Source organism: Salmo salar, chromosome 23 (assembly GCF_965601325.2).
Source record: "Salmo salar chromosome 23, fSalSal1, whole genome shotgun sequence".
Classification (NCBI taxonomy): Eukaryota; Metazoa; Chordata; class Actinopteri; order Salmoniformes; family Salmonidae; genus Salmo; species Salmo salar.
In genome coordinates this window covers 15,639,438-15,775,751 of record NC_138313.1, presented here as the reverse complement: position 1 = coordinate 15,775,751, position 136,314 = coordinate 15,639,438, and the positions used below count along the sequence as shown (strand labels likewise).

General features: G+C 43.4%; 1 protein-coding gene across 1 annotated transcript; it reads right to left on the bottom strand.

Annotated features, from left to right (window-relative positions):
* Positions 1-14,807: 14,807 nt before the first annotated feature.
* Positions 14,808-109,014, bottom strand: LOC106584192 (cadherin-2). The gene is made up of 16 exons (XM_014169186.3): positions 108,632-109,014; positions 96,746-96,884; positions 56,216-56,460; positions 53,457-53,630; positions 52,718-52,873; positions 51,514-51,658; positions 51,263-51,435; positions 51,001-51,138; positions 50,543-50,728; positions 48,852-49,105; positions 47,618-47,760; positions 46,575-46,808; positions 46,039-46,272; positions 33,615-33,754; positions 30,042-30,203; positions 14,808-16,409 (listed from the first exon to the last, which is right to left on the bottom strand). The coding sequence occupies exons 1-16, from the start codon at positions 108,677-108,679 to the stop codon at positions 16,203-16,205; spliced, it is 2,778 nt and encodes a 925-aa protein (XP_014024661.1). The 5' UTR covers positions 108,680-109,014; the 3' UTR covers positions 14,808-16,202.
* Between the last annotated feature and the right edge of the window lie 27,300 nt (positions 109,015-136,314).

The window sequence follows — 136,314 nt, the reverse complement described above, 5'->3', positions numbered from 1 at the left end:
TAAATCGGAGTTTGGTCAGGGCTAAACTTGGTGGGTGTCAAAATAGCTAGCCGTGATGGCTGGGCTATCTACTCAGAATATTGCAAAATGTGCTTTCACCGAAAAGCTATTTTAAAATCGGACACCTCGATTGCACAAAGGAGTTCTGTATCTATAATTCTTAAAATAATTGTTATGTTTTTTGTGAACGTTTATCGTGAGTAATTTAGTAAATTCACAGGAAGTGTTTGGTGGGAATGCTAGTTCTGAACGTCACATGCTAATGTAAAAAGCTGGTTTTTGATATAAATATGAACTTGATTGAACAAAACATGCATGTATTGTATAACATAATGTCCGAGGCATGTCATCTAATGAAGATCATCAAAGGTTAGTGCTGCATTTAGCTGTGGTTTTGTTTTTTGTGACATTATATGCTAGCTTGAAAAATGGGTGTCTGATTATTTCTGGCTGGGTACTCTGCTGACATAATCTAATGTTTTGCTTTCGCTGTAAAGCCTTTTTGAAATCGGACAGTGTGGTTAGATAAAGGAGAGTCTTGTCTTTAAAATGCTGTAAAATAGTCATATGTTTGAAAAATTGAAGTTTTTGTATTTTTGAGGAATTTGTAATTCGCGCCACGCCTATCATTGGAAATTGGAGCAGGTGTTCCGCTAGCGGAACGTCTAGATGTAAGAGGTTAAAGTGGAAAACCACACTACAGTCTGATCCAACTTTGATGTAATGTCCTTAAAACAAGTCAAAATGAGGCTCAGTAGTGTGTGTGGCCTCCACGTGCCTGTATGACCTCCCTACAACGCCTGGGCATGCTCCTGATGAGGTGGCGGATGGTCTCCTGAGGGATCTCCTCCCAGACCTGGACTAAAGCATCTGCCAACTCCTGGACAGTCTGTGGTGCAACGTGGCGTTGGTGGATGGAGCAAGACATGATGTCCCAGATGTGCTCAATTGGATTCAGGTCTGGGGAACGGGCGGGCCAGTCCATAGCATCAATGCCTTCCTCTTGCAGGAACTGCTGACACACTCCAGCCACATGAGGTCTAGCATTGTCTTGCATTAGGAGGAACCCAGGGCCAACTGCACCAGCATATGGTCTCACAAGGGGTCTGAGGATCTCATCTCGGTACCTAATGGCAGTCAGGCTACCTCTGGCGAGCACATGGAGGGCTGTGCGGCCCCCCAAAGAAATGCCACCCCACACCATGACTGACCCACCGCCAAACCGGTCATGCTGGAGGATGTTGCAGGCAGCAGAACGTTCTCCATGGCATCTCCAGACTGTCACGTCTGTCACATGTGCTCAGTGTGAACCTGCTTTCATCTGTGAAGAGCACAGGGCACCAGTGGCGAATTTGCCAATCTTGGTGTTCTCTGGCAAATGCCAAACGTCCTGCACGGTGTTGGGCTGTAAGCACAACCCCCACCTGTGGACGTCGGGCCCTCATACCACCCTCATGGAGTCTGTTTTTGACCGTTTGAGCAGACACATGCTCTGGATACTAAGCGACAGACACAGCAAACCTTCTTGCCACAGCTCGCATTGATGTGCCATCCTGGATGAGCTGCACTACCTGAGCCACTTGTGTGTGTTGTAGACTCTGTCTCATGCTTCCACTAGAGTGAAAGCACCGCCAGCATTCAAAAGTGACCAAAACATCAGCCAGGAAGCATAGGAACTGAGAAGTGGTCCGTGCTTACCACCTGCAGAACCACTCCTTTATTGGGGGTGTCTTGCTAATTGCCTATAATTTCCACCTGTTGTCAGCATGTGAAATTTATTGTCAATCAGTGTTGCTTCCTAAGTGGACAGTTTGATTTCACAGAAGTGTGATTGACTTGGAGTTACATTGTGTTGTTTAAGTGTTCCCTTTATTTTTTTGAGCAGTATATATTTGCAGCATAACATCTTTAACCTTCCTCCTAGAATACACCATAAAGCAGGACTTGGCCACAGACATCCTAAACCCCCATGTTAGAGACCAATCTTCCACAACTCCCACAGCTCCTTGCATCTTCCTCATCACATATTTCCCACCTCTCTTCCATACAGCTCCATCATCAGCATACACGACCATACCCCCTGCCTGTCCCACCTCCTTAAATACTGTATGTAATCTATCATCAGGGTGAACAACACTGGACTAACCACACTTCCCTGAGGAGTACCATTGTCCATTTCAAACCCCATTGACAATTCTGACCCCACCCTCACCTGTATTACTCATAAAGTCCATGATCCAGTTATACAGACGTCCCACAATGCTATATGCAGTCAACTTGATCATCAACCCTTCCACATGGTATTGTAAGCTTTCTCAATGTCAAAATACACAACACTCATCACCTCTTTTATTGTCAGGGCCTTGGCTATCTCTGTACTAACTGTCACCATGGCATCCATGGCAAACCTCCTTCTCCTGAACCCACTCTGTGCTACACTCATCAAACCCCTAACTTCCAAGAGATATATCATCCTTCTCACTATCATCTTTTCTTCAATTTACACATGTTGGATGCCAGCACGATAGGCCTATAACTGCCCGCCCTAGTGGGATCTTTACCTGGTTTTACAAACGGCAACACAACTGCACGTTTCCACCCAGCAGGTATCACCCCAGTCATCCATAACTTTTTATACAAACCTAAGACTGCTTCCAACACACTCTCTGGTGCATGCTTAAACATCACATAGCACACCCTATCTTCTCCAGGAGCAGTCCACCCGCAGCCGCCAACGCCCTTGTCATCTCAAACATAGAGAACTCTGCATCCATAGCTTCTCCTGACTCCCCTTTTCTCTGTAAAACATATCCATGCTCCTTTAACTTTTCCCTGTCTCCTCTTTGCTCTCATCACACAGGTGCTCACATCTATGAACGGCTGCTCCATGAGATTCCTTTCTGTCAAGCAATTCTTAAGTACCCGTAGAGCTATACCACCTGTGAGCAGTCATCTGACCACCATGGCACCACCTGTCGTCTTCCTCCCCCCGAACACACTGGAACAGTCACATCTGCAGCTGATATAATTACAGACGTTACTGCCTCAGCGCCTTCATCCACGGACCCCTCCATTGATAACTTTTGTCCCGCCTGCTCACACAGGTACATGAACATCTTCCAGTTACTTTAAGGTGCCCTTACACATATGGATGCTACACACACACACACATACACACAATTAGAACACACGCGCACACACTTATATGGCTCACACTAAAATAGACTGGTCGTTGACAACCCTAAGACATAAACTCCTCCATTCAGCTCCACACTGCTCTTGCAGTATCTCATCTCAGTGAGTGTTATTCCTCACAGTGCTGCTGTCTAGGGGCCATCAACAGGCTAGCACAGAAGTAGGGAATAGAGTTATTATATGCTTAATATATCACTTTACATGAATCTCCCAAATGGCACCCTATTCCCTACTTTTGACCAGGGTCCATAGGGTGCCATTTGGGAAACAGCATTGGGCCTAGATTCAATCAGATCAAGCATTAACCAGTGTTAGCTGACACCCGCATAGCTGTTTTGGCGGTGTCGGATGTGTAACTACGTTGGACCTGTCAAATCATTTTCACAAAGCCAGACCCGTCCCACTTGCGTTAGAAGATCTAACACATTTTTTTATTTTTTGAGCAATTGCCTCTTCCATTCTTGTGGCAGAGCTGCGATGAGTTCGTTATACTTTTGTATCGAGCATACATCTCCATGCACCTTTGATAATTGCTTGTTTGACATAATTTTACTGTCATTATCTACAATGTCATTCACAAACATTATACCTTCCTTATAAAAAAAATCTACAAAATTGTGTATTTCCTCTATTCTTCCATTGGAGTTTAGCCATATTATTTGCTGTAATATTTGTTCTGCCTCTCCTGGATGATGAAATTGGAATTGTAACCAACTCTGTGTGGCTTCATTTAAGAAGGACCATACTTTAAACAGGGATCCATAGTCAATCTACCGGAAATTGTTGGTTTTAATCTGTATAACAGCAAAAATACCCCTTTTGAACATTGGATATTCCTGCTGGAAAACCAGTTTGGATTTAGATATGATTTCGGTTTAATGGAGGCTTTAAGAGAGAGGTTTAATGCTTTAATATTTAATAGGTTTAGCCCTCCAAACATATGGTTATGAAATAAATATGCCCATTTGACTTTATCTGGTTTGCCATTTAAAAACAATTGATTCTTCCATGATTTGAAAAAGGATTCTCCTGGAGTCGGTAGAGCAAATGCAATATCACTGGAGAATTAATCAGGGTAATGTCACGTCCTGACCAGTAAAGGGGTTGTTTGTTATTGTAGTTTGGTCAGGACGTGGCAGGGGGTGTTTGTTTTATGTGGTTCGGGGTTTGTTGGGATATGTATTTATGTAAGAGGGGTGTTTGTTTTATGTGTTCCGGGGTTTTTGGGTATTGTTCTATGTTTTGTATTTCTATGGTTTTTCTATGTTGTGTATTTCTTTGTTGGCCTGGTAGGACTCTCAATCAGGAACAGCTGTACATCATTGTTGCTGATTGGGAGTCATACTTAGGTAGCCCTTTTATCACCTGTCTTTTGTGGGATTTTTTTAATTTTTTTTTGCATTGCTGTGTATAGCCTGCAAGACTGTTTGTCGTTCGTTTTCTTACGTGTCTCAATAAAAGTAAATATGAGCACTCAACCCGCTGTGCCTTGGTCTACTCCATACGACGACCGTTACAGGTCATTTTCAAACACATCCACTCATTTAATCGGGAGACCACATGGAAATTTCAAGTTTGTCTTTTAGAGTACAGTACACCTATTATAGTTGGATTTTGTCCAGAGAAACTGGAGTAATTATCCAGGTCCTCAATAAGGCTCTTTAAGGTTGAATATTAAGGACTCGAGAAAACATGAATCATCAGCGTTCCTTGATACTTTTGTCTTTAATCCATACATTTTTAGGCCATTAATCTAGAAATGTTCACATTTTGTCATTAGATATGATTTTTATAGCTAACAGTTCAATGGCCGTAATACATAAGTATGGTGACAGAGGGCAACCATGTTTTACGTCTCTTAACAATTCTAAGTTCTCAGAGATGTAACAGTTATTTCTTATTTTAAATAAATTATTGTTGTACCTTACTTTTACCCATCTTGTGACAGATTCTACAATGTAAAAATAAACAGGCACTTGCTCAGAAAAATAGATTTTGATTAACAAGTTTAAAAAAAATCTCAAAAAGAAAGTGGTCAATGAGATTGGAGAACACATTGTGACTGATCTTAGACCATACATCCATACAAAATATTTCCAGATCCTTGATATCCTCCGTCTGCACTTCGACTGCCCTCTTCAAGTCCAGAGACTGAAATCGCAATTGACATTTTTTTATTTTGTTGTCAATTACCCATTTCTTTATGGATTTTGATGTGTGCTTGTGGTTATTGTCTTGCTGGAAGATCCACTTGCGGCCAAGATTCAGAGGCAACCAGGTTTTGGGATACAATGTCCTGGTACTGGGTAAAGTGATCATGCGCTGAAACTTTGGTGACTAGTAAGTATTTCTTACGCCTTCTGTTTTGGGCTGCATGTGTCAATGTGTAGTTCATACGTGCATAATCTGAGAACAATTACTGTCTTACTACAATCAGCCACAAAATCCTTAATTTGAAAACAACTGTTATCTGAAAACTGTAGAAGCGCAATTTTCCCTACATTTCCCCCCAGCAATTTGAGTTAAAGTCAATGAGATTCAGCCCCTCACCATTTGAGTGACGGCTAGCATGATGCACAAATAGCAGAGCAAGAGAGAGAGCAATGACGTGTTGCACATATCTGCACATATGTGACATGGTCCCAAACAATTCCAGACTACGTTTGGCTCGTGAGTGTTACTTTCAGAACTACTGACTAAAACATAAACAAAAGCACAAAAGAATCCCTTTAACAAGGGCCCCAGGAGCAGTGGAAGCAAAATAGCCCTATAACATCAATGATCCACCACCGTAACTTTCTGCATTTTTATTTCTACACAAAACCCAGCAGTGGTGTGTGGCCAAAGAGCAGTATTTTCATGTCATCTGACCATACTGTAGCACTGGTTCCAATCCAAGTTCCAATGCCGTAAATGTTGGATGACATGAAAATACTCTTTGGCCATGCATGCCAGTGGTGGGTTTTGAGTCGAAAGAAAGACGTATATGCAGAAAAGTAAAATATTCTGGTGGAGCTTTGATGTTATGGGGATATTTTGCTTCCACTTGTCCTGGGGACATTGTTAAGGTCAACAGCATCATGAACTACCCAGTACCAGGACATTTTTTTGCCAAAAACCTGGTTGCCTCTGCCAGGAGGCTGAAAGTTGGCCACAAGTGTATCTTCCAGCAAGACAATAACCCCAAGCACACATCAAAATCAACAAAGCAATTGATAATTGACCACAAAATCAACATTTTGCAATGGTCATCTCAGTCTCCAAATTCTGTATGGAGGAATGGTCTATGATCCCCCCCCCCCCCCAATGTGTTCTCCCATCTCACAACAAGTTTTTGAAAAAGGCTCAGTGCCATTATCCTCACAAATTGAGGTAATGAAAAGAGGGGTGCCAATAATTTTGAGCCCTATCTTTTTGAGAAAAAAAATATTACAGGTGAAACAAAATCTCTTCTCTGAGCAATTGTATTGGTATAAAATAATATTATTTCCCAAATATTTTCGAGCATACAATAAGGCTCAGTATTTATATTATTTATTTTATAGTCTTTTTGCCAATTTTTATCAAGCGTGCCAATAATTTTGGACCTGACTGTACATGTTTGTGTGTGTGTGGGAAAGGGGGATACCTTGTCAGATGTACAAATCAGTTAAGAACAAATTCTTATTTACAATGACGGCCAACCAAAAGGCAAAATGCCTCCTGCAGGGGCGGGGGATTCAAAATAAAAATTAATTAAATAAAAATATAGGACAAAACACACATCACGACAAGAGAGACAACACAACACTACATAAAGAAAGACCTAAGACAACATCATAGCATGGCAGCAACACATGACAACACAAGCATGGTAGCAACACAACACAACATGACAACATGGTAGCAACACAACATGGCAGCAGCACAACATGGTAGCAGCACAAAACAGGGTACAAACATGATTGGGCACAGACAACAATACATCACGCAAAGCAGCCACAACTGTCAATGATTGAGTCTTAGAATTTTTTTTTGGGGGGGCACACGGGTAGTCTGGCTAGGCCAAGGAAGAGCCATAAGCCAGCTACCCATGCTTACAGGGAGGAACGTATGGAGTGGAGGGCGCCGAGTTATGAAGAAGTGCGCACAATCTCGCCCATACGTACGCACAGTCCAGTGCGAGTTTTTCCAGCCCCTCGCAGATGCCGTGCTAGAGTGGGCATCCAGCCTGGTAGGAGGATGCCTGCGCAGCGCGTCTGGTCGCCGGTACGCCTCCTAGGACCAGGCTACCCTACGCCCGCTCTACGCACGGTAACCATCAAGCCTCTGCACAGCCCAGTTCGCCCTGTACTAGCACCCCGCTCGTACAGGGCTGCTAGTTCCACCCAGCCAGGACGGGTTGTGCAGGAGGTGCGAGCAAGACCACCTATGCGCCTCCATGGCCCAGTCTGTCCAGTTCCCGCCTCTAGTGCTGACCCGGAAGTGCGTACCTCCAGTCTGGCACGACCAGCACCACGCATCAAGCTTCCAATAAGTCAGCCTAGTCCTACTCAGCCTGTTCCCGCTCCTCGCACTAGCCCTGATGCGTGGGGCTGGTAGTGGAGGTACCAGCCTGGGGACACGCATCTCAGGGCTAGTGCGAGGAGCGGGAACAGGCTTCCAGCGCGTCAGACCAGGCCAGAGTGTCCGGCAACAGTGCCTCGTCCAGAGTGTCCGGCAACAGTGCTTCGTCCAGAGTGTCCGGCAACAGTGCCTCGTCCAGAGTGTCCGGCAACAGTGCCTCGTCCAGAGTGTCCGGCAACAGTGCCTCGTCCAGAGTGTCCGGCAACAGTGCCTCGTCCAGAGTGTCCGGCAACAGTGCCTCGTCCAGAGTGTCCGGAACCGGGGGAGTCGGTCCACTGTCCGGAACCGGGGGAGTCTGCCCGCGATCCGGAACCAAGTGAGTCTGCATGGGATCCGGAACTGAATAAGTGTTTAATTAACAGTGAACTAAATGAGTCTGCCGACAGCGTGAAACGGAATGAGTCTGCCTACGACCTGGAACTGAAGGAGTCTGCCTACGGTCCGGAGCCAAGCAAGTCTGTCTACAGTCTAGAGGGCAGTAGGCCTGAACCAGAGCCACCTCCAGGATAGGTGGGTTGGGGAGGGGGGGGTGTAGCACAGGTGCCGTCGTTGACGGCAGCCACCCTCCCTTCCCTCCCTTTAGTTTAGGGGGATATTTTTGTTTGGGGGTTTTTGTTTTCTTTTGAGGTGCATTCGGGGTCTGCACCTTTAGGGGGGGGGGGGGGGGTACTGTCACGTCCTGACCAGCAGAGGGAGTAATTGCATTAGTTTTGGTCAGGACGTGGCAGAGGGTTTGTGTTTTGTATGTATTTCTACGTTCTGTCTAGTTTAGTTTTTCTATGTTTAGGATTGGGTGTTGGACTCTCAATAGGAGGCAGGTGTTTCTAGTTGCCTCTGATTGAGAGTCCTATATATAGGTGTGTGTTTGGTTTGGTATTTTGTGGGTAGTTGTCTTTAGCACTGCTGTTATGTGTATACCCTGTTAAACTGTCGTTCTGTCGTTCTTCGTTTTGTTGTTTTGGTGTTCACTTTATTTAAAATAAATATTCAAGATGAGTATCCACATTCCTGCTGCGATTTGGTCATCAATACCCAACGACAGCCGTTATACCCTTGCCCCTTGCATTGCAAGTGTCAACTCATCAGATGTCATGATACATCATCAGAAGTGTTCACTTAATTTGAGGGTTGAGGGGAGAGGGTGTGTCTTCTAAGTGTTTGGAATGCAGCTAGTGAATATCCCTTTGAGCATGGTGGTTATTATTTATGCTTTGGATGGTGTATCAATCCACCCAGTCATAACAAAGATACAAACATCCTTCCTAACTCAGTTGCCGGAAAGGAAGGGAATTTCACCATGAGGCCAATGGTGACTTTAAAACAGTTACACAGTTTAATGGCTGTGATAGGTGAAAACTGAGGATGGATCAACAACATTGTAGTTACTCCACAATACTAACCTAATTGAGAGGGAAAAGAAGGAAGCCTGTACATAAACATATTCCAAAACATGCATCTTGTTTGCAACTAAAGTAATGCTGCAAAAAAATGTGGCAAAGCAATTCACTTTTTGAACCAAATACAAAATGTTATGTTTGGGGATCCCTCTGGAACTTTCATTATGCACAACTGTCCCCTATTCCCACTGATTAGTACTTGTATAAGTGTGCCGTTTGGTTTCCATTGGGCTGTGAGTACCTGTACTGTGTGTTTAGCCTTTCGTGCCATTGTGGATTGCAAAGATGATTACGGGTCTCCTCCCGTGTGTTAATCATTGTGGGTGTGTGTTATTTATTCAAGGTACTCCTCGCTCTTTTGTTTTGGGTTTCTACCCTGTGTTTTGTGATGTGTTTGTTTGGTCTTCGTCTCCGTGCCTTTACACGGCACGCCGTAATTTGGGCTTAATAAAAAAATCATATTACGCATTCCTGCGCCTGTCTCCCGACTCATTCATACCAGCATGACAGAATAATCGACCATTAAGGGAGACAGCGGGAATGGCCCGTCAAACAACGCTGAGACTGGTTCGTCCGGCGCAGCCACAACTTTGGCAACTGCAACTGGGTCGTCCGACTTCGCCACAATGGGTCCGTCCGATGACGCATCTTTAGCAGCTACAACTGGCCCGTCCGCCGCCACCACAACCGGTCCATCCGACACCACCGCAACTTTGGCAGCAGCAACTGGCCCGTCTGATGACGACGCAACAGCTGCATCGGGTCCTGATCGACCCGCAGTGCGTTCCTGTGATCGTCCTCGAGGTCGGTGTCGTTGCCCTGCTGGTGCAGCGCGTCAGGGGGGGAACTGTCACGGATCCCTCCGGAACATTCATTACGCTAACCTGTCCCCTATTCCCACTGATTAGTACTTGTATAAGTGTGCCCTTTGGTTTCCATTGCGCTGTCGATTATTGTTACAATGTCCGTTGGTGCGTGTACCTGTGCTCTGTGTTTTGGCTTTCGTGTCATTGTGGATTGCGCAAATGATCACGGGTCTTGTCCCGTGTGTTAATCGTTGTGCGTGTGTGTTATTTATTTGAGGTACACCTCGCTCTTTTGTTTTGGGTTTTTACTCTGTATTTTGTTACGTGTTTGTTTGGTCTTCGTCCCCATTCCTTTACATGGCACACCGTAATTTGGGCTTAATAAAAAAAACTATTACGCATTCCTACGCCTGTCTCCCGAATCATTCATACCAGCGTGACAGGGGAGAATCCAGAACAACACATTACTGAGTACCTCTCTCCATATTTTCAAGCATAGTGGTGGCTGCATCATGTTATGGGTATGCTTGTAATTGTCAAGGGCTGGGGAGTTTTTCAGGATAAAAAATAAATGGAATGGTGCTAAGCAAAGTCAAAATCATAGAGGAAAACCTGGTTCAGTCTGCTTTCCACCAGACACTGGAAGATGAATTCACCTTTCAGCAGGACAATAACCTTAAACACAATGCCAAATCAACACTGGAGTTGTTTACCAAGAAGACAGTGAAATATCACAGCACAGTTGAAAAATATGTGGCAAATAGAAATGAATGCTGTTCAGAGATAGATGGGAGGGGTTGAGTGGAGTTGGAGGGACTAAAAACAAACAAAAAATGACTATTGTAAAATAAACTGTCTGTAAAATATATATAGTTTGTATAAGCTGGAGGTAAAGGCCTAAGAGTTGTCTTCCATTAGTTTACTCCAATTAGGGGAGGGATTGGGGGGGGGGGGGGGGTTAGGGGAAAATAATAAATATACAGTATATATTTGATGTATATCTATTTATCCCAAAAAATATATGGGGGATGGGAAATGATTCAGACAATTACATTGATGGAAGCCACAATATATCTGCAATATTAAAGCTGATGTACCCCTAAATAAAAATAAATAAAGAAGATAGTGAATGTTCCTGAGAGGCCGAGTTACAGTTTTGACTTAAATCTACTTAATAATCTATGGTTGAAGAATTTTTAAAAGAATAATGGGCAAATATTGCACAATCCAGGACTGGAAAGCTCTTAGAGACTTAGCCAGAAAGACTCACCGCTGTAATCACTGCCAAAGGTGCTTCTACAAAGTATTGACTCATGGTTGTGAATACTTATGTAAATTACATATTTTTGTATTACATTACATTTTACAAATGTGCAAAAATATATAAAACATGTTTTCACTTTGTCTTTATGGGGTATCGTGTGTAGATGGATGAGAGAAAAATATATATTTCATGTAATTTGAATTCAGGTTGTAACACAACAAACTGTGGAATAAGTCAAGGGATATGCATTCTTTCTGAATGCACTGTATATGGACTTACTGTTAACCTGTTAGGGCTAGGGGGCAGTATTGACACGGCCAGATAAAAGACGTACCCGATTTAATCTGGTTACTACTCCTGCCCAGTAACTAGAATATGCATATAATTATTGTCTTTGGATAGAAAACACCCTAAAGTTTCTAAAACTGTTTGAATGGTGTCTGTGAGTATAACAGAACTCATATGGCAGGCAAAAACCTGAGAAGATTCTGAACAGGAAGTGGCCTGTCTGACAAGTTGTTGTTCATCTTGGCTCTTTTTATTGAAGACTGAGGATCTTTGCTGTAACGTGACACTTCCTACGGCTCCCATAGGCTGTCAGAGCCCGGGAAAAAGCTGAATGATATCGAGGCAGCCCCAGGCTGAAACACATTATCGCATTTGGATAGTGGCCGGTCAGAGTACTCTGAGACTCAGGCTCGTGCACGAGGGCACGAGAAGTTTTTATTTTCTCTCTCTTTGTACTAAAACACAGATTCCCGGTCGGAATATTATCGCTTTTTTTAAGAGAAAAATGGCATAAAAATAGATTTTAAACAGCGGTTGACATGCTTCGAAGTACGGTAATGGAATATTTTGATTTTCTTTGTCACGAAATGCGCCATGCTCGTCACCCTTATTTACCCTTTTGGATAGTGTCTTGAACGCACGAACAAAACACCGCTATTTGGATATAACAATGGATTATTTGGGACCAAACCAACATTTGTTATTGAAGTAGAAGTCCTGGGAGTGCATTCTGACGAAGAACAGCAAAGGTAATAAAAATGTTCTTATAGTAAATCTGACTTTGGTGAGTGCTAAACTTGCTGGGTGTCTAAATAGCTAGCCCTGTGATGCCGGGCTATCTACTTAGAATATTGCAAAATGTGCTTTCACCGAAAAGCTATTTTAAAATCGGACATATCGAGTGCATAGAGGAGTTCTGTATCTATAATTCTTAAAATAATTTATGTTTTTTGTGAACGTTTATGGTGAGTAATTTAGTAAATTCACCGGCAGTGTTCGGTCAGAATGCTAGTCACATGCTAGTCACATGCTAATGTAAAAAGCTGTTTTTTTATATAAATATGAACTTGATTGAACAAAACATGCATGTATTGTATAACATAATGTCCTAGGGTTGTCATCTGATGAAGATCATCAAAGGTTAGTGCTGCATTTAGCTGTGGTTTGGGTTTATGTGACATTATATGCTAGCTTGAAAAATGGGTGTCTGATTATTTCTGGCTGGGTACTCTGCTGACATAATCTAATGTTTTGCTTTCGTTGTAAAGCCTTTTTGAAATCGGACAGTGTGGTTAGATTAACGAGAGTCTTGTCTTTAAAATGGTGTAAAATAGTCATATGTTTGAGAAATTGAAGTTTTTGCATTTTTGAGGTATTTGAATATCGCGCCACGGGATTACACTGGCTGTTGAGTAGGTGGGACGCAAGCGTGTAGAGGCGTGTATAGCCCATAGAGGTTAAGAAACTGTCACCTAAGAACATACTAATGAAGGGAAAGAAAGCAAGGTACACCTTGTCTGTGACACTTGGCCATAGTAGAACCCATGATCACATTTGAGGGACAGAGGGAGGGGTGTTACTGTCATTTATGTCATACTTTGAAACTGCCAATAGTCTGCTACGAACCAAGGGGGAAGGATGATTAGCTCCTCCTACCAATTAAGCCATAAAACACTCTGTCACTGTTATTTCTTTCTGTATTCAGGTAGTGAGTGCATCGAGGGAATAAAGTGGTGTTGGTTGAACATATTGCCCTCCTCGTTCATTCAGTTGGAAATAATTCTTTGAACTCTCTGTTTTATTCAAACAGGATCCTTTCATTTTTTTCTCTGTCTCCCCCTCTTTCTTCTCCCTTCTTTCTTCTCTCTCCGGCAGGCTGTAGAGTAAAGATATACAGTAGCTGACATGCCCTTGAGGGAGTTAATGGATGCCACGCTGGAGAGTGAAACCAGTGTGAAACCACAATGTGTTTCATGTTGGATTTAAGATAAAGGAAGAAGAGGAAGAAAGGAGAAGATTTAAACCTTCCACAGTACGCTACAGCTCAGGCATCCCCACTGGGAGAATTAGAGGACAAACACACACAGAATAACAAACTGGGAATTACAGTGTGTGTGTGTGTGAGAATGTGTCTGTGTGTGTACAGTAAGTCAGCATGTGGTGTTTATATAAGACTATTATATACACACCCCCACTATTCAGTTAATTGGGAAATCAATGTTTAGACAATAAACTAGTTGCAATTAAAAAATAAAACACATGCCTACCGATTGGCGCAGCAGTCTAAGACACTGCATCACAGTGCTAGAGGCGTCACTACAGACTCAGTTCCGATCCCAGGCTGTATCACAACCGGCTGTGACCGGGGGTCCCATTGGGCGGCGCACAATTGGCCCAGCGTCATTTGGGTAGGGTTTGGCCGGGGGGGCTTTACTTGGCTCATCGCGCTCTAGCGACTCCTTGTGGCTGGCCGGGTGCCTGCAGGCTGACTTCAGCTGTCAGTTGAACAGTGTTTCCTCTGACACATTGGTGCAGCTGGCTTCCGGGTAAAGCGAGCGGGTTTTAAGAAACGCGGTTTGTTGGGCCATGTTTCGGAGGACGCCTGACTCAACTTTTGCCTCGCCCGTTGGGGAGTTGCAATCGATTGATTAAGGCCTTGGGTGTATATGTAGATAAAGGCCCTTGGAAGTGTGAAATAATGTAAAGATAGACGTCTGTGTGTATGGTGGTGGGGGGTGTTAATATAGGATTGAGAAAAGGAATGAGAATAGGGATGGGAAAGAGGGATGAGAGAGATAGATCGTGTAGTTTAAAAATAGGACTTGCCAGTAGTTGGTTGAATATGACATTGATTGATCAACAGATACCGGACTGAAGAACTGCCCACAGAGGACTCCGTACATATGCACACACGCAGTGAGGTGGAGGAGTAGGATGGAGGTAGCGTGGTGGTTTGTATGCTGCCTAAGGCATTAGCAACCTAAACTCCAAACCACAGATACATATTAACAGCCCAAGCCCCTTCCACTATCCTCACCACACTAATGTCAATAATAGAGGGACAGTGGGCCCTTGAGATGGAAGAACGGAGAGGAGAGAGGGAGAAAATATAGCCGTGAAAAAGAGCTGGAATCCCTGAGTTGGGAATAAAGGGAGTGTCTTTGTGTGTGTGTGTGTGTGTGAGAGGGTGTGAGTGAGTGAGTGAGTGTGTAAAAATTTGGAAAATACCTTTTTGTATAATGAAAAGATAAAAACATGCAAAACATTTTTAATCTGTAATCCAAATTATACATATACAACATTCTGGATAGTAGCATTACTTTCAGAGACCACGCTCAAAAAAGAACAACAACCGAAAATAAAATACAATCTGTACATATTTGTGTTTACAGTGAGTAGCCAATCAGAGAAGAGTACCAGATGAACACTAAGGCAGATGAACGGACAGAATGAACATCTTCATCATCATTGACATCTTGGTTTAGTCAGAGTTGGAGTAAATTCATTTGTAATTTCATCAATTCAGGAAGTAAACTGAAATTACAATTACAGTTAAAAATGTTGGAATTGGAATTGCAGTTTACTTCCTGAATTGACTGAATTGAAGTGGAATTGACCCCAACTCTGGTTTTGGTCGACTCCACCGACCAAACCTCAGAGTAACTAAACAATATGTCTACTACAAAATGTAGGACTGGTGACTTTACTTAGCAATAAGTTACAATGTGAAAAAAGCTTCAAACAAAACAAAGAAAAACAGGGAAACTATCTAGTCTTTTAGCATTTACTGTACATGTCATCTCTCAATGCTCTCGATCTAGCAATGGGGAGTGTTCGTCCTGTGTGTCTCCATGGCAATGATGATGACTTACACACTCTGGCAGTGAGGTGTAACCCAAACAACACTTTATTTCACACACCAAACACACGTGGTGAAGCATGCGTTCCTCATTTTAAACATCCGCTCTCTTACAGACGAAAATCCCTGCTAGAGTCAGGACCTTGAAAGTCATGAAGAACAAAAAACGAAAACAGAATCAAAATAATGTACAACAAGGCACGTTTTTACCCCAGTGCTTCTGTACTGTGAGATTCAAGTGTAACTAAGCGTCTTTAGCATCGTTAACTGCTGAGCGACCGCCCAGACTCTCTCATTTGCCGTTAACTACCCGTCAAAGTACCAACGGTCGGTTTACTTCCAATGTTCTCCTCTGAGCGTGTGGGCTAACACTCTGCTAGCCTCAGTTAACCTGTATGCTAACTGGCTAGGCTAGCAGTTGCCACAGAAATGTACTCGAGCTGTTAGCGACCCTTAGCATGTAGGCTAAAACTCCATTCTAACCTCAGTTAGCCTGCATGCTAGCAGGCTAGGCAAGCAGTCACAACATTCTCCTCTAAGTTTTAGCAATCCTAAGCATATAGGGAACAATCCACTAGGCTCAGTTATCCTGTATGCTAGCAGGTTAGGCTAGCAGTTGCCACACCAACATACTCCACTTCGTTTCTGTTCCTCTGTTCAAGTCAGCCAAAATAGAAGTATCTTTACAACCAGCACTCCTTCCCTGTCCCATGATAGAAAAGTGCCACTCATGTTCGCTCCCCCATCCCAACCACCCCTTGCCAATTCCCCCCAGCATGGGGCTAGTCCTAGTTGTCCCCTCCACCATAGAGGTCTGCCAGCTTGCGGAAGCGCGGGCCCCAGTCACTGAGGTAGTCGTAGTCCTGGTCTCCGCCGGAAGAGGAGGAGTGAAGGGAGCTGAGGGAGCCAGCGGTGGAGCCACTGCCCTCATAGTCAAACACCAGAAGACTGTCGTAGGGAGGCGCTGTCGGGTCATTATCAGCTGCCTTCAGACCCTGTGGAGGGAGAGGAGAGATAAGGGTAGAGGAAGAGAGAGATAAATAAATAATGAAAGAGAGAGGGGAGAGAGATAAAAGGTAAAAGGAGGGAGTAAAGAGGAGACAAATAGGGAAAAAGCAAAAGAGGTAGGGGAAAGAGAGAGAAAAAGGAAAGAAAATTGTCAGGAGAGAGAAAAAGAGAGATATATAGAATGAGAGAGATAGAGGGAGCAAGAGAGTAAGGGTAGAGGAGAAAAAGGAGGGATTATGGAGGGTGGAGGAGAGAAGAGAGGAGGATTTAGGTCAGGCTAGACAGATGCTGGGTCTGTCTCTCTGAGGAGATTCAGCAGATTACTGAGCACAGCACTATATTTAAAACCAACCCATACTACACACACACACACACACACACACACACACACACACACACACACACACACACACACACACACACACACACCACAGCTGACAGACTTTGTTATAATATAATAATAACTTTGTCATTGACTGACGTCTTGTCTCAGTGCTAAAATCAACAAAACAAATCTGATAAGATGAGGCTCTAGACATGTTTTTGGAACATGTCAGTCTTAGTCACAGCAAATTTGTGATCAAAATTTGAACAACCACAGTGCTAAATGTAACACTTCCTTAGAAATTATATTGGACCATCTCAAATTGTTTATCAACACTTCGAAAACTTAGCACCCCAAGAGTGTTGAGTCCTTAACACCACGGGTGTTGCAAAAAAACACATAAATTAACACTTGCTGATGCTGTTACACTTCTCAGTGTTAGAGAATTAACACCTGTGGTGTTACAGTAACTCATTTTGGGGTGTTGTTTTAAAACTGTAGGGCAGGTGTGCCCAACCTTCTTTGACTTGAAATCTACTTTTTCATTTGCCAGCCTGATGAGATCTACAGTCTCTAAATCGAAACCAACCCACAAAATGTATGAAACGCAACACACCACTGAGTATGGACCTGCCGCTATGATACCTAAATATAATGTGGACAAATAACATGTTTTCCACAAATAAGTGCAACTTATTTCATTTTCTACCTTAGTGTGACTTTTGGCATTGGGTGGAGGCAAGTAGGTTTTCATATTCAGGGCAGCTTGTTGCAAGTCTCATGCAGGCCACAAGGTGGTCATCAGTCATAGTAGATCTGTACTTGGACTTTATTATCTTCATATGAGAAAATGCAGACTCACAGAGGTAGTTTGTTCCAAAAAGGGCTGATAAGTTGAGAGCACATTTTCTTATGTTGGGATACTTCTCCTCTAGCAGTAGCTCCCAGAACTCTTCCTTCATCTCAGTGGTTGCCTTGGATTTCAGCTGAATGTCATTTTAAACGGTGAGCATTTCAATTTCTGCTATAGTTGTGTACAACTGAAAAAGTGATCCCATTTTGGAGGCAATGACTTCCACATTTACAGTAGGTCTGTGCCAAACGGAAAGCACACATAAGTGGCAATAAGCGCAAGTGATGCAAAGTCAATGAAACGACTGTCAAACTCATAAGATGCTCTGGACTTGCTCCATGTAACGTGCACTGTCAAGCTGTGCTGTATCCTTGCCCTGACGTTCAAGTTTTAAATGTATGTGTTGAAAGAAGTGCAGGTCCTTACGTTGCAACTTTCTTGTGAGCAGTTGTAGATTGCATTTAAGTGTTCACAGAGCTGATCATGTCGATTACATGTTTGCCTTTTCCTTGCAGCTCTATATTCAATTCATTAAGAATGTAAGTTAGGTCAGTGAGAAAAGCTAAATCCAGGAGCCACTGTGTGTCCTCTAGCTGTGCATATTCTGCATGTTTGGAGACCTTGAGAAACTCCTTGATTTCAGGCAACAACTCACTAAATCTCTCTAAAAAGTTCCCTCGGCTCAGCCACCACACATCCGTGTGCGGCAGCAGGTCTGTGTGCTCCGCTTCAGTCTCTTTTAAGTGAGCGCGAAATAGCCTCCACTGTAGGCTACTTGCTCGAATAGAACACACAATCTTCATCGCAACATCCATCACCTCTTTCATGTTTAACATCTTCCCGCGCAAAGCTTGCTGATGAATTACGCAGTGATAACTAAGAAAGTCAGGGAAAGAATCATATCGTTTGCACAATGCAACGAACCCACTAATGCGGCCTACCATAGCGGGTGCCCCATCGGTAGTAATGGAGACAAGCTTACAAAAGGGCAGTTGGAATTTGTTAGCAAACTCCATAAAAGCTTGAAAAATATATTTGCCCCTTGTATGTCCTTTCAGTGGCAAAATGGCGAGTAGTTCCTTCTTTGTACTCATGTTGTCAAATACCATTCTGATGAACATGCATGGCCTCCCGAGTGGCGCAGTGGTCTAAGGTGGCTGTGCCACTACAGATTCTGGGTTTGAGTCCAGGCTCTGTCGCAGCTGGCTGTGACCGGGAGACCCATGGGGCGGCGCACAATTGGCCCAGCGTCGACCGGGTTAGGGGAGGGTTTGCTGGCAGGAATGTCCTTGTCCCATCGTGCAATAGCGACTCCTGTGGTGGGCTGGGCGCAGTGCACGCTGACAAAGTCGCCAGGTGTACGGTGTTTCCTCTGACACATTGGTTCGGCTGGCTTCCAGGTTAAGTGGGCATTGTGTCAAGTGGGTTGTGTTTTGGAGGATGCACTGCTCTTGACCTTCGCCTCTCCCGAGTCTGTACGGGAGTTGCAGCGATGAGACAAAACTATAACTACCAATTGGATACCAGGAAATTGGGGTAAAAAAAAATCATAGAAGAAAATGCATAACTGTGCCAAATCTACGATATCTGTGGAATTGTCAAACTGGAGGGAATAACACTTGCAGGTGTCAATATCCTTCTTCAGATGATCTTTGAGGTTCTCCGCTATTCCCTCACATCTTCTTGTCACAGTAGTTCTGGACAACTGAATGTCATTGATGGCAGCAATAATTTGTCTTATTCTTAAAATCCCCAAACAGTGAGTCTGCAGCCTCAGTAAATGCTTCCTTGATCATCTCCCCATCTTTGAACAACTTTTTATGCTTAGTAAGAACGCGACAAGAGGCCACGGTTGCCGCCTTCCCTTTGGTCACAGGCCTTGTGAAAATTGACTGCTGTGCTGCCAGTTTATTTTTTTAGTTCTTGTAACTTTCTTCTTCGTAATTCAGTCTTTGCTGGACAATCTCTTTCCTGGGTTTTGTGTGTGTAAGTTGTTCTTAAACCACACTTTCTGCACTGATGTTCAAATCATTTATTTTATTTAGTATAGTATAAGCTTCTGTCTTAAGCAGCCTAAGTAATGCCATAGATTCATTTTGAAAAAAAAACGTTTTTGAAAAATAGTAAACAACTGATTATAGGCTTCTAAAGCTAACTATTTACTGCTGCGCAACGGAGATGTGATGAAAACAGTGGAGAGAACAACAAAAAAATGCAGCTATTTATTGCTGACCAGCAGATGTCACCAATGTGCATTGCAAACAGATAATGAATCTCAGAGTAAAAAAGTGCGGAAGCATTCAGAACACCTCAGTTTCCCACCTCTACTGGTTTGCAAAGTGTTATATAATTCCTATTGGAATCCAGCCAAGATAGCCAACAATAGGAACTTTTAATAACACGCAGCTGCAGCAAAGGTAGAGAAGATGGTTTAGGCAGTCTCATTTAACAATCTAAACTGGAACAACCATCTCAATAACGCATTACATAAATCCAACCACTTACACAGATTGGATTAGTTTAGAAAAATGTATGATGTATTTTTGTAGTGTAAGATAAATGAATTAATCAATGTGCATGCAGAAACATAATATTAAAACAAAGTATTTTAAAAAGCAACCTGCAACAATGCATGCTGGAAAATATGATAATGAGGCTCCTCCCCTGTCTTTTTCACTCAGAGTTAACGGAAATGAACTCAACACATTTGAGTAATAACAACACCACACGGTGTGGATTCCACTGTGATTCAAATAACACTGTAAATTTCAAAACACTTTTTACCTCAACACCAACATTTTAACACCTGGAACTTTCATGTGTAAGTATTTCTACATGTCATACCCCAAACTATTTCCTTCATTTGATTGATTTAAGGAGGAGTGAGGCAGTGGGAGAAGCATCTTGTCATTTCTGCTAGATTAAGCTGTCAAGATCAGCTCGCCATGTCTGACAGCTCGCCTCATTATTCAGAGCAATGTTTGGCAGATGTCTCTATCCTTCCTACCTAAACTCAAACAAGAAGTAACAGTTACATACTCAATACGGAATAAGTCAGATGAGGTGAATGCTAAGCTACAGGACTGTTTTTCTAGCACAGACTCATATATGTTCCGGATTCATCCGATAAAATTGAGGAGTTTACCACATCAGTCTCCAGCTTCATTAATAAGTGCATCGACGACATCGTGTCCACCCAGTGACGTACGTACAAACCCCAACTGGAAGCCATGGATTACAGGCAACATCTGCACTGAGCTAAAGACTGGAGCTGCCACTTCAAGGAGCGGGACACTAACCCGGACGCTTAGAAGAAATCCCGCTACGACTTCCTACGAGCCTTCAAACAGGGAAATCTTCAATACAGGACTATGATCAAATCCATCTACGCCGGCTCTGAAACTCGTCGGCTTGCAAACTATCACAGCCAAAAAAGGGAAACCCAAACACGAGCTGCCCAGTGATGGGCACCTACCAGATGAGTTAAATGCCTTCTATACTCATTTTGAGGCAAGCAACACTGAACCATGCATGAGAGCACCAGCTGTTCTGGACGACTGTGTGATCTCGCTCTCTGTAGCCTATGTAAGACCTTTAAAACAAGTTAACATTCACAAGGATGCGTGGCCAGACGGCTTACCAGGACGCATACTCAGAGCATCAATTGACTAGCTGGCAAGTATCTTCACTGCCATTTTCAACCTCTGTAATACCTACGTTTCAAGCAGACCACCATAGTCCCTGTGCCCAAGAATGCCAAGGTAACCTGTCTAAATAAATATCGCCCCATAGCACTCACATCTGTAGCCATGAAATGCTTTGAAGGGCATTACTCACATCAATACCATCATCCCAGACACCCTGGACCCACTCCAATTCGCATACCGCCCCAACAAATCCACAAATGACACAATCTCTATCACACTGCCCTATCCCACCTGGACAAGAGGAAAACTTAACCTGTTGGGGCTACAGGTTAGCAATGAACCCCGAGTCGGGATTGCTAACAAGGCTGGAAATTCAAAACATCAAAAATCTAATAATTTCAATTTCTCAAACCATCAACTATTTTACACAATTTAAAAGATAAACATCTCCTTAATCTAACCACATTGTTCGATTTTCAAAGAGGCTTTACAGCAAAAGCATAAAGTTAGATTATGTTAGGACAGTACATAGCCACAAAAGTACAAACATCCATTTTCAATTCAAGGTCAGGCGTCACCAAAAGCAGAAACCAGCTAGAATTATGCACTAACCTTTGTCAATCTCCATCAGATGACACTCCTAGGACATTATGTTATACAATACATGCATTTTTTGTTCCATCAAGTTCATATTTATATCCAAAAACAGCATTTTACAGTAGCGTGAAATTCAGATTTTTTTCTTCTCTGAAATGCTTCCGGTGAACATAACAAAATTACTATTCGACAACATTGGTAAATTATAATATTGTCATTCAAAGAATAATATATTATCATCTCGTAATTGCTACCGAATGGCCAGATCTCAAAATAACTTTACTGGGAAATCACATTTTGCAATAAACGGGGTGCTATGCTAAGAACAACAGGCTATGCTATACAGTTAGCATCATCTAAAATCGATAATAACATTGTAAATACCCCCTTACCTTTGATTATCTCCATCAGAAGGCAGGATCCCAGGTCCGGAAGGCATTCCAGGTCCGGAACAAATGTGGTTTCTTTTGACAAAGTTCATAATTTATGTCCAAATAACACCAAGTACTTAGCGTTCATTATGCTCCCACAAAACGTGGTTGGAGGGCTGTAAAAAAACCTAGTAAATAATCTATTTATTTTCGTTCAAACATGTCAAATGTTGTTTAGCATTAATCTTTTGGTCCATTTTTAACGTTAAACATCAGTAATATTTTCACACAACCTATCCTATGTCTAGATAAAAAATGATGACAAACTCACGTTTCTCAGATTTATGCGCAGGCGCAAAAAAATGAAGTGATGACATGTCAACTTCCTTGGATTCTAATTTGCTCTCTGTTTATCATAGACGCTTCAAACAACTTTATAAAGATCGTTGACATCTAGTGGAAGCCGTAGGTGTTGCGAAATGAATCCTTTCTCACTATGGTATCTATAAAACAATGACACTAAATAGTACAGTCACAAAATTCACATTTTTTTTGATCTATTTTTCACAGGTTTTTGCCTGCAATATGAGTTTTGTTATACTTACAGACACCATTCAAACTGTTTTAGAAAATTCAGAGTGTTTTCTATCCGAATGTGTTAATAATATGCATATCCTAGCTTCTGAGTTGGTGTAGGAGGCAGTTAAAAATGGGCACATATTTTTTTCAAAATGTCTCAATACTGCCCCCGAGCCCCAACAGGTTTAAGTGAAAATGCTGTTCATTGATTACAGCTCAGCATTCAACACCATAGTGCCCTCCAAGCTCATCACTAAGCTCAGGTCCCTGGGACTGAACACCTCCCTGCGCAACTAGCTCCTGGACTTCCTGACGGGTAGACAACAACATATCCGCCATGCTGACCCTCAACACAGGGGCCCCTCAGGGGTGCATGCTTAGTCCTCTCTTGTACTCTTTGTTTACTGATGACTGCGTGGTCGTGAACGACTCAAATACCACCATTAAGTTTGCTGACTAAACAACTGTGGTTGGCCTTATCACTGATGACGATAAGACATCCAAAAGGGAGGAAATCAGTCACCTGGCAGTGTGGTGCCAGGATAACTACCTCTCCCTCAAAGTCAGCAAGACAAAGGAGCTGACCATAGACTACAGGAAATGGAGGACTGAGCATGGTTCCATCCACATCAATGGGGTTGGAGTGGAGCGGGATGAGAGCTTCAAGTTCCTCTGTGTCCACATCAATAAGAAATTAACATGGTCCACACACCAACACAGTTGTGGAAAATGTACGACAACGCCTCTTTCCCCCCAGGAGGCTTAAAAGATTTGGCATGGGCCCTAAGATCCTCAAAAAGTTGTGCAGCTGCAACATTGAGAGCATTTTGACTGGCTGCATCACCACTTGGATGGCAGGTTACTGTATATTTACAGGACCTTCACCAACACAAATTTACAGCATATTACATGCTGTATTTCTAGAATTTACAGTGCATTACTGTAAGCACAGTGGTTAGTAAAACTATGGCAAATCTACAGTGCAGGTAGTTAGTGCCAACGCTGGGAAGTATTTATGTGGTACTTGATATACACTGCTCAAAAAAATAAAGGGAACACTTAAACAACACAATGTAACTCCAAATCAATCACACTTCTGTGAAATCAAACTGTCCACTTAGGAAGCAACACTGATTGACAATAAATTTCACATGCTGTTGTGCAAATGGAATAGACAACAGGTGGAAATTATAGGCAATTAGCAAGACACCCCCAATAAAGGAGTGATTCTGCAGGTGGGGACCACAGACCACTTCTCAGTTCCTATGCTTCCTGGCTGATGTTTTGGTCACTTTTGAATGCTGGCGGTGCTTTCACTCTAGTGGTAGCATGAGAAGGAGTCTACAATCCACACAAGTGGCTCAGGTAGTGCAGCTCATCCAGGATGGCACATCAATGCGAGCTGTGGCAAGAAGGTTTGCTCTGTCTGCCAGCGTAGTGTCCAGAGCATGGAGGCGCTACCAGGAGACAGGCCAGTACATCAGGAGATGTGGAGGAGGCTGTAGGAGGGCAACAACCCAGCAGCAGGACCGCTACCTCTGCCTTTGTGCAAGGAGGAGCAGGAGAAGCACTGCCAGAGCCCTGCAAAATGACCTCCAGCAGGCCACAAATGTGCATGTGTCTGCTCAAACGGTCAGAAACAGACTCCATGAGGGTGGTATGAGGGCCCGACGTCCACAGGTGGGGGTTGTGCTTACAGCCCAACACCGTGCAGGACATTTGGCATTTGCCAGAGAACACCAAGATTGGCAAATTCGCCACTGGCGCCCTGTGCTCTTCACAGATGATAGCAGGTTCACACTGAGCACGTGACAGACGTGACAGAGTCTGGAGACGCCGTGGAGAACATTCTGCTGCCTGCAACATCCTCCAGCATGACCGGTTTGGCGGTGGGTCAGTCATGGTGTGGGGTGGCATTTCTTTGGGGGGCCGCACAGCCCTCCATGTGCTCGCCAGAGCTAGCCTGACTGCCATTAGGTACCGAGATGAGATCCTCAGACCCCTTGTGAGACCATATGCTGGTGCGGTTGGCCCTGGGTTCCTCCTAATGCAAGACAATGCTAGACCTCATGTGGCTGGAGTGTGTCAGCAGTTCCTGCAAGAGGAAGGCATTGATGCTATGGACTGGCCCGCCCGTTCCCCAGACCTGAATCCAATTGAGCACATCTGGGACATTATGTCTCGCTCCATCCACCAACACCACGTTGCACCACAGACTGTCCAGGAGTTGGCGGATGCTTAGTCCAGGTCTGGGAGGAGATCCCTCAGGAGACCATCCGCCACCTCATCAGGAGCATGCCCAGGCGTTGTAGGGAGGTCATATAGGCACGTGGAGGCCACACACATTACTGAGCCTCATTTTAACTTGTTTTAAGGACATTACATCAAAGTTGGATCAGCCTGTAGTGTGGTTTTCCACTTTAGTTTTGAGTGTGACTCCAAATCCAGACCTCCATGGGTTGATAAATTGGATTTCCATTGATTATTTTTGTGTGATTTTGTTGTCAGCACATTCAACTATGTAAAGAAAAAAGTATTTAATAAGATTATTTCTTTCATTCAGATCTAGGATGTGTTGTTTAAGTGTTCCCTTTATTTTTTTGAGCAGTATATGTCTTTCAATACTTCATTTGTCATTTGTATTTCACTGGCCTGAACTACAATTCATGTAGCCCATTTTGCAACAGTTTAATTACCACACATGTATTCCATATTTTCTATAACAAATACATACTTGCATGTAGCCTGCTTAACTACAACATTCTTGGTAACGGTAACAATCTTTTTACTTGCTATGACTGTGGTATATTTTTGTTTACCTTAGTTTAATACACCGACTAAGCCACTCTGGATAAGAGTGTTTGCTACTGTATATGACCTAAATGTAAATGTAAAAATGAACACTTGCAAAGCACACTGCTGGGTATTATTCTAATGACCACCGCCCCCAAACAAGGACAAATTTCATCAAAATACAAATAGTTTGAGGGTGGAGCTTATTAGAATAACATCCAGCAATGTGCTTTGAAAATGCAATTTTTTTAGATTTACATGTTGGTAATTTAGCAGATGCGCTTGTCCAGAGTGATTTACAGTCAGTGCATTCATGTAAGGTTGATAAAAAAAACATAATTCTTAGCAAGTAAGATTTCTGGAACCATTACTGGGAATGTTATTTGACATTTCAGTCATTTAGCAGATGCTCTTATCCATTTACATGGTGACTATCCAGAGCAACTTACAGTAGTGAATGCATGCATACATTTCATTTCATGCATTTTTCTTTTTTTCTTTTTTTAGTACTGGCCCCCTAGTGGGAATTGAACCCACAACCCTGGCGTTGCACACACCATGCTGGCATTGCAAACACCATGCTCTACCAACTGAGCCACAGGGAAGGATACAGTGGTCTTCAAAATATCCTATATTTGTAATAAGATACCTTTAGGATGAATCTTTGCCTGGCTCTGGCTAGTTGACAGTAAATTACTGTTATATTCACAGTAATTTGCCACCAGTGTCCAGTAAATTACTGCAACATACAGAGCAATGACATGGTACAATACTGTAAGAATGTAAATGCTACTGTAATCATGTTGGTATTTCAGTATTTTACTCTAATTACTTTGGATTAGTGCAAACTGATTGGCTGCTAGGTACTTGTATATTACAGTATATTTATGATTATTTGGTGTTTCACGTCTATGCTACTGATGGGTCGTTCGCAAATGAGTCAGCTCTAAGAGGGACTCTAAATCCAATGTACACAATTCCAAGCAGGAAAACCCTTTCAAAATCACTTATTCCACAACTGTACGAGGGCACATGGGCTTCAATGCGGGAAAGTGTCCAAAAAACTACTGCAGTTTGCCTTACCACTGACTGCTGGACATCAAGGGTAACCACTTCTTACATGTCACTTCATTGAAGATTTTTTTATGTCTAGCTGTCTTCTGGACTGCTTTGAGTTCAGCGACAGACACACCTCAGAGAACTTGGCAGAGGAACTGTTGAGAGTGGCCAGAGAATGGAAAGTAGATGGAAAAGTGTTGTGTTAGCAACAATGCAGCTAACATAACCCATCATCCATGTCTTGCCCACACAATCAACCTGACTGTAAGAGATGCTCTGAAGGTGATGAAGCCCACTGTGGACAAAGTGAAAGCAGCTGTGGAAAACTTCCACAGGAGGACAGTAGGTGCTGAAAAACGAAAGTTTACACAACGCCAGATCGGGATGCCTGAGCTGAGGCCTAAACAAGACTGCACTACAAGGTGGAATTCAACATGTTATATGTTGAAGTGGTTTCTTGAGTCAAAGGATGCCATCATCTCTGCCATTGTCAATGCTCCTGTTGATGCTCTGACCCAAGAAGAATGGGAGGTGGTGGAGGAGGTGTGCAGAGTCCTGGAATCATTTGAGCAGGTCACTGTGGAGATCAGTGGAGAGACGTACAGAAAGCAGTTATTACTACATCATTATTTAATCCAATATTATATATGTATATGAGCAGTAGATGATACTGTAGTGTCAGTAGACAAAACCTGAACTAATAAAGCTACTGTTCTCTCTTTTCAGCTATGTGACAGCCTAAAAAATGATACTCCTGTGTAAGGGTCTGCAGTGAATCACAGCCAGCCGCCAGAGAGAAGCAAATTTAACCACAGGATATGTGACAGAGTTGATGGACACCCTATGTTCATCAATGGACAAAAAGTTCCACAGAATGGAATATAATCATGTGCTATCAGAAACTGCTGCACTTGAACCCAGGTTTATGACGTTAGCCTTCAGTGAGGCCAGAGCGATTGATGAGGCTCTTCAAAGAATAACCTCAGCAGCAGGGAGGGACAGCCCCAGCAGTCAGCTGGCTCAGGCACCAGAGCAACAGGGAGAAGAAGGACCAGATGGAGCAGAAGCACCAGGAGTAGTGCCACAAACGTCTGCTGTTTGGATGCTGTTTGACGAGAGAGCAACTGGGGATGCAGCACGAAGGAATCCCTCAGCAGATGCCAGAATGGAAGTCCGATCCTATTTGGAGGAGCCCCGCTCCAGATCCTCTGAGCTGGTGGAAGAACAAGGCCTCTGTCTACCCACGGCTTACTAAAGTCATGACAGGGAGACTCTGCATAGTGGCCAAATCTGTTCCCTTTGAGAGGGTTTTCTTGAAAACAGGATAATAATTACTGAGAGAAGAAACCGCATCAGCCCCTCGAAAGTGAGGCAGCTTGCATTTCTGAATGCTCAAAGTTCAACAGTCACATCTCAACATCAACTGTTCAGAGGAGACTGTGTGAATCATGCCTTCATGGTCAAATTGCTGCAAAGAAACCACTACTAAAGGACACCAATAAGAAGAAGAGACTTGCTTGGGCCAAGAAACACGAGAAATGGACATTAGACCATTGGAAATCTGTCCTTTGGTCTGATGAGTCCAAATTTGAGATTTTTGGTTCCAACCGCCGTGTCTTTGTGAGACGCAGAGTAGGTGAACAGATGATCCCCACATGTGTGGTTTCCACCGTGAAGCATGGAGGAGGAGGTGTGATGGTGTGGGGTGCTTTGCTAGTGACACTGTCAGTGATACATTTACAATTCAAGGCACACTTAACCAGCATGGCTACCACAACATTCTGCAGCGATACGCCATCCCTGCTGGTTTGCGCTTAGTGGGACTATCATTTGTTTTTCAACAGTACAACACACACCTCCAGGCTGTGTAAGGGCTATTTGACCAATAAGGAGAATGATGGAGTGCTGCATCAGATGACCTGGCCTCCACAATCACCCAACCATAACCAAATTGAGATGGTTTGGGATGAGTTGGACCGCAGAGTGAAGGAAAAGCAGTCAACAAGTGCTCAGCATATGTGGGAACTCCTTTAAAACTGTTGGAAAAGCATTCCAGCTAAAGCTGGTTGAGAGAATGCCAAGAGTGTGCAAAGCTGTCAGCAAGGCAAAGGGTGGCTACTTTGAAGAATGTGTTTAACACTTCTTTGGTTATTATATGATTCCATATATGGTTTTTCATAGTTCTGATGTTTTCACTATTATTCTACAATGTAGAAAATAGTAAAAATAAGAAAAACCCTTGAATGAGTAGGTGTGTCTAAACTTTTGACTGGTACTGTATATATAAAATTGTATGGTACTGTATTCTGTGGGGTACAGCATTTTCACTAATGGGCACAACAAATACTGTATAACCTGTTCCAAGGCACACCTCAAAATATGTTAATGATCCAGAGTTTATTTCGTCCTCCCACAATGCAACGTAATTCACAGTATGCTGCTGTAAATATACAGTTAATACAGTACTTTACTGTAAAATTGTACTGTAAAATTATTTTAAAGCAGTGTAGCGGAACGCCGATGAGCCCTGATAATGCATTGCTCTTTACAGTACTGTAATATATAATATACAGTAGCTAACTGAAAGTTTTGCAGTAAACTTTCAGCAATTTGTTACAGTGCACATGTTGTTTCCCGAAGCATGGAACAAATAACATTTGATTTGATTTGACACACAAGACCTAGAAAACACAGGGAAAGGGATGTGGGATACCTGGTCAGTTGCACTCCTGAATGCATTCACCCGAAATGTGTCTTCTGCATTTAACCCAAACCTTCTGAATCAGAAAGGTGCGGGGGGCTGCCTTAATCCACATCCACATCATCGGTGCCTGGGGAATAGTTATTGTGGGGGTTTCTGCCTTGCTCAAGGGCAGAACAGCAGATTGTTCCACCTTGCCGGCTCAGGGATTTGAACAAGCAACCTTTCGGTTACTGTCCCACTGCTCAATAGAAAAACATACTGTATTAACCCTTGGCCAAGAGTTGTCCTCGTCGCCTAGATACAGTATAGACATAAACTCACTAGATTCAACACACATATTAAATCTGCCTAATGGAGATTGAGCTATGACTATTCTGTTGTAGAGCCAACTGGAGCTGTCTAGAGGTGGAGCCCAAAGCCAGTCTCTCTCTGGGGATTAATGAAACTCAATGGATTTATTTTAAAATAGCCAGCCGGGCCAGCCCATGTTGTTACCACGCTAATCCTCACTGTTAGCAAAGCTAATTAAGAATTACTCATAGAGGCTCTCTCTCCCTGTGTCACACACAGTGAGTCACATACACACACATACAGTCATGCACACACACTAGCTCATACGCATAGTTTCACACAATGACACAATTGTAAGCGAGCATGCTCCCAATCAGACTCACACACACTCTGTAGCTACCTCGTGGATGAAGTCTCCTATATCTCCGGGGTGGGGTGCAGCAGAACGGAGGGGGTACAGGTGGTCCTGGTGTAGGGGCCTCTCATCCATACGTCGGATCCCCACCTTCACCATTTCCGTCTCCAACGCGTTGGGCTGCTGCAGCTGGCTCAGGTCATAGTCCTGGAGGGGGAAGGGAAGGAGGGGGGAAGGGAATGAAGGCGGGAGGGAGGGAGAGAGAGAAATACACTGAATCAAACAATGTAACACAGACTGTACTATCATGTAAATCCTTAGGTATTATTCTCATGTTGGTGACACTGTGGTGCGGTAACCATGACTGAAACGGTCATAAGCAGTTTATTCTATATAAACAATACATAATCAGAGATCAAATGAGGTTATGAGATGAGCTTGTGACACTGGTTGTATATGCAGTGACGTAGTGGTGAAAAAAATATGTGGGTAAATGCTGATTGCCATTTGCTGTGAATAAAGTCATGCTCACTATACTTTCAAAGCATTTTCTGCAAAAGGTGGGTAAACACTCTCGCAAAATGAAAAAGGTGCGTAAACGGCGTCACGTGTGTTTACCTTTCACTACACCACTGTGTATACACTGTAAAAAGCAACATGATGCTGTTGTACATCTGAAGTGCTTTTACTGATTGGAATGATTGAAAATTATACTTTGGTTCGTTCAACCTATTCTTTTCAGTTAGTCTGAAATCAAATAACAAATTTGACAGTTCAATGTTTTTTATTGAATGAAAGCTTCTAAACTGCTTTCAACGCCTCATGCGCATTGGATAGCGGTAGTGATGGGCAAATGACGCTTCCTGAAGCATTGAGGCTTTCCAGACAATTCACATTGTTATTTTTGCTCACCCTTGAGAGGGAATGTCATTCCAGTTAATGTGGTCTATTGTATTCATTACTCAAACTTAAACTTGTACACTGCCAGCATCTGTGATGATACAGTATGTGCATAGGTGCATGTGATTCAAAAGAAACTGATAAGGTTTCTATGTTATGGTAGCCAATGCTTGGTTAGGATCTTGTGGCTACTACATGTGAAAGTTGAATATGTTTGGAAACAGAATTTCAAATCATTGAACAAACTTCAATTCTTGAATTACAGAGAAAATATTCAATTGCTTGTAATCCAACTGAAGAAATGTAGGTGGGTAATTCCCCCCCGAAAATGGGTTGTATTTACATGACATATTAGTTTGGATTTGTTATTTATTAAGTTTAATCAAAGGGGAAACGTAAGTTGAGTGTTAAATGAAATAAGTTGTAACTTGAAATATAGGTTTGGTAATAATCCAATAAAACAGTTGGCAATGAATCATATATTTGAATACAACACATGCAGTATTTTTCCATTTAAAAAACCTAACTCATTTACTTGTAAGCAGTTGAAGATTTTTTTTTAGGTTGATCCAAAGAGTCATTTTTAACAGTGTATGTAACTGCTGTCATGATCCCTCTCTCATACCAACATGACCTTACGCTCACTCATTGAATGAGAGAGTGTTTATTTTTTATTGTTTATTTCACTTTTGTTTATCTATTTTACTTACTTCGGCAATGTAAACATATGTTTCCCATGCCAATAAAGCCATTAAATTGAATTGAGAGAGAGAGTGAGAGAGAGAGATAGAAGGCTAAGAGAGATAGGCTCTGATCTTTCTCTTTTTGAATTGCCAGTGTTTGATTCATTGAGAAATCATCCAGAAAAACATGATGAAACATACATCTCCAAGGGAGATCGAATTAAAGAGCATTTTCAGGGACAATAAAGCCTGGCCAAGTAATGACCTTGGGCTTTGTTCCCCGTAATAGCTAACCAATGAAACACTTTCAGGGGAGAGCTGTGAATGCCACCATAACATGATGGACAGAGATAGAAGTAGAGGAAATGGATGGATAAATACAGATGGCTTTGTCACTAGGCTAGGCTTTATTGTTATTTCCTAGACAGAGGAGAACACGTGCAGGCTTATTTCCCAATGGCACCTTATTCTCTTTAAAGTGCACTACTTTTGACCAGGACCCAAAAGTAGTGCGCTATATATGGAATAGGGTGCCATCTGGAATGCGGCCACAGACATCTCTACAGACAGCCAGCTAGCCAGTCAGGTCTGAAAGGAACTCAGCCATTGTTACCGGAGGAAAATAGCTGGGTTTTGTCATCGCTCACCATGCTCAGTCTTTGACACCAGGATGATAGGCTAAGTACACAAAAAGCTGATGAAATTGTTTTATCCATTTAAAACGCTTAATGTAACATGTGCAATGTGTGTGTGTGTTTGTCATTTGAGATGCTGTATTATAACTGTATGTCTGGAAGTCTTTGTGTGAAAGAGGTTTGTGCTTTTCTTAGCAGTGGCTGGTTGAAGAGGATATGGCCATTAGAACCAGAGAAGAGAGCCACAATGTGCGATTAATGTATAGAGAGACCGTACACCTTACTTTTTGGATTGTCTGGATTTGTTACAGGTCAGGCCTGTGCAGTTGTTAGCATTGGCTATGACCATCAACACACAATGGTGTTAGCCTCAGTCTAGTAACCGTTTAGGACCAGAGGGCCAGACTGTCTACATCCCAAATGTCGCTCTATCCCCTTTATAGTGTACCTTTGACCAGGGCCCTACGGGTTGCACCCTCTGCGGCTCTGCCATTGGCATCAGTGTAGCATAGTATCCGTTTAGCACCAGAGAGCCAGACTGTGTGACTGTTCCTGTACCTGTCCCTGGCCTGACCACTCCCCATAGCCCCTCTCCACTGGGAGTCCCAGACAGACATTACTAATCCATCTCACAGCTGGGGGGCTGATCAGGGGTAACTAGCCGCTCCGCTGTCCAACAGTTAATTTTCCCATCACTTCCGATTCCTCGACATGACAATTTCCCCGAACAATGGGTGGGAAGTAGCATCCATCGCAGTGAAAGATGGTCTCTCGCCTTCCCCCTGCCTCCCTTGCCATTGCCATGGAAATAAATGTTTATCACCACCTCTCAAAGTGCCATTATTAATATCCAATGATTGGTCAGCTAGGTCCTACAACCACTATGGGCAAGTCCACTGTAACAGAATGACGCTGAGACTCATTTATTGATTTCAAAGATTAACAAAACATAAAACTCTATGAACAAGTACTACTTGTAAAAATGTACAAATAACATTTTACAAAAACAAGTGCAATGTTTGGTTACAGAATGATGATTTTTGCTGTTCATTATTTTACCAAACTTTGCATCTGCACTGTTCTTCAAGTAAATGTGTTTTTGTATATTTTTTTTCTGAGTAAATTGTAAATTTGGCATACATTTTAAAGTGAAAAACCTCTGAATAGTTCAGTTTTCGTGGAATTGCCCCCATGTGACAGTCCCTCAGTGTGTGTGTGTGTGTCTGTGTGTGTGTACAGTCCTTCTATCCCAACCACTGTAAATCCTCCTTGCCCCCCCCTTTACCCAAGCACTGACCTTGTCTCCAACTAGCCGTTAGCGGACGGCTAACGCTCCATCTGATTCAGCAGCTGATTGGCTATGCTATCATTATGCTAATGTTTGTGTGTGTTTTCTCTACCTGGTCCTCCTCTCCTCCTCCTTCTTCGTCGTACTTCAGTATGTTGTCTCTGACATCGTCCTCCGGGTCGATGAGCAGCTGCTTGGCCTGACGTTCCTTATCCCTCCTCTTCATCCACATCACAAAGAACAACACCATCACTACGGAGAGGGGGGAGGGGAAAATAGGGAGGGGGAGGGAGAGAGGGAGGACGAGGGGAGAGAGGAAGGGACAGAGGAAGGAGGGGGAGAGAGAGGAATAATTAGAACTTCACAACCATTTCATTTGAGCAGTGCACATTGCATCCAAGGGCACGTTTACACTACATTCCCTTATCACTAAAGAACACACACAGAGAGAGAGAGAGAGAGAGAGAGAGAGAGAGAGAGAGAGAGAGAGAGAGAGAGAGAGAGAGAGAGAGAGTAGGTAAGGATGAAGGGAACAACATGTAGCTTCAGTTTTTATTCATCCATATTTCTCTGCCATGTTAAAGAGAGGAGGTTTTAAGCTTGAAAGGAGCTTGATCAGCAATTCCCTGCTTTGATCCACATATTCAGTGCATATTTCAGAAGATGGCTGGGTTTGTGACGGGTGCATTAAGCGTGAGGCAGGGGGCTAGGCTGGGGAGGTTGGGGTAGACTGGGCGAGGGGGTTAGAGGGGTGTCAAAGGACTGTAAAAGAGGAAAAGGGGGAGGGAGTTAGGAAGTACCAGTGACGTGTTCAATACGGAAGAGGTCCGATGAAGCGGATGCTAAGCTAAGGAGACTGTTTCGCTATGTTCCGGCATTCATCCGATAACGTTGAGGAGTTTACCACATCAGTCAATGGCTTCTTTAATAAGTGCATCGACGACGTTGTAACCATACGTACAAACCAGAAGCCATGGATTACAGGCAACATCCGCACTGAGCTAAAGGCTAGAGCTGCCGCATTCAAGGAGCGGGACAGTAATCTGGATGCTTCAAAGAAATCCTGCCACGACCTCCAACAAGCCATCAAACAGGCAAAGCATCAATATAGGACAAAAATCAAATCCTACTACGCCGGGTCTGATGCACAATGGATGTGGCAGGGCTTGCAAATTATCAAAGATTACAGGGCAAGCCTGGAGGCAAGCAACACTGAACCATGCATGAGCTGGATGCAGGGATTTCTCCTTAAAAGCAACATTTTTATGGAATGGTCTGCCTATCCATGTGAGAGACATAGACTTGGTCTCGACTAGTGATGCACCGATATGACATTTTTGGCCGATACCGATATCCAATATTTTCTTTGCCAGACAAAAACAATACCGATACCCGATGTTTACAATTTTAGCAGCTTTTTAAGCATTCTAGTACAGTTAAATAGTTAACACACACACATGGACGCAGCGGTCTAAGGCACTGCATCTCAGTGCAAGAGGCGTCCCTACAGTCCCTGGTTTAAATCCAGGCTGTATCACATCCGGCCGTGATTGGGAGTCCCATAGTGCGGCGCACAATTTGCCCAGTGTCGTCCAGGCCGTCATTGTAAATAAGAATTTGTTCTGACTTGCCTAGTTAAATAAAGGTTACACACACCAAAAAGTTATTTTGTTGGCATTTACGGATGTCCCCATTACCAGTAAAACATAATGAAAACCTATTTCTTTCACCTATTTACTGTGCTGTTTCGTTGTTCATTTGTTCAGTCGTTTCTTTCTCAAACAGGATTTATATGGAACGCCGTTTGGGTCTTTGCGTGTCAAAAAAAGACGTAAAATAGTGTCAAATAACACAACATCTGTTTCAGTAGCTATAGTTAGCTAGCTAACTATATAGCTAGGTGTCATCATCTAAAATAACTCTAATTTATAAGACAGTTCTTATTTGATTAATGGTGGTCGGACCCATCTATGTGAAGCTAGCTACAATAAGGATTAGTCACAATATTGAACTTTGCGGTTAGCATTCAAAATAAAAGTACGGCATAATTATACTATTTGTATTCATTTGCATTACTGTCAATGACATACTTTTATTTTGAAAGCAAACCGCAAATTCCACTATTGTGCCTAATCCTTATTGTGGCTAGCTTCACAACACATAACTCGGTGCGGTCGAGCATCACTAGCCAGATGAAGCTAGCTGGCTGCTTATAACGTTAACTTTGGGCAACAGGGTTAAGTTGCTGACTAGTTATTTATTTTCATGAACTGAAGTTAAATTTCAATAGGCGAACAACAAGTGGCAACCTGCTAATACTTACTCACAAGGATTCCTAAATCATTGGTAAGAATAATGAAAATGACTGCAGGTTCTACTGGTCAGTTTTCAGGCTGGTTGTATTGGTGCTAGCTAGGTACCAAGCTAAAGCTAGCTACCCCAGAAGTTGCGGTCGAACAAATGATGCTTTATTACCAACGCGGTATTGTAAACACATCGTTCGTGGCCGGTGTTTGCTTGTTTGCAGACTTTTTTGTATAGCTTTGACAGTGCTAACTGTATCTTTTTGATACGCAAAGACCCAAACGGCATTCCATAGTATTGTAACGACCCTGGGTTTATAAGCGCGGAAATCGACTCTGCCGGACGAGCATGCTTTTGCGGCACAGTCGATAGCGCGCCGGACTTCGGGCTTGAAGGTCGAGGGTTCGAGACCTGCTCCCTGCCTGCTGTTTCATTACATTGGTGTCAGAAGTGGGATCGGACCTTGCATCCACGACAGTGCGTGTGCTTGGCCGGTGAGCGCGTTCCTGTAAGACATAGAGTTGCAAGCTAGCGCGAGGACGCGCTCTTTGAAAGGAGGGAGTAGTGTAACGACCCTGGGTTTATAAGCGCGGAAATCGACTCTGCCGGATGAGCATGCTTTTGCGGCACAGTCGATAGCGCACCGGTGTGTACCGGTGCTCGACCGGTCGGAGAAAGCCAACATCTCCCACGACAGAGAACGGTTGATTGTCAAGGGCAATGAATTCTATTATCTTGGCTTTAATGTATTTCGCCTTTGAGTTGTGTAGCTGAAATGTTGTTACTCTTTCAAATGACTGCTAGATCCACAGTCATTGTGGGCTAGTTTAGGAATGCTGTGTTGCACGTATAGCGCAACATTTTACGTGGCGTCATTACATCATGTACCTACGTTATATAGGTATGCACGTCAGCTTTGACATCGGTTTTGCACATCGGGCGTTAAACTAGACATCGGCCAATACCGATGTTGGCATTTTTAGCTAATATCGTCTGATTTCAATATGTTCACCGATATATCATCATCCCTAGTCTCGATCTTTAAGTCTTTACTGAAGTCTCATCTCTTCAGTAGGTCCTATATTTGAAAGTAGTCTGGCCCAGGGGTGCGAAGGTCAACGGCAAGGCATTGGAGCGATGAACCACCTTTGCCATCTCTGCATGGCTGGCTCCCCTCTCTCGACTGGGATTCTCTGCCTCTGACCCAATTACAGGGGTTGAGTCACTGGCTTAACATGCTGTCCCTAGGAGGGGTGTGTCACTTGAGTGGGTTGAGTCACAGACGTGATCTTCCTGTCTGGTTTTGCGCCCCCCTCGGGCTCGTGCGGTGGAGAAGATCGTTGTAGGCTATACTCAGCCTTGTCTCAGGGTAGTAAATTGGTGGTCTATTGATATCCCTCTAGTGGTGTGGTGGCTGTGCTTTGGCAAAGTGGGTGACCCTGTCCGGGGGTATCGTCGGACGGGGCCACAGCGTCCCCTACCCACCCCTGTCTCAGCCTCCAGTATCTATGCTGCAATAGTCTGTGTGCCGGGGGGCTAGGGTCAATCTGTTATATGTGGTGTAATTATTCTGTCTTATCTGGTGTCCTGTGTGAATTTAAGTATACTCCCTCTAATTCTCTCCCTCCCCTCCCATAGGACCTGAGCTCGAGGACATGCCTCAGGACTACCTGGCCTGATGACTCCTGGCATTCCCCAGTCCACCTGGTCGCGCTGCTGCTCCAGTTTCAACTGTTCTGCCTGCGGCTATGGAACCCTGACCTGTTCCCCAGACGTGCTACCTTGCCCTGGACCTGCTGTTTTCGACTCTCTCTCTACCGCACCTGCTAACTCAACCTTAACTCAACCTTCTGAATGCTTGGCTATGAAAAGCCAACTGACATTTATTCCTGAGGTACTGACCTGTTGCACCCTCTACAACCACTGTGATTATTATTTGACCCTGATGGTCATCTATGAATGTTTGAACATCTTGAAGAACTATTTGGCCTTAATGGCCATGCACATTTATAATCTCCACCCGGCACAGCCAGAAGAGGACTGGCCACCCCTCAGAACCTGGTTCCTCTCTAGGTTTCTTCCTAGTTTCCCACCTTTCCTTCTACATCTGCATTGTTTGGTGTTTGGGGTTTTGGGCTGGGTTTCTGTATAGCACTTCTTTTATAGACATCTGCTGATGTAAAAAGGGTTTTAAAATACATTTGATTGATGAGCACACCAGCTGTTCCGGACGACTGTGTGATTTCACTCTGCGTAGCCGATGTGAGTAAGACATTTAACCCCCTAAGGTAGATGTCCGCGCCCTCGCAGAAATCGAATTAACATAATAAAAAATCCCTCCCAAAATGTCAATTTAAGATAGACACTATATGTAGAAAATTACGTGGACAGCCCTTCAGATTAGTGGAATCAGCCACACCCGTTGCGGACAGGTGTATAAAATCGAGCACACAGCCTGGCAATCTTCATAGACAAACATTGGCAGGAGAATGGCCTAACTGAAGAGCTCCGTGACTTTCAACATGGCACCGTCATAGGATGCTACCTTTCCAAGTGTCGGCTTGAGTGGTGTAAAGCTTGTCGCCATTGGACGCTGAAGCAGGGGAAACGACGGACGAATCTGGGTTTGGCTGATGCAAGGACAACGCTACCTGCCCGAATGCATAGTGCCAACTGTAAATCTTGGTGGAGGAGGAAAAATGGTCTGGGGCTGTTTTTCATGGTTTGGGCTAGACCCCTTAGTTCCAGAGAAGGGGAATCTTAATGCTACAGCATTCAATGACATTCATTCTGTCCTTCCAACTTTGTGGCAACAGTTTGGGGAAGGCCTTTTCCTGTTCCAGCATGACAATGCCTCCGTGCACAAAGTGAGGTCCATACAGAAATGGTTTGTTGATCGGTGTGGAAGAACTTGACTGGACAGAGCCCTGACCTCAACCCCATCAAACACCATTGGGATGAATTGGAACACCGACTGCGAGCCAGGCCTAATGGCCCAACATCAGTGCCCAACCTCACTAATGCTCTTGTGGCTGAATGGAAGCAAGTCCCCGCAGCAATGTTCCAATATCTAGTGGAAAGCCTTCCCAGAAGAGTTGAGCTGTTATAGCAGAAAATGGGGGACCAACTCCATATTAATGCCTATGAATTTGGAATGAGATGTTCGACGAGCTGGTGTCCACATACTTTGGTCATGTAGCGTATCTGTTCTTTGGCATTGGATGTGTCTCAATCCAACGCATCCGCTTATATAACACTTCTGCACCTGCGGTGACAGAGCTAGAGAGTGTTTGTCAGACCATGAGACATCCTGAAAATTGGTGTTCTCACACAATCGTCTGTAGCATCCGAATGGTTTGGCCTACAAACTATTATGACCTCTCTATGGAAAGATGACACTTGGTACAGCCGATTTGCAAATTTCTGGTTTGTAGCAACCGAACAGTTTGGGCTACACACTAATATGACCCCTCTGTGAAAAGGCGAGACTCTCACAAACACATACATGTCAGGCCTCACAAGACTCGTCTGAAGGTTCCCCAGTACCAGTCAAAAAAGTTAATGGGAGTACTGTATATATGGAGACTATTTAGTTACCAAAATATGGGGTTAAATACATGTAAAATGTTTTATCTTATATCTCTCAGATATAGGATAGACACATCAGAACAAACTTCCTTTAGATTTCTTTGGGGGGGGGGGACTGTTTTTCCATGTAGTGAATCTGTTATTCAATGCATTTGTATGGGCTAATAGCAGTAAGGCCAAATACAATTTTTCATAAAATAAGTTGTTTATATATTTTTTTGATACTTCAAGCGGTCTTAAAATTCACAATCAAATATCAAAATGATCCTTGGTATGAACTTCTTTAAAAAAAAATCTGTAATTTAGTAGTAACCCCCCTCCACCAGCTTAGACAGGATTAAACAGGTTAACATTCTCAAGGACGCAGGGCCAGATGGAATACCAGGATGTGTACTCAGAGCATGTGCTGACCAGCTGGCAAGTGTCTTCACTAACATTTTCAACCTATCCCTGATCCGGTCTGTAATACCAACTTGTTTCAAGCAGACCACCATAGTCCCCATGCCAAAGAACACCAAGGTAACCTGCCTAAATTAATACCGTCCTGTAGCACTCACGTCTATAACCATGAAATGCTTTGAAAGGGTGGTCATGGCTCAACACCATCATTCAAGACACCCTGGACCCACTCCAATTCGCATACCACCCCAACACATCCACAGATGATGGAATCTCTATTGCACTCCATACTGCCCTCAAACACCTACACAAAGGGAATACCTATGTAAGAATGCAGTTAATTTACTACAACTCTGATTCAACACCATAGTTCACTCCAAGCTCATCACCAACCTCAGGACCCTGGGTCTGAATACCTCCCTCTGCAACTGAATCCTGCTCTTCCTGACGGGCCACCCTCAGGCAATGAGGATAGGTAACACATCCCCCACACTAACCATCAACACGGGGGCCCCTCAGGGGTGTGTGCTTAGTCCCTTCCTGTACTAACTGTTCAGCTATAACTGCGTGGGCGTGCACATCTCCAACACCATCATCAAGTTTGCTGACAACATGACGGTGGTAGGACTGATCACCGACGACGATGAGGCAGCCTACAGAGGCAGTGTGGTGCCAGGACAACTTTTCCCTCAACGTCAACAAGACAAAGGAGCTGATAGTGGACTACAAGAAATGAAGGGGTGAGCACGCCCCATCTACATTGTTGGGGCTGTAGAGGTGCGGGTCAAAGATTTGGCATGGGCCCTCAGATCCTCAAAAAGTTCTACAGCTACACCATTGAGAGCATCTTGACTGGCTGCATCATCGCTAGGTACGGCAACTGCAAGGGACTTGACCGTAAGGCGCTACAGAGGGTGGTGAGTACGGCACAGTACATCACTGGGGCTTAGCTCCTTGCCATGGGCTCCCGAGTGGCGCAGCGGCCTAAGGCACTGCGTCTCAGTGCAAGAGGCATCACTACAGTCCCTGTTTCGAACCCAGGCAGTATCACATCCGGCCGTGATTGGCCCAGGTTTGGCTGGGGTAGGCTGTCATTGTAAATAAGAATTTCTGCTAAATGTGTATCTGTTTTTGTATGTACATTGATTGTTTGAATTTTATGCTACACAAACATAAATAACATACATTTTTCTAAACTAATCCAATCCGATTTTTTGCACCCGTTACATAAATGGTTGTTTCCGTTTAAATTGCTTACTTAGTCTTCTTATAGTGTTCCAAGCCCTGACATTAATTATGAATGCAGGTTGCGGGTGAATAACTATTCCAACTGTTCAGCTCGTGCTATATGGGGTGGGTCGAAGGCCTATCCCACCGCAGGGCTTCACCAAGCTCTGGCTCACCCCCCTTCCCTTACGGATGCACTGTTGGTAGGAAAACAAGTAGAGACCACCCACCAGGCAGTGGCTTTGGTAGACACTGAAGCCTTGGGGTGGTACGAATGAAATGGGGCATCGTCCCCAGACGAAGGGTCCCCCACAACACCTAAGGTCCCGGCGGTAATGGCCTGTCAGCGCTGTGGCACCTTGGGCGATGCGCCTAGGGGAGGGGTCTCCTCTGGGCCTCGATGGATGGGTACGGAGTTGATTCGGAAGAGCAGGAGGAAGCTTTTTTGATAAGGACACCCCGTTCCCGTACAAAGGACCGAAGACAGCTTTTTTTTTAATTAACAAAGTACATTTTTAACATGTTTTCCATGTCTTAAAATGTTTTACTTTTGTTTTAAATCATGTGTGCACATTTAATGGCTTTACAGATTGGCTATTTGTTTTAAGTACTTTTGTCTTAGGTTGTTTTTTATTGTTTCAATCAAGAACACATACTTTTAAACTAATAGATGTAATTTTGAATGCATATTATGCCGTTTTAAAGTGTACATACGATGATGTAAATATATGAGCTGTGCAAGTGAAATTGTGTTCATACAATTTTACCAAAAGAGAAACAAAACCATTCCAACTGTATCCTAACTATGGCTGGATTCCAATAGGATTTACAAATCACTTTGCAAGCCAGTAGAATGTGACTTGCAGGTAGGGTTGCAAAATTCCAGTTACATTCCTGTTTATTCAGCTTCTTGACATGCCACACCTATTTTTATTCAGGTTAGTTCATAGGAAGAGAGTGTAGATGTGGCATTTTTTTCCATTGTCGAAAGTTATGTGTAAGGTTCAATGCTAACGCAGACAAGGCATGCATTCAAGCTGGGTATTCTATCTGGAAGAATGCTATTGATAGCACCAAATTATTTGCTAGGCACGCATCAAGCAAAGAGCATTTTAAATACACTGCACTGTGGAAAGAAACTAGTTTGATGTGCTATGGGAACATCGCTGTCAACACTAGTTAATGATGGGTAGCTGGCAAGAAATCGCATGTATTTGTCTATGATTATGGACATTATTGAGTTCCTTGTTTCAAACCAGCAACCACTGAGGGGGACATTGGATGCAATAGAGCCAAGAGGGGAGGGGGGCAGTGAACTTTTTGGAATATAGTCTCCGAAAAGACAAGGAACTTGTCAAGGTGTTTAGCACCATACCCCACAATGCCACAACGCTGCAACTCTTCTGAAAAGGTAGGAACAATCTAGCTGGTTGGTTTTTTATCAAAATCTTGGTGGAATATCCAGTGGTGTCATTTCAGGAAAAACCTAGGCCATGCAATGGCAAAATGACTTCCTTAGCTAGCCTAGGTTTACAACAGCCTTGTTTAGTGTGTAGGGCACTGTCCATGACGCTGTTAAAGCACAGCGGAGATTTTGCTGTTTATTGTGGTATAGCCTGATATAAGCATAATTCCAATCCAAGAAACAAATGACACCCCTGGGTATAGCTACGTATCGATCTGTTTCATCATAGAAATAGATACATTATATTATGGTTTTCTTGGTAGCCTATGCTCTTAGAATTTTTTTCCCCAAAAGGTTTTTTTGGCTGTCCCCATAGGATAATCTTTTTTGGTTGAAGGAAAAACCCTCTTGTGTTCCATGTAGAACCCTCTTTGGAAAGGGTCCTATATCGAACCCAAAAGGGTTCTACCTGGAACCAAAAATGGTTCTTCAAAGGGTTCTCCTATGGGGACAGCCGAAGAAGCCTTTTAGGTTCCAGAAAACCAATACACTGATATTTTTTTGGCTTTCGTGGTTGTAAATGGAACTGTATGTATTGGAAATGTGTTTATCGTAGGCTGGCATTGTTTAATTGATTGCGTGGGTCGAATTTTATCCACAGAAGCGTATTGCGCCATTTCACAAGGTGTTGCTGAACTCATGAGTGGCATGATTTTCCATGTTTGAAGACAGCTGTGTGTACTTGTCTAAAAGACAAGGCACATTGGCAAATGATATTGGCGTTATGGCTTTCCGATAATTACTTTTGGCCAACAGCGAGTGGAAGTGTTGTACCAGTTTAACTGTGCTATGGTAGAGGAACATTTTGACGTCTACAAGGACCAAATGGCTTTGTAACTGTGGTGGTACTATATGTGACTTGTTTCAGGAAACTAGGCAGATGTCGTGTGTCACTACTTCAACGGAGAGCCATTTTAACGTAAACTTTTTTTTTATCAAAATGTGTTTTTTGGCAGAAATGCCTTCTGGAACATGTGAACTTCCATGTGCCTTCATAACAAACTTGTATGCCATTTGTAAATACGAATACAATTGTTAAATTATGAGCCTAGTTGGTTTATCCATGAAAAAAAGAGAGCAACCTTCCCGCTAACCATGATTGGCTTTTGTCTATAATATGAGCTGGTCAGTATGTGTAGTTAATCCTTTCTCATGCTGCTTTTTTGAAAGATAGCATGTAGTAGTGCTGCATAAGTCTACCTACATGTACATATTACCTCAATTACCTCAACTAATCTGTGCCCCCGCACATTGACTCTGTAGCGGTAGCCCTGTATATAGCCTCGTTACTGTTATTTTATTGTTGCTCTTTAATTATTATTATTTATTTTTTTACTTTCACTTATGTTAGTAAATACTTTCTTAACTCTTACATTCTTAACACTTATTTTTCTTAAAACTGCATTGTTGGTTAAGGGCTTGTAAGTAAGCATTTCACTGTAAGGTGTACACCTGTTGTATTCTGCGCATTTGACAAATAAAATTATATTTTGATTTGTTGCTCTCCACTTTCTGGAGGACCGAGTTTTGAAATTAATGTAATTAGAGTATGATAGCTAAGAAGATGGAGAAAATTCTGGCGTTTGATAAAAAATATGCAGACGGAGTTGAAAAGAAAACACTTAGAAGGCTGTTGAAAACACCTGTCTTCTGGATTACATCTTTAAACTAAGGACAACCATGGCATCCGTGACAGAGGGAGAAGCGTCCATCCTTGTATACGGGTAAGAGAGTCTAGCTAGCTACATTTTCAGATATTAAACGTTTTTAATTTTGTCAGAAAGTTGATTTCATTTCAAGTTAAAGTGTACTATTAGCTAGCTAGCTAACGTTACTTGTATGATCTGTGTAGTAATATTATTTGTATCTCAGAGCCATTTGCATTGCTAAATATAGCCTAATGTTAGCTAGCAAACATTGAACCTGGTTGGTTAGCTACCTGCAGATTCATGCAGTAACGTTATGAGTTGGGATTATGGTTCATTGTTTAGCTAGCTAGCTACATGTCTAAACAAAAGACTCCGCTATGCAAGTAACTATTTCAATACCATGTTTATGATGTCACTGCGATAACTGTCATTAGACATAGCTGGTAAATTCACTCTGGCTATCAACTCCGATTTCAGAGCACTCCTGCTTGAGTGTGCCAGAGCACAGAATAACTGACAAATTTACGAATGGCCGGTGTCAGTAAACGTTGGCAAAAAAAACGTAATTAAATTGTTGCCAGCAGCACAGTTGGATAACTCTGGATAACATAAACAGCCTAACCAGGTAGGGCGAGTAAAATGGTCAGAGTGAGCTCTTCTCTCATTTGTGTCTGGAAATAGCTAGCAAGCTAGCCCACGTTAGCCAGTTAGCTTGGGTGCTTGACTTCTGTTGTTAGGCCAGAGCGTCCAGTGTGCGCTCTGAACTCTCTGAGAGCGAAACGCTCTGAATTTACGAACGGACAATCTGACAACGCTCTGAGATAACGAACGCCCAGAGCACACTCTGGCACTCCCGATTAAATTTATGAACATACCCATAGTATAAGCCAGCCTTTAGTCTTGACATTTTTGGTTGTTTAGTACACATGTGAATCCTTAAAGAGATAGGTGGGGCTAAAGCTTAAAAGGATATGAGTGATGCTGAATGGGTGTAGACAAAGAAGAGCTCTCTAGTAGGTACCAAAACATTCAAGGGCGATTTTCTCAAAAGTGAGGTTACAAGTTTATCAACTTTCAAAGCAGAATTACTTTCCCATTGTTCCTCAACTGTAGTGTATGATATACCATTTTCTAGCTCTGAGTCTCTACTTTTATCCAATGTAAAAAACACAATTTAAAATGTTACATAAGTCCGAATCGAGCCAGTCGGTCACATATGAAGGCAAAAAGCATGCTATTTTACCTGTCGAGAAAGGTAGTGATGTTACTTTTGATGCTGGAGTTCCCGAGGCATGCGTCAACATTGCTAAGCAGTGTACTTTGAAGCAGTGTGCCGATGCCTGTATCCTTTTATTAGAAGCACATGATCAATGGCGTCCGAAGCTTTGTTTGGTCGAACAACCACCTAATTGGTTTGGTATAAGAAAAAAAGGCTACGCTGCGCACAAGCTATGGGGTATGGGACGTCATCTATAATAATTTGGCTGCTCTAAATTATTTTGATCAGGAGGTGCCACTAGTGTACACTATGTTGATCAAAGCCTCGTAATGAACCTGTTTTTGACACAATTGGTTGGAAACTCTCGACGCTTCAGGAAGCTTCATTTCTCCATCACTAGAGAAAGGTACTATCTGAGGTATGTACTTTGGTACAATTATGTACCTACAGTATAACTAAAAGTACAAAGGAGGTCAGGGTACCACCCCAGTGACAAGCGGTTGTACCCCTTTAGGAACGAATCCAAACATTTATTTATGAGATTGTACTGGAGCTATAAAAAGACCCTGCTAGGAGAATGGGTGAGATAAGGCAGGGGATATGGCTGTGTGCTGTTAGTGTTGGTGTGTGCAAGTCTGCTTGAGTGTGTGGGTAAGCCTGTCCTAGCCTGTATAACCAGACTCACCTAGCAGTATGATGATACAGATGAGGATAGCGATGATGGCTCCAGTGCCCAGCCCTGCTGCGATGATGCGTTCCATGTCCACGCAGTCTCCATGGTGATCACACTGACACACCTTGACCTGCAGGAAGGATGTATTGGACATGGGCAGGTTGCCTGAGTCTGTGATGATGATAGGAACCTCGTAGATACCACTCTCCAGAAAACCTATCCGCAGCCTGATCTGAGCATATTCACCTGGGATAGGGAAACAGAGAGGGGGAGGAAAAGAGAGAGGGAGGAAGAGAGAGAGAGAGAGAGGCGGGGAGGAAAAGAGAGTTTGTGGGGAGTTACAGATGGAGGTAGAGAGTTTTAGAGACAAAAGACAGGAAATAAGAGAGCGAGCAAGGGAGAGTAATAGAGGGAAGGATAAAGAAAGAAAGAGAGTGAGATGAAGAATGTTCAACAAGTTATTTTGTCATGCCAATAAAACATTTTTTGAATTCAATTCAGTTGAGAAAAATAAATGGAGCGAAAGAGGGGAAAAAGCAGACACTAACCATTGAGGCGTGTGAGTGTCCAGTTCCTGCGTGCATCTGCCGGCCGCTTGGCCAGTTCGAAGGCGAAGGGGCCGGCGCTAGGGGTCAGATCGGGGTCACTAGCAGTGATGTTGATGGTGTTGGGCTCAGGCTTCTCACACATCTCCACCTCCGGAGGGAAGACATGAGGAGCATTGTCATTTATGTCCAACAGGTACATCTGTAATGTACCTGTACCACTGGCTGGGGGGATGCCTGAGAGAGGGAGGATAAAGGGATGGAGAGACTAGTGAGATAAGCAAAGTGAAGAAAAAGGCACCTTACATAGGCAGGAATAATAAAACAATTACAAAACTGTACTGAACTATATGTTAAAAGGAGCACATTACAGGTACATTACAGCACTCAACACAAACAGGATTCATGCTGTCATACATAATATTATGTCACACCCCAAACCATATTGCAACACTCAAATTTCTTAAAACAACACTCCGTCAACAGCAACATATGACTTCAGTGAAACTAACCTCCTAAATAAGAGATGAGAGGAATGTATGATCAAACACATCAGGAGGGTGAGTAAGGGAATGAGGGAGAGGGATATCAGTATGTTAGGGAGGCTGCCTGAGGCGTGTGTGTGTGTGTGTGTGTGTGTGTGTGTGTGTGTGTGTGTGTGTGTGTGTGTGTGTGTGTGTGTGTATTTGCCAAAAGCACAATGAAGAGCTCAGTCAGAATTGAGCTGAGACACAGCATGGGCTTTCTGTGTGTGAGTGGTGTTTTTAGATAATTTGTATGTGAACACTAGCTTGTGTGCTCATGTGTATACATAGAATTTTTTGTAGTAGTACTACCATTGTCATCTGATATTTTCAATTCTTTTTGGGGGGGGAGCAACAAAATATTTATCTTATCGTGCCAAGAAAGTGAGTAAAACTAAATGGATTGTAATTTAATTGAATTCATGTGAATAGTGAGATTTAGCTCTAAGTGCTTCTCTGCATGAGTACCACATCCCCCCACATAGCTATCCAAAATCAGTACAGGTCCGCCCGCACTCTCACCATTGTCAGTGGCCATGAAGGTGATGTTGTAGAGGTTATTCTTCACATATGGAGACTCTCTGTCCAGCACAGCGATGGTGGAGATCCGCCCGTTTACAGGGTCTATCTTCAGCCAATTAGCAGGGTCGAACACCTTGGCGTACCTTAAAATCAACCAATGAGATGACAGTACACAATTTACCCTTTGCTAAGCCCCGCCCCCCTTGGTTACTGTTGTAACCTCAGACTACATTTTCCCAGGAAGCCCATTTCACCACTCAAACCACTGGTGAAATCCCCTCACAATGATCTCAAACTGTGTTTTTAATATACAAGGAAATTAATCAGGAGTTTGAAAAGACCGCCTGAAATTTCAGCCTGTTTTGGCGGGATGGAGATTTGGCTTTCCGTGGCAACATCACCATGCGGTAAATTAGTTAATAGACCAATAAGAGAGTTCCAAATCACTCTGCCAAAACCTGCTAATTTTCCTCTTTCCACTCATACCACTCCCAGAGAGTCCAAACAACATTTTGCTTGAGAATTTTTCCTTTTCTTTTTTTTACCATTTTAATTGAAAACAATCACAGTAAGGTACTCAATTGGTGCCTAGAAATTATTAGATATTACAATAAAAACGGGTGTATTGAACCTTTAAGTGGCTAGCTAGCAATGTTAGGTGGTCAATGAGACAGAGCTAGCAAACAATGTCATTTCAGGAATCACAGTAGCAAGTTCCTCTGGTGCACTGTTCAGTTATTTAGGCATTTAAACAATTACTTTTTTAAAGAAAATCTCTCCGTTTTTTGCCATTGCCCTCACCAGTTTACATGCATTTGAAACGTGAGCTTATTCGAGGTGTCAGACTTGACGACCGTTCCTATCCATTGGAGCGGTGCGAATGGATAGGAACTTTGGAGCGGGTCAATTACAACACAAAGTAATGCGACACTGTGTAATGCATTTGAAACATACACATTCAACACATAAAAAAACATAATGCTGCGGCAGGTAGACTAATGGTTAGAGCGTTGGGCCTGTAACCGGAAGGTTGCTAGATCAAATCCCCGAGCTGACAAGGTAAAAATCTGTTGTTCTGCCTCTGAACAAGGCTGTTAACCCACTACTCCTAGGCTGTCGTTGTAAATAAGAATTTGTTCTCAACAGACTTGCCTAGTTAAATAAAGGTTAAATTAAAAAAATATATATATATTAGCTAACATGCACAATGCTGATCTCTCTCTCATCTACTTACCGTATGTTCTGTTGCATGTATCTGTCAGGGTCCTGTGCTGTAAAGGTAGTGAGTAGCGAGCCGCCCGGTAGCCCCTCCTCTAGTTTGATGACTTTGGGGTTGGGGGAGAACTCTGGGCTCTCATTGACGTCTGTGATGCGTACAGACACGGTGGCGGTGGACTGACGGGACAGGTGGATACCACGGGCCAGGGAAACCTCGTTCTCAGCCAGTACCGTCAGCACGAAGGAACGACTCACCTCATAGTCTATAGGCTGGAGAGATACACACATACCAGTTAGCCACGCAGTTTACACTTCAATTTGTTTGTAAATCTTACATACCAGAGCTCTCGCTCTGAAAACAGCCGTAATGTACAGTGCCTTCAGAAAGTATTCAAACCCCTTGACTTTTTCCAGATTTTGTTGTGTTATAGCCTGAATTAAAAATGTATTAAATTGCGATTTGACACAATACTCCATAACGTCAAAGTGGAATTTTGAATTTAGAAATGTTTACAAATGAATTAAAAATGAAAATCTGAAATTTCTTGAGTCAAGTATTCAACCCCTTTGTTATGGAAAGCCGAAATAAGTTCAGGAGTAAAAATGCTCTTAACAAGTCACATAGGTTGCATGGACTCACTTGAGCATGGTGAAGTTATTCACTACACTTTGGATGGTGTATCAATCCACCCAGTCACTATAAAGACACAGGCATCCTTCCTAACTCAGTTGCCGGAGAGGAAGGAAACAGCTAACGTATTTCACCATGAAGGAAACCGCTAAGAGATTTCACCATGATTTCACCAAAAAATGTGGCAAAGAAGGGAACTTTAATTCCTGAATACAAAGTCTTATGTTTGGGGCAAATCTAACGCAACACATTACTGAGTACCACTCTTCATATTTTTAAGCATGGTGGTGGCTGCATGATGTTATGGGTATGCTTGTCATCGGCAAGGACTAGGGAGTTTTTTTATGACTAAAAAGACATGGAATAGAGCTAAGCACAGGCAAAATCCTAGAGGAAAACCTGCTTCAGTCTGCTTGCCAACAGACACTGGGAGACAAATTCACCTTTCAGCCGGACAATAACCTAAAATACAAGGCCTAATATACAGTACACTGGAGTTGCTTACCAAGATGACATTAAATGTTCCTGAGTGGCCTAGTTACAGTTTTGACTTAAATCAGCTTTAAAATCTATGGCAAGACTTGAAAATGCTGTCTAGCAATGATCAACAACCAACTTGACAGAGCTTGAAGAATTTTTCAAAGATTAATGTGCAAACATTGTATAATCCAGGTTTGCAAAGCTCTTAGAGACTTACCCAGAAAGACTTACAGCTGTAATCACTGCCAAATATGATTCTAACACATATTTACTCAGGGATGTGAATACTTATGTAAATGAGATATTTCTGTATTTAATTTTCAATACATTTGCAAAAATGTCTAAAAACTTGTTTTCACTTCGTGTGTAGATGGGTAAGAAAAAAATCTATTTAATAAATTTTGCATTCAGGCTGTAACACAACAAAATGTAGAATAAGTCAATGGGTATGAATAATTTCTGAAGGTACTCCGTCTGTGCTGTATCTCTGTCTCTTTGTCTGCATGTATATACAGGTATGTGGTGTAAAAGTAAAATTTTCCATTCATAAAAAATACATTGGAAATATTACTCATCAGAGCTGTGTAAATCCATACCTTAACCACAGTGACCAGTCCCTCATTGGTGGTGAGGTCAGTGGGGATGGAGAAGCGTCCAGTGGGGTCTCCAGCTGTGATCCTGTACACAGTGCTCCACTGCGCACTGTGGGGCTGGTCCTTATCTGTTACTGTCAGATTAGCTACGATCACATTCACACGGTTCTCCTGCACCTCTCCATAGAACTACAGAGGGAGGGGAAGTAAGAGAGAGAGAGGCGGGAGTGAAAGATGAAAATATTGCTCAATAATATGAGAAAGATACTCTCTATTGATAAAACATTTGGTTTATTTGAAAAAAATATCATTCTATGTTTTTTTTCTGTGTTTGAGAGAACATGTGTGTGTCTGTTTGTACGTGTTCGTGTATTGTATGTCTGTATGCATCTGTGTGTGCACATTCGTGTGTGTATGTCTGTCTATCTGTCAGTATGTCTGTTTGTCTGTCTGTGACGTACTTTGTCAGCGGTGAACTCTGGGGGGTTATCATTGACGTCAGTGATCCTGATGATAGCCGTAGCTGTGTTAGACAGGCCATAGGTTGGGTTCCCCTCCATGTCAGTAGCCTGGATGATTAACGTGTACTGAGGAACTTTCTGGACGAAGGAAGACAACAGGGTACAGGTCCATGTTACAGAGTATAATATAGACAGTCTATATTGTGAACGCGCAATCATAAAAACATTGATACACATTGATAGACAGCACACACACACACACCTCTCTGTCTAGCCCTGCAGCCACAGTGATGATTCCTCCTGTCTTGTTGTTGATGGTGAACATGTTGGAGGAGGGGCTTTCAGGGTTCTGAGATATAATCTTGTAACGGAGCATCCCATTGGCTGTTTTAGGATCATCCTTGTCCAGTGACGTAACTGTCATCACAAAGGACCCTGGGAACGTAAACCAAACAAGTCAATTAAAACCTCTCACACAATGGAATACGTGCATGCGTGCGTGTGCGCTGTTACCTGGTTTGGATCCCTCTGGTACTGATCCGTTGTAGATCGTGTGTGTAAACTCTGGTCTGTTGTCATTCATGTCTATGACGTTGATGACGATGTCTATGGGGTTCTCTATCTGGTTCCCATTCAGGTCCACAGCATGGGCTCGCAGCTACATGGATGCATACAGTAGTACAGGTTAAACGCATGGTAAGGACATGGGCTGTCAACTATAGACACACAAATACAGGTTCATGGTTAGGCACACTTATGGGAATAGTATGGGCTCGCAGTTCCAGAGACTAATACGGGGTTAGGGCATGGTTGTCTTAACCTGGTTAAACCAGACTGTTAGTATAGCGTTCAGTCTGAATTCACCAGGTCATGGCTGTTCTCTTTCTATCACATTTGTTTCCAATTCGATAACTCAGAACTTTCCCTCTTCTCTTTTTTGCTTTCTCACATGGATCAGAAAGGATTCCATATGTGTAAGCAATATGGTAATATCTCCTCATTGACCTTGAATAGGATTGGTATAGTTTTCAGCATTTTGCTTACATTTCAAAGGGCAATCCACCAAGGGCAGAGAGAGGGGAAGGGTGTAAGTTATCGGGAGTGGAACGGGGCTATTGACTCTAAGGCTTGTGTACACTTGGCCTCTCAAGGTTGGATCTAAAGATCCTTGTGTTTCTCTCCTAGGGCCTCTCCCCTACTGCTCTCTAACAGAGAGTGCTACAGGGATGAAAGCTGAGTACGCTCCCCTGTATGCTGTACCCTGTCTTCAAAAAAGCCATGGTAGAGAGGCCTACCACTAGGCAGGGAGTAGTAGCTGCCATAACATACAGCTGTTACAGTACCTACTCCTATACCCTGTCTCATAGCTGCAATACTGGCTGTGCAGCTCCCTATACCAGTACTGCCACGACAACACCTAATTAATATTCATGACAGAGCTTCAGTGACTCTGACAGCTACATCACTCTATGAATATTCATGAGATGGCCCCATCCTTCATGCAAATGCTCTGCTGCAGATCATAGTTGCTTGTGTGTCTGCATTGAGTGTGTTCTCAAGATCAAAGTTTCCTGTCCAACTTACTCTGTATGGCGTTTTACTACATTTCACATAGACCGATAAAGACTGTTGGCCACCAAGCCACCCATTATGGAGTAATTGACAGGAATGTGGATGCTAATTCTACTCATTCTAATTCTATGAGCTGAACACTTACATGGAAGTTGGAGATGTGTTCCCGGTCGAGGGGTTTGGTCACAGAGAGCTGACCAGAGATGGGGTTGATGATGAATATCCCGGTCGGAGACTGGTCAGCACCGGGTCCAGTCACACTGTAACGCAGGAGACTGTTCTTATCGCGGTCCGACCGGATCTAACAGGAGGGAGAGAGAGAGTTACAGATGGAGAGAGACAGAGGTAGAATGAGAGATATTCCCAGTTTAGATACAGTACATTTACAACCACACTTTTATTTAAAACATCTTTAGCTCCCCTCAACACCATACATAGGCTGTATAGTACCGACAGAAAACAGCAGATGCACCATAAACCTTCATAAAACATGTATAAATCACCATCACACTCCCATTAACCCCCTGCCTCACCCTTATGCCGCTGATTACAATATAAATATCATATCAGCAGATGGTGTTGGGAGGAAATAGTGAGCTTTACATACACTGGAACCGCACACATACAGTCCGTACTGTACATATACACAAAAACTGTACACACAAACACACACCATAAAACCCTGTGAGCCAGTGGGGAAATGTGTCAAATGTGTCCTTTGAACTGTGTGTGTTGTATGTGTACTGTGTGTGTGTGTGTGTGTCTCTGTGTTCCAAATCAAACTGTATTTGTCACATGCGCCGAATACAACAAGTGTAGACTTTACAGTGAAATGCTTACTTACAACCCGTTTGTGTGTGTCTCTGTGTATGTGTCTCCCCTACCCTGACTAGCTCCTCGGGGAACTGTCCTCGTGAGTTCTCAGGGACGTTGATGGGGGGAATGACCCAGTCCCTCTTCACCCGCCTCAGAGATCCATCGTCCCCAACGACCAAGCTGTGCCATGGAAACACGATCTCTCGCACCTGCTGAGTCACAGCTGCAGAGCTGGAGTTCACCTGCAGAGATGAGACAACAAAGGTTACACACAGGTTGTGCAACGCCCCCCCCCCACACACACACAGAGGCAGAGACATGCAGATTACTCAGACCCACACACCAACACACACAAAAACACTATGACAAACACTATGATTTAGTGTATTCATGGCCTTGTTCCACAGAGCTGGATTAATGACATCATTACTGAGGACCTGACCAATGATCAGACTGGCTGGCTGGCTGTGTATGTAACCTGTGTGTGTGTCCTCAAATATATTTGCCGCCTAGGAATGCAGTTTTGTTTCCTCCACACTCTAATCTGAATCTGAATACAATCCTTCAGCCATCTCATCCTCTCTCTGCATCCCTCCACCTCATCTCTATCCCTATAGTTTCATCCTTTCTTTCACTTCATTCTCTCCATCTTTCCCCTATATACCCTCATCCAACAGCCTTCTGCTGCGTCATAACTCTTTCTCCCGCTTGCCTCTCCAAAGCCTCCCTCTCCTTCCTTCCTCCCTTTTCTCAGAGTATTCTGATCCATCCGTCTGTTGAGCGAGCTAGCTGACTAATAGCTGCCTAACACTCCACCTGTTCAATTCCATAGCTTTTATTCACAAGTTTGCTATTGGTGGTATTTTAACAGCTTTTTCTTTCCTCACACTGTTTTCCCTGCTCCCACAGAATGCCGAGAGATATTAATGGACACAGTAAGCATATGGCACTGCACTATTTCTGGGAAAATGTTTACTGGGGAATGTCTCCTCATATATAGAGGACCTCCTTATTGCTCTAATTAACACACAGCAGGCAGTAGCACCACAAAGCAAATTGTCTAGGGTTAACTTCTCTAGGGTAGGGGGCAGTATTTTCACAGCCGGATGAAAAACGTACCCAAATTAAATGGCCTACTACTCGGGCCCAGGAACTAGAATATGCATATTATTAGTAGATTCGGATAGAAAACACTCTGACGTTTCTAAAACTGTTTGAATGGTGTCTGTGAGTATAACAGAACTCATATGGCAGGCAAAAACCTGAGAAAAATCTAACCAGGAAGTGAGAAGTCTGGTGCTTGTAGTCCTTTCAAGTCATTGCCTATCAAACACACAGTGACTTAGGGTTCATTTTGCACTTCCTAAGGCTTCCACTAGATGTCAACAGTCTTTAGAAAGTTGTGTGAGGTGTCTATGATGAACAGAGAGCGAACAGAGGAAGTTGGAAGTTGTTGACTCAGGAAAGCAAATGAGTTCATTGGCACGAGTTCACGTGAGAGTTAGCTGTGTTCCAAAACGTTTTTCAAGACACTGGAATCGTCCGGTTGGAATATTATTGAAGTTCTAAGTTAAAAAGGCCCTAAAGATTGATGCTATACAACGTTTGACATGTTTGAACGAACGTAAATATAACATTTTTGGACTTTTCGTCGTGACATTTTCGGCGCCCTTCCTACACTTGGAGTAGCTTACTGAATGCGGAAACAACAAGGAGTTATTTGGACATAAATTATGGACTTTATCGAACAAAACATTTATTGTGGACCTGGGAATCCTGGAAGTGCCTTCTGATGAAGATCATCAAAGGTAAGTGCATATTTCTAATGCTATTTATGATTTTAGATGACTCCAAAATGGCGGGTATCTGTATGGCGGGTATCTGTATTGCCTAGTGTATTGCCTAGTGTATGTCTTCCCTGTGGCTCAGTTGGTAGAGCATGGTGTGTGCAACGCCAGGGTTGTGGGTTCGATTCCCACGGGGGGCCAGTACAAAAAAATGCATGAAATGTATGCATTCGCTACTGTAAGTCACTCTGGATAAGAGCGTCTGCTAAATTGTATTGTAAATTGTATTTTTCTGAGCGCAGTACTCAGATTATTGCAAAGTGTGCTTTCCCCGTGAAGCTTTTTTGAAATCTGTCACAGCGGTTGCATAAAGGAGATGTTCATCTATAATTCTTTGAATAACAGTTTAATATTTTATCAACGTTTAGGATGAGTATTTTTGCAAATTGTTGTGCTGATTCACCGGGAGTATTGGAGGCAAAATATTTTCTGAACATCACGCGCCAATGTAAACGGCTGTTTTTGGATATAAATATCAACTTGATTGAACAAAAAATGCATGTATTGTGTAACATGATGTCCTAGGAGTGTCATCTGATGAAGATCGTCAAAGGTTAGTGCATAATGTTAGCTGAATTTCTGGTATTTGTGACGCCTGTCCTTGCTAGGAAAATGGCTGTGTGGTTTTTCTTGTGTTGGAACTGTCCTAACATAATCTAAATTTATGCTTTCGCCGTAAAGCCTTTTTGAAATCGGACAACGTGGTTACATTAAGGAGACGTATATCTTTAAAATGTTGTAAAATAGTCGTATGTTTGAGAACTTTGAATTATGACATTTTGTGGTTTTGAATTTGGCGCTCTGATTTTCACTGGCTGTTGAATAGTGTGAACCGTGGGTGCGTCACAATTGCCCAAGAGAGGTTAAAGAACAAACAAAGTAACACGGAAAGTTTTAAATCATCACTGAAAGTGTTGAATCTGTGGACCCATATAGACGCCAAAACAGTGTTAAATGAAAAAAAAATTGGTATCCCATACCTGTTTGATGAGTTTGTGTTCTGTCGTGTCTCGCTTTCCGTCGTTCCGGAGGAGGAGGTAAACATGTGTCTTCCAATCCTCCTTGGTCTCCAGATCCCTCGCTCGCACCACCAAGGCGCTCTTCCTGTCGGCAAGACGGAAGGCATGCCGGGCGTACACCGTGCCATCCTCATCCAGCCTGAAGTCCCCCACGTCACCCACCTCCAACAGCACCCTGTTGCCAAGGCCACAGTCTGTGAACCTCACTGCAGGGAGAGAGAGTGAGAGAGATGTCAGCAAGATATGAAAACAGAGGAAGACAACATACAGTACCAGTCAAAAGTTTGGACACACCTACTCATTCAAGGGTGTTTGTTAACCTGTTAGGGCTAGGGGGCAGTATTGACACGGCTGGATAAAAAACATACCCGATTTAATCTGGTTACTACTCCTGCCCAGTAACTAGAATATGCATATAATTATTGGCTTTGGATAGAAAACACTCCAAAGTTTCTAAAACTGTTTGAATGGTGTCTGTGAGTATAACAGAACTCAAATGGCAAGTCAAAACCTGAGAAGATTCTGTACAGGAAGTACCCTGTCTGACCATTTCTTGGCCTTCTTTGCCATCTCTATCCATTACAAAGGATCTCTGCTGTTACGTGACACTTCCTACGGCTGCCATAGGCTCTCAGAAGGCGGCAAAAAGCTGAATCGTGGCTTTGCAGGCTCTGGCTGAAAAAAAGTAGCGCGTTTGGGTAGTGGCTGGTTACAGTACTGTGAGACTCAGGCTGGTGCCCGCGTCGACCGAAAGCTTTGTTTTCTTTCCTCTGTTTACCTAAACGGAGATTCCCGGTCGGAATATTATCGCTTTTTTACGAGAAATTGAAGTAATAGCATTTCTAAGGTATTTGAAAATCGCGCCACGGGATTCAACTGGCTGTTGAGTAGGTGGGACGAATTCGTCCCACCTAGCCCAGAGAGGTTAATTTTTACTATTTTCTACAGTGTAGAATAATAGTGGAGTCATCAAAACCATGAAATTACACATATGGAATCATGTAGTAAGCAAAAAAGTGTTAAACAAATGAAATATATTAGATATTTTAGATTCTTCAAAGTAGCCACTCTTTGCCTTAGTGACAGCTTTGCACACTCTTGGCCTTCTCTCAGCCAGCTTCAATTGGAATGCTTTTCCAACAGTCTTGAAGGAGTTCCCACATATGCTGAGCACTTGTTGGCTGCTTTTCCTTCATTCTACAGTCCAACTCATCCCAAACCGTTCTCAATTGGGTTGAGGTCAGGTGATTGTGGAGGCCAGGTCATCTGAAGCAGCACTCAATCACTCTCCTTCTTGGTCAAATTGACCTTACACAGCCTGGAGGTGTGTTTTGGATCATTGTCCTGTTGAAAAACAAATGATAGTCCCAATAAGCGCAAACCAGATGGGATAGTGTATCGCTGCAGAATGCTGTGGTAGCTAATGCTGGTTAAGTGTGCCTTGAATTGTAAATAAATCACAGACAGTGTCAACAGCAAAGCACCATCACACCTCCTCCTCCATGCTTCACGGTGGGAACCACATATGTGTAGGTCATCCATTCACCTAGTCTGCGTCTCACAACGACACGATGGTTGGAGCCAAAAATCACAAATTTGGACCAGTTTGACCAAAGGACAGATTTCCACCGGTCTATTGTCCATTGCTCATGTTTTTTGGCCCAAGCAAGTCTCTTCTTCTTATTAGTGTCCTTTAGTAGTGGTGTCTTTGCAGCAATTCAACCATGAAGGCCTGATTCACGCAATATCAACAGTTGATGTTGAGATGTGACTGTTGAACTCTGTGAAGCATTTATTTGGGCTGCAATCTGAGGTGCAGATAACTCTAATGAACTTATCCTCTGCAGCAGAGGTAACTGGATCTTCCTTTCCTGTGGTGGTCCTCATGAGAAACAGCTTCATTATAATGTTTGAAGGTTTTTGCGACTGCATTTGTAGAAACTTTCAAAGTTCTTGAAATTTCCCGGATTTGGCTGACCTTCATGTCTTAAAGTAATGATGGACTGTCGTTTCTCCTTGCTTATTTGAGCTGTTTTTGCCATGATATGGACTTGGTCTTTTACCAAATAGGGCTATCTTCTGTATACCACCCTACCTTGTAACAACATAACTGTTTGGCTCAAACGCATTAAGAAGGAAAGCCATTCCACAAATTAACTTTTAACAAGGCACACATGTTAATTGAAATGCATTCCAGGTGACTACCTCATGAAGCTGGTTGAGAAAATGCCAAGAGTGTGCAAAGCTGTCATCAAGGCAAAGGGTGGCTACTTTGAAGAATCTCAAATATAGAATATATTTTGAAATATATAACACTTTTTTGGTTACTACATGATCCCATGTTTGTTATTTCATAGTTTTGATGCCCTCACTATTATTCTACAATGTAGAAAATAGTAAAAATAAAGAAAAACCCTTGAATGAGTAGGTTTATCCAAACTTTTGACTTGTACTGTGTATATATACACTGCTCAAAAAAATAAAGGGAACACTTAAACAACACAATGTAACTCCAAGTCAATCACACTTCTGTGACATCAAACTGTCCACTTAGGAAGCAACACTAATTGACAATACATTTCACATGCTGTTGTGCAAATGGAATTGAAAACATGTGGAAATTATTGGCAATTAGCAAGACACCCCCAATAAAGGAGTGGTTCTGCAGGTGGGGACCACAGACCACTTCTCAGTTCCTATGCTTCCTGGCTGATGTTTTGGTCACTTTTGAATGCTGGCGGTGCTTTCACTCTAGTGGTAGCATGAGACGGAGTCTACAACCCACACAAGTGGCTCAGGTAGTGCAGATCATCCAGGATGGCACATCAATGCGAGCTGTGGCAAGAAGGTTTGCTGTGTCTGTCAGCGTAGTGTCCAGAGCATGGAGGCGCTACCAGGAGACAGGCCAGTACATCAGGAGACGTGGAGGAGGCCGTAGGAGGGCAACAACCCAGCAGCAGGACCGCTACCTCCGCCTTTGTGCAAGGAGGAGCAGGAAGAGCACTGCCAGAGCCCTGCAAAATGACCTCCAGCAGGCCACAAATGTGCATGTGTCTGCTCAAACGGTCAGAAACAAACTCCATGAGGGTGGAATGAGGGCCCGACGTCCACAGGTGGGGGTTGTGCTTAAAGCCCAACACAGTGCAGGACATTTGGCATTTGCCAGAGAACACCAAGATTGGCACATTCGCCACTGGCGCCCTGTGCTCTTCACAGATGAAAGCAGGTTCACACTGAGCACATGTGACAGACGTGACAGAGTCTGGAGACGCCGTGGAGAACGTTCTGCTGCCTGCAACATCCTCCAGCATGACCGGTTTGGCGGTGGGTCAGTCATGGTGTGGGGTGGCATTTCTTTGGGGGGTCGCACAGCCCTCCATGTGCTCGCCAGAGGTAGCCTGACTGCCATTAGGTACCGAGATGAGATCCTCAGACCCCTTATGAGACCATATGCTGGTGCGGTTGGCCCTGGGTTCCTCCTAATGCAAGACAATGCTAGACCTCTTGTGGCTGGAGTGTGTCAGCAGCTCCTGCAAGAGGAAGGCGTTGATGCTATGGACTGGCCCACCCATTCCCCAGACCTGAATCCAATTGAGCACATCTGGGACATCATGTCTCGCTCCATCCACCAACGCCACATTGCACCACAGACTGTCCAGGAGTTGGCGGATGCTTTAGTCCAGGTCTGGGAGGAGGTCCCTCAGGAGACCATCCGCCACCTCATCAGGAGCATGCCCAGGCGTTGTAAGAGGGTCATACAGGCACGTGGAGGCCACACACACTACTGAGCCTCATTTTGACTTGTTTTATGGACATTACATCAAAGTTGGATCAGCCTGTAGTGTGGTTTTCCACTTTAATTTTGAGTGTGACTCCAAATCCAGACCTCCATGAGTTGATAAATTGGATTTCCATTGATTATTTTTGTTGGATTTTGTTGTCAGCACATTCAACTATGTAAATAAAAAAGTCTTTAATAAGATTATTTCACTCATACCACCCTCATGGAGTCTGTTTCTGACCGTTTGAGCAGACACATGCACATTTGTGGCCTGTTGGAGGTCATTTTGCAGGGCTCTGGCAGTGCTCCTCCTGTTCCTCCTTGCACAAAGGCGGAGGTAGTGGCCCTCCTACGGCCTCCTCCACGTCTCCTGATGTACTGGCCTGTCTCCTGGTAGCGCCTCCATGCTTTGGACACTACGCTGACAGACACAGGAAACCTTCTTGCCACAGCTCGCATTGATGTGCCATCCTGGATGAGCTGCACTACCTGAGCCACTTGTGTGGGTTGTAGACTCCGTCTCATGCTACCACTAGAGTGAAAGCACCGCCAGCATTCAAAAGTGACCAAAACATCAGCCAGGAAGCATAGGAACTGAGAAGTGGTCTGTGGTTACCACCTGCAGAACCACTCCTTTATTGGGGGTGTCTTGCTAATTGCCTATAATTTCCACCTGTTGTCTATTCCATTTGCACAACAACATGTGAAATTTATTGTCAATCAGTGTTGCTTCCTAAGTGGACAGTTTGATTTCACAGAATTGTGATTGACTTGGAGTTACATTGTGTTGTTTAAGTGTTCCCTTTATTTTTTTGAGCAGTATATATATATATATATATGTGTATGTAGATATATATATATGTATATAGATATGTTACTGTGCGACTAAAATAATCTTGGTCGACCAACAACCTAAAGACCAAACAATCGACCAGTCAACTAATTGGGGTCAGCCCTAAAATGTAGTAATGACCAAATGGGCTTATTTCATTAAATGGACAATTCTGTGAACTGTCTTTTGCAAGTTTTCAATTGTCACAATACCTGTTAGCCACGGTGTCAGCTAGAGATGACGTGCAGGAGCTTGCAGGGAGTTGTAGTTTTACATGATATCTACTTTGATCCTAATCAGCATTTTTGAATCTGAGAGTATTGATAAAACTCACCTTGTCCAGAGAGATTTACATGGTTATCAAAACGTCACGCCAGGGTAAGCCTACACGAAACACAACCTTTATTTTATGTGTTTCTACAATCCCCTATTGGAAAAATGAATGGTGGAAATACGATTGGAACCATTTGCCTATTTGACCGCTAGGTTTTATGGGTAATATGACACCTCCACTGTGGGCTCTATTGATAACTAAAATAGCAGCGCAGATGGAACTCTTTTGCTAAGTGCAGAGATGAATTCAAGGTAATGCGTGTTTATGGAACTGCTATAGACTTTGTGGTGCAGCAGAACGATTAGTGCACTTCAAAACCCAGGTGGGGTAATACTTCAGCTACACAACGTACCACTATCTTTAAAACCTCCATACCATTTCATTACTTTATTTATAATTGTTTGGGATGGTTTGAGACCATCTGGGAAAATCACGTGAATTCCTGACGACTGGTAAAACAAATGTCTTGAGAAACTCTTACAAACATCCTAACATGGTCCTCATCACCATGGAAAAAAACATGAATTTCACGTGAACATGTTTTCACATAGGAAATGTCACAAGTGAAGTGTTCCAAAAACACATTTTAACATGTGAAATATTTAATGTCACGTGAAGTGTTCCAGAAAATAAAAAAATTCACGTGAAATGTCACATGAAGTGTTCCATGTGATTTTCCACATCAAATCAACGATAGATTTATTGGCAAGAATACATTTTTGCATTGGTTATTTGCTACCATGATTATACAGTATATCCCCACACTTTAAAAAATAATAGAATGGTCACGGTACAATGTTTTTCTGTGGTTTACAAAAGAAACGATACCTTTTAGGGTACATGTCTGGATAATCTAGTATAATGGTACATTTCTTCTACGCAATATATTCAATATAAGGTACAATCATTACTGCACTTTGAAATGTAGGTGGTGGCAATGTGCTCGGGCTCATTAGCATATTTGGGGGCATTGTGTAAAATATGTTGTATTTGTGCCAACCGTCTGAAATTGTTGTATGAGTTTAAGTGGTTTATCGTTATGTTGTCGAAAGTTGAGCATATCTTTTGACACGGTCAATTCTGCAATGGTTGTATGAACTTGTGACAATGAAGCGATGCATTGTTAACCTGTTAGGGCTAGGGGGCAGTATTTACACGGCCGGATAAAAAACGTACCCGATTTAATCTGGTTATTACTACTGCCCAGAAACTGGAATATGCATTTAATTATTGGCTTTGGATAGAAAACACCCTAAAGTTTCTAAAACTGTTTGAATGGTGTCTGTGAGTATAACAGAACTCATATGGCAGGCAAAAACCTGAGAAGATTCCTTACAGGAAGTGGCCTGTCTGACAAGTTCTTGTTCTTCTTGACTCTCTTTATTGAAAACTGAGGATCTTTGCTGTAACGTGACACTTCCTACGGCTCCCATAGGCTCTCAGAACCCGGGAAAAAGCTGAATGATGTAATTCCAGCCCCTGGCTGAAAAACATTAGCGCCTTTGGTAAGTGGTCTATCAGAGGACAATGAGACTGAGGCGCGTGCACGAGGCGACCCCTTTTTTTTATTTTCTCTCTCTTTGTACTAAAACACAGATTCCCGGTCGGAATATTATCGCTTTTTTACGAGAAAAATGGCATAAAAATTGATTTTAAACAGCGGTTGACATGCTTCGAAGTACGGTAATGGAATATTTAGAATTTTTTTGTCACGAAACGCGTCGGGCGCGTCACCCTTCTTTACCCTTTCGGATAGTGTCTTGAACGCACGAACAAAACGCCGCTATTTGGATATAACTATGGATTATTTTGAACCAAACCAACATTTGTTATTGAAGTAGAAGTCCTGGGAGTGCATTCTGATGAAGAACAGCAAAGGTAATAACATTTTTCTTATAGTAAATCTGACTTTGGTGAGGGCTAAACTTGGAGGGTGTCTAAATAGCTAGCCCTGTGATGCCGGGCTATCTACTTAGAATAATGCAAAATGTGCTTTCACCGAAAAGCTATTTTAAAATCGGACATAGCGAGTGCATAGAGGAGTTCTGTATCTATAATTCTTAAAATAATTGTTATGTTTTTTGTGAACGTTTATCGTGAGTAATTTAGTAAATTCACCGGAGGTATGCTAGTTCTGAACGTCACATGCTAATGTAAAAAGCTGGTTTTTGATATAAATATGAACTTGATTGAACAAAACATGCATGTATTGTATAACATAATGTCCTAAGATTGTCATCTGATGAAGATCATCAAAGGTTAGTGCTGCATTTATCTGTGGTTTGGGTTTATGTGACATTATATGCTAGCTTGAAAAATGGGTGTCTGATTATTTCTGGCTGGGTACTCTGCTGACATAATCTAATGTTTTGCTTACGTTGTAAAGCCTTTTTGAAATCGGACAGTGTGGTTAGATTAACGAGAGTCTTGTCTTTAAAATGGTGTAAAATAGTCATATGTTTGAGAAATTGAAGTAATAGCATTTCTAAGGTATTTGAATAACGCGCCACGGGATTCCACTGGCTGTTACGTAGGTGGGACGAAATCGTCCCACTGGCCCTAGAGAAGTTAAGAGCTTACTGGGCATTTTACAGTAGCTTAATGGAAGCTGGTTCACAGAAAGATAATGTCACATTTTCAACAACTTATTGTCAACTAGCTACAAGTTATTGTATATGTCACAGTAAATTACTTTAGCTCATGTCATACTCACTGAACTCATGGTGTGGCAGTGAAGTGAGTATTACATTATCATGACAAGCTATATACTAAATATTCTATGGCTCTTTGGTATCCCATGCAATTATGTCAGCCTTTATCAGGGCTGGAGAACTGACAGTGTACAATCTTAATAAACAGAATACAACAGAGCACATTAACTGGGATGACAGAGCTAGCTGAAAGCCACACCTCCAATATTCAGTTAGACTGTCACTGTTAGCTGACAATTAAAAGTAATGTCAGCCAGTAAGTTCCTGTGCATTTTCCAGTAACTTACTGAATAATGTTTCCAGTAAAGAAAATACAAATTGCAGTTAACTTACTGGAAAATACAGAATAACTTTTTTACAGTGGAGCTCATTAGTGACACATATGCTTACAAAGTTTGCAGAACAGACAGTGTCAAAGGAAGTGCTTAACTTGCATCAAAATAACCATCAAACACGTAAACCCTTAACTGATACAACACTTTGACTGACGGTTGGTGCAATTACGCATTTGGCCATGTCCCCAAATATGCTAATGAGCCCCACAAGTACATTAACCCCCACCTATCAATGATGACCGTGCCTTTTACCTACAAGGTACCGAACTGTACCATGTGAGTACCCCAGCGAACAACACTGTACCCTAGCCATACCCTTATTGAATTTTTTTGTATTTTAATACATGTTCCAAGCAAAAAGTATGAACCTAATGGCACTGCAGTAACACTGATGCACTCAACCAAGCAGTTGCAAGTTCAAATCCCTGAAGCGTTCATATATACTCTGTCAAAGTGTCCTTGGGCACTGGTAGATTCACATTGATGTAAAGTTGGTGGTGATTTTACGTAATTCTGGGCAGCATTTAGTGAAGTGTAGGAATGTAATTTTGCCAATATGTCTGTAGCCTTATCTCCTTTATACTCACAGAACTTGTGGTGTTGCAGAACATGTCGCAGGACCTTTCAGGTTGGTAGCGACCAAGAGGTTTCAAGTTCAAATCCCAGTTAAGGCTGAGTCCCAAGTGTGTTCATGGTACTAAATAATAGTAAAAAAAATGTTTTACACTAAATGAAAGCAGCATACAGTCTTTTAACAGAAATTACACCTTGTTGTATATATTTTAGGCAAAGTGCTAAAATATATTCTTGGCAATATACAGGTATGTATAGCCAATCTCCATTATGTCCACAGTCCTGGTGGTGGAGCAGGAACGTCAGGTACTTAGCAACCAAAAGGTTGTGAGTTCAAATCCAAAATGAGTTTGAGTCCCAAATAATCCAGGGGACCGTGACAAAATGTTCTAAAAATGTTCTTGGGGACATCCCTGAAACAATATGGGAACCAGACAAAACCTGCAAGGGACAATGAATTTATAAATCAATAATATGCCACAAAGTAAATATTCTCAATGACAACTGGGTTTTAAAATGTTTTCACCAGTATAGTTTCATGGTATCACATTTTGAATTTCTGCAACCCCATGTTGTCACATTTACTTCAAACCAGCAGCATACTGTAACACCCTGTGTCCCACTGCTGGTTTGCTGCTATGGCTAAGCAGGGTTGGTCCTGGTCAGTCCCTGGATGGGAGACCAAATGGTGTTGGAGGGCTAGTAGGAGGCACTCTTTCCTCTGGTTTAAAAAAATACCCCAAGTGTAGTGACTGAGGACAGTGTCCTGTGTAGGTTGCAGTTTTTCAGAAAGTATGTTAAATGGGTGTCCTGGCTCTCTGTGGTCACCAAAAGATCCCATGGCACTTATCGTAAGAGTAGATGTGTTAACCCCGGTGTCCTGGCTAAATTCCCAATCTGGCCCTCATACGATCATGGCCACCTAATCATCACCAGCTTCCAATTGACTCATTCCTCTCCTCTGTAACTATTTCCCAGGTCATTGCTGTAAATGAGAATGTCTTCTCAGTCAATTTAACTGGTAAAATAAAAAAGATAACATAAAATCATGTGATTATGTGGTTTTTCCATAAGCTGTGCCAGGCTTGACCAGACAAAAATAATTATGTTTAAAATACGCACACACGCGCACCAGAGCCCTGCTTTGGGGGCAGCAGAAGGTGGGGTCTTAGCTAGGATTAAACTGGAGCTCAGGGCTGATTGTTTTTCTTTGTTTCATCCAGTCAACAGACAGAGAAGTTAGAGCCGGTCAGGTCCGGAGCTGCACATCTTCTCTGTTCGTTCTGCAGCAACTGACTCACCATTATGGATCACCACCTATGTTCTTGCCTTATCTCTGGCTTCACCAATGAGCCACAGCAGAGCCCGTCTGATAGATTCAGAATGTGTGAATGTGAATGAATATCTGCATAGAGATGGAAACTTCGTAACTGCCATTCCACATGGTTCTCCATAGAGCCGTTATGGTACAATGGTTACATACAATATATGGCTGGCTGGACCACAGTCAATAAGCTGCATTAATTCTACCCAGTAAGTTTCTACTGGTAGTTGTTATGTTGGTGCATGCATCCATGTGTGTTTGTGTGTGTATGTGTGCACTTATTTTCCTACATTACTAGGACCCCAATGTCCTAATAGTTCACCTTAATGTCCTGAAAAGGTAGGAAAACAATAACTTTTTTCAAAAGTCAGGAAGTTTTTCAGGTCCTGAATTTGTTCAAATGCTATTATAAGCTTAAGGGTTAGGTTTAGGGTGTGTGTGTGTGTGTGTGTGTGTGTGTCTGTGTGTTGGTGCATGCGTGCATGCATCAGAAACCAGATTCCAATTCCAAATGTTCCTATTTGAAAAGCATTGAAGAGGTCATGACTCTCCTGTGAAGATTTGAAGGATCAGGTTACAGTGGATCCGCTCTATAGAGCCCTATCTCTACTGCAGAGGGGGAGTGGTGGAGTAGGCCACTTTTTGGCGGTCGTAAAATACTCTGCTTCTGGGCTCTGTAGTGTTGAGATTGGAATGTGACTGTGGAACACAGAGAGACACTTGGCCAAACTTTGACATCAAAATGTTGAATAATTGAACAGTATTTCTGTATTCCAAACAGATGGACTGGTCCATGGACACTTATGGAACTGTCATGTTGAGTTTGTTTCATTTGGTGACCTCATAAAGGGTCTTTGTTTGTATACACTTCTCAATTATGGGGTTTGCATCTACATTTACATTTACATTTAAGTCATTTAGCAGACGCTCTTATCCAGAGCGACTTACAAATTGGTGCATTCACCTTATGATATCCAGTGGAACAACCACTTTACAATAGTGCATCTAAATCTTTTAAGGGGGGGGGGGGGGGTTAGAAGGATTACTTTATCCTATCCTAGGTATTCCTTAAAGAGGTGGGGTTTCAGGTGTCTCCGGAAGGTGGTGATTGACTCCGCTGTCCTGGCGTCGTGAGGGAGCTTGTTCCACCATTGGGGTGCCAGAGCAGCGAACAGTTTTGACTGGGCTGAGCGGGAACTGTGCTTCCTCAGAGGTAGGGGGGCCAGCAGGCCAGAGGTGGATGAACGCAGTGCCCTTGTTTGGGTGTAGGGCCTGATCAGAGCCTGAAGGTATGGAGGTGCCGTTCCCTTCACAGCTCCGTAGGCAATCACCATGGTCTTGTAGCGGATGCGAGCTTCAACTGGAAGCCAGTGGAGAGAGCGGAGGAGCGGGGTGACGTGAGAGAACTTGGGAAGGATGAACACCAGACGGGCTGCGGCGTTCTGGATGAGTTGTAGGGGTTTAATGTCACAGGCAGGGAGCCCATCCAACAATTCAGCATCTGAATGTTGTATGAAATAAATTATTAAGTATAAGAATACTTTTGGAAAGATAACATTGTGATGTTAGCCTTCTAAATGAGAGAATGGCTTTTTCTATAAAGTAAGAACAATGGTACTCTGAAAGATCCATTCTCAAGAACATTTCCCTATGTAACAACCATTATTTTGCCTGACGTATCCATTATGACAGAGCTACAAAGGACACGGCGACCAGAGTTAAACAACCAGAGACTCTCTGATGAACTGTTCTCCACAGACTGATCCAGTGTTTTCAACGGAGAGACAGCCACGACATACATATGTAAATATGTACATTGCATTTGTAAAATCAAAATGAGCGGTTGTTAGGGTGCTAAATATAGATATTTACGATAAACGTATTCAACTGTATGTATGTAGTGGGTCCATTCTGTTCTCCCGCTGTTTCTTATCTGTCCCCACCCCCTTTCCTTTGTCTACCAAGCCGTCATATCGGTTTCATCCACTAGGGACTTTTTCTTTGTGTCATGTTAGTAACCAATGTATGACCTATTGTGTATGTGTTTATGTAATTCTGTGATTATTTAGTTAGTTAGTTAATAAATAATTAACCAAATTTGTATATCACTGATTCATTAATTATGCTACCGTTTGTGCAGATATACAAGGGTTTGCAACATTCAGAATATAACTCTTAAGGTAATAAAACATTAATAAGTGACTGTAATCAATAAGACATGAACATATCTGAAGAGCTTACATCTAGACGTTCCGCTAGCGGAACACCTGCTCCAATATCCAATGATAGGCGTGGCGCGAATTACAAATTCCTCAAAAATACAAAAACTTCAATTTTTCAAACATATGACTATTTCACAGCATTTTAAAGACAAGACTCTCCTTTATCTAACCACACTGTCCGATTTCAAAAAGGCTTTACAGCGAAAGCAAAACATTAGATTATGTCAGCAGAGTGCCCAGCCAGAAATAATCACACAGCCATTTTTCAAGCTAGCATATAATGTCACAAAAACCCAGAAGACAGCTAAATGCAGCACTAACCTTTGATGATCTTCATCAGATGACACACCTAGGACATTATGTTATACAATACATGCATGTTTTGTTCAATCAAGTTCATATTTATATCAAAAAACAGCTTTTTACATTAGCATGTGACGTTCAGAACTAGCATACCCCCCGCAAACTTCCGGGGAATTTACTAACAATTTACTAAATTACTCACGATAAACGTTCACAAAAAGCATAACAATTATTTTAAGAATTATAGATACAGAACTCCTCTATGCACTCGATATGTCCGATTTTAAAATAGCTTTTTGGTGAAAGCACATTTTGCAATATTCTAAGTACATAGCCCAGCCATCACGGGCTAGCTATTTAGACACCCGGCAAGTTTAGCCTTCACCAAAATCAGATTTACTATTATAAAAGTTTGATTACCTTTTGTTGTCTTCATCAGAATGCACTCCCAGGACTGCTACTTCAATAACAAATGTTGGTTTGGTCCAAAATAATCCATCGTTATATCCAAATAGCGGCGTTTTGTTCGTGCGTTCCAGAAACTATCCGAAATGGTAAATCAGGGTCACGCGCATGGCGCAATTCGTGACAAAAAAATTCTAAATATTCCATTACCGTAATTCGAAGCATGTCAACCGCTGTTTAAAATCAATTTTTATGCAATTTATCTCGTAAAAAAGCGATAATATTCCGACCGGGAATCTCCTTTTTGGCAAAGAGAGGAAAAATCACAAAGACGGGGGCAGCCAGGGCACGCGCCTAAGCCCACAGTCCCTTGATCGGCCACTTGAGAAAGGCGATAATGTGTTTCAGCCTGGGGCTGGGATGACGACATTCAGGTTTTTCCCGGGCTCTGAGTGCCCATGGAAGACGTAGGAAGTGTCACGTTAGAGCAGAGATCCTTTGTAAAAGATAGAGATGGCAAAGAAGTTCAAGAAATGGTCAGACAGGCCACTTCCTGTAAAGGAATCTCTCAGGTTTTGACCTGCCATTTGAGTTCTGTTATACTCACAGACACCATTCAAACAGTTTTAGAAACTTTGGAGTGTTTTCTATCCAAAGCCAATAATTATATGCATATTCTAGTTACTGGGCAGGAGTAGTAACCAGATTAAATCGGGTACGTTTTTTATCCAGCCGTGAAAATACTGCCCCCTAGCCATAACAGGTTAAATTCGGGAAATAGAGACTCTTTAAACATTTTCCTGTGGTGCCCCAACTTCCCAGTTAATTCATATTTACATGATTAGTTCTATGGCATGTTATTTCATTGTCAGACATTTTTTACATTAATGCAAGTTAGTGCGAGTTTGACCATCAGAGGGCATATTTGAGAAGCATTTGATAGTCTCCCATATTGGCATTACTAGAGAATTTAAAACCTTTTTTGTAATAACACAGTACATGGGATTGATTTTAAGAAATGTAGCTTAATAAATTTGATTAATATTATGGTGTATTATGGTATTCTGAGAAAAACAAAAATCGAAATCCTCAGGGCTTCCGTTAGGATAGAACAACGTGATGGTCGGGAGTAGGCTACAGCATAAGAGGATTGGAGGATTCTAAATTGTTTGCCTTCATTGGACAACTTTGTTCCAATATTTCTGTAAATCAATGATATTTATTCCCATAGTAATTCGTTATGGATCATAACTAAATCAACATCTGCAATTTGAAAGAGTATTTTTATACATATTTTATTAACAAAAGCATAACGATACTGATGAAGAAATACAGTACTGTGCAGTATATGCTTTTACATTTGGATAATAAATAATTTTGAAGATATAAGCTACTTGCATTTGTTTATTAGGCTACTGTGCAGTCTGACAAGTAAACATAGCCTATAATACATACTGTAGTAAACATGAGAAAGTGCTTAATGGAGAGCAGGCCATGTATGTACTAGAGAATGTGGGCTCGCGGAAGATCGGGGTTCAATTCCCTGATGGGGAGGAAGGAGTAGGCTGTCCTTGTAAATAAGCATTTGTTCTTAACTGATTCCATATGTGTTATTTCATAGCTGTGATATCTTCACTATTATTCTGTAAAAATAAAGAAAAATCCTGGAATGAGTTGGTGTGTCCAAACTTTTGACTGGTACTTGCTTAATTCATTTGATTAAGATTATGGTGTTTCTATTCCAAGAAAAACTAAAAACCCTCTGGATTTCCATTAGGATGGGGCTGAAAATATGGCGCTGTACAAGGTGGAGGTCGGCAGTACAGTACTGGGCTATATAGGTAAAGTATCCCTGTGTCGTGCGGGCAGGGCATACGGGAGACCGGGGTTCAATTCCCCGACGGAGAGAAAGGAGTAGGCTATCCTTCTTAACTGACTTGCCTGTTTAAATAAAGGTTACAGTAAGAGCATAACATTTCTGCACCCTAATTTTGTAATTGTAGTCTAACCAATACCCCAAATGAGATTCAGTGAAAATGTACATTTGTAATATTTGTAATATTGATAATTATGATGAAGTTTATAGTTCATAGCCCTAATTGTGATTCGGACCAACGGGAGAAGGAGAGGGCGTTGCCTTTGAATAAGAGTAGTATGTCTTAAGTCTATTTTACAATTGTCACGATTCCCACCGACGGTGGCGCCCCCTCCTGCTCGGGTGGCGCTCGGCGGTCGTCGTCACCGGCCTATTAGCTGCCACTGATTCCCTTTTTGTTTTTCCCCTGTTTGTAATTGTGTGCACCTGTTCTGAGTGGGGGATTGTTTTCTGTCTCGTTCGTTTTTGACCAGACAGGACTGTTAGCTATCGTTGCTGTTTGATGTTTTGTTTATAGTGGTTCATTTTATTAAATATTTATAATGAATCCACAACCTCCGCTGCATCTTGGTTTTCTTGCGGCGACAGCCGTTACAGAATCCCCCACCAAGAAACGGACCAAGCAGCGGAGGAAGGAGAAGAGCTATCGGGACTCATGGACGTTGAAAAAAATGGAGAGGATTATTCAGGATTCCTGGAGATGGGAGGAATTACTGGATGAAGGTGGACCATGGGCTCAAGCTGGGGAGTGGAGTCGCCGCCCGCAGTGGGAGATCGAGGCGGCGATAGCTGAGAGGCGCTGGTACGAGGCAAGGGAGCGTGACGGACACGAGAGGCAGCCCCCAATTTTTTTGGGGGGGGGGCACACGGGGAGTGTGGCAGAGCCAGGATTTAATTCTGGGCCAACTCCCCGTGCTTACAGGAGGCAGCGCAGTACTGGTCAGGCACCGTGTTATGCGGTAAAGCGCACGGTGTCCCCAGTACGCGTTGATAGCCCAGAGCGCTACATGCCAGCCCCCCGCAAGTGCCATGCGAGAGCAGGCATCGAGCCAGGACGGGTTGTGCCAGCTCAGCGCGTCTGGTCTCCAGTGCGCCTCCTCGGTCCAGGTTATCCTGCGCCGGCGTTGCGCACTGTGTCTCCAGGGCGCTGGGAGGGTCCAGTTCGCCCAATGCCTGCTCTCCGCCCGTGCCGGGCCAAAGTGGGCATTCAGCCTGGAGTAAGCATGTCGAGCGTACATACCAGAACTCCAGTGCTCCCCCACAGCCCGGTTTATCCTGTGCCTCCTCCTCGGACCAGGCCTCCAGTGGATCTCTCCAGCCTGGTCCGTCCTGTGCCACCTCCCTGGACTAGGCCTCCAGTGGGTCTCCCCATCCTGGTCCGTCCTGTGCCACCTCCCAGGACCAGGCCTCCAGTGGGTCTCCCCATCCTGGTCTGTCCTGTGCCACCTCCCAGGACTAGGCCCCCAGTGGGTCTCCCCATCCTGGTCCGTCCTGTGCCACCTCCCAGGACTAGGCCTCCAGTGGGTCTCCCCATCCTGGTCAGTCCTGTGCCTGCTCCACGGACCAGGTCTCCAGTGGGTCTCCCAATCCTTGTCCGTCCTGTGCCACCTCCCAGGACTAGGCCTCCAGTGGGTCTCGCCAGTCCGGAGCCGCCAGAGCCGCCCGCCAGTCAGGAGCTGCCAGAGCCGCCCGCCAGTCAGGAGCCTCCAGAGCCGCCCGCCAGTCAGGAGCCGCCAGAGCCGCCCGCCAGTCAGGAGCCGCCAGAGCCGCCCTGCCTGTCCGGAGCCGCCAGAGCCGCCCGCCTGTACGGAGCCGCCAGAGCCGCCCGCCTGTCCAGAGCAGTCAGAGCCGCCCGCCAGCCCGGTGAGTCCTGTGACTACGCCTAGGGCCAGGCCTCTGTCATGTCTCCCCAGCCTGGTGAGTCCTGTGCCTGTGCCCAGGGCCAGGCCTCCTTCATGTCTCCCCAGGCTGGTGAATCCTGGGCCAGAGCCGCCATAGCCGCCCGCCAGCCCGGAGCCGCCGGAGCTGCCAGAGCCGCCCGCCAGACTGGTGAGTCCTGTGCCTGCGCCCAGGGCCAGGCCTCCTTCATATCTCCCCAGCCTGGTGAATCCTGGGTCAGTGCCGCCGGAGCCGCCAGGGACGCCCGCCAGCCGGGCGCAGCCAGGGCCGCCCGCCAGCCGGGCGCAACCAGGGTCGCCCACCAGACCTTCGGCGCGGCCAGGTGCGCCACCTAAGAGGGCGACGCCAAGGGTGGAGCAGAGGCCACGTCCCGCACCTGAGCCGCCGCCGTAAGAAGGCCCACCCGGACCCTCCCCTTCAGTGTCAGGTTTTGTGGCCGGAGTCCGCACCTTGGGGGGGGGGGGCATGTACTGTAGAGAGGGTTTTTTTGTTCTTTATTTTGGTTAGGCCAGGGTGTTACATTGGGTGGGCGTTCTATGTTATTTTTCTAGGTTTTTTGTATTTCTTTGTTTTGGGCTGTGTGTGGCTCCCAATCAGGCACAGCTGAAGTTCGTTGTTGTTGATTGGGAGTCACACATAAGGAGCATGTTTTTCCTTTGGGTTTTGTGGGGGATTGTTTTCTGTCTCGTTCGTTTTTGACCAGACAGGACTGTTAGCTATCATTGCTGTTTGATGTTTTGTTTATAGTGGTTCATTTTATTAAATATTTATAATGAATCCACAACCTCCGCTGCATCTTGGTTTTCTTGCGACGACAGCCGTTACAACAATGACTGTATGGGTACACTTATTTCTCTTCATGGAGTTATAAGGGTAGTGATTCGAATTCGATTTTGTTAATTGAAATTTTGAGTCATGTGTCACTGCTTGTCTGGATTTCCTGGATCAGAAATGAACTGAACCAAACTGTTGTTCTAATCTGTCCTCTCTCAAGGTTATCATGAAAGGTGACGTCAGTCGGTGACTTAATTCATGGAAGGGATCATTTGACCACGAGAACGGTGTGAACCTCAAAACCCCCTCTAATTGGCTGAAGAAGAGAGACAAAGGCATTTAAATACAGCACTGTCCTCACCACTTCTATCGAGAGACCTGAGTCAGAGCCAGCAACCGGTGTACAGCATCCAATCTAAGCTATCAACTGCTTTTTCTCTCATGTCTTTTCTCTCAGGAGTGTGACAGGAATCCATGTGGAGTGAGCATGGGAAGAGATATGTTCCAAACTTCTCTTATGTTGCTGGTATACTGGTTGACGAATGGAGAAACATAATGGGTGGTAAAGGTGTTGGCGGCCCTGGTGAGACATTGAAATTGTCATGGGCCATCCACTTTGAACCTTAAAGCTATCTGAAGAAGACAACGAAGAGACGCCAGAAGAATCAGTGCCTGAAGGGGGGGTTGGTCAACTGGGCCCAAAATTGATTTGGACTTGTCACAAAGAAATCAAAAAATGGCCTGGACAATATTATTGGCGCCTTCTAGAAGTAGTTAGAAATAATTCGATTTCAAGCAGGTGATTCTCCTTTAGTTTTGAATTGAAATCACCTGCGGTGAGTTGCAGGTGCCTGCAATATAAAAATCCCTAATTCAACCAGGGTGTGTACCATAATGAGCATGGAGAAAATAAATAAAAAAATAGAATAATCTGAGGAGGTCAGACACAAGATTGTAGCCAAGCATAGACAATCTCAAGGCTACAAGTCCATCTCCAGAGACCTTGATGTTCCTGTTTCCACCGTATGTAATGTTATCAAGAAGTTTAAGGCCCATGCCACTGTTACAAACCTCACTGGACGTGGCCTCAAGAGAAAAATTGATGGAATATTGCAGTGAAAGATTGTTTGAATGGTGGAGAAAACACCTCGATCAACTGCCACACAGATTGAAACTAACCTTCAGACACAAGGTACGACAGTTTCAACTCGCACCATCAGTCACCAACTCAATGAAAGGGGGTTATATGGTAGGAGATCCATGAGGTCCCCACTGCAGAGAGAGACATAAGAAAGTCTGACTGCAATTTGCCAAAACACACCTGAACATGCCGAAATCCTTATGGGAGAGTGTCCTGTGGACCGATGAGACCAAATTAGAGCTTTTTAGTAAAGCACACCATCGCTATGTTTACAGAAATCAAAATGAATCCTTCAAAGAAAATAGCACCTTCCCCACAGTCAAACGTGGAGGAGGTTTAGTGATGTTTTGGGGTTACTTTGCTGCCTCTGGCACTGGGTGCCTTGAACGTGTGCATGGTATCATGAAATCAGGAGAATACCAAGGCATTTCGTAGCGCAATGTCGGACCCAGTGTCAGAAAGTTGGGTCTCCGTCGAAGGACAATGACCCCAAACCCACTTCAAAAAGCACCCAGGAATGATTCAGGACAAAATGCTGGATTGTTCTGAAGTGGCCAGCAATGAGTCCAGATCTAAATCCCATTAAAAACTTGTGGAGAGAACTGAAAACAGCAGTTGGGAGAAGTTGGCTTGATTGAAGTTATTTTGACCAAAGGCTGTGCTACCATTAACCTATTTAATCTAATCAGTAACAATAGTGACTGTAAAAAAAGTTTTCAGTTACTTATTTCCCTCATTAAAATGCAAATCAATTTATAACATTTTTGACATGCGTTTTTCTGGATTTTTTGTTGTTGTTATTCTGTCTCTCACTGTTCAAATAAACCTACCATTAAAATTATAGAATGATCATTTCTTTGTCAGTGGGCAAATGTACAAAATCAGCAGGGGATCAAATACTTTTCCCCCTCACTGTATAAGGGTCTAAAAATGTTACTGAATGATGTATCAATTTCCAGCAAATTTTGAAATAATAAAGGGTCTCAATGAAATATGTGCAGTGTCACATGTTTAGTGTAAATTGTCACATGACCAGAGCTGTTTACTTCCTGGTTGCGCCATGAGAAGAGGATGGCTGCATCAAAGGTCCCAAACAAAAGGTTAGTAAAGTATGTTAACATAAAGATAGGACTATAATTTTTGGTACTCATCATCTTTAACTAGTATTGATATATGCATTTGCAATTACTCAACTTTGTTCAGTGTGGCCATAGAATCAGTAAACATGTTGACGGTAACAATAGTGACCGGCGGGATAACAGTGTATCTAGGTATACACATACATAGAACAATAACTATCTAGCTTATACTCTGTTCTTTCTTTTAGTTTTATCCATTTCCCACCCAGGCTGTTGAATGCATATGCTGAACCTATGCAAACAGATCATGACAGGAACAATGTTATCAGTGATGATGACCTACCCCTCCCCCACCCCCTCCACTGTTGAAAATGAAGAGCCAAGGGCCTCTACCTGCCAGAGAGTCCAGTCAGAAGAGCCAAGGGCCTCTACAAGCCACAGGGGCCAGCCAGAAGAGCCAAGGGGAAAGCTGCAGGTGGTCAAAAATAAAGATTGAGTGTTCAAACGATCGAAGAAGCCTGCTACCGCTGTGATTCCAAAACACATAGTATACAGCCCAAATGCTGCTGAATGTGTAAACCAAAGCTGCCCCAACCCAATGGATGTTTTCCTACTAATGTATCCACCCACCCTAAGAGAGATCACCATTGAAATGTCCAACCTCCACTCCACTCAGACCAAGGACAAGCAACTGTGTCTGAGTTTGGATGAGCTCCTTACATTCTATGTGATCTTTTTCACATCTGGGTATAGCACTGTTCCAAGAAGACACATGTATTGGTCACTAGACAGTGATGTACACAATGGAAGCATTTCAGATGCAATGCGGAGAAATCGTTTTGATGAAATAATGGCCTCAGTTCATGTGGTTGACAACACGAAGATCACTGACGACCCATTTTTTAAGGTTAGGCCCATCTTCTCTGAGCTCAATCAGTCATACAAAGTCATGCCATTTCAGGAATGGCTGTCAGTGGATGAGAGCATGATCTGATACAATGTCCGACATGGATGTAAGCAATTCATAAGAGGTAAACCACTCCGTTTTGGTTACAAGCTAAGGAGCCTTGCCTCATCCAGTGGTTACATGTATCACATGGAGCCATATGGTGCATCCCACACTCTCCTCCCGGAGACTGGGTTGAGTCAGGAACCCAGTGTCTTTCTTGTCTTGCAGAGCAATCTCAGGCACCTCAAGGTTGCAAGTTCCTTCATGACAACCTCTTCACTTCGCTTGCACTCCTCGATGAAATGTCAAAAAGAGGACATGGGAGCACAGGTACGATGAGGCAAAGTCGTCCGTTTGATGTCCCATTCAAGCCACAGAAGGACTTCATGAAGTTACCACGGGGAACCTCTGAGGTTCTGACCAAAGGAGACAAGTTACTGGTCCGTTGGAAAGACAATAACATTGTCACAGTGGCAACAAACATGAAGGAGAAATACAGTGAGACCTCTGTCAAGACATGGAACAAGGAGCGACGTGCCTTTGACAAAGTCCCACAACCAAAATGCATAAACCGATATAATGAGCACATGGGTGGCGTTGACCTTCATGACCTACAAGATACCATATCTCCATCAGGTCTAAGAAGTGGTGGTGGCCCATCTTTGCATGGTCTCAACAGTGCACTTGTAAACAGCCATTTCATTTACAGAGACGTTATGCGGAGGGGCCATCGACCTGCTCACCTTCTCACGGATAGTGGCACAGTCTCTTATGCAAAAGTTTGGCACGAAACCACTGAGCCACGGAAGGAGATCTCTACTGGCTGCTACATTTGAAGATCAGAAAAGATATGACAAAGCTTCTCACTGGCCAATCAACATGATGCACCGATTCGAGAGATGTCATCATTGTGACAAACGCACTACCTATGCATGTGAGAAATGCAAAGTGCCACTGCACATTGAGTGCTTCAAGATATACCATGGACAGTAGAAAAGGAGATAAGAGTGAATGAAAAAGGACTGAAAAAGCCAATTAACCTGTTATGGCTAGGGGGCAGTATTTTCACAGCCGGATAAAAAACGTACCCGATTTAATCTGATTATTACTCCTGCCCAGAAACTAGAATATGCATATAATTATTAGCTTTGGATAGAAAACACTCCAAAGTTTCTAAAACTGTTTGAATGGTGTCTGTGAGTATAACAGAACTCATTTGGCAGGCCAAAACCTGAGAAGATTCCATGCAGGAAGTGCCCTGTCTGACAATTTCTTGCCCTTCTTGATTATCTCTATCCATTACAGAGGATCTCTGCTGTTACGTGACACTTCCTACGGCTCCCATGGGCTCTCAGAAGGCGGCAAAAAGCTGAATCGTGGCTTTGCAGGCTCTGGCTGAAAAAAAGTAGCGCGTTTGGGTAGTGGCTGGTTACAGTACTGTGAGACTCAGGCGCGTGCCCGCGTCGACCCCATGCCTTGTTTTCTTTCGTCTGTTTACCTAAACGCAGATTCCTGGTCGGAATATTATCGCTTTTTTACGAGAAAAATGGCATAAAAAATGATTTTAAACAGCGGTTGACATGCTTCGAAGTACGGTAATGGAATATTTAGAAATCTTTTGTCACGAATTGCGCCATGCTCGTGACCCTTATTTACACTTCGGATAGTGTCTTGGAACGCACGAACAAAACGCCGCTATTTGAATATAACGATGGATTATTTTGAACCAAACCAACATTTATTATTGAAGTAGCAGTCCTGGGAGTGCATTCTGACGAAGACCACCAAAGGTAATCAAACTTTTGTAATAGTAAATCGGAGTTTGGTCAGGGCTAAACTTGGTCGGTGTCTAAATGGCTAGCCGTGATGGCTGGGCTATCTACTGAGAATATTGCAAAATGTGCTTTCACCGAAAAGAGTGCATAGAGGAGTTCTGTATCTATAATTCTTAAAATAATTATGTTTTTTGTGAACGTTTATCGTGAGTAATTTAGTAAATTCACCGGATGTTTGCGGGGGGGTATGCTAGTTCTGAACGTCACATGCTAATGTAAAAAAGCTGGTTTTTGATATAAATATGAACTTGATTGAACAAAACATGCATGCATTGTATAACATAATGTCCTAGGGTTGTCATCTGATGAAGATCATCAAAGTTTAGTGCTGCATTTAGCTGTGGTTTTGTTTTTTCTGACATTATATGCTCGCTTGAAAAATGGGTGTCTGATTATTTCTGGCTGGGTACTCTGCTGACAGAATCTAATGTTTTGCTTTCGCTGTAAAGCCTTTTTGAAATCGGACAGTGTGGTTAGATTAATGAGAGTCTTGTCTTTAAAATGCTGTAAAATAGTCATATGTTTGAAAAATGGAAGTTTTCGGATTTTAGAGGAGTTTGTATTTCGCGCCACGCCCATCATTGGATATTGGAGCAGGTGTTCCGCTAGCGGAACGTCTAGATGTAAGAGGTTAAAGAAAAATAGAAAAGTCAATTAAGGGTGAGGAGAAGCAGTACAACGGACAAGTCGACGAAAAAGAGAAAATGACTGAAATGTTGTTGGAAAAGAAGGTCAATTGATTCAAGACATGACAGTAGGTCTGACTGATCGTAGTTCAAAATAGTGATGCACAAACTAATCGTGCACTTGGTTCTGAAGCCTACCTCTATGAGATATATGTGTGTGTGTGTGTGTGTGTGTGTGTGTGTTGTGTCTGTGTGTGTGTGTGTATATTATTATATTTTGTTCAGTGTAGGCCTCTACTTGAATGCATATTCTACAGGCTACCTCTATCCTAAATGTTACCTTTATGTTCAATGTGAATGAATCACACAACTGCTATACAGTTGTTGTGAATGTTGCACTAAAATGTCACAATGACAATGCTACAATGAATATTGCACTAAAGTACAAGTTCAAATGTAAAAAAAAATATGTTTCAATACATGTTGCACTAAAGTAACAATGTTACAATGTATGTTACAATAAAGTAACAATGTTGAAATATGTTGATGGTTGTTGTTATTTTGTCTTTGCTCTCAGTGTTCATATCGGTGTTGTATAAGTGTTTTTGAAATGTGAAATAGTCACACTAGAATGTGATGGGTCATTCTAGTGGCAATGCTGGGGACTGCCAGTGACAGAGTTTTAAATATGTTTATAACTGGGCTGGGATATATAAGAATTTTGATGACTGCATAGGAGAAATGCGTTAATTCAGTATACATCACATTATCCCACCGGTCACAATTGTGACCAACCATAAACACACTTTTTCACCTACTTTCCCATGAAAATGTCAAAAAATATGATTGATTATTTCAAAGGGTTACTAATGACGCATGATTTGGATATTTTCATGTGTGGGAAGAATTTGGAATTAAATGAGTTAATAAGTCTATGGTGTCAATAATTTTGTCTTTTGCCATTTCTGTTTATTTTCTGATTTAAATGGATACTTTAAGTTCTTAATCAAAAACAAAGGTTCTGTAATATTAACAGTGAAGTAAAGAATTGTGGAGACCAAATACATTGGTAAATTTCAACTTATTTCCACCCCAATATTTTTGGCCACGGCTGTAGATGATTGATGGGTATGTACAACAGCTGTTCAACGTGTGTGTGTGTGTGTGTGTGTGTGTGTGTGTGTGTGTGTGTGTGTGTGTGTGTGTGTGGTTACAGTGACAGTTGGGGGTCAGTGGATGACAGAGCTCTCTCTCCCTCCCTCCCTCCCTCCCTCCCTCCCTCCCTCCCTCCCTCCCTCCCTCCCTCCCTCCCTCCCTCCCTCCCTCCCTCCCTCCCTCCCTCCCCTCTCCTCTCCTCTCCTGTCACAATCACTAACCCTGAACCAGATACTATTCCCTGCCTCATAAACTCCACATTAACAAAACATGTCCATTTCAACTCCCACATACTATACCATACATGCTCCAATAACTACCCCTCAGAAACGACAGCAACCAGTTACAGTTGCAAAGCCATTTTCAACCCCCTTCATTATATTGTTATTAAAAATGACCCTTAGTAATTAAACATGACCCTCAGCTCTGTCCCCAGTCTCTGCTAAGAACACAGCGTGCATCCCAAATGGCACTTTATTCCCTAGGTAGTGCACTATTTTGGGCTCTGGTCAAAAGTAGTGCACTCAATAGGGAGTAGGGTGTGATTTGGGATACAGCGTGTGATTTGGGATACAGAAGAGAACAGGGTGTCATTTGGGACACAGCCACCCACTCCTGCAGAGAGGAGCTGGTTGCTTAGCGCTGCTCTGGTCACCCCGACAACCCCCAGAAGGTGATGCCTTTCTCTCGCCAGGGGGGCGGGGCTGGGTATTAAGGGGGAGGGGAGGGGGGGGGGGGGCGTGGCTCCATTGTTCACTACCAGCTCCTCTGACACCACCATGGAAATCATATCAAATCAATCGGCCACACCCTAAAAAGCCCATATGGTGCCCATAAACAGGCCCTAAGGGAACAGTGACCCATCCCATGCACAATCACTGTAACGACACACACAAGCGCACCCACGTACACATGTACAGACACGTGCACACACACACACACACACACACACACACACACACACACACACACACACACACACACACACACACACACACACACACACCACACACACACACACACACACACAGAGAGAGACTCCACAACAATGTTATGAGCTACTGTAGATAGCTGTGTTGTGTTGCATTGTGAATACAGTAAGTAAGCACTGTGATGTGCTAGGCTACACTGTAGATTCCATCCACCTGCATTTATCCACCCTGCAACATTAAGACTGAAGAGAAGTCCTGATGAATATATTCACCTAGTCACACACAGCAGATTCATTACAGTCAGAATAGAATAGCAGAGGAGAAGAGATCCACTCAACAGCCAGCCTCCTTCTGTCCCTCTATCCACCAGTAATGGTAGGGCCATTTCCACTGTTTAAAGCCATTTACACATATACTGTACCATAATAACATCCATCCATCCGTGTGTGTGTGTGTGTGTGTGTGTGTGTGTGTGTGCGTGCGTGCGTGCGTGTGTGTGTATATATGTGTGAGGGGGCAGACGGACGGGCCCTGGACAAATTTAGTGCACTTTGGGATACGGACATACACTAACACATCAGTATAGATTAGTGGGTTTATGGAAGATTAGCCAGACAATAAAGAGGTGGATCACCGCATACAATTACTGTATATATAGAAACACTATGATTTATAGGATCTCTGTAGCTCATCAGGCATGATTTGGTAACTGATTTGGTAACACACACACACACACACACACACACACACACACACACACACGTGCACACACACACGCAGGCACACACACTCACAGAGACACAACAACGCCAAAAACAGCATGACGGAAATCGACCGCTAACGGTCACTGACTGGGGACAGAGAATGGGGAGCTGGGAGGTGAGGGTGAGAAAGTGAGGCGTAAAATGTCATTACAGATTAATGTGCTGTACTCGCTTTTCCCCCCACCCCTGAACACAACCCAGAGTGCGTCACTGACTCTGTGTGTGTGTGTGAGAGCCTATAGAGACACTGTCAACACAGATTAAAACAGAAACTCTCTGTGCCTCTACCACTATAATGAACTCTCCTTATCTCCTACCCCTTCCCTCTCACACTTCCTCCCTCTCTCACCCCAATCAAATTCCCTCTTCTCCGACCACCTTCCCTAAATCTGATTTGCGTGTTCCTGCATTCATTTGCTGGGAGAGTCTAGTGCGCGTGTGTCTGTGTGTGTTGGACCACACAGAATGGCCACAGTGGGAGCAGTAGTGAGGTCGAGAAATGGTTGTGTCTGTTGTTCGTGTGTGTATGTCTTCATGATGTGGATGGAGATCTAACAGTCTGTGACAGGCCTAAACGCCACTGACAAACCCAACTGATTACATTTCCTCTCCATTAACTATTCGGTTCAGTACTTTAGACCCAAAAGTAGCACTATATAGGGGATAGGGTGCCATTTGGGATGCAAACAAACTGATCTGTCTGCAGAGAGAGGGAGAGAGAGAGAGAGAGAGAGAGAGAGAGAGAGAGAGAGAGAGAAAAGCCAGGGAGGAGAACACACATGCCCACCACAGTAAGTTACATTATTACTGAAAAGCACGCATCCTGAGACCTTATCCACCAAAGCAGCTACACTTGAAAATAATAAAGGGATAATACCTGTTTTTATCTGTCAGTCATAGTACGACTACATATCTTTGTGACCGACTGCATCAATTCTGTCTTATGTAGCAACATTTTAAATGTAGACTTTTACATTGGATAAAAGTAGAGACTCAAAGCTGGAAAATTGTATATCATACACTGCAGTTGAGGAACAATGGGAAAGTATTTCTGCTTTGAAAGTTGATACACTTGTGATCCCACTTTTGAGAAAATGTCCCTTGAATGTTTTGGTACACCTACTGGAGAGCTCTTCTTTGTCTACACCCATTCAGCATCATTCACACTCTCTTAAGCCTTAGCCCCACCCATCTCTTTAAGGATTCATATGTGAGGCCATGTGCTAAAAAGAGTGAGTAGTTTAGTGAACAACCAAAGATTTCCAGACTAAATGCGTTAAAAGTAGTAGCCTACAATAAGGAAAAACTCCAGGTAAAAATACACTTACCTAGTCCTTGGCCTATATCCTCATCTGACTTTGGTGCAGGTTATGATGTTCTTCACATTACCATCTCTGGTAAACACACACTATATCAAACAAAATCTACATTTATTTGTCACATGCACAGGACACAGAAGGTGTAAACGGTACAGTGAAATGGTTACTTGCATAGTAGCAATATCAACAACACAGTGTCCAGATAAAAAATATTTCATCATTATTAGATGACACTTACCCAACACACTAAATTGATGGGTCATGTGAAGGAAATGCTATAATCACCCCGCAGACACATCTAACTACGTGGACGGGTCACTACTGTGTAGACATGTACACATGTTCTTGAAATACAATAGATGGCAGTAATCACCCCCAGACACACCTGGCTAACTTGATGGGTCATGTAATCATCTGGTGAAATTGAGTATTTTGTAGCCCGCTAGCTAAACAATGAACCGGCATAATGCCAACTCATACCACTACCAATACAAACAATCTGGTAGGTAGCTAAAGAGCTAACCAACTAGGTTCAATGTTAGCTAGCTATCATTAGGCTATAACTAGCAATGCAAATGGTTTCTGATTCAAATAATATTTCTATACAGATCATACACATAATCTTAGATAGCGAGCCAGCAAGCTAAAGTTTGCTAGCTAACTAACAGTACGCTTAACTTGCAATGAAAATGACTTTCTGACATGAGAAACGTATAATATCTGAAAATGTAGATAGACTAAATTCAGGGCATCAATGTTGTTGAGAAAAGTAGCAACACTTTTGTAGTTCTCGATGGCTAATGTTATATCGCTCAAAAACGGCGCTGTAGAAAATACTATCAACACATACTGAACAACTCACGCTATTGACAGAAGCATGCTACATTGCAGATCAATCCAAACTCATCTCCCGGCATTTCCAGCCCGTCCCTTAACTCAGCCAATCATGGCTAGCAGGAAGGTTCCTGTCTTTTTCCGTGGTTAAACCAACTAGGTTCGTAATGTAACCATTTTTATGTATTTATGGATGGAATTCAAGTTTGTTATTAAAGCACATGAAAGTTCACATGTTCCAGAAGTCATTTCTGGCAACATTTTGATAAAAAAATAAATGTTTACGTTCAAATGTCTTTCCTGTGAAGTAGTGACGTGCGACATACACCTAGTTTCCTGAAACGAGTCACATATATCTGCATATTAGTATATATGGTAAGAGCTGAGAAGCAGTGGAGAGGAAAGGAGATGGTTTTTTACAAACATCTAAAATATTCACAGGAGCTGGACAAAAATGTCATCAAATACATAGAGGAAAGAGCAATGTCCGCTCACTGTTTTCCTGCACTTTTGGAAAAAAGTGAGAGGAAATTCCCTTATATTCTTTCTCTCACTCACTCTTAAACACACAACCTTCAGAGGGCTAGTCAGTCACATTAGGAGTTTAAATAAGGATATGGACAGATACTCAGAGTGGACAGACAGACAGACAGACAGACAGACAGACAGACAGACAGACAGACAGACAGACAGACAGACAGACAGACAGACAGACAGACAGACAGACAGACAGACAGACAGACAGACAGACAGACAGACAGACAGACAGACAGACAGACAGACAGACAGACAGACAGACAGACAGACTAGCTGCACTGTGTATCTGATCGTACCACACGGAGGAGAGGCTTTCAAAACACTGATATCAATTAACACACACCAGTGCTCGCAAAGGCACACACACTCAACACACAAACAGACGCACATACACACGTACGCATGCCCCCACACAAATATTCATGATCCTCTAAGACACAGGTGAGAAATTCCTCTATCTATCCAAAAAAGGAGGTAATGAAAAAACAGGAATAGAGATAGACAGAGGACTATGGACATGAAAATGAAGACAAAGAAACACACGTACAGACAAATACACACACACACACACACACACACACACACACACACACACACACACACACACACACACACACACACACACACACACACACACACACACACACACACACACACACACACACACACACACACACACACACACACACACACACACACAGGGTCATCATAGTGCACCAACGAGCCAAACTCCTGATCCTCACTCCCCCTGACTGGCATTCCTTAGATACTTGTAGAGGTCTGTATGGCACAGCTGGTGTTTCTCAGTAAGTCAGACACACACACAGACATATAATCAGAACCAGACCCAGTCCAAAGACAAAACCCCTCTTACATGCACACACACACACACACACACACACACACACACACACACACACACACACACACACACACACACACACACACACACACACACACACACACACACACACACACACACACACACACACACACAGCCTCTCTGCCTGGTTGTTGTGCACGGTACTTTGAGTAGAGTTCATGGTGAATGCTGAACTGTATCTGGCTCTGCTCTGTGGTAGCTCTGCGGTCACTAACCGTCTCCTGCACTCCCATCAACTCTCATTGACCGTGAAAAGACCACTGGGACCTCCCTATCACTCCAGTGCGGTCCAACCACTGACAAACCAACCGCTGTGATTATACCTCAAAACAGAAACCGCCCAGGGCAGGGAGAAAGCACGAGGCAGTCTCAGAGGAAAACATAGAAAGAGGAGAAAGTATATGATGGGATGGAGAAGGAAATAGAAGAGGATTTTAGGTTGACGGCTGTTGATCTACTAGGAAACACTGTCTCAAAGGAGGGTGGGGAAAATATGGAGGGACAGAGGGGAGAAAAGAGGGAGGGGAGAAAAGAGGGAGGGGAGAAAAGAGGGATGTGTTTTCATTGATCGCAGATGGTCGAGTCCTCTAATTAGACATGTGGAGTGATTGTGTTTGACAGGAGCCCCTCCCTCCTCTGTTAGCTAGTTCCCCTGAAGACCTGCACTAGCACTTCCTACTACCCACGCTAACACGTGTCACACACTATACCTCAGATACATACAACTCCATTCTCTCACAGTTGGGGGGATGGGGGGGGGGGGGGGGGGGTGATGAGGGATATGGGGGAGGTAAGAGAGATAAACATATATAAGGAGGGGGTAGAGACAGAGAGAGAGACAGAGGGAGAGAGAGAAAAGGAGTGGACAGAACCAGAAAGAGAGCGATTAGAGAGGAAGAGAGAGAGAGAATATAAAGAGACAGATAGAGCTCTTTGTCTCCAGTCTCAAAATATGTGTAGCATTCACCCCAGACGCCCAGGCAAGGCGGGTGGACCCCCCAAGCTCTGGGTTCCCCTGGAGGTCAGGCCCCCCAGATAGCATATGAACCTGTCATAAGCCATAAAAAAATACATTCATTTGCTTTAAACTACAAAATGTATGGACCTTGCGGGAGGGGCCACAAAACTGCGCTACGCCACTGAGACAGAGACAGTAGCATATGGGGTTGAGTTTAACTGGGACAATCTCCCACACAGAGAAAAGAGGGAGAGCAGAGCGAGAGAGGAAACAGAGAAAAGAGAGAAGGGAGATAGTGAGGTCAAGCATGAATCAAATCAGTGTCTTCTGCTTCCCAAGAGGCAGTGCAGTTGTGTGTGGAATTTACACGTGCGTGTGTGAATGAATTGAGAGGATGCCACTGCACAACACACTGACTAGCTGACCGTAATACAATCCCTCTATCTCGCTCAGTCTGTCACTCTCTCTCTCTCTGTCTCTCTGTATCTCTGTCTTTCGCTCTCTCACACGCACAGTCCTCCATTACCGGGAAGGATGAGCAGGGTTCGAGTCAGCCTACCACCACTCTACACCCCTAGTCTCTGTCACCAGGGTGATCAGGTGAATCATTAACTAGAAATACACAAACACAATGACAGTCATGGTCACATCAAGCATTAATCTCCACAATGACTCCAAAAACAGCCCCAAAACTCCCACATGCCTATTTCTAAAGAGTGTTGTGGTCAAATGATTCTGCTTCCCCGTACAGACTAGGATTCAGAGAAAGTCAGCATTGACCAGAGAGTCACCACTGGCTGACCACCATGCTAAAACAAACACGCTGAACCTACAGGAGAGCCAATCCTCCAATTCAGGCCCCATAACCAATACAGACAGCTCAATTAGCTAATGCTTAGGTCAGGCTGAGAATGATAGTCCAGCCTATAAGGCAGCAGTGATCATCATGGGTCAGCAAAACAGAGATATAACCTATTCACCAGCCAGGAACGCCAGATCACCACTAGAAGCAGCAACCACAGAGAATCACAGGAAGACGCTGGTACCGTAGGATGTGGCCCATACATGGAGCATCTATGAACGTTCCTCCACCCAGCATCCCTCTCTTTCCATCCTTTCACTCTTATCTCTCCATATCTTAACCTCTTTCTTTCTCCCTTACCTAACCTCTACTACAGCCTAGCTCCTCTCTCGACCCCTAACACCTTGTTACCATCTATCGCGCCCTCCATCCCCCTCCTTCTGATTTGAATTATTGCTTCTCTCCATCCCTTCATTAATAATTGACTCTCTTCCTCCTGCTCCAATTAAATAATTAACTAAGCCTCCAGCCGTCTGTACCCCAGGGCAGTCTGTCTATGGCCCTCTATTTGTCTGTCTCTGTCACTCTGTGTGTGTGTGTGTGTGTGTGTGTGTGTGTGTGTGTGTGTGTGTGTGTGTGTGTGTGTGTGTGTGTGTGTGTGTGTGTGTGTGTGTGTGTGTGTGTGTGTGTGTGTGTGTGTGTGTGTGTGTGTGTGTGTGTGTGTGTGTGTGTGTGTGTGTGTGTGTGTGTGTGTGTGTGCGCGTGTGTTTGCATGTCCATGTGCTTGTCTGTCACTCTGTCTGTTCCTCTGTCTATGTTAGTATCTCTCTGTCCCGGTCACTCTCTGTCCGTCTGTATGAAGGCCTACCCGTATGTGACTGTCTGTCCTGCTGTCTGTTTGTCTCTGTCTCACACTGTAAACCCCAAGCCATTAACTAAAATACTTCTATTAAGTTGAACTCAAAGTTAATGAAAAAAATACATGTTTATGTGGTATTGAATCAACATGAAATGAGAAGTCACATCAACAACATTTTTTAAAAGTTATGATAACAAATGAATGTTTCTTCCCAACATGCTCTACTGCAGGTTGATCTTTTGGGGAATTGTCATTCATATCTGTGTACATTGAGTGATTGACTGATTATTGCTACACAAAGATTAATAACATACATTTTTCTAAACTAACCCAATCATTTAGTTTGAGTTTTTGCACCCATTACTGAAATGGTTATTTCAGTTTAAATGGCTTAGGTAGTCTCCTTGCAGTCTGTCTAGCTCTTGCAATCATTATGAATGCAGGTTGCAGTTAAATAAACATTCCAACTGTTGGCTATCTTAACTCTGTCTGGAATCCAAGAGCAATTACACTTCACACATCAAGCCAACATAATGTGACTTGCAGGTAAGGTTGCATTTCCCAAGTAAATTTCCAAAGTTCCCTAAAAATCCCAGTTGGAAGATTCATTGAAATCCTTCAACCAGGATTTTTATGAAAATCTTGGAGTTCTGTTAAAGTTACTGGAATTTGCAGGCCACTTGCAGGCCTGATGTGGCATGTAAACCTTGAGTTTCAGGCCTCAAAATAAGGCCATATTAGATAAGTATTGTCGTAAAGACTTTACCCACAATGATAACATTCACCTAGGAACTCACTTGGTGAAGGCCACAGAAATGAAAATAAACTAATTTAACAACCATGTCTCTGTCACAAATAAATACAGTCATGGCTGGTAACCCTACAATTCACTCGATAAGGCACACTCAGAAATTATATTGGAGGCTTGGCATATTGGGGGTGTCACAGTGACTCATTGACTATCAGTTTGAGTAATGACTACAAAATCACTAAGTAACTGTATTAAGTGCAATGGGTTTCCTCAAACGTTTTGAGTTATGACAGCACATTGGGGTTTACAGTGCACTGTGTGTTGTTCCTTCCGTCACCTTCTCCTGTTTTTAAACATGCTACAATATAGTGTATGTAACACACACATGCACTTACACCCACACTCACACTCAATACACACACTCAGTCAGAGGCATGGTCAAACACTCTACTGCCATGTTATCCTGTCTCTCAGTCTGTTGCACTGAGCGTTGTCCTGTTCTGGTACACTGGGTGCATACAGAACCACACACACCACCCCGTGACTTAACTGTTGAAAGCCATTTCCCAACTGAAACAGATACAGGATGCCTCCACCCCCTCCTCTCTATGTAAACTCCCTGTAATTGGTTGACAGAGTTTCTCCAACGCTAAACCAAGTGTTGGGCTGCGTCACTTATGACACCCCTTTGACCATACCCCTCTTTTTGAGTTAATATTCACACGTAATAATATCAAAGGGATTCAATGACTTCCTGGATGAGAAAATAACGAGGCAGGAAACAGGAAGAATTTATCTCCAGGCTGTGCCATCTGTCTCATGGTTATGTCCCAAATGGCACCCGATTCCTTACATAGTGCACTACTTTTGACCAGAGCCCTATGGGCCCCATGTACAGAGTAGGGTGCCATTTGGGATACAGACAAAGCCTCTGAGACAAAGAGAACCATGGTCGTACTGGATTGATTCTATTAACCTGTCTGGGCTAGGGGGCAGTATTTTCATGGCCGGATGAAAAACGTACCCAATTTAAACAGGTTACTACTCTGGCCCAGAAACTAGAATATGCATATTATTAGTAGATTTGGATAGAAAACACTCTGAAGTTTCTAAAACTGTTTGAATGGTGTCTGTGATTATAACAGAACTCATATGGCAGGCAAAAACCTGAGAAAAAGTCAACCAGGAAGTGGAGGATCTGAGATTTGTAGTTCTTCTTTCTAGTCCCTTTCGAAACTACAGTATCCGTTGGGTTACGTTGCACTTCCTAAGGCTTCCATTGGCTGTCTAAAGCCTTCAGAAAGTGGTTTGAGAATTCTCCTGTCACTGGGCAGATAATAGGAGCTCTGAGTGGACTGCCTGGCAACGAAGGGATTGCATATGCGCGGTCACACGAGCACGCTGTTACTTCTTTTTCTCCTTGAATGAATACGCTATTGTCCGGTTGGAATATTATCGCAATTTTACGTTAAAAATACCATAAAGATTGATTTTAAACAGCGTTTGACATACTTCTAAGTACGGTAATGGAACATTTTGACATTTCGTCTCTGGTTCCGCACTCGTGTGTTATGCCTTTGGATAAGTGATCTGTACGCACAAACAAAATTGAGGTATTTGGACAGAAATATGGATTATTTGGAACAAAAACAACATTTCTTGTGGAAGTAGCAGTCCTGGGAGTGCATTCTGACGAAGGTCAGCAAAGGTAAGACAATATTTCTAATAATAATTCTGAGTTTAGATTGCCCCGAACTTGGCGGGTGTCTGTATAGCTCATGATGGCTGAGCTATGTACTCAGAATATTGAAAAATGTGCTTTCTCCGTAAAGCTATTTTAAAATCTGACACAGCGGTTGCATCCATGGGGTAGTCTATCTATAAATATTTAAATAATAGTTATATATTTTGTCAACGTTTATGATGAGTATTTTTGTAAATTAATGTGCACATTAATGTGGTTTTGGTGGGAATACATTTTCTGAACATCACGCGCCAATGTAAAATGCTGTTTTTGGATATAAATATGAACTTTATCGAACAAAACATACATGTATTGTGTAACATAATGTCCTAGGAGTGTCATCTGATGAAGATCGTCAAAGGTTAGTGTTTCATTTAGCTGTGTTTTGGGATTTATTGACACATGTCCTTGCTTGGAAAATGGCTGTGTGATTATTTTTGTCTATGTACTCTCCTAACATAATCTAATGTTTTGCTTTCGCTGTAAAGCCTTTTTGAAATCAGACAATGTGGTTTCATCAAGGAGAAGTGTATCTCTAAAACGGTGTAAAATATTTGTATGTTTGAGAAATTTGAATTATGACATTTTGTTGTTTTTGAATTTGCCGCCCTGATATTTCACTGGCTCTGTCCCGCAGGAGCGTCCCACCTAGCCCATAGAAGTTAACAATGGTGGTTTCAACCAAATCAAAAATGTGGACTTTGGCCTTTCAAACTAAAACCAAACCAATAAGGTGTCCTCCTTGTGTGTGTGTGTGTGTGTGTGTGTTCGTGTGTGTGTGTGTATATACAACCTAATGGCTAATCTCCGGATACAAAGAACCGACTAAACGATTCAGCAGGACAATCAAAAGGTTATTTAGCAGAGGTGACGTTGTAAAACACACACGTCTCTCTCGTTTTCCTTCCCTTCTCTCCCTCTCTCCCTCCCTCCCTCTGTGTTTTACCATGGCACCCTGTCAGAACACTAGCTTAAAAGGTCATATCACAAGTCAGTTTCACAGGAGCCAATGAAAAGCAAATAAAATAAATAGCCAACAGACTAGAGACTACAACAGGACAGGTAGCACAATAAACATGAATTAACCATCCCGAACACACAGAGACTCACAGCTAGGTCTGCCTCTGTATGCCTCTGGCACTAGTATCAACAACACACACACACACACACACAATAGTGAGACCCCGGGTGGGTCATCCTGTCTGTACACACACAAAGGTCATTGATCAGAGGATGGATACAGGCTGACAATATTAATATAATTTATCACACAGTGTTTCATTTGTATGTGGAGTGTGCGTGTGTGAATGAGTGTGTGGGGAAACACCCACTGTGTGTTTGACGAGGCAGATGGTTTCAGCTCCTTCCACCCCACTGCCCCCAACCCTCACATCCTCCCCTAATACTCACCTAATCCTCCACCTCCCTCAGTGATCGTAATGAAAAACTCTTCCATATTGTTGCAGAGTGTATACTCCACCCACTCACTGCAAAACTTACCAACAGGCCATTAAAAACTGTAATATCTTATGTTACCAACGGGCCATTAACCTGTTAGGGCTAGGGGGCAGTATTGACACGGCTGGATAAAAAAACATACCCGATTTAATCTGGTTACCACTCCTACCCAGTAACTAGAATATGCATATACTTATTACATATGGATAGAAAACACCCTAAATTTTCTACAACTGTTTGAATGGTGTCTGTGAGTATAACAGAACTCATTTGGCAGGCAAAACCCTGAGACATTTTCTGACAGGAAGTGGATACCTGATGTGTTGTATTACCTTTAAACCTATCCCATTGAAAAACACAGGGGCTGAGGAATATTTTGGCACTTCCTATTGCTTCCACTAGATGTCACCAGCCTTTACAAAGTGTTTTGAGTCTTCTGGAGGGAGATCTGACCGAACAAGAGCCATGGAACGATGATGGCCAATTAGACACCTGGCGCGCGAGTTCATGTTGGGTACCCTCGTTCCAATACGTTATAAAAGAGTATGCATTCGTCCACCTTGAATATTATTCATGTTCTGGTTAAAAAAGGCCCTAATGATTTATGCTATACAACGTTTGACATGTTTGAACGAACGTAAATATATTTTTTCCCCTCGTTCATGAAGTGAAGTCCGGCTGGCTTAGATCATGTGCTAACAAGACGGAGATTTTTGGACATAAATGATTAGCTTTTTTGAACAAAACTACATTCGTTATGGACCTGTGATACCTGGAAGTGACATCTGATGAAGAGAATCAAAGGTAATGGATTATTTACATAGTATTTTCGATTTTAGATCTCCCCAACATGACGTCTAGTCTGTATCGCAACGCGTATTTTTCTGGGCGCAGTGCTCAGATTATTGCAAAGTGGGATTTCCCAGTAAGGTTATTTTTAAATCTGGCAAGTTGATTGCGTTCAAGAGATGTAAATCTATAATTCTTTAAATGACAATATAATATTTTACCAATGTTTTCTAATTTTAATTATTTAATTTGTGACGCTGACTTGACTGCCGGTTATTGGAGGGAAACGATTTCCTCAACATCAATGCCATAGTAAAACGCTGTTTTTGGATATAAATATGAACTTGATAGAACTAAAAATGCATGCATTGTCTAACATAATGTCCTAGGAGTGTCATCTGATGGAGATTGTAAAAGTGTGATTTCCCAGTAAGGTTATTTTTAAATCTGGCAAGTTGATTGCGTTCAAGAGATGTAAATCTATAATTCTTTAAATGACAATATAATATTTTACCAATGTTTTCTAATTTTAATTATTTAATTTGTGACGCTGACTTGACTGCCGGTTATTGGAGAGAAACGATTTCCTCAACATCAATGCCATAGTAAAACGCTGTTTTTGGATATAAATATGAACTTGATAGAACTAAAAATGCATGCATTGTCTAACATAATGTCCTAGGAGTGTCATCTGATGGAGATTGTAAAAGGTTAGTGCATCATTTTAGCTGGTTTTATGGTTTTGGTGACCCTGTCTTTGAATTGACAAAACATTACACACAACTCTTGTAAATGTACTGTCCTAACATACTCTAAATTTATGCTTTCGCCGTAAAACCTTTTTGAAATCGTAAAACGTGGTTAGATTAAGGAGATGTTTATCTTTCAAAGGGTGTAAAATAGTTGTATGTTTGAAAAATTTGAATTTTGACATTTATTTGGATTCAAATTTGCCGCTCTTGAAATGCACCTGCTGTTGATGGAGTGCACCACGGGTGGCACGCTAGCGTCCCACCTAGCCCATAGAGGTTAAAAACTGTAATATCTTATGTTTCACCGAGTCGTGGCCGAACGACGACATGGATAATATACAGTTTTCTGTTCCAGTAAAAAAATGTACGTGCATCGGCAAGACAGAACAGCTGCCTCCGGTAAGACAAGGGGTGGCGGTCTCTGTCTATTTGTCAATAACAGCTGGTGCATGAAATCTAATATTAGGAAATCTCGAGGTTTTGCTCGCCAAGAAAGTTTTCATTTATATTTTTGTAGTTGTCTATTTACCACCACAAAACAATGCTGGCACTAAGCAAACAAGAAAATGCAAATCCAGAGGCGGCGCTCGTAGTGGCCGGTGACTTTAATGCAGGGAAAAATAAATCTGTTTTACCTCATTTCTACCAGCATGTTACTTGTGCAACCAGAGGGGAAAAAAACTCTAGACCACCTTTACTCCACACACAGAGACACGTACAAAGCTCTCCCTCGCCCTTAATTTCGCAAATCTGACCATAATTCTGTCCTTACAAGCAAAAACAAAAGCAGGAAGTACCAGTGACTCGCTCAATACGGAAGTGGTCAGATGATGCAGATGCTAAGAATCCCAGCCGCGAGCTGCCCAGTGACACGAGCCTACCAGACGAGGTAAATGACTTATATGCGCGCTTCCAGGCAAGCAACACTGAAGCATGGATGAGAGCACCAGATGTTCCGGACGACAGTGTGATCATGCACTCCGTAGCCGATGTGAGTAAGACCTTCAAACAGGTCAACATTCACAAGGGCGCAGGGCCAGACGAATTACCAGGACGTGTACTCCGAGCATGCACTGACCAACTGGGAAGTGTCTTCACTGACATTTTCAACCTCTCCCTGAGATAGTCTGTAATACCTACATGTTTCAAGCAGACCACCATAGTCCCTGTGCCCAACAACACCAAGGTAACCTGCCTAAATACCTACTGACCCATAGCACTCACATCTGTAGCCATGAAGTGCTTTGAAAGGCTGGTCATGGCTCACATCAACACCACCATCCCAGAAACCCTAGACTCACTCCAATTTGCATACCGCACCAACAGATCCACAGATGACGCAATCGTTATTGCACTACACACTACCCTTTCCCACCTGGACAAAAGGAACACCTACATGAGAATGCTATTCATTGACTACAGCTCAGCGTTCAACACCATAGTGCCCTCAAAGCTCATCACTAAGCTAAAGACACTGGAACTAAACAGCTCCTTGTGCAACTGGATCCTGGACTTCCTGACGAGATGCCCCCAGGTGGTAAGGGTAGGCAACAAAACATCTACCACTCTGATCTGCAACATGGGGGCCCCTCAGGAGTGCATGCTTAGTCCCTTCCTGTACTCCTAAATCCCCCATGACTGCGTGGCAAAGCACGACTCCAACACCATCATTAAGTTTGCCAATGACACAACAGTGGTAGGCCTGATCACAGACAACGATGAGACAGCCTATAGGGAGGAGGTCAGCGACCTTGTGGACTACAGGAAAAGGAGGGACGAGCACACCCCTATTCTCATCGAGAGCGTCAAGAGCTTCAAGTTCCTTGGTGTCCACGTCACCAACAAACTAAAATGGTACAAATACACCAAGACAGTCGTGAAGAGGGCACGACAACGCCTGTTCCCCCTCAGAAGACTGAAAAGATTTGGCATGGGTCCTCAGATCCTCAAAAACTTCTACAGATGCACCATCGGGAGCATCCTGACTGGTTGCATCACCGCCTGGTATGGCAAATGCTCGGCCTCTGACTGCAAGGAGCCACAGAGGGTAGTACGTACGGCCCAGTACTTCACTGGGGCCAAGCTTCCTGCCATCCAGGACCTCTATACCAGGTGGTGTCACTGGAAGGCCCTAAACATTGCCAAAGACTCCAGCCACCCTAGTCATAGGCTATTCTATCTACTACTGCACGGCAAGCAGTACCGGAGCGCCAAGTTTAGATCCAAAGGCTTCTTAACACCTCCTACCCCTAAGCCATAAGACTGCTGAACAGCTAATCAAATGGCTACCCGGATTATTTACAATGCCCCCCCTTTTTTTACGCTGCTGCTACTCACTGTTTATTATCTATGCATAGTCACTTTACCCCTACCTACATGCTCATATTACTTCAATTACCTCAACTAACCTGTACCCCCTCACATTGACTCGGTACCGGTACCCTGACTCGTAATTGTTATTTTATTGTTGCTCTTCTATTTGTTTTACTTTAGTTTATTTAATAAATATTTTTCTTAAAACTGCATTGTTGGTTAAGGGCTTGTAAGTAAGCATTTCATGGTAAAGTCTACACCTGTTGTATTCAGCGCATGTGACAAATACAGTTTGATTTGATTACCCAACCCTCAGTCCTGGCCCACAGCTAAAAACATTACGACTCAAAAATCACACAAACATAATATGAAGCTACTCCCAAAACATATCATGTTAGGTTACTCCCCAAAAATATCCCCACCCAGAGTTTTAGGTTGTTGTTTGAATCGCCAACCCAGAGCAGAGCCAGATACAGTTCAGCATTCACCATGAACTCTACTCAAAGTACCGTGCACAACAACCAGGCAGAGAGGCTGTGTGTGTGTGTGTGTGTGTGTGTGTGTGTGTGTGTGTGTGTGTGTGTGTGTGTGTGTGTGTGTGTGTGTGTGTGTGTGTGTGTGTGTGTGTGTGTGTGTGTGTACCGGTGAGGAGTGCTTGTCCCTCTCTCAGCTCCTTGTCCACGGCAACACTGTACTCCCCCTGGGTGAAGCCTCGTGTGCACGGCATCGACCCCTGCCTCCGTGGCAATGACCCCACGGCCCCTCCGCCCTGCACAGCAATCTAGAGAACAAGAACAGAAGGGTGTGGAAAGAAATATCAATATAGTCCTGGATAGGTTACACATACTTAAATATGTATGCACTCACTGCACTGTAAAATGCTTTGAAAAAAGTGTCTACAGAGTAGCTTATATTAAAAGAGTTCATAACGATGTAATAACCACTAATAACTATCATAATAGGCAAGAGAAGTGACATAATAACCACCATCAAATGCAATATATTATAGGCTGCATAAAAGAGACATACTGTTCTAATGTATAATGTATAACATAACAACATATAGGTCTATAACTGTGTCAAATAACAGCAACAATAATTGCACATTAGGAGGGGCCTAGCCTAGCGGCACAGACAGACAGATAGATAGACAACTAATATCTAGTGTATAGGCTACCTCTCTATGCCCTCCGCCCTACCCCCCTCACAGAACGGCACAATGACATATGTTGTTGTTAAGAGTCCACTCAGGCTGGTGATTGGAGTAATGAGTGTAAGGGTAAGCAGGGTAAGCAGGTAGCATGATTAGACTGAGAAAGACCTCCTGTCGGCATCCCAAATGGCACCCTATTAGTGCACTACCAATGTGCTCTGGTCAAAAGTGGTGCGCTACATAGGGAATAGGGTGCCATTTGGGATGCGGGCCCTATACAGCACTTCAGAAACGCACCCTCCCTCTTCTCCACCATCATGGTAATCACAGATCTGATATGGCTATTCAACTGAAAGCTATGTCTTGGAACCCCTTGCTTGCTTTCACCTACCAGATTGTTTCAGATCAGTGATTCATTCAGGGAAGATATGGAGGAATAGGGTATTTCAGAAATATTGAAACATCGGTGTGAAGGCAGGGCACAATCATGGGAAAACGGAGCCGAGAACAAACCGGACCAGCTCACATCATAGTGTGTGTGTGTGTGTGTCAAAAAGCTGTAACCCTTGACCTTTCCATGGCGTAACCTAACTCATTCATCTCATCCCTATTCTATTAATTTCTAATCAAAACCTCTAATCTGCCAACTCTCTGCAAATTACTCTCATCTGTCTCTATTTATTTGTACCTCTGTTGCTTATCTTAGCCTAATTTCTAACATAAAACATCTCCAAACATGTTTCAAACACTCTGATACTCTTCTAAATGAATACATTAATGCAATGAGGATGCAAAACCAAAGGGGTTGGGTAGTAGGGCTGACCCCATTTAGTCGACAGGTCGATTGTTTGGTCGATAGGCTGTTGGTCGACTGAGATTTCTTTAGGATGTTAAAGGTTCTAGATAGAACCCTTTGCCTCACAAAGAACCCTTGTCTTCCAAAAAGATTCTTCTGATCAAAACAGTTCTTGGTAGAACCCTATCCCTCTGCAAAGAACCCCTTTGGAACCCTTTTTTCTAAGAGTGTATAAAGAACAATCTCAAAATCCTGTTTTTAATAAAATGTGATGATATTTGGATGAAACCAGATCAAAGTATGATGACCAAAGTACGAAAAATGACTGTTGCTTATACATTTATTTTTTTATTGACTTTATATTTATACACGGTGGGTCACAATTGAGAACAGAGTCTCATTTGCAAGGGAGCCCTGTGAACATGAACATACAATAAATAATATCAATACAATAAATACAACAACATTATTCAAAACAAACACAACTCTCACATATCACCTTCCTTAAACTCAATCTAAACTGTCCAATGAAGGCCAGCGAGTCTAATTTCAAGGTTGCCTGAAGACTATTCCATGAGCTGGGGGCATAAAAACTAAAAGCATTTGTCCCCGTGGGACCTCCAGAATCAGCCAGTGTAGAGAGTGGGTATTACAAGTGCTGGATCTCAAGTGCTGGATCTCCAGTTAATATGTGAGCAATATTGGGCCCTTCTGGTAGTCAGAGACTCCCAGCCAACAGAACTATACAAAATGCAGTGATGTACACAAAAATGGTACCCAGTGATAAAACACAGTGCTGAATAATAGACTGAATCTAATGGTTTTAAAGCAGAGGCTGCTGCATGCATATAGATTATATCCCCATAATCAAGTACTGGGAGAAGCGTTGCTTGAACAATCCAAAGTGAGGCAGGATGTATTTAAATAAAATAAAAAAAATCTTAAATCTCAACTTTTTTTCAATATAGCACATAATCTAAGAAAGTATTTTCATGGTCTAAACAATATAGCACCTAATCTAAGACAAGTGTAGCTGCTGAAACAGTGCTATGTCCAGGTCTAAAACCAGATTGGTGCTCATTAAGAATAGAATGAGAAGTTAAAGTTCTCAGCTGAGAGTTGGCCAGGGACTAAAACTTTGGCGTAGCAAAATAGCTTGGAAATTGGACAGTAGTTATCCAATTCAGAAGGATCTCTGCCTTTGTGTACGGGGAGGACTTCCAGATCTTAGGGATAACCCCAGAAACAATTGTCAAGTTAAAAACATAGGTTAATGATTCTGCAATAAGTGGGTCAGAAAGCTATAGCAAAAGGGATCAAGTGAGTCACCCTCAGCTGATTTTTTTTTTTTTACATAAATCTTCAACAAGGCACTTAGTACATCATAGACATCCAATGGTTGAAATGAAAATGAGGAATGTGTATCTGGGAATGTATCTTTCTCTGCAACTTGGCTCAAGGTGCATAAAAGACTCCCTCTGCTGGAATCAGAGTTTTAAAAAGCAATTTTATCAAATAGGTGGCCCGCAAATCAAATCAAATGTTATTGGTCACATACACATGTTTAGGAGATGTTATTGTGGGTGTAGCGAAATGCTTGTGTTTCTAGCTCCAGCAGTACAGTAATATCTAACAAGTAATACTTAACAATTTCACAACGATACACACAATACACACAAATCTAAAGTAGAGAAATGGAATTAAGAATATATAAATATTTGGACAAGCAATGTCGGAGCGGCATAGACTAAAATACAGTAGAATAGAATACAGTATATACATATGAGATGAGTAATGCAAAATATGTAAACATTATTAATGTCAATGGTGTGCGTACTGGTAGCGGAGTCAGGTGCAGGAGAGCAGAGAGTTGTGAACAGGCGCACACTTTATTTAGGCAGGAGAAACCAACAGACGGACGCCACTGCGTCAAAACCTCCAGCCAATTGGCAAAAGTGCAAAACGCGCAAACAGTCACAATAATTATGTTCAAGCAAATAAACATACCTCGTGACAAAACACGGAATATACGAACACCAGTCTGGCGCGTCAAAACTGACACGTAACACAAAACAATTTCACACAAAGACATGAGGGTGGAACAGAGGAATAAATGCATGCAGTGTGATTGGGGAATGAAAACCAGGTGTGCAGGGAACAAGACAAAACAAATGGATAAATGAAAAATGGCGCGGCGATGGCTAGAAAGCCAGTGACGTCGACCGACGAACGCCGCCTGATCAAGGAGAGGAGCCGACTTCGGCGGAAGTCATCACAGTACCCCACGGTGTCGGCGTGCCGCAGCAGCAGTTCAGGGTCCAACACATCCGCCACCAGAACCCAGCACCTCTCCTCCGGACCGTACCCCTCCCACTCCACGAGGTACTGAAGGTCCCCCGCCCGACACCTCGAATCCAGGATGGAACGGACGGAGTACGCCGGGGCCCCCTTGATATCCAGAGGGGGCGGAGGAACGTCCCGCACCTCAGACTCCTGGAGCGGGCCAACCACCACCGGCCTGAGGAGAGACACATGGAACGAGGGGTTAATATGGTAATCGGGGGGAAGCTGTAACCTGTAACATACCTCGTTCACTCTCCTCAGGACTTTAAATGGCCCCACAAACCACGGGCCCAGCTTCCGACAGGGCAGGTGAATACCAGGGCCTCACTGCGGTGACGGTCAGCGCTGGTATTTTGGCGCAGGGCAGCCTGCTGGAGGTGACCATGGGCAGCTTCCCATGTCTCCTCCACACGCCTGAACCAATCGTTCACAGCAGGAGCCTCAATCTCACTCTGATGCCAGAACCGGCTGGTACCCCAATACACACTGAAAGGGTGAGAGGACGGTGCGGGCAATAGGACCACAGAAACCTGCCCACATCCTGGTTACTATTTCCATCTGCCCATTACTCTCGGGGTGGAAGCCTGAGGTGAGGCTGATCGAGACCCCCAGACGTTTCATGAATGCCCTCCAGACTCTCGAAGTGAACTGAGGACCTCGATCAGACACTATATCCTCAGGCACCCCGTAGTGCCGGAAGACGTGTGTAAACAGGGCCTCCACAGTTTGTAGGGCCGTAGGGAGACCGAGCAGAGGGAGGAGACGACAGGACTTAAAGAAATGATCCATAACGCCAAGGATCATGGTGTTTCCCTGTGAGGGAGGAAGATCTGTCAGGAAATCCACCGACAGGTGTGACCAAGGCCGTTGTGGAACGGGTAAGGGATGTAGCTTACCTCTGGGCAGGTGTCTAGGAGCCTTACACTGGGAGCACACTGAGCTGGAGGAAACATAAACCCTCATGTCCCGAGCCAAGGTGGGCCACCAGTACTTCTCAGTCAGACAGTGCACCGTCCGACCGATCCCCGGATGACCAGAGGAGGGTGACGTGTGGGCCCAATAGATCAACTGGTCACGGACAACAGACGGAACGTACTGGCGCCCAACACGACACTGGAGGGGAGCGGGCTCTGTACGCAATGCCTGCTCAATGTCCGCATCCAGCTCCCACACGACCGTCGCTACCAGGCAGGAGGCCGGGAGAATGGGAGTCTGATCCATGGGCCGCTCCTCTGTGTCATACAGCCGGGACAGTGCATTTGCCTTCATATTCTGGGAACCTGGTCTGTAGGACAGGGTAAACACAAAACGGGTAAAGAACATGGCCCACCTTGCCTGACGAGGATTCGGTCTCCTCGCTGCCCGGATGTACTCCAGGTTGCGGTGGTCAGTCCAGATTAGGAAAGGGTGTTTAGCCCCCTCAAGCCAATGTCTCCACGCCTTCAAAGCCTTAACCACAGCCAACAGCTCCCGGTCCCCCACATCATAGTTCCGCTCCGCCAAGCTGAGCTTCTTCGAGAAGAAAGCACAGGGGCGGAGCTTCGGTGGCGTGCCCGAGCGCTGAGAGAGCACGGCTCCTATCCCAGCCTCGGACGCGTCCACCTCCACTATGAATGCCAAAGAGGGATCCGGATGGGCCAGCACGGGAGCCAAGGTAAACAGCTCTTAGGTGCCCAAAAGCCCTGTCCGCCTCAACCAACCACTGCAGGCGTACAGGATCCCCCTTCAGCAGTGAGGTAATGAGAGCAGCCACCTGGCCAAAACCCTGGATAAATCTCCGGTAGTAATTGGCAAACCCTACAAATCGCTGCACCTCCTTTACCATGCTGGGAGTCGGCCAATTACGCAGGGCTGCAATGCGGTCACTCTCCATCTCCACCCCTGATGTGGAAATGCGATACCCTAGGAAGGAGACGGCCTGCTGAAAGAACAAGCATTTCTCAGCCTTGATGTACAGGTCATGCTCCAACAGTCGTCCAAGTACCTTGCGCACCAAGGACACATGCTCGGCGCGTGTAGCGGAGTATATCAGAATGTCATCGATATACACCACTACACCCTGCCCGTGCAGGTCCCTGAAAATCTTGTCTACAAAGGATTGGAAGACTGATAGAGCATTCATCAACCCGTACGGCATGACGAGGTACTCATAATGCCCTGAGGTGGTACTAAACGCAGTCTTCCAGTCGTCTCCCTCCCGGATACGCACCAGGTTGTACGCACTCCTGAGATCCAGTTTAGTGAAGAAGCGCACCCCGTGCATTGTCTCAATCTCCGTGGCGATACGAGGTAGCGGGTAACTGTACCTCACTGTGATTTGATTGAGACCTCAATAGTCAATGCACGGGCGCAGACCTCCATCCTTCTTCTTCACAAAAAAAGAAACTCGAGGAGGCGGGTGAAGTGGAGGACCGAATGTACCCCTGACGCAGGGATTCGGAGACATATGTCTCCATAGCCGCCGTCTCCGCTTGCGACAGGGGATACACGTGACTCCTGGGAAGTGCAGCTTCTACCAGGAGATTTATCGCACAATCCCCCCTGTCGATGGGGTGGTAGTTGAGAGCCAAATCGGCATATTCTGGGGGGATGCGCACGGTGGAGACCTGGTCTGGACTTTCCACCATGGTAGCACCAACAGAAACCACTACACACCTCCCCGAGCACTCTCGCGACCACCCCGTGAGAGCCCTCTGTTGCCAGGAAATGGTGGGGTTATGATGAGCCAACCAGGGAAAGCCTAGTACAACGGGAAAAGCAGGAGAGTCAATGAGGAAGAGACTGATTCTCTCCTCGTGACCCCCTTGCGTCTCCATAGCCAGGGAGATGGTGACTTCCCTGATTAGCACGGACCCTAATGGTCGACTATCCAGAGCGTGTACCGGGAAAGGTCTAACCACAGGAATAATGGGGATCCCTAAACTAAGGGTGAACGCTCTGTCGATAAAATTCCCAGCTGCGCCTGAATCGACGAGCGCCTTATGCTGGGAATGCTCAGGAAAATAAACAGGTACAAACAGGTGGACAACAGAGGACTCTGGATGAGAGTGGTGCAGACTCTCCAGACTCTCCAGAGTGCCCTGCCTGCTGCCTCGACTCCCAGAGGGACCAACCCGGCACCGACCGGCAGTGTGCCCTCTGTGGCCACAGATGGTGCACGTGAAGGCCCCTCCTCCAGCCTTCCTACGTGCAGCCCCTCCTAGCTCCATGGGCACCGGAGCGGGGGTGCTGGAAGACGGAACCGACAGAGCCCCCTCTGGACATCCATGGGTGACCAGCAGGTTATCCAACCGGATGGACAGATCCACCAGTTGGTCAAAAGTGATGGTGGCATCCCTGCAGGCCAACTCCCGTCGGACGTCCTCGCGCAGGCTGCATCGGTAGTGGTCGATGAGGGCCCTGTCGTTCCATCCGGCGGCCAAGGTCTGGAATTCCAGGGCAAACTTCTGTGCGCTCCTCGTCCCCTGCCTCAAATGGAAGAGCCGCTCCCCCACCGCTCTTCCTTCGGGCGGATGGTCGAAAACGGCCCGGAAGTGGCGGGTGAACTCCTCGAAGTGGTCCAACGCCGCGTCTCCTTCTCCCCATATGGCGTTTGCCCACTCCAGAGCTCTCCCCGAGAGGCATGAGACGAGGGCGGACACTCACTCCCTTCCCGAGGGAGCTGGGTGAACGGTGGCCAGGTATAGGTCCAGTTGTAAGAGGAATCCCTGGCACAGTGCTGCCGTCCCATCATACTCCGTGAGAAAGGAGAGACGCATCCCACTGGAACTGGATCCGGACAGGACGGGTAGAGGTAACCCCGGTTGCGCTGGTTGAGGCGCTGGAGAGGCTTCCTGTCTCTCCCAACGGTCCATGGTCTGGACAACGCGATCCATCATGGCACCGAGAGGATGCAGCATTGCCGAGTGTTCCTGGACGCGTTCCTCGACTCCTCTGACCCGGGTACCTGCTCCTGCTGACTCCATAATAGGTGTGAAATTCTGTCAATGGTGTGCGTACTGGTAGCGGAGTCAGGTTGAACAACTGGATTTGGATCGAGCTTCCCAACACCAAAGAAGCCCCACTAGCCTCAGGCCACTTCCCTCCATTTGGCCTACGGTGGGTGACGTGCTTCCATGCTTGGGCAGCAGGATTGGAGACAGTATAATCCACTAAATCCACCAGAAGTAACGGTCCTGCTCCATTTCCCAGGGGAGTGGAAGACTTCTTCGGGAAGGGGTCCCTGGAAAGCATTGGCTATTAGGTCAAGGAGTGTTGACATGGTGGTGATACTCTCAACACAACGGAATGGTGTCCAGCCTGTGGTTTAGAGAAGGAGAAAGTAGGCGGGGGTACTTTCCCAGGTAGATTAGGTAAGTTTTGAATCTGTTTGCTAAGAGTAGCCACTTCTTCCCTATAGTCCTCTGCGAGTAAACACTTGTTGCATTATAATTCTGGTCGGTCCACATTGTTCCAGAAGAGAGCATAGTATAAATACAGCTCCTGCAGCACATGAAATGCTTGCTTTTTACCCTGAATGGGGATGTCTCCGTGGGAAGAGACATAGGAAATAAATCCGTGGCCCAGAGATAGCAATATCAGGCAAAGCAATAATCTATAATAATCAAAAGAAACAATAACTGATGTAATTTTTCTGGACCTATACAGGCCGTTGGTAAATACAGCCAATACATAAAAAATTTAAAAAACGGAGAGACTGTTGCCTGTTAAACATAACTTTCAGTGACCAAAAATTCACTCTCAAACAAATATTTGCACTCGCTCTCCTTCCAGTCAAAAGCTGTGTGTGAGATGAGTGTAAAAGTGTGCTTAACCTAAAGTTTGATCATGAAGTTACTGGTCCCCTCCCCGTGTCAAACACTTGGATTCAGGAGGCCGGATTATTAATTAAGGGGATAGGGTGACGTCACCATAACTCTCTCGTTTTAATACACCAATGGTAGCGTGACATTCTCTTACTTAATTTAAATAAGTACCGCCTTCTAACTAACATCGGAAAAGGCATGTATGCAGAGGGGCGTGGTTTATGTAGATGGATAGCTACTCTACTGGCGCCATAATTTGACTGTAAGGCATCAGCAAGTATAATTCAAAGTTTACAATATCAATCTATGGCAAAGACACGTTTATGTTTCTCCTTTCATGTGTATCTGGTGTTAGCTAGTTACTGGCTAGCTAGGACTTCAGCCAGCATGGAACAAAAGTGTGGGGGGAGATTCAAAACTCTGACGCAGTTGTCATCCGTCAGTGCCACATCACAAAAGACACAACAAACGGGAGATGTGTAAAAAAAAATCTAAATAAATGTGTAGCACAAAGTTTTCTTGAGGTAATTCTACTGCAACACTGCTCACTGCATCCAGGATTCTTGACATAGGCCTTTCAAAGAGCAGTCAGTCAAAGTGAATAAATGAATATAAGCTTCCCGCCCACTGAGCCTGTCTTTTAATTTTCTTATATTTTGAGCATTTCTATCCCCCAAAAATATTATGGGTGATATTTTAGTCACTCAAAAGGCTATTTTACATGGGAATCAGATTGACTGTTCAGGACCTTTACAATTCCATGAGTGTTATGATGGTGTTAATTGACAAGTTGAATCAGGTGTGATAGCACTGGAACCACTGGGGGTTGCTGAGAAGAGAATTGACCACTGACTTTGTCAATTGACACAAGGCCATAGGTGAGTCTTTCACAAAACAATGCTACCGGCCATAGTCATCTATAACATGTTGTACTGGCATAACACATAACAGATTAGATAAACTGGAATGGCACTCTCACTCACCACTGCACAAAAAGAGCCGTACGCTATGCCCCAAAAAATGTAAATGAGCCGTCACCTTTTGTGAACTGCAAAGAGTTCTTTGAGTAATTATGGTTCCACATAGAACCATCACCATTCCCAAAGAACTCTTGATGAACCCTCTTTTCTTAGTGTCTAGGTTAGGGCTGAATCAAATTAGGTTATAGTGTAGCAGCCAACAGACTATAAAACAATTCACCCGTGTGCGCCTGTGTATTGTTGCATTAACATATCTAAAGACCATTCCTCTAAGCCAATTTGTGGAGCGGAAAAGCAGATACTGCAATGTCTATAAATGGTTACAGTTGTTACACTGTTACCTCCATCCATATCTCTAAATACACATCCGATTTAGTGCACGGGCACATATTCAGCCTTGTGACCTGTCTACAGTACACAATTATAATGGTATCGTCTCAAATAGCCATAACGGCATCGCATAGGCTAGAAACGTCTACCTTTCTACACCCGTCCCACAACCCTGCATAGCCTAGGTTACAGATCAAGCCTACAGTTAACGGCCACTATGAATCATGGGTGAATACAGAGCAGAGCATAAACTAAACGGTCCCTACGAGGTGATGTGGAATATTTCCATTAACAACAACACTTCCCTTAATCGAGTAAGCTATTGCCCGTCAAATGTGTAGCTTGATTAGGCAAATCAATAGGCAATTCAGTAAAGAAATAACATAGGAGAGCTGCAGTTTAAACAAAGTGTAGGCTACTGTAGCGACTATCACTGCAAGGTTGTGTGCTAGCCCGAAATTCAGATATTCATGTTGAAAAACCAATTATTTTTAAGAAAATGGAATGCACAATTAGCCTACATTTGAGAAAGATCCTAACGCATACCCCCTAAAAAAAGGGTTGGAAAAGGGTTCTTTGCGGAGGGATAGGGTTCTACCTAGAACCTTTAACATCCTAAGAACCCTTTTTGGAAGAAAGGGTTCTTTGACGATTCTTTGGAAGGCAAGAAGGATTCTTTGGAAGGCAAGAAGGGTTCTACATGGAACCATATATAATATTTCACAGCATACTCTATTGCTGGGAGATTTTCAGAATTGTTCGGTTTACTGGAATATCTGTGTTTTTTTATGTACGTTGATTAGTTAATACATTTTATGCTACACAAAGATAAATAACATACAGTTTTCTAAACAATCTGTTGGATTTATTGCACCCATTACTGAAATGGTTGTTACAGTTTACATGATTGAGGTAGTCTCAATATTTTATTTTCTCTACCCCGGCAGTCATTCTGAATGCAGGTTGTGGATGATTAACAATTCCACTTGTTGGATACCTTAACTCTGGCTGGGTTCAAGGTAGCTCCCTTCATAGACGCTTCTAGGAAGAACCTTTAGATGATAAAATGGTTATTGGAAGAACCCTACATAGAGGGTTTGAGGCAGAACCATATACAGGGGGTTCTTTGAAGATCCCTACAATGGGGGTTCTACCCAGCACCAAAAAAAAGGGACAAACCGAAAAACCCTGTTCGGTTCTACTTAGCACCTTTTATTCTAAGAGTGCAGTTTAAAATCAATATAAACCAACAGCCTAATATGTAGGCAATGTAGAAGGAAATAAATGCAGTCATATCCTGCAGACTTACGCCGAGTTGTTTCGCTCATTGGTTGGTTGTCACAGCGTTAATTACTCCCAATCTAAATGGCACTGTGTAATATTTGTAAGGTTCAAATGTGTGAATTCTTTGAAATAACTCATCCACCTGGTCAATTTATGTCAACATGACAAAACATTGAGTTGAGGAGAATGTGTTTTTCATAGGTGAAAGTAAAAAGGAAATTATTGGTATTTTATTTGTAAATGTTTGAATTATGGGAAAATCCTTGAATAATTATGTACACACACAAATTTACAAAACATTTAATGTTATTCTCACGGAGTAAATGCTTAATTTTGTTAGGAATATCGTTCCATCAAACAAAGGCTCAGCTATTTCTAAGACTGTATGCAATATTGCTTAATTTCATGTTACAAAAGGAATAAGCTACGAGCAAATATTATGACAACCAACCCCATACTGTGTGTGTGTGTGTGCATCCAACCCCGCGATGGGATTGTCGGTGTGTGACATCCAACCCTGCAATAGGGCTGGTAACTGGTTATCACAAGTGGACTGAGTGTTTGGTGGCTTATAACTCTTCGTTGGAATATAAAAAGGGTCCCCATTTCAACCCAAGACCTTGGTCTTTCTCTTAATATTGAAAATAATATTGTAAAGAATACTGGTGCTGAGAAATACAAATGAGAGTAATAATTGTGACAACCAACCCCGGTCTCCCCTAGTGAGTTGACCATCATCATAGAGCAAAAACCAACCCGTCACTCCGAGCCCTGTCCCATAGCCAACCAACCAACCCCACCACTACACCAAACCGAAGCAACGGTTTCGTAGCCTACCTGCACAGCTGCCAGTAACATCAGCAGCGCGATTAAGGTTCGAAACATGATTAAAATCCCTCCTTCGAATGTGTTGGGAAAAGCCCAAATCTCTCTTCGCGGTTCAATGCGAGAATGTTCACTAGTAAACGAGCAGCGGCGGCATGTAGCAGCCTCGTCTCTCTCCTCGCCGTCCCAGTTCTGTGCTGTGCTGCTGAGCGGAGTGCACTCTTTCTGGTACTGAGGCTGAATGACTTAACTGGCTACCAGTCGGACCGACCAACAACACGGGCCTCAGTGTCCCTACCTACCGGATAACATCAGATATGGCAGGAATCACACAAAGATCCTTTTCTCTCCCTCTTTGCCCTCTCCCTCTCCTCTTCTCTCCCGTCGGAGAATGACAGACCACGCCCCTCCTGTACAACCAAATTAGTCCTACCCTACACAACTCTCGGAGGGGTAAACGTGGTTGGAGAAGGGAGTTGGGTATAGGAATTGTCTTTTGATGTGAAATAATGACAGCCTATGATTGAGCAGTAAAAAAATGAGGCCAATGAATGACCATGTGAAGTGGCGCTCTTGGTGGTGGTTTCAACTAGCTCTCACAGTCTCATGTCAGAATTAGACATTCATCCATGTTTCTCAAACGTCCAATTTTAAAGTTGTTCCAAACATCACATGTAGTATTGTTTAAGGTTAAGTTTAGGCATTAACTCCGAAATATTAAGGTTAGGCATTAACTCTTAAGGGTTAAAGTAAAGGGTTAGTCTAGCAATACTGAAACCTACTTAAAGGTAACAGCACTCACTGTTGCACCTAGTGGCAGGTTTCCACATTATCTCCCGATGTCTTCAGACATGGATGGACATCTAATACTGACTTGTATCACGGGTGACCTGGCTCTTCAGTGAGGAGGCAAGAGAAGATGTTTGCAACGGACATGCAAAGTGAGGGATTTTATTAGTTAGAAGGAAAGGCGCCTAACCCAACTTACTAAACAGTAAATCAACTCTGGTAACGCCATAGAGAACTCTTCTTTATATCTGTCCCACAGGCAGCACCATTGAGGCCATTTGCATTTTCACCTAGGCAAGTCAGTTAAGAACAAATTCTTATTTACAATGACAGTCTACCGAGGAACAGTGGGTTAACTGCCTTGTTCAGGGGCAGAATGACAGATTTTTACCTTGTCAGCTCAGGGATTCGATCCAGCAACCTTTCGGTTACTGGCTCAACACTAACCACTAGGCTAGCTATCGCCCCCCATTTAGGCCTTTTTCGGTCACACTTTATTTGGATAGTCCGGATTTTCCATCTGTAGATGCTCATACTATTAACAAACTATCTGTTGATAAGCAACTGCTTGCTAAGGTTATGGTTAGGTTTAGAATAAGGGTTAGGGTAAGGGTTAAGGCTAGTCTTAGGATAAGGGTTAAGATTAGGTTTAGAGTTAGGGATAGTAGATAGTTAGTTGACATGTTACTGGTAGAGCATCTACAGATGGGCGATCCAAATTTTCTTCTTCTACTACTTCTATGAGTTGGTAAATAATCTGAAAGGGTGCATGCTGCCACCTGGAGTGTGTTGTTTGAACAGGTATAAAGCTAAGATTGGCGATTTACTGCCACCTGCGGTTATGGAATGTTTGTTCACAAGTATATTTCATTGGTTGACCCCTCCTGATGACCCCAATGGAATTAAGTGATCCTTCCTTAACCCATAGGAAGTCCGACTTGACTACTTCAAAATGGTGAAAGTCCTTCATGCTAAAACAGGCTTTTGGGCACCAATCTATAGTAGAAACCAATGGCTTTCGGCATCCGGTCTACACATTTGTTAAGCGTCAAAGGCCTACAGGTTTCAGATTGATGAAAAATAAATGCACTAGGCCTAGGCCTACTCAGAATTCAATCTGCCTTCTATGTAGTAGACCTATACTAGGCCATATATACAGTGCAATGAGCTGAGAGCGATAAAGCGAATTACTGGAGCTTTTTAGTGCAGTAGGCTTATCCTGCAGGCTGAGAGATGGGCAAGGATGAAGTGAGCAGATGTCGGAACAGGAGATGGACTCAACAATGGTGAAACATTGCATGCCATCATGGCCAGTTGGCCACTAGCAGGATTGAAGATGCAGCCAGTACATACACACACACACACACTCAGTGCTTCATACTTGCGCTTTCCTCTCTCTCTCTCTCTCTCACACACACACTCACACACACACTGATTGTCCTGGGATTGCAAGGACATTGCAGGTGTATGTTTGTTATTTGTAGGCTAATTGTTTGTGTGTGTGTTTGTGTTTTCATGCGGTGTCTCAGTGAAGCGAAAAGCTTTCAGCAGTTCCACTAAGTGGAGTCAAAGCCCAACGCTGATCACTACACTCCTCCTGCATACCTCTAGACTCTCGCTTTCTCTCTCTCTCTCTTCCTTCTCTCTCAGAACCTTCCTCTATCTTTCTCCCTCTGCCTTTTGCTTTCTCTATATGCCTTTACTCTCTCTCTCTCTCCCCCTGTGCCTTTCTCTCTCTTCTTCTCTTTCTCCATCTCACTCTCTTCTCTATGTCCCCCCCCCCCCCACCCCCACCCCACCCAATAACCCTCATCATGACCCTCAGAACAGAAGGACTTTCTTCAGACAACTGTTCATGGTTGCCTCCGCATGATGGAATCCATCCATAGACGGAATCCTGCCCCCACGGAGGCACTCACACTGAACACACCTACCAACTGTTTGTGAGTACCCCGTGGCCAGGTGGGTCTGGGCCAGTTTTGTTACTCCTTTCTGCATTAGAATTGTCACTGCTGCTCAAGCTAGCCTCTGTTCTTTTCAGATGTCCACACAGCTGTGCCCTTGAAAGATCCGAAAATAACAGGATGGACCAAAAACTGGTCACTCTCAGACATCCCTTTGTCTTTGCCAACGTGACTAAGTTACTCAGAAACAAGAGAGGAAAAACACTGGCTTCTTCTTACATCAGAGAAACAGACAGTGGAAATGTACAGGTATAAGGCTCATACAGTGCATGTGCATAACAAAGTTTGTAATTTGTTCCATCATAAAACATATGTGTTTCTTTGCCATAGATGAACAGGGTAAACTTTAAATTATATTTGCTTACACCCTACAGTCAGATTTTGACACCAGCTATCTAGCTATATAGACCATACCCCGCCTCATGGCCTCAAACTGCACCCTCTTGTTTCTCTCCATTGCCTACATGGACTTTAAACATTTGGATAATAAAGCATTTAAAGCATATTGAAGATAGAACTGAACTCTTAATGAGTTCTGAGAGCCGATCTGTTATCCAATTATTATTATTATTATTATTAACCCTGAATTATAATTATATAAAAGCCCCTTAGATATTTTCACAGACCAGAAACAAATCCTATTCATAATGAATAACCAGATGCGTGGCAAGCTAGATGCGTGGCAAGCTTGATTTTTACTTACTATATTACGTATTGGATCACTAAAAAATATAACTTTTACATTACCATGTAGTGTACCAATAAAATGGACTGACGGGGATGTGGACATACTCTGTATACATATCCCGAAAGAAAGAAATTATCTCACTCCAATACATTTTTATAGAAAGTTAGCAAAAATTGTTAAGATCTTGCTACTATGGAAAGGTCTATTTGTGGAAAAATCACCCTGATTAACCCTTTAGTCATATCACAGGTTACCTATTTGCTTATGGTTTTGCCTACACCTAGCGACCTGTTTAAATTATTTGAGCAAAAAATATTACATTTTATTTGGAATGGCTAGCCAGACAAAATTGAAAGGGCCTATTTATATAATGAATATGAATTCGGAGGGCAGAAATTAGAAATTAGAAATTACTTTATCAATTGGAACCTTTATCAAGTGGAAGGGGGGAAAAATAAGGAACTTGTCTGTCGGCCCTGCATTAAAGACCAAAATTGGGCAAGGGGGCAGTATTTTCACGGCCGGATGAAAAACGTACTCAATTTAAACAGGTTACTACTCTGTCCCAGAAACTAGAATATGCATATTATTAGTAGATTTGGATAGAAAACACTCAGAAGTTTCTAAAACTGTTTGAATGGTGTCTGTGAGTATAACAAAACTCATATGGCAGGCAAACACCTGAGAAAAAGTCAAGCAGGAAGTGGAAAATCTGAGGTTGTAGTTTTTTCAAGTGATTGCCTTGACTGTATACAGCGACTTAGGGTTCATTTTGCACTTCCTAAAGCTTCCACTAGATGTCAGCAGTCTTTAGAACGGTTCTATGGTGAAAGATTCTATGTTGAATTTGAAGGGAATACCAGCTGTGGTAAACTGGTGTCCCATTATAAGGCATGGGCTCAAGTCACACGCAAGGACTTGGGAGCGAACTGAGTTCATATTCACTCCTAAAGAGAACGGATAGGTCCGGTTGGAATTTTATTCAAGGTATATGATAAAAACAACCTAAAGATTGATTCTATACATCGTTTGACATGTTTCTACAAACTGTAGTATAACTTTTTAGACTTTTTGTCTGGACTAAGTAAGCACTCGCGTAGAGGATTTGGATAGTGAACCTAACGCGCAAACAAAATGGATTATTTGTAAATAAATATGAACTTTATCGAACATTTATTGTGGAGCTGGGATTCCTGGGAGTGCCTTCTGATGAAGATAATCAAAGGTAAGTGAATATTTATAATGTAATTTCTTAGTTTTACTGACTCCAAGATGGCGGATTTCTGTTTGCTAGTTGTTAGTGTCATCTGGGCAGTACTCAGATTATTGCAAATTGTGCTTTCGCTGTGAACCTTTTTTCAAATCTGAAAAAGCGGTAGCATTTAGGAGAGGTGTATCTATAATTCTGTGCATAACACTTCTATATTGATCAACGTTTACGATGAGAATTTACGTACTATGTGTGCTCATTGTGCTCATTCACCGGGAGGTTTGGAGGGAAAACATTTCTCAACATTACGCGCCAATGTAAAATGCTGTTTTTGGATATAAATATGAACTTTATCGAGCAAAACATACATGTATTGTGTAACATAATGTCCCAGGAGTGTCATCTGATGAAGATCGTCAAAGATTAGTGCTTCATTTAGCTGTGTTTTGGGTTTTTGTGATGCATCTAGTTGCTTGGAAAATGGCTGTGTGGTGTTTCTTGTGAAGTTTATGTCCTAACATAATCTAATGTTATGCTTTCGCCGTAAAGCTTTTTTGAAATCGGACAATGTGGTTAGATTAACAAGAAGTTTATCTTTAAAATGGTGTAAAATGGTTGATTGTTTGAGAAAATGGAATTATGAGATTTTAGCTGTTTTAAATTTGGCGCTCTGATTTTCCACTGGCTGTTGTCAAAATCAATCCCGTTAACGGGATGAGAATGGGAAGGGGTCACCAACAGGTTAAAGAAAGTTGTGATTAATAAAAATTCATTTCATTTAAGTACCAAAAAACTGACATCTGTGCCATATAAATTAGATTACAAAATAGTTAGGAAGAGATTTTTGATGTACCAATTCCATGGCAACATGGTTTATAAATTGACACTGAATTTTACGTTCCTCCTGAAAGCCCTAATATTAAAAACAGTCAAATGCAGTCTCTCCGTCACCCACACCCACATTAAACATTTGAATATTAAAGCATTTAAAAGCTGACATTGGTTGATTTTAATACTTCTGACAGCCAAAATTCCTACTCCACCCATAACTTTTGGACTTTTAAACATTCCCAGAAGGCATGGATTATTATAAACTACTGCAGGCCTAAAACCTATGGGTGCAAACAAAGTTTCCATGATAGGCAATTAGCAGGACAATAGACTCTACAACCTTTACAAAAGAATAGCTTGGCTAAGTGTGAAAAAAAATCCCCCCAAATTGCAATGTATTAAGTACTTTAAAGTTTTACATTTCTAACTACAAACATCATGCAACCGCAAAATGTCAGGTAAAGCGTATACTGTACAGTATTTCTTCATCAACAGTTTTATGCATTCGTTAATAAAATAATGATAAAAATACTCTTTCAAAATGCAGATGTTTATTTCAACTATCAGCAGGACATTAGACTCTTGCTGAGTTTAGGGACTTTAAATATATCAATGGATCCATGACAAATTATGTTAGCACAGCTGAAAACTGTTGTGCTGAGTAAATAAGCAATACATCTGGCCTTCTTTAGATTAGTTGAGTATCTGGATCATCAGGATTTGTGGGTTCAATTACAGGCTCAAAATGGCCAGAAACAAAGAACTTTCTTCTCAATCTTGTCAGTCTATTCTTGTTCCAAGAAACTGAAGATCTCGTACAACGCTGTGTACTACTCCCTTCACAGAACAGCGCAAACTGGCTCTAACCAGAATAGAACAAGGATTGGGATGCACAACTGAGCAAGAGGACAAGCACATTAGAGTGTCTAGTTTGAGAAAAAGACTCCTCACAAGTCCTCAACTGGCAGCTTCATTAAATAGTACCTGCAAAACACCAGTCTCAACATCAACAGTGAAGAGGTGACTCCGGGATACTGGCCTTCTAGGCAGAGTTGCAAAGAAAAAGCCATATCTCAGACTGGCCAATAAATAGAAAATATTAAGATTGGCAAAAGAACACCGACACTGGACAGAGGTACTCTGCCTGGAATGCCAGCATCTCGGAGTCGCCTCTTCACTGTTGACGTTGAGACTGGTGTTTTGCAGGTACCACTTGCACCCTTGATGGGGACTGGTCTTGATAAATCAATTAGATTTTTATTTTCACTGAATCTCCGTTTGGGTATTGGTTAGCCTACAATTAGGGTGTGGATTATTATGTTAGGATTATTTTGCTCTTCACTCACAGTCACTTAGTAGCCTACTCCTGACCGGTCACGTTGTACAGTTCTATATTTCCCTGAGGGTTTCGTTTTTCTTGGAATAGAAACACCATAATATTAATCAAATTAATTAAGATAAATTTCCTAAATTCAATCACATATACTATGTTCTTACAAAAAAAGGTTTTAAATTCTCTAGTACAGACAATATTAAAAACAGTGAAATGCTTCTCAAAGATCCCCTCTGGTGGTCAAACTGGCACTAACTAGCATTAATGGCAACAATGGCTGACACTTAAATAATGTGCCATAGAATTCTGTGGCAGCCCGCAAGCTGTGCTGCAGTACGACGCAACTTTTAAAGGAAGAACCACTGTAGTAAATGAATGGCATGTATTGCTAGTGACAGCAAGTTGCCTGTAGGTTAATGGTAACATTTTGGCAGTCAGTTACTGTGAATTCACTTTTTTTTACATAAAAAAAACCCCCTACATTTTAGTCATTTAGCAGACGCTCTTATCCAGAGCGACTTACAGTAGTGAATGCATTGTGAATTCTACAATAACTTACTGACAAGGGTTTCAGTTAAGAAATAACAAATTGACTGTAAATTCTGGCAACAAGTTGTCATTAAGTTACTGGAAATGCACTCCTACCTCTTTACAGTGCAGCCAATTACTGAGTTCTTACCAATTACTGAGTTCTTACAATGTTCTTACAAAGTTTGCAGAAGAGACAGTGTCAAAGGAGGTGCTTAACCTGCATTAAACCATGACTGTTTAAATGTAATTCATGTAAATTATGCCTTTTAAAGTAAAATATTCTCAGTAAAATTTGACACCTGGGTTTTTCACATGCTCACATTTTGGCACGTGTAGTTTCATGGTATCACATTAAAATGTTGCATCCCCATGAGATACTGATAATATATTATTGTGAAGAGAATTGTATTGGATTCACCGTTTGTGTACCATGTCTCCTAGAGGTCTGAACCAAGAGTTTGACTATCAGACCATTTCTTACATGAATATGTCACTTTGATTTGTCCTGCCTTCCATGTCACCTACTTGGTCATTTTGTAAATAGATATTATTTTCTGTAACTACTACATGTGCCCATCTCATTGAGATACACAAATTGTTTTTGCACCCACCATGCGTCATGTCCTCAATGGTCATGTGAGGTGAAATGTGTATATTTTGGGATGTGAGCACTCAGTTTGTTTGTTTGTTTGACCTGGCAAAGCTCCGTTTCGGATTGAAAAGTTGTCAGTAAAGCGGTGAATTGGGAGCTTTATTAACAGTGTGCGGGCCTTCTTGTTCTTTACTAGCATCCCCATGTTTTCACATTTATTTCACAAGATCATGTTTTCACATGTGCTCAAATGTTGTTACGTGTAATTTCATGGTGGCACATGTAAAAATGTTGCATCCCATGTGTCACATTTATTTCACATTTATTTCATAGATCATGTTTTCACGTGTAGTTTCATGTTATCACATGTTAATTTTCTATTGTGTTATTGACTGTACGTTTGTTTATCCCATGTGTAACTCTGTGTTGTTTGTGTCGCACTGCTTTGCTTTATCTTGGCCAGGTCGCAGTTGTAAATGAGAACTTGTTCTCAACTGGCCTACCTGGTTAAATAAAGGTGAAATATATATATTTTTTTTAAATCACATATTGTCACATTTATCACATTAACATAAAATCACGTGATCACATGAGATCACACGAGATCATATGTTTTCACGTCTTCACGTGTGAAATTCAGGTGTTTTTCCTTTAAGGGTTCCTTGCTTCCCTTTCTATATTGCATCCCCCCCTCGCTCTCTTTCACTTTCTCTCTCTCTCTCTGCATTTACCATGTCTCTTTTACATTTTCAATTTACTCTCATGCCCACTCTCTTCCTCAATCCCTAATCTGTCTCTCTGATTAGCCATGTGTCTCATCTTGATTACTATCTGTCTCCTCAAATCATTCCAGAGGTCTTGCTAGGGTGCTGTGGTGTGTTAGTATATTGTGTGTGTGTGTCTGTGTTTGTGTGTGTGTAGGCTAGGCATTAGGCAATGTGTGTGTGTGTACCTTATAGCACTGTGGTGTGTGTGTGTGTGTGTACCTTATAGCACTGTGGTGTGTGTGTGTGTGTGTACCTTATAGCACTGTGGTGTGTGTGTGTGTGTGTGTGTGTGTGCGCGTGTGTCTAATAAAAATGTTTTGATTTGTTTTACTGCTTGTGTAAGATTTTGACTGTGGTCTCAGTCATTAGAACAAAAAAATAATAATATGCAAAACCATATTACTTTCACTCTGAGCCCCAGTCTCAGGATGTCTGATGATTGGAGCTCCTGTTTATATATGAGATATATCCATATTCAGTCTATAGGGCCGGAGGGGTTAGTGCGCTAAATGGCAAACCACTCTGATGAGAGGGATCTAAGAGATATCCCTGGGCCCTGGCACTTATCTGGGCTGGGCAATGAGCAGCATTCAGTCCTGTCTGTGGAGTTCAGCACTGATACCTTCTCCCTTAGCACTTTTTGCATTAGCATTAATGCTAGCTGTGTGTTCATAGTAACTAGCCTAGCATAGTCTAGCATAACATTAGCCCCAGAGATATAGGCTAGGTACAGTAATATGCTCACTGTACTCTAATTATCTTTAGCACTTTAGCTTGGTCTGACAGAGAATGCTTTCTAATGGGGTCCTGGCCAGGCCTGCACTGTTAAACACTTATCCATAACCTCCCTGCTCTCAGCGCTCAGCCTTTAAGTGCTGTGCTGCACATCAAAATTTGTCCAAGTTAACATTAGTGAACAGAGCTCAGAGCTCCCCTCCACTGCTGTATACTGGAATAAAGTGAGTTAGGTCAGCCTGTGACATTGTTACAGTGTAGTTGCGTCCCAAATGGCACCCTATTATTCCTTATATAGTGCACTACTTTGGTGTAAGGGGCTGCCTTACCCACACTACATTGGGGCGCTCTTTACATGTTTCCACTAGAGCATGTCCTCATCATCCATTGCTGCTGTGACTTCACACTGTGGTAAATCACCCAAAAGATATGGGAGTTTATCAAAATTGAATTTGTTTTCGAATTCTTTGTGGGTCTGTGTAATCTGAGGGAAATATGTGTCTCTAATATGGCCATACATTTGGCAGGAAGCTAGGAAGTGCAGCTCAGTTTCCACCTCATTTTGTAGGCAGTATGCAAATAGACTGTATTCTCATGAGAGTCATGGCTGCCTTCAGCGGCCTTTCTCAATAGTCTGGACATAGTCAAAGATGTCCTTAATTTTGGGTCAGTCACGGTGGTCAGCTATTCTGCCACTGTGTACTCTCTGTTAGGGCCAAATAGCATTGTAGTTTGCTGTTTTTTTGTAAATTCTTTCCAATGTATCAAGTAATTATCTTTTTGTTTTCTCCTGATTTGGTTGGGTCTAATTGGGTTGCTGTCCTGGGGCTCTGTGGGGTCTGTTTGTATTTGTGAACAGAGCTTAAGGGGCTCTTCTCCAGGATAATTTCTCTGTAGGTGGTGGCTTTGTTATGGATCGCTTCCTTTTAGGCGGTTGTAGAATTCAACATCTCTTTTCTGGATTTTGATAATTAGCGTGTATCAGCATAATTCTGCTCTGCATGCATTATTTGGTGTTTTACATGGTACACAGACAATATTTTAGCAGAATTCTGCATGCAGAGTCTCAATTTGGTGTTTGTCCCATTTTGTGAATTCTTGGTTGGTGAGCGGACACCAGACCTCACAACCACAAAGGGCAATTGTTTCTATAACTGATTCAAGTCTTTTTAGCCAGATCCTAATTGGTATGTAAAATTTTATGTTCCTTTTAATGGCATAGAATGCCCTTCTTGCCTTGTCTCTCAGATCGTTCACAGCTTTATGAAAGTTACCTGTGGCGCTGATGTTTAGGCAAAGGTATGTATCGTTTTTTGTTTGTGTGCTTTAGGGCAGGTATTCCTCGCAATGCAGTCAGGACCAAATAAAAATGTGATTCAGATTGAAAAAAAATAGTGTCCAGAGAAATAACAACACAATGTCAAATACAGGAAGCCTACTCAAATAATTAACATCCAATCACATTAACCGTTACTCTCGCTGGAATTCCACAAACGGTCCATATGTAGCCAAACGTAGTTGCCGCTCATGCTGGTATCTGTACTGATGGCGCAAAAGAAATGACAGGGAGATAAAGTGGAGTGGTAACGCGTGTGCAAGCAATTGCTCCTGATGCCACTTGGGTAAACTGCAGCATCCAGCGAGAGGCTCTTGCTGCCAAGGAAATGCCTGACAGCTTGAAAGACTTTTGGACACTACAGCGAAAATGTTTATCTTTGTTGAAAGAAGGCCCCTGAACTCTGATGTATTTTCTGCACTATGCAATGATATGGGCAGCGACCATGTACAGTGACTTGTGAAAGTATTCACCCCTCTTGGAATTTTTCCTATTTTGTTGCCTTACAACCTGTAATTAAAATAGCTTTTTGGGGGGTTAGTATCATTGGATTTACACAACGTGCCTACCACTTTGAAGGTGCAAAATATTTTTTATTGTGAAACAAACAAGAAATAAGACAAAAAAACTGAAAACTTGAGCGTGCATAACTATTCACCCCCCCCCCCCCCAAAGCTAATACTTTGTAGAGGCACTTTTTGCAGCAATTGAGGCTGCAAGTCTCTTGGGGTATGTCTCTATAAGCTTGGCACATCTTGCCACTGGGATTTTTGCCCGTTCTACAAGGAAAAACTGCTCCAGCTCCTTCAAGTTGGATGGGTTCCGGGGGTGCACAGCAATCTTTAAGTCATACCACAGATCCTCAATTGTATTGAGGTCTGGGCTTTGACTAGGCCATTCCAATACATTCAAATGTTTCCCCTTAAACCACTGAAGTGTTGCTTTAGCAGTATGCTTAGGGTAATTGTCCTGCTGGACGGTGAACCACCGTCTCAGTCTAAAATCTCTGGAAGAGTGAAACAGAATTTCCCTGTATTTAGGGCCATCCATCATTCCTTCAATTCTGACCAGTTTCCCAGTCCCTGCCGATGAAAAGCATCCCCACAGCATGATGCTGCCACCACCATGCTTCACTGTGGGGATTGTATTCTCGGGGTGATGAGAGGTGTTGAGATTGCGCCAGACATAGCGTTTTCCTTGATGGCCAAAAAGCTCAATTTTAGTTTCATCTGACCAGAGTATCTTCTTCCATATCTTTGGGGAGTCTCCCACATGCCTTTTGGCGAACACAAAACGTGTTTGCTTATTTTTTTGCATTATTGTTTTACCTGTTTAGGATAGGGGGCAGTATTTTCACGGCCGGATAAAAAACGTACCCGATTTAATCTGGTTATTACTCCTGCCCAGAAACTAGAATATGCATATATGCATTGGATAGAAAACACCCTAAAGTTTCTAAAACTGTTTGAATGGTGTCTGTGAGTATAACAGAACTCATATGGCAGGCCAAAACCTGAGAAGATTCCATACAGGAAGTGCCCTCTCTGACCATTTCTTGGCCTTCTATAGCCTCTTTATGGAAAATAGAGGATCTCTGCTGTAGCGTGACATTTTCTAAGGCTCCCATAGGCTCTCAGAAGGCGCCAGAACTGGGAATGATGACTCTGCAGTCCCTGGGCGAAAAACAGTAGGGCTTTTGGAAAGTGGTCGTTCTGAGAACAATGACACGGGACGCGCGTGCATGTGAAGACTCCATTTTCTATTTTCAGTGTTTGAACAAAAACAAGGTCTCCCGGTCGGAATATTATCGCTATTTCACGAGAAAAATCGCATAAAAATTTATTTTAAACAGCGTTTGACATGCTTCGAAGTACGGTAATGGAATATTTTGAAATTTTTTGTCACGATACGCGCCGGCGCGTCACCCTTCGGATAGTGTCTTGAACGCAAGAACAAAACGCAGCTATTTGGATATAACTATGGATTATTTGGAACCAAAACAACATTGGGTGTTGAAGTAGAAGTCCTGGGAGTGCATTCTGACGAAGAACAGCAAAGGTAATCCAATGTTTCTTATAGTAAATCTGAGTTTGGTGAGTGCCAAACTTGGTGGGTGTCAAAATAGCTAGCCATGATGGCCGGGCTATCTACTCAGAATATTGCAAAATGTGCTTTCACCGAAAAGCTATTTTAAAATCGGACACCGCGATTGCATAAAGGAGTTCTGTATCTATAATTCTTAAAATAATTATGTTTTATGTCAACGTTTATCATGAGTAATTTAGTAAATTCACCGGAAGTTTTCGGTGGGTATGCTAGTTCTGAACGTCACATGCTAATGTAAAAAGCTGGTTTTTGATATAAATATGAACTTGATTGAACAAAACATGCATGTATTGTATAACATAATGTCCTAGGAGTGTCATCTGATGAAGATCATCAAAGGTTAGTGCTGCATTTAGCTGTGGTTTTGTTTTTTGTGACATTATATGCTAGCTTGAAAAATGGGTGTGTGATTATTTCTGGCTGGGTACTCTCCTGACATAATCTAATGTTTTGCTTTTGTTGTAAAGCCTTTTTGAAATTGGACAGTGTGGTTAGATAAAGGAGAGTCTTGTCTTTAAAATGCTGTAAAATAGTCATATGTTTGAAAAATTGACGTTTTTGGATTTCTGAGGTGTTTGTAATTCCCGCCGCGCTCTATCATTGGATATTGGCGAGGCGTTCCGCTAGCGGCACATCTAGATGTAAGAGGGTTAAGCAATGGCTTTTTTTCTGGCCACTCTTTCGTAAAGCCCAGCTCTGTGGAATGTACGGCTTAAAGTGGTCCTATGGACAGATACTCCAATCTCCGCTGTGGAGCTTTGCAGCTCCTTCAGGGTTATCTTTGGTCTCTTTGTTGCCTCTCTGATTAATGCCCTCCTTGCCTAGTTCATTGTGCCACTTGCTTGGTGGTGCCCATTGCTTACTGGTGTTGCAGACTCTGGGGCCTTTCAGAACAGGTATATATATACTGAGATCATGTGACAGATCATGTGACAGTTATATTGCACACAGGTGGACTTTATTTAACTAATTATGTGACTTCTGAAGTTAATTGGTTGCACCAGATCTTATTTAGGGGCTTCATAGCAAAGGGGAGAAATGCATATGCACACACCACTTTTCTGTTTGTAATTATGTTTTATTTTTTTGAAACAAGTAATTTGTTTTCATTTCACTTCACAAATGTTGACTATTTTGTGTATGTCCATTACATGAAATCCAAATAAAAATCAATTTAAAAACCAATTAAAATAGGAAAAATGCCAAGGGGGATGAATACTTTTGCAAGGCACTGTAACGTTTATGTTTTTTTCTCATCTGAATGATCTAAATGTATGATTAAATCAAATCAAATTTTAATTAGCCACATGTGCCGAATACAACAGGTGTAGACCTTACAGTGAAATGCTTTCTTACGAGCCCCTAACCAGCAATGCAGTTAAAAATATATGGATAAGAATAAGAAGTAAAAGTAACAAGTAGTTAAAGAGCAGCAGTAAAATACAATAGCGAGAGTACAAACAGGGGGTATCGGTACAGGATCAATGTGCAGGGGCACCGGTTAGTTGAGGTAATATGTACATGTAGGTAGAGTTATTAAAGTGACTATGCATAGATGATAACAACAGAGAGTAGCAGCGGTGTAAAAGAGGTGGGGGGGGCAATGCAAATAGTCTGGGTAGCCATTTGATTAGGTGTTCAGGAGTCTTCTGGCTTACAGGGACTCTCCGCAACTATATTCAATGTGAGGGACAAAACTAAGGCTATGATTAACCTCTTGGGGCTAGGTGGGACGCTAGCGTGCCACCCGTGGTGCACTCCATCAACAGCAGGTGCATTTCAAGAGCGGCAAATTTGAATCCAAATAAATGTCAAAATTCAAATTTTTCAAAAATACAACTATTTTACACCATTTGAAAGATAAACATCTCCTTAATCTAACCACGTTTTACGATTTCAAAAAGGTTTTACGGCGAAAGCATAAATTTAGAGTATGTTAGGACAGTACATTTACAAGAGTTGTGTGTAATGTTTTGTCAAGTCAAAGACAGGGTCACCAAAACCATAAAACCAGCTAAAATGATACACTAACCTTTTACAATCTCCATCAGATGACACTCCTAGGACATTATGTTAGACAATGCATGCATGTTTAGTTCTATCAAGTTCATATTTATATCCAAAAACAGCGTTTTACTATGGCATTGATGTTGAGGAAATCGTTTCCCTCCAATAACCGGCAGTCAAGTCAACACCACAAATTAAATAATTAAAATTAGAAAACATTGGTAAAATATTATATTGTCATTTAAAGAATTATAGATTTACATCTCTTGAACGCAATCAACTTGCCAGATTTAAAAATAACCTTACTGGGAAATCACACTTTGCAATAATCTGAGCACTGCGCCCAGAAAAATACGCGTTGCGATACAGACTAGACGTCATGTTGGGGAGATCTAAAATCGAAAATACTATGTAAATAATCCATTACCTTTGATTCTCTTCATCAGATGTCACTTCCAGGTATCACAGGTCCATAACGAATGTAGTTTTGTTCAAAAAAGCTCATCATTTATGTCCAAAAATCTCCGTCTCGTTAGCACATGATGTAAGCCAGCCGGACTTCTCGTCATGAACGAGGGGAAAAAATATATTTCCGTTCGTTCAAACATGTCAAACGTTGTATAGCAAAAATCATTAGGGCCTTTTTTAACCAGAACATGAATAATATTCAAGGTGGACGAATGCATACTCTTTTATAACGTATTGGAACGAGGGTACCCAACATGAACTCGCGCGCCAGGTGTCTAATGGGACATCATCGTTCCATGGCTCTTGTTCGGTCAGATCTCCCTCCAGAAGACTCAAAACACTTTGTAAAGGCTGGTGACATCTAGTGGAAGCAATAGGAAGTGCCAAAATATTCCTAAGCCCCTGTGTTTTTCAATGGGATAGGTTTAAAGTCAATACAACACATCAGGTATCCACTTCCTGTCAGAAAATGTCTCAGGGTTTTGCCTGCCAAATGAGTTCTGTTATACTCACAGACACCATTCAAACAGTTTTGGAAACTTTAGAGTGTTTTCTATCCATATATAATAAGTATATGCATATTCTAGTTACTGGGTAGGATTAGTAACCAGATTAAATCGGGTACATTTTTTTTATCCAGACGTGCAAATGCTGCCCCCTAGCCCTAACAGGTTTTAAATGAAGAGCAAAAGTATTGATTATTATTATATTATTATTTGTGCCCTGGTCCTATAAGAGTTATTTGTCACTTCCCACAAGCCGGGTTGTGAGAAAACTCACACTCATTCTTATGTTTAATAAATGTATCGTATAGTGTGTGTGTGTGGCAGGCTTACAATGATGGCAAAAAACAAGATTTGAGAGTGAGCTGACCCTGGTGCTAGAGGGGGTATGCAGCTGGAGGTTGAATGTTTGAAGGGGTACGGGACTATAAAATGTTAGGACAACAGTGTCTCGATGGAATTTGTATTCGTGGTCCTGACAACTGGACCTTTTTTGGAACACCATTATTTTTGTCTTACTGAGATTTACTGTCAGTGACCAGGTCTGAGAGAAGATCTGACAGAACATCTAGGTGTTGCTGTAGGCCCTCCTTGGTTGGAGACAGAAGCAACAGATCATCAGTAGACATTTGACTTCAGATTCTAGTATGGTGAAGCCGGGTGCTGCAGACTGTTCTAGTGCTCTCACCAATTCATCTGACAGAAGATCTAGGTGCTGCTGTAGGTCCTCCTTGGTTGGGGACAGAAGCACCAGATCTTCAGCAAACAGCAGACATTTGACTTCAGATTCTAGTAGGCTGAAGCTGGGTGCTGCAGACTGTTCTAGTTCCCTCACTAATTTGTTGACATATGCAATATGTTGAAGAGGGTGGGGCTTAAGGTGCGTCACTGTCTCACCCCCCGACCCTGTGGAAAGAAATGTGTGGGTTTTATGCCAATTTTAAGCTCACACTTGTTGTTTGTGTAAAATGGTTTTATAATGTTGTATGTTTTTTCCTGAACACCACTTTCCATCAATTTGTATAGCAAATTGCAACTTTTGAAATCAACAATGTATGAGAAGACTTTGCCTTTGTTTTGCTTAGTTTTTTTGTTATTTAGGGTGTGCAGGGGGAATACGTGGTCTGTCGCACGGTAATTTGGTAAAAAGCCAATTTGACATTTGCTCACTACATTGTTTTCATTGAGGACATGTACGAGTCTGCTGTTAATGATAATGCAGAGGATATTCCCAAGGTTGTTGTTGACGCATATCCCACGGTAGTTTTTGGGGTAAAATTTGTCCCCATTTTTGGGGATTGGGGTGATCAGTCCTTGGTTCAAAATATTGGGGAATATGCAAGAGCTGAGGATGATGTTTTATGCCAGAGCTGAGGATGATGTTAGAGTTTAAGTATGGCCAATTGGAATCTGTGGCCTGTGTATTTTATCATTTCATTTAGGATGCCATCAACCCTACAGGGGTTTGTATTTTGTCCTGTAGTTCATTCAATATAATTGGAGAATCCAGAATGTTCTGGTAGTCTTTAATAGTTGATTCTAAGATGTGTATTTGATCATGTATATGTTTTTGCTGTTTGTTCTTTGTTATAGAGCCAAAAAGAAGTGGTTTATCCATGCATCCTCCATTTTGGATAGACAGCTCTTTGTGTTGTTGTTTGTTTGGAGTTTTCCAAGTTTCCCAGAAGTGGCTAGATTGTATGGATTCTTCAATTACATTGAGCTGATTTCTGAAGTGTTGTCTTTTCCCTAGTGTACGTATGTATAGTTTTAGTGATTCACCATAGTGAAGGCGAAGCTTTTTTGGGTCTCTATGTTCTTAGGTTGTTGCATTCTTCATCAAACCATTTGTCATGGTTGATAATTTTCTTAGGTTGTCTGCTTGACATTTTTAGATTTGATAGGGAAGCTGAAAGGTCAAATAAACTGTTTAGGTTATCTACTGCCAAGCTTACACCTTCGCTATTACAGTGAAACATTTTGTCCAGGAAATTGTCTAGAAGGGATTTGAATTTGTTATTGTCTAATTGTTTTTTGGTAAATTTCCACACTACCTTCCCTCCATCTATAGCATTTTTTAAATATTATTCAGTTCCTTTGGCTTTGATGCCTCAAGATTGAGCATAGATCTGTTTAAGTTGAGTGTGATTTTGCTGTGATCTGATAGAGTGTCAGTGGACTGACTGAACACTCTAAGAGACTCTGGGTTGTCAGTGATAAAGTAGTCTACAGTACTACTGCCAAAAGATGAGCTATAGGTGTAACTACTGTAGGAGTCCCCTCGAAGCCTACCATTAACTATGTACATACCCAGCACCCGACAGAGCTGCAGGAGTTGTGACCTGTTTTTGTTGGTTATGTTGTCATAGTTGTGTCTAGGGGGTATATGGGGGAGGGAATGCTGTCACCTCCAGGTAGGTGTTTGTCCCCCTGTGAGTGTGTCAGGTTCTTGTCCAATTCTGGCATTTAGGTCGCCACAGACTAGTACATGTCCCTGGGCCTGGAAATTGTTAATCTCCCCCCTCTAGGATGGAGAAGCTGTCATCGTTAAAGTGCGGGGATTCTATTGGGGGGATATAGCTAGCACACATTTTCTCTATTGAGATAATTTCCTTATTCATTTCTAGCCAGATGTAAAATGTTCCTGTTTTGACAAATTTAATAGAGTGGGTTAGGTCTGCAATATACCAAATTAGTATATCCCCTGAGTCTCTTCCCTGTTCCACATCTGGTAGTTTGGTGGATGGGACTACCAGCTCTCTGTAACCTAGCGGGCAACCAGCTGGTCCGTCTCCTTTATACCATGTTTCTTGTAGGAGGACAATGTGTGTATTTCCAATTTATTTGATGAAGTCTGGGTTCCTGCTCTTTAGGCCAAAGGAAGATGACCTCAGACATTGTATATTCCAGAATGAGATAGTAAAAGCTTTGTGTTCCATTGTGTCGTTTTCTATCTCTTTATGTACAGTAGCTTTGTCTTTCTTCATCTCTCTGTTTATCTCGTCATCCTCTGCCTTTTAGGGAACTAAACACTTAAGATTTCTCTAGTGTAATAGACCTGAACCTTTATACATGCACGCCACTCAAACAAACATACGGACACACACACACACACACACACACACACACACACACACACACACACACACACACACACACACACACACACACACACACGCGCACACGCGCACACACACACACACTGTAATGGTCCTGTGTGTAGCTGGTGTAGAGAGTCAGGCGCAGGACAGCAGAATTGAGTAATCAACATATTTTACTCAAAAAGACAAATATACAAAGTAACATATAGAGCCACAAAGACGGACCAAATTACAATAAACAATAACTCACAAACACAACATGGGGAACAGAGGGTTAAATAATAAACAAGTAATTGGTTGAGTGAAGCCAGGTGTGTGAGACAAAGACAGAACAAATGGAAAATGAAAAGTGGATCGGCGGTGGCTAGAGAGCCCTTGACGTCGACCGTCGAACGCCGCCCGAACAAGGAGAGGGACCGACTTCGGCGGAAGTCGTGACAGTACCCCCCCTTGACGCGCGGTTCCAGCAGCGCGCTGACACCGACCTCGGGGACGCCCCGGAGGACGAGGCGCAGGGCGATCCAGATGGAGACGGCACCCAGCATCTCTCCTACAGACCGTACCCCTCCCACTCCACAAGGTACTGAAGGCCCCTCGCCCGACACCTCGTGTCCAGGATAGCTTGAACAGCACACGCCGGGGCCCCCTCGATGTCCAGAGGGGGCGGAGGAATCTCCCGCACCTCAGCTTCCTGGAGTGGACCAGCCACCACCGGCCTGAGGAGAGACACATGGAACGAGGGATATGAAAATATTAATATGAAAATCTGGGGGGAGCTGTAACCTGTAGCATCTCCTCAGGACTTTAACCTCTATGGGCTAGGTGGGACGCTTGCGTCCCACCACGACGCCACTGCCAGCCTGTGGCGCGATTTTCAAAACCTTAAAAATCCTATTACTTCAATTTCTCAAACATATGACTATTTTACAGCCATTTAAAGACAAGACTCTCGTTAATCTAACCACACTGTCCGATTTCAAAAAGGCTTTACAACGAAAGCAAAACATTAGATTATGTCAGCAGAGTACCAAGCCAGAAATAATCAGACACCCATTTTTCAAGCCAGCATATAATGTCACCAAAACCCAGAAGACAGCTAAATGCAGCACTCACCTTTGATGATCTTCATCAGATGACAACCCTAGGACATTATGTTATACAATACATGCATGTTTTGTTCAATCAAGTTCATATTTATATCAAAAACCAGCTTTTTACATTAGCATGTGACGTTCAGAACTAGCATACCACCCGCAAACTTCCGGGGAATTCGCTAACATTTTACTAAATTATTCACGATAAACGTTCACAAAAAGCATAACAATTATTTTAAGAATTATAGATACAGACCTCCTCTATGCACTCGATATGTCCGATTTTAAAATAGCTTTTTGGTGAAAGCACATTTTGCAATATTCTAAGTACATAGCCCAGGCTTCACGGGCTCGCTATTTAGACACCCGGCAAGTTTAGCACTCACCATAATCATATTTACTATTATAAAAGTTTGATTACCTTTTGTTGTCTTCGTCAGAATGCACACCCAGGACTGCTATTTCAATAACAAATGTTGGTTTGGTCCAAAATAATCCATCGTTATATCCGAATAGCGGCGTTTTGTGCGTGCGTTCCAGACACTATCCGAAATAGTAAAGAAGTGTCACGCGAGGGATTCGTGACAATAAAATTCTAAATATTCCATTACCGTACTTCGAAGCATGTCAACCGCTGTTTAAAATCAATTTTTACGACACTTTTCTCGTAGAAAAGCGATAATATTCCGACAGGGAATCTCCTTTTCGGCAAACAGAGGAAAAAATCCCAAAGGCGGGGGCGGTCGGGGTCACGCGCATAAGCCCGTGTCCCTTGATCGGCCACTTGAGAAAGGCGATAATGTGTTTCAGCCTGGGGCTGGAATGACGACATTCTGTTTTTTCCCGGGCTCTGAGCGCCTATGGACGACGTGGGAAGTGTCACGTTAGAGCAGAGATCCTTAGTAAATGATAGAGATGGAAAAGAAGTTCAAGAAATGGTCAGACAGGCCACTTCCTGTAAAGGAATCTCTCAGGTTTTGACCTGCCATTTGAGTTCTGTTATACTCACAGACACCATTCAAACAGTTTTAGAAAATGTAGGGTGTTTTCTATCCATATGTAATAAGTATATGCATATTCTAGTTACTGGGTAGGAGTGGTAACCAGATTAAATCGGGTATGTTTTTTATCCAGCCGTGTCAATACTGCCCCCTAGCCCTAACAGGTTAAATGGCCCCACAAACCGCGGACTCAGCTTCCGGCAGGGCAGGCGAAGGGGCAGGTTTCGGGTCGAGAGCCAGACCCGATCCCCGGTGCGAACACCGGGGCCTCGCTGCGTCCCACCTCCCTAAGAGAGGTTAAGGGAGGAGATGGCAGGACTTAGAAAACTGATCCACAATGACCAAGATCATGCTGTTGCTCCGTGAGGGAGGAAGATCCGTAAGGAAAGCACCACGGCCGTTGTGGAACGGGTAGGGGTTGTAATTTCCCTCTGGGCAGGTGCCTGGGAGCCTTGCACTGGGCGCACACCGAGCAGGAGGAAACATAAACCCTCACGTCCTTGGCCAAAGTGGGCCACCAATACTTCCCACTAAGGCAACGCACCGTCCGACCGATGCCAGGATGACCAGTGGAGGGTGACATATGAGCCCAATAGATCAAACGGTCACGGACAGCAGACAGAACGTACAGGCGCCCAGCTGGACACTGGGGGGGAGTGGGCTCTGTGCGTAATGCCCGCTCAATGTCTGTGTCCAGCTCCCACACCACCGGTGCCACCAGGCAAGAGGCCGGAAGTATGGGAGTTTGATCCATGGACCGCTCCTCTGTGTCATACATCTGGGACAGTGCGTCTGCCTTAGCATTCTGGGAACCTGGTCTGTAGGATAGAGTGAAAACAAAACGGGTAAAGAACATAGCCCACCTTGCCTGGCAAGGGTTCAGCCTCCTCGCCGCCCGGATGTACTCCAGATTGCGGTGGTCAGTCCAGATGAGAAAAGGGTGTTTAGCCCCCTCAAGCCAATGTCTCCACGTCTTCAGAGCCTTGACAACAGCCAACAGCTCCTGGTCCCTCACATCATAGTTTCGCTCTGCCGGGCTTCGAAAAGAAAGCACAGGGGCGGAGCTTTGGTGGCGTGCCTGAGTGCTGAGAGAGCACGGCTCCTATTCCAGCATCGGACGCATCCACCTCCACTATGAACGCCAAAGAGGGATCCGGATGAGCCAGCACGGGAGCCGAGGTAAACAGAGCCTTCAGGTGATCAAAAGCCCTGTCCGCCTCAGCCGACCACTGCAGCCGCACCGGTACCCCCTTCAGCAGTGAGGTAATGGGAGCCGCTACCTCCCGGATAAACCTCCGGTAGTAGTTGGCAAACTCTAGAAACCGCTGCACTTCCTTTACCGTGGTGGGAGTCAGCCAATTACACACGACTGAAATGCGGTCACTCTCCATCTCCACCCCTGACATGGAAATGCGGTACCCTAGGAAGGAGACAGACTGTTGGAAGAACAGACATTTCTCAGCCTTAACGTACAGGTCATGCTCCAACAGTCGACCAAGCACCCTGCGCACCAGGGACACATGCTCGGCGTGTGTAGCGGTGTGATATCAGAATGTCGTCGATATACACCACTACACCCTACCCGTGCAGGCCCCGGAAAATCTCGTCAACAAAAGCCTGGAAGACTGCTGGAGCATTCTTCAACCCGTACAGCATGACGAGGTACTCATAGTGCCCTGAGGTGGTACTAAATGCCATCTTCCACTCGTCCCTCTCCCGGATACGCACCAGGTTGTAAGCGCTCCTGAGATCCAATTTTGTGAAGAAGCGCGCCCCATGCATTGACTTGATCGCACTGGCGATGAGAGGCAACGGGTAGCTGATCTGATTGATAGTCAATACAGGAAATACACGGGCACAGACCCCCATCCATCTTCTTCACAAAAAAGAAACTCGAGGAGGCAGGTGAAGTGGAGGGCCGAATGTATCCCTGCCCCAGGGATTCAGAGACAAATGTTTCCATAGCCACCGTCTCCTCCTGTAACTGAGGATACATGTGTCTCCTGGGAAGTGCCGCATCTACCAGGAGATTTATCGCACAATCCCCCCGTCGATGGGGTGGTAATTTAGTTGCCCTCTTCTTATAGAAGGCGAGAGCCAAATCGGCATATTCTGAGGGGTCTGGACTTTCCACCGTAGTCACAACGATGGAAACCCCCACACACCTCCCTGAGCACTCTCGTGACCACCCCTTGAGAGCCCTCTGTTGCCACGAAATAGTGGGGTCATGACAGGCCAACCAGGGTAAGCCCAGCACCATGGGAAATGCAGGTGAATCAATAAGGAAGAGACTGATTCTCTCCTTATGGCCCTCCTGCGTAACCATGTCTAGTGGAGCGGTGGCCTCCCTAATCAGCCCTGACCCTAATGGTCGACTATCTAGGGCGTGCACAGGGAAGGGCATATCTACAGGAACAAGGGGGATCCCTAAACTATGGGCAAATGAACGGTCAATAAAATTCCCAGCTGCGCCTGAATCTACTAGCGCCTTATGCTGAGAATGCGGGGAAAACTCAGGAAATGAAATAAACACATACATGTGAGCAATAGGGGGCTCTGGGTGAGCCTGGTGCCGACTCACCTGGGGTGACACGATAGTGCCCTGCCTGCTGCCTCCCTGAGGAACCCCCCCAGCACTGACCAGCAGTGTGCCCTCTGCTGCCACAGATGGTGCAGGGATTGGCCCCTCCTCTGGTCGCCCTAAGTGCAGCACCTCCCAACTCCATGGGCATCGGAGCAGAGGTGCTGGGGATGGAACTGACAGGCCCCGATCCGAACGTCCACGGGTAGTCAGCAGGTTGTCCAGCCGGATGGACAGGTTCAGCAGCTGGTCCAATGTGAGGGTGGTGTCTCGGCAGGCCAACTCCCGACGGACGTCCTCGCGCAAACAGCACCGATTGTGATCGATCAGGGCCCTGTCGTTCCATCCCGCGCTGGTGGCCAGGGTCCGGAAGTCCAAGGCGAAATCCTGAGCTCTCCTCGTCCCCTGCCTCAGTTCTCTCACGTCACCCCGCTCCTCCGCTCTCTCCACTGGCTTCCAGTCGAAGCTCGCATCCGCTACAAGACCATGGTGCTTGCCTACGGAGCTGTGAGGGGAACGGCACCTCCGTACCTTCAGGCTCTGATCAGGCCCTACACCCAAACAAGGGCACTCCGTTCATCCACCTCTGGCCTGCTCGCCTCCCTACCTCTGAGGAAGCACAGTTCCCGCTCAGCCCAGTCAAAACTGTTCGCTGCTCTGGCACCCCAATGGTGGAACAAGCTCCCTCACGACGCCAGGACAGCGGAGTCAATCACCACCTTCCGGAGACACCTGAAACCCCACCTCTTCAAGGAATACCTGGGATAGGATAAAGTAATCCTTCTAACCCCCCCCCTTAAAAGATTTAGATGCACTATTGTAAAGTGGTTGTTCCACTGGATATTATAGGTGAATGCACCAATTTGTAAGTCGCTCTGGATAAGAGCGTCTGCTAAATGACTAAAATGTAAAATGTAAAAAATGTGGTTCAGACGTTCACCCGCCGCTCGACCCTCAGGCGGGAGGTCGAACACTGCCCGAAAGCGACGGGTGAACTCTGAGTAATGGTCCAACACCGCGTCTCCCTCACTCCATATGGCGTTGGCCCACTCCAGGGCTTTGCCTGAGAGGCAGGAGACGAGGGCGGACACGCTCTCATGCCCCGAAAGAGCCGGGTGGACGGTCGCCAGGTAGAGCTCTAGCTGGAGTAGAAACCCCAGGCATCCGGCAGCAGTCCCATCATACTCCCTCAGGAGCGCGAGTCGAATCCCGCTGGGACTGGGTGAAGGAGGGGTGGACAGTGGGACCGGCTGTAGTGGGGCTGGTGGAGGTGCTGGGAAACCTCCTCCTCTCTCCCAACGATCCATCGTCTGCAGCACGCGATCCATGGCGGTGCCCAGACCTTGCAACATGGTCGCCTGCTGCTGAACACGCTCCTCCACTGCAACAGGGAGAGCGTCTGCTCCTGCTGACTCCATTCTTCGGGTGAGTGATTCTGTAATGGTCCTGTGTGTAGCTGGTGTAAAGTCAGGCGCAGGACAGCAGAATTGAGTAATCAACGTATTTTACTCAAAAAGACAAATATACAAAGTAACATATAGAGCCCACAAAGACGGACCAAACTACAATAAACAATCACTCACAAACACAACATGGGGAAAAGAGGGTTAAATAATAAACAAGTAATTGGTTGAGTGAAGCCAGGTGTGTGAGACAAAGACAGAACAAATGGAAAATGAAAAGTGGCTAGAAAGCCAGTGAAGTCGACCACCGAACGAACAAGGAGAGGGACCGACTTCGACGGAAGTCGTGACACACACACACGCATGCACGCACACACACACACACACACACACACACACACACACACACACACACACACACACACACACACACACACACACACACACACACACACCTCTCTGAAGACAGACGCGCACACACGTACACTTTTTTATCACTCTCTTTCTCTCCTTCCCTCTTTCTGTCTCTCTGGAACACAGACACTTAAATGATGCTCTGTCATGTTATTTACACATCATCAGACGTGTGGGCAGCTGCCCAAAATCCCTGTGGGAATGTAAGGTATATAATCACTCACTGCTGGGCCTCCTTCTGCTGACCATCAGCTTTCACCACTCTAGACTTTAACTCAATAAAGAGAGATCATATGCAATAAAGCTTACATTTAACTCCCAGAGAGGTATTCTCTTTGTCAGTAAAAAAGTTTGGAGCTGGTATATTGCAAACCTCTTGTAGAGTGGACTTTCACGCTCTGTGATGAGTCTGCAACTTTGAGAGTCTAACCTTGTATGAGCAATGCACCTGTGTCTGTTAACCCCCTCTCTCTCTCCCTCTCTCTCGCTCTCTCTCCATCTCTCTCACACACACACACACACACACACACACACACACACACACACACACACACACACACACACACACACACACACACACACACACACACACACACACACACACACACACACACACACACACACACACACTCAATCTCTCCTAGCTTCCTAGTCTTTTTAACAAAGAGTCTCCTCTGGTGGAAATCAGTCAACCTGTTCTCTGTGGACCTTCATTTACTTTTCATTACCTTAGACTGTGTCCCAAATTGCCCCATTTTCCCCATATAGTGCACTACTTTTGACCAGGGTCCATAGGGTTCTGTTGATGTAATAGGATGCCGTTTGGGACGTAGAGTTACACAAAATTCTTATCTAAAGAAACTTACAGTACATTTATACAGAGGAGGATGAAACAACGTTTATATGAGCACTGTATATGTATAAAATCCTTTGGTACCAAGGGCTAGGCTGTGTTGCCCATTGATGTAAAAAATCACAGACTAACAAATGCAAAATGATGCAAGGAAGAACAGAGGGAATTCTAATCAGACAAATTAATCAAGTCAAACAACATCATCACACTCAGTCAAGTGGATCAAAAACCAGCAGCTCCCTCACCTGCTCCTTCTGATTGATAGTCAATACAGTCAATACTCCTTCACGCACGCACGCACACACACACACACACACACACACACACACACACACACACACACACACACACACACACACACACACACACACACACACACACACACACACACACACACACACACACACACACACACACACACACACCCCCCCCCTTCACCTGCTCCCTCCTCAGGGCACACACACTAATGGCTCATTAGCCTTGTTACCCAATGACACAAATTAACCAAATACCCACACAGCCACCCGTTGGCTTAGAAAGCACATACAACGTATTAGCACAAAGTAGTACGTCAAAGTACGTTTTTATTTGTGTGTGTGCATGCATGCATTCGTAAGCGTGAGGGTTTTAGTCTCCACTGATTGAGACACTTTTGGAAAACTGACACACAGGCTGCATTTAGACAATCAGATCAGTTCTGACAAAGAGCTGATGTGAAAGCTCTGATGTGATTGGTCAAAATACCAATTAGTGGGAAAAATACCTGAATTGGGCCGCCTGTCTAAATGCAGCCATTCAGACATTTTGTTGGGTTAGTGAAAAATATATATCTGAATTGGTTGTTTTTGTTGTCTGTCTGACTATGGCATTGCAATAAAGAAAGCCATTTATTGAGACCATGCACAAGCCCACAGTAATCTGAGGAGAAATTCGGGACTGTATAGCAGCAGTTAATGAGAAATACCTCAGCAAAAGCCTTGGACTGCCACTGTATTCAGCTGGAATTAATTGTAAGAGAAAGACAACTTCAGAAGTATTTTTATGGTATGAGAGTTGTGCTATGTCATTTTCCAAGAATTCCAGATATAGGCCCATACCCACATACCCCCACGGATATGCGCTCTCTCTCTCTCTCTCTCTCCCCCCCCCACACACACACACCTTTAAGATCCATTGAATTGGACAATAGAGGAAGTGAGATACTGGCCTTTTTGGTTGATGGGTTAATAATCAACTCTGAAGACAATCAATGCCTTTCAGCCCACTTAAAAAACACTATAGTATACAATGGTATTAATACTATAGTATTCACTGTATTGTTTTTGCGGACTAAAGTCAGCAGAAACACTGCAGTGAATACTGTAGTATTTACTGTAGTAAACTGTACT

Excerpts from the sequence above, each read along its gene's own strand:
- LOC106584192 (XM_014169186.3), bottom strand. The coding sequence starts at position 108,679 with ATGTTTCGAACCTTAATCGCGCTGCTGATGTTACTGGCAGCTGTGCAG. Across the intron at positions 52,874-53,456 it reads TCCCCGAGGAGCTAGTCAGG|ATCCGGTCGGACCGCGATAA; the intron begins GTAGGGGAGACA and ends CCCTCCTGTTAG. Across the intron at positions 51,436-51,513 it reads ACCAGAGGGATCCAAACCAG|GGTCCTTTGTGATGACAGTT; the intron begins GTAACAGCGCAC and ends TTACGTTCCCAG.